Source organism: Gymnoscopelus microlampas, assembly GCF_963454915.1.
Source record: "Gymnoscopelus microlampas genome assembly, chromosome: 17".
Taxonomy (NCBI): Eukaryota; Metazoa; Chordata; class Actinopteri; order Myctophiformes; family Myctophidae; genus Gymnoscopelus; species Gymnoscopelus microlampas.
The window spans coordinates 25,630,897-25,750,896 of NC_139954.1; the positions used below are offsets into that span (position 1 = coordinate 25,630,897).

At 41.9% G+C, this 120,000-nt stretch overlaps 9 protein-coding genes across 14 annotated transcripts in view; 5 read left to right on the forward strand and 4 right to left on the reverse strand.

Moving 5' to 3' along the window:
- kcnh3 (potassium voltage-gated channel, subfamily H (eag-related), member 3) overlaps positions 1 to 1,647 on the forward strand; it is a gene marked incomplete at both ends in the record, with an annotated part of 137,803 nt that extends 136,156 nt beyond the window's left edge. Inside the window, 2 exons of the mRNA XM_084084393.1 lie at positions 12 to 64; positions 682 to 1,647. Coding sequence (XP_083940519.1) covers positions 12 to 64; positions 682 to 1,647 — 1,019 coding nt within the window. The remainder of the gene's footprint in view (positions 1 to 11; positions 65 to 681) is intronic.
- Positions 1,648 to 22,221: 20,574 nt separating this feature from the next.
- On the reverse strand, positions 22,222 to 40,104 carry armc8 (armadillo repeat containing 8). Its single transcript, XM_084084522.1, has 22 exons — positions 40,029 to 40,104; positions 38,246 to 38,322; positions 36,479 to 36,550; positions 36,003 to 36,145; positions 35,793 to 35,890; positions 33,596 to 33,688; positions 33,316 to 33,396; positions 32,991 to 33,066; positions 32,707 to 32,797; positions 32,242 to 32,302; positions 31,383 to 31,583; positions 30,802 to 30,897; positions 30,614 to 30,696; positions 30,335 to 30,416; positions 29,978 to 30,064; positions 29,519 to 29,611; positions 29,234 to 29,383; positions 28,368 to 28,463; positions 27,204 to 27,299; positions 25,061 to 25,133; positions 24,295 to 24,388; positions 22,222 to 23,011 (listed from the first exon to the last, which is right to left on the reverse strand). Exons 1-22 carry the CDS (start codon positions 40,071 to 40,073, stop codon positions 22,978 to 22,980), a joined length of 2,022 nt encoding a protein of 673 aa, XP_083940648.1. The 5' UTR covers positions 40,074 to 40,104; the 3' UTR covers positions 22,222 to 22,977.
- A 1,113-nt stretch (positions 40,105 to 41,217) lies between these two features.
- Positions 41,218 to 49,864, forward strand: dbr1 (debranching RNA lariats 1). Of its 3 annotated transcripts, XM_084084495.1 has the most exons (10): positions 41,218 to 41,357; positions 43,283 to 43,345; positions 43,487 to 43,702; positions 43,964 to 44,088; positions 45,045 to 45,125; positions 45,236 to 45,321; positions 45,416 to 45,640; positions 45,797 to 45,874; positions 45,984 to 46,129; positions 46,574 to 49,864. In XM_084084495.1, exons 3-10 carry the CDS (start codon positions 43,506 to 43,508, stop codon positions 47,331 to 47,333), a joined length of 1,698 nt encoding a protein of 565 aa, XP_083940621.1. In that variant the 5' UTR covers positions 41,218 to 41,357; positions 43,283 to 43,345; positions 43,487 to 43,505; the 3' UTR covers positions 47,334 to 49,864. The 3 variants fall into 3 exon arrangements, with proteins under 3 accessions (XP_083940621.1, XP_083940620.1, XP_083940622.1); XM_084084494.1 differs by having other exon boundaries at positions 43,283 to 43,702; XM_084084496.1 differs by lacking the exon at positions 43,283 to 43,345 and having other exon boundaries at positions 41,229 to 41,357.
- Positions 49,865 to 50,006: 142 nt separating this feature from the next.
- rab5b (RAB5B, member RAS oncogene family) lies at positions 50,007 to 54,843 on the reverse strand. Of its 2 annotated transcripts, none has more exons than XM_084084498.1 (6): positions 54,744 to 54,843; positions 53,226 to 53,520; positions 52,627 to 52,778; positions 51,292 to 51,414; positions 51,023 to 51,116; positions 50,007 to 50,400 (listed from the first exon to the last, which is right to left on the reverse strand). In XM_084084498.1, the coding sequence occupies exons 2-6, from the start codon at positions 53,389 to 53,391 to the stop codon at positions 50,285 to 50,287; spliced, it is 651 nt and encodes a 216-aa protein (XP_083940624.1). In that variant the 5' UTR covers positions 53,392 to 53,520; positions 54,744 to 54,843; the 3' UTR covers positions 50,007 to 50,284. The 2 variants fall into 2 exon arrangements, with proteins under 2 accessions (XP_083940624.1, XP_083940623.1); XM_084084497.1 differs by having other exon boundaries at positions 53,226 to 53,530; positions 54,744 to 54,840.
- A 1,292-nt stretch (positions 54,844 to 56,135) lies between these two features.
- lcmt2 (leucine carboxyl methyltransferase 2) lies at positions 56,136 to 64,810 on the forward strand. Its single transcript, XM_084083870.1, has 14 exons — positions 56,136 to 56,271; positions 56,991 to 57,115; positions 59,727 to 59,808; positions 59,916 to 60,096; positions 60,243 to 60,399; positions 60,503 to 60,692; positions 60,959 to 61,063; positions 61,295 to 61,382; positions 61,703 to 61,927; positions 62,015 to 62,260; positions 62,504 to 62,601; positions 62,719 to 62,906; positions 63,840 to 63,975; positions 64,170 to 64,810. Exons 1-14 carry the CDS (start codon positions 56,236 to 56,238, stop codon positions 64,383 to 64,385), a joined length of 2,073 nt encoding a protein of 690 aa, XP_083939996.1. The 5' UTR covers positions 56,136 to 56,235; the 3' UTR covers positions 64,386 to 64,810.
- Positions 64,811 to 64,831: 21 nt separating this feature from the next.
- Positions 64,832 to 66,719, reverse strand: crygs2 (crystallin, gamma S2; the record flags this gene model as incomplete). Its single annotated transcript, XM_084084206.1, has 3 exons — positions 64,832 to 65,141; positions 66,229 to 66,471; positions 66,711 to 66,719. The coding sequence occupies 3 exons, from the start codon at positions 66,717 to 66,719 to the stop codon at positions 64,869 to 64,871; spliced, it is 525 nt and encodes a 174-aa protein (XP_083940332.1). The 3' UTR covers positions 64,832 to 64,868.
- Positions 66,720 to 67,325: 606 nt separating this feature from the next.
- Positions 67,326 to 74,693, reverse strand: tbccd1 (TBCC domain containing 1). Its single transcript, XM_084083871.1, has 9 exons — positions 74,509 to 74,693; positions 73,928 to 73,992; positions 73,554 to 73,820; positions 73,155 to 73,316; positions 72,784 to 72,900; positions 72,389 to 72,638; positions 72,004 to 72,190; positions 69,558 to 70,082; positions 67,326 to 68,953 (listed from the first exon to the last, which is right to left on the reverse strand). The coding sequence occupies exons 2-9, from the start codon at positions 73,988 to 73,990 to the stop codon at positions 68,713 to 68,715; spliced, it is 1,812 nt and encodes a 603-aa protein (XP_083939997.1). The 5' UTR covers positions 73,991 to 73,992; positions 74,509 to 74,693; the 3' UTR covers positions 67,326 to 68,712.
- Positions 74,694 to 76,026: 1,333 nt separating this feature from the next.
- dnajb11 (DnaJ heat shock protein family (Hsp40) member B11) lies at positions 76,027 to 84,290 on the forward strand. Its single transcript, XM_084083877.1, has 10 exons — positions 76,027 to 76,177; positions 77,296 to 77,452; positions 79,080 to 79,177; positions 80,836 to 80,968; positions 81,203 to 81,345; positions 82,130 to 82,212; positions 82,305 to 82,362; positions 82,497 to 82,608; positions 83,112 to 83,271; positions 83,483 to 84,290. The coding sequence occupies exons 1-10, from the start codon at positions 76,104 to 76,106 to the stop codon at positions 83,545 to 83,547; spliced, it is 1,083 nt and encodes a 360-aa protein (XP_083940003.1). The 5' UTR covers positions 76,027 to 76,103; the 3' UTR covers positions 83,548 to 84,290.
- A 29,975-nt stretch (positions 84,291 to 114,265) lies between these two features.
- The window catches only part of satb2 (SATB homeobox 2), a 55,053-nt gene continuing 49,318 nt past the window's right edge, over positions 114,266 to 120,000 (forward strand). For 2 of the 3 annotated variants that reach the window (XM_084083867.1, XM_084083868.1), the window contains exon 1: positions 114,574 to 114,709. The gene's annotated coding sequence lies outside the window, so the exon portion shown is untranslated. Of the gene's footprint in view, positions 114,710 to 120,000 lie in introns of all 3 variants that reach the window. The other variant, XM_084083869.1, reaches the window with a different exon arrangement.

A 120,000-nucleotide genomic window follows, 5' to 3' on the forward strand; every position in this document is an offset into this window, starting at 1 on the left:
CGTGTTTGCAGGGATCCGGGAGCAGTCAGAGATCAAACAGAGTGTATCTAAACTGGCTGATGAGGTGAGTGTTGACTCTATACTGTATGTATATCTATATGTATAAAGGCCAGACCAATGCAACTAGTCGCAACTCCTTTCAACAAAACAGTTTTAAGGCCAGTCCACACTCCACACCAATGGCGGGGGCGGCCATAGCTGAATGGTTAGTGAGCCCGCCTAGGGAGCCAGAGGCCCTGGTTGCCCCAGGTTCGATTCCAGGCCAGGTCAGCATATGTGTCGATGAAATGAAATTTGTCCCTGAGCAAGACTCTTAACCCCTAATTGCTCACAGGTTCTCATTGGAAACAAGACCGCAAGGACTTTCATGAACGACCTGTTAAAAAGGAATTAATGCAACTCCTTGCAACTGCCATTTGGGATAATGGTTGCAAGTAGTTGCATGTTGCAAGGAGTTGCAAGGAGTTGCATTGGTGTAGACTGGCCTTAATGTTCAGTTTGATCATTTTGTTCTGTGGAGTCTGTATGTACAGTACGTACTCATATATGATGTAGACATTATGGGAAGGAAGAAACACATGCAGGCGGATACAGACAGTATGTACATCCACTAATTAGGTCCCAGAGTCATTCCATGTTGTTTTAAAGTACATTTATTCTGTGTGTTTCCTCACTGTAAAGATGACCAGTCTCTCCAAGCAAGTCTCTCAGCTCAGTCAGGAGCTGCAGATAATGACACGCCTGCTTAAGCCCCTCCTTCTGACAGCACCACAGCCAATCCTTACAGCCCTGACACCGACATTGACCCCATCGTGTCCTGTCAGCAGCAGCCGACCGGCCTCCAGCACCTCCCTCGGAGTCCCGCCCTGCTCCTTCCAGAGAACTGATATGTGCTCCCTGTTGGACAGCGGAGACGCGGGGGCCGTAGACTTGCGCGGATGCCTCCTCCCCACACCTCATTCACTGTGCAGGCCTCCCTCCTGTCCCGCTCCACCACAGCCACCCCAGCCTACCTGCCTGGGGGGGAGCGCCGAGGAGCCCGGGTGCTCTGACCTTCCTTCGCCCGGGGGAGGAGACCGAGAGCTCTCCCAGGTCCTCCGGAGCAACGGGATGTTCTCCCCCCTTCTCCAGGACCAGCCTCCCCAGGCCTGTCGCACCCCGTCGCCCTCCCTCTCCTTCACCACGTCTCTCTCCTCCTCCTCCTCCTCCTCGTCTCTCTCTCCCTGCCAGGGCCCCCATCACCCCCGGCCTGGCGGTCTGCTCCCCCCGCCCCCCTCCCAAGACACCCCGCCCCCTCCTCCCCGCCTGGCCTCCCACTGCTCAGCTCCCCCGTCGCTCACCTCCTCGCCAGCGTACCACAGCTTAGGAGCCTCCTGCTCCTCCGCCTCCCCTCCTGCCCTGCCTCTCTTTCCCCCTCCCGCCTCCTCCGCCCTCTCCCTGGACTCCACGAGCGAGAGGCGAGGGGGCGGGGGAGGTGCCCTGACTCCTCCCTGGTCTCACTCGCAGCTGCATCGGGGAGGAGGGGCGGGGGCTAGACTCGGAGCTCGCCCCCAGGAGCTGGAGATGAAGCAGTGGGGGAGGAGGCCAGAGGAGGAGTCCTCTGCAGAGGACATCAGCTTCATCGATGAGGAAGAACCAGCGCTATGAAAGAGAGAGAGAGAGAGAAATGCAGCAAAAGTGAGAGTGTGAGAGAAAACAAGCCGGAGGAAAATAACACTACCATTGAATCACAATGGCTGAAAGAACCGAATGGATAGAAGAAGGAATGGCAAACAGAATGGAGACAGTGCCAGTTTGTGCTGGAAGCGACAGACACTCCTAAAAGAGACACACAGCCATACATACAGAGATAAAAAACATGTGTCAAAGTCACACTCCTGCTCTCTTCAGGCCTATACTGCAGAACTACTTCTGCTCACTCCGTCTTGTGAAGTTTCAACACTTGAGTGGAATCCAGAGGTACTTAAAGCCACTGGGGACCCTGTAGCACAATGTCGCTGATTTAAGATATTTCCCATGAGAGCGCCAGAACCAGTGAGCCCAGTTTTTGGCTCCAAACTAACTTAACTCAACAGAACAGAACATGGGTTTTGAGTACTGTTGTTAACCCCACATAGATGGACGACCCAGATGCCTGTCCAGATGTTTCAGCAGCCTTGTCGTTGACTCCTAAGGGCGGGGTGTCTACACGATGTCTCCAGCTCAGCACAGGAAGCATGCGTTTACCCACGTTAGATCATCCAAGCCACCCTGCTGGGACTGGGAATGTAAACTCCTCATTCAGTCTCCACCTGTTTCAAGTCATCTCATCTCTTGAACTGAAAACCCCACATAGACATTTTCCTGTTGAACACGCACACACACGCACGCACACACGCGCACACACACACACACACACACACACACACACACACACACACACACACACACACACATCTGCAGAGACATCCTTTTAAATATGTGAGCTTGTTCAGATTTTTTTGACAGAGTATGCCATATTTTCCTTTCCCCTTGTGTATCCCTCCAAGAACATCTTTTGGGGTACACAAGCTAAGCTAAGCTTTCAATACATGAGTGAGTGAGTGAGTGAGTGAAGGACCAGCCATGTGAGCGAATGTGTATGAATTCATGGAAAGCCGCAATGGACATGGCAGAGGTTCTGATCTAGAGATGGAGACAGATGTGCCAAAGCCCAAGGCCAGATCAAAGGCACGGTAAAGAAGTTAGACCACGTCATGTAAACCAGAGTCATTGATAGTACAAATATACTGCATATCACTATCTGTGACCGTTTATTACCAGCCAACATTATACAGGTAAAGACTGAGTTACACTTAGTTGCGTGCAGGTGCCACATGCTGGAAATAGCTGATCTACTGTAGATCAGCCATTTTTGGTATGCTACACTGGCACGTAACTAAGTGTAGATCAGGCTTGAGATAATTCCTACAGCACCCCCGAGCTTTAGCCATTCAACCATTCGTGCCTTCTCCATATATGATGACATACGACTTCTCAAGAGATATTTAACTATTGGCTGACTGGCAAGCATTTGATCACGCATCACCATTAACACTGCACTGCACTTCATTTAAAATGAACTAATTTATTTATATATTTATTTTTTTGTTGATGAATGAGGGAAGTGTTAGGAAATCTTACCTTATCATCACAGTGTCCAGCAGGTCGACTGCGGGGGACTGGGTTAAGGATGATGTGCTCCCCCCTCCCCTTTTAAGCTCTAATTACTCAACGTGTGTAGCCTTTTACTCTCCTACAGTATGTAGCGCCAACACACACACACACGCGCACACACACACACACACACACACACACACACACACACACACACACACACACACACACACACACACACACACACAAAACACAACAAGCCACCTCCTGAACACAAACGCAGGTACACACAATCATCATCATCTGCAATTCCTGCCTTGACACCTGAGCTTAAATGCTGGTACAAGACAGCGTACCCAGGCAGCATCATCCCTACATGACGGTTTGACGACTACCTGACCTAGCATTATGCTGTCAGCGACGTTCTACTGTGTGCAGGATAGGCCAACCACGCCTTCTTTGTAATATAGGGCAGGCAGATTTCTGGTTTCTATTTTCTGTAGAGGATGCAGGGGAGGGGAGGGGAGGGGAGGGGAGGCGGGCGGGTTTGGACTGTTTTCACGTCAAAATATACTAGTTTGTAAAGCAGACGTCCCACTGAGAACACCAGGAGTTCTGATTCTATTAGGGTTCCTATTGGACAGGGTGAAAGGGCTCCATTAACATTAACATGTCACAATAGGCGCACATACGGGCAAAAATAGGCAAACTTTCGGTGAACATTCAGTGAAAACAGCCGATCTACAAGCTCACAACGTGTCGCAAAGATATGTTATTTTCTCTATTTGACATACAACAAAGTATATAGGGTTTAAGTGGTTATGGGGTTTTAAATCAAATGCATGTCAAAAGCTATTTGCATGAGGAATGTGCCTGCTTATGATCTATTGACAGATGACAGGGAGGTGGCATTAAACAGGCCGCTGACCTACTGGAGGTTATTGGGCTTCAGATGTATTTTAACTACTGTTACAGAAACTTTACCAGGAATAAATACTGTACAATAAAGAAGTGTTGTTTTATAAGATTTATAAGACTCCTGTGCTTTGTCTGTCTGTAAAGGGTAAAAAATATTGGTACTAAAAAATACTGACACCGGGATACTAACACTAGGATACTGACACCAGGACCAAAATACTGACTCCAGGATACTGAGCATTATTCTGATACCGGGATACTGACCTTTCACGAAAGCAGAATTAGGGGTTAAGCCTGGATTTAACACCTATCCTGGCTTAATTTAGCCAGGATTAGCGATGAATCGGTTTCATGAAAGCTGAATTATCTTGCCAGATTAGTTTAGTCAGAGCACCCTGGATAAGTTTATCCATGACTCGATTTCACAAAAGAAAATTTACGCAATCCTACCTTAGTTACCATGGAAATTTAGCTGTGAAGTATACGAAAGCGTATTACTGCACTGTTTCTTATTTTTATTTTCATTTGAAATAAAATGTCACTGACATCACAAGGTATTCTTCATTTTACGTATGGTCCAGTATATTATTAATTCACATCAGTCACTGTATTCCAGTGGGGCAAGGCAGCCTACTGTAAGTCTTAAACAAAATATATAAAACATAACCCTAACCCTCAACAGTGGGATAAAATCAATATGGTAACGTCTTATGCAAATGAGCCATGCGTTCGAATGTAAACAAGTCGCTAGTGCAGTCTGGATCTGTCATCACCATCATGGATGAACTTCAACCTGGTGTTTGCACTTTCTCAATTTTTGACCCGTTCACTCATCTACATAAACGTTCGGATTTCAAATGTAACGTTTTTCACCCTGGCGAGGGTGGGAGTTGAAACAGTGACTTCTGCTTCTAATGCGGCTGCTCTATCTATAGCTCAGTCGGAAGAGCTCTTGACTTCAGACCACAAATTTATGGGATAGAATCCCAGCACAGGAACCTTGGCATCTGAGCAATTTAGTTACTATCTTTTTTCTAGCTACTATCTTCTTTTTTTTTACCACGTCTCCTGACACTCTCCTGGGTCGTCATTTCTTCTGGTTTTCTCCTGGATTTGGTACCAAACTCCCAAAATTCACCAGAACACAGGAAATTACATCTACTATGTTCAAAAGTTTCTGGGGGAGGACCCCCAGACCCCCCGGTTCGGGGAATACCACCCAACTCACTCCAAATCCAACTCACTCCATGAAGACTTAAGAAATATTCGGCCAACTCACTCCAGGGCTCAGCCAACTCACTCCAGGGCTCGGACAACTCCCTCCAGGACCAAAGACCAACTCCCTCCAGGACCAAAGCCAACTCACTCCAGGACCAAAGCCAACTCACTCCATGCAATGTCACCAGTGACCCATTCACATCAACACCTTATCTGCATATAGCCTATCACCTGGTCATTGCATAATGCAGGCACATGACCCATTAATCAACACCTCATTGTAATGGATGTTTCATTGAATAGGAGTAAGTGCTCATCTTCCTATAAAGTGAGCTTGTAGATCGGCTACTTTCAAAATGTATGTCTCATTTTATAAAAAAATAAAAATAAATTAGGGACATTTTGAACATACCAGGAGGTTAAAGTAAAAAACAAAAGTTGTGTAGAGCAATGTGCCTCACCTTGTAAAATAACATCTAATTATTTAGGTATAACTTTATATCAAAATAGATGTTCAATGTCTACAGTTTACAATTAACAACACTTTCCTATGCATTTCACAGTCCCAAAGTTATGTATATAACTACTATTTATCCAACAGTGGATTAATCACATTGGTGCATTCATTGCATTCATCACAGGGTTGCATTCATTGCATGATGATGGACCAACAGTTTATTTTAGCTGTCTCATGTTTACATTTAAATTTAAATAGCTAAATAATCTGATTTACCAGTTTTAAGTATGCGAAGATAAATTTACCCAAACATTTTTTGTGAGATTCCAACCAGGCTAGAACACATGACAAGGGGTTAAAGATTAACACTGGATGGGTTGTCAAAAACTGTATTTATTTGTGCTAAATACATTTGCGGTCAAAAGTATTTAACAGTTTTAAGCCGTCAAAAAAACACATTAAAGGGGAAAACCACCCATTTTCAACTTTGAACTATCTCATTAATATACCTTTGAGTTGTTGTGTGGAAATAATAAAAAACTCACCCCTTTTGTGTTGCCTGGAACTGAAGGATTTATTGTGGGGTCATCACATCACAGTGACATCATCGTGATGTACTTTGCAAGCAAAAGAGTAAATCTTTTTTTGGTATTGTATTTGTATTGTTGATATTTTGTCAATGAAGGGGGAACAAATTCCTCCAGTTTCAGGCAACACAGAAATTGGGGGGGGAGTGTTATTATTTCCACACAACAACTGTAAGGTATATTAATGACATAGTTCAAAGTTGAAAATGGGTGGTTTTCCCCTTTAAATGGAATGGTTATTGTGAAACATGTACCAGATAAAGACTACATAAAATACATACAACTTGAATTCTACTCCACTACATATTAGATCCAAATATTGTTCTTTTACTCCACTAAATGTATTTGAGAACTTTCGTTACTAGTTACTTTGCAGATATAAATTATAATATTATAAAACATGCATTAAACACTTTAGTCCTATGTGTGTGTGTGTGTGTGTGTGTGTGTGTGTGTGTGTGTGTGTGTGTGTGTGTGTGTGTGTGTGTGTGTGTGTGTGTGTGTGTGTGTGTGTGTGTGTGTGTGTGTGTGTGTGTGTGTGTGTGTGTGTCTTGTGTTGTGTTATGAACAGCAACTTGTAGCTTTTATATAAACCTGGTATTTAGAGCAGTGTTTCTTAAACCTTTGGGTTCATTTGGTTAAATGCAATATAAAGAGAAACTTTGGATCCACTGGGACTAAACATGGTTTAGGTCAAAAAACAAAACCTTAACGAGGAATATAACAACACCTCTTGAATTGACCAACAATAGAATAAGACATCTAAAGCCCCTTACAGACCAAACAGACTGGTTCTGACTACTTCAGACTACTTCAGACTGCAACAGACTGGTATTTGGTTGGCAAAAGTTGGCATTTAGTCTGTCAGCCGACTTGCCATTGAAATGCTAATGCCCAGCCCAATGTGGGAACCCATTTACAAATAAAAAGGAAAAACAGCGCCCCCTCTGCTGTTCTTGAGACATTGCTTTCAGCCTAGGGTATAGGGCAGCCAGGTCTGCTTATTATAAGCGACTTTGGGCTTTTTTTCCCTGCAAAGTCACTTGTAAATGGATGTTCCCAGCGTTTTTTCTTTTTTTCTTCACTGATTTGCAGTGGTGTAAAGTAAAGTAAAGTACATTTACTCAAGTACTGTACTTCAGTAAAATTTTGAGGTACTTTTACTTTACTGGATTATTTCCAATTGTCTATACTTTTACTCCACAACAATTATTTGAAATGTTTAGTTACTAGTTAATTTGCAGATATAAATCATTATAAAACATACATTAACCACTTTAGCCCTATTTTATACCTATAAGCTATTTGAAAATAGCAGATCTACAAGCTCACAACTTGTTGCGATGCACGCGTTCTGAGCTTGTAGATCTGCTATTTTTGAACTTGCACTAATAATGACTTTAGTTGATTTTTCACTCTTTAAAATATAGTATTTCTTAATTATTAATAATTACAGCTTGTAGATTGGCTATTTTCACGATTTTAAATTGTTTTTAAATAATAATAAAAAAGGAACATACAAGATTTCCACCCGACAGCCAGTCACATTCTAGCTAGTGAAATAAACTTCCCATTTAGATCATTGTTGACAAACGAACAGGGGACTGGTGTCTAAAAAAAATAACTTATTGACAGGAAAATCGTGCATTGATACTTTTACTCAACATTTGAGTACTTTTTCCACCACTGCTGACGTGTACACAACATTTTTGAAAACGGTTATTCGAATAATCAAAATTAAATACATTAATTCATTTATTGAAATTAGCACCCAGAAAATAGCCAAAACTGAGCACATTTCGATCTATAAGGCCAAATCTAATTTGAAAAAAATATATTAAGAGTATATGAAAGCCAATTAAAATGTTTATACTATTGGAATCTTACACACCTGCTCCCAATTATAAGTCCAGAGCTCGATGAATGTTAGGGACCAAAAAAAAAGTCACAAAAAAGTCACTACCAATCAACTTTAAATTGCCTGAAACGTACTCCTAACAGGTTTTTGGGGGAACATTTTTTTTTCCGTTTCGGTAGTGTCACTGCCGAAACGGAAAAAAAATTACTAAGTCCAGAGCTCGATGAATGTTAGGGACCAAAAACAAAAGACACAAAAAAGTCACTACCAATCAACTTTAAATTGCCTGAAACGTACTCCTAACAGGTTTTTGGGGGAACAATTTTTTTTTCGTTTCGGTAGTGTCACTACCGAAACGGAAAAAAAATTACTAAGTCCAGAGCTCGATGAATGTTAGGGACCAAAAAAAAAGTCACAAAAAAGTCACTACCAATCAACTTTAAATTACCTGAAACGTACTCCTAACAGGTTTTTGGGGGAACGTTTTTTTTTCCGTTTCGGTAGTGTCACTGCCGAAACGGAAAAAAAATTACCAAGTCCAGAGCTCGATGAATGTTAGGGACCAAAAACAAAAGACACAAAAAAGTCACTACCAATCAACTTTAAATTGCCTGAAACGTACTCCTAACAGGTTTTTGGGGGAACAATTTTTTTTTCGTTTCGGTAGTGTCACTACCGAAACGGAAAAAAAATTACTAAGTCCAGAGCTCGATGAATGTTAGGGACCAAAAAAAAAGTCACTACCAATCAACTTTAAATTGCCTAAAACGTACTCCTAACAGGTTTTTGGGGGAACATTTTTTTTTCGTTTCGTTAGTGTCACTACCGAAACGGAAAAAAAATTACTAAGTCCAGAGCTCGATGAATGTTAGGGACCAAAAAAAAAGTCACAAAAAAGTCACTACCAATCAACTTTAAATTACCTGAAACGTACTCCTAACAGGTTTTTGGGGGAACAATTTTTTTTTCGTTTCGTTAGTGTCACTACCGAAACGGAAAAAAAATTACTAAGTCCAGAGCTCGATGAATGTTAGGGACCAAAAAAAAAGTCACTACCAATCAACTTTAAATTGCCTGAAACGTACTCCTAACAGGTTTTTGGGGGAACATTTTTTTTCTTCGTTTCGGTAGTGTCACTACCGAAACGGAAAAAAAAATCCTAAGTCCAGAGCTCGATGAATGTTAGGGACCAAAAAAAAAGTCACTACCAATCAACTTTAAATTGCTTGAAACGTACTCCTAACAGGTTTTTGGGGGAACATTTTTTTGTTTGTTTCGGTAGTGTCACTACCGAAACGGAAAAAAAATTACTAAGTCCAGAGCTCGATGAATGTTAGGGACAAAAAAAAAAGTCACAAAAAAGTCACTACCAATCAACTTTAAATTGCCTGAAACCTACTCCTAACAGGTTTTTGGGGGAACATTTTTTTTTTCGTTTCGGTAGTGTCACTGCCGAAACGGAAAAAAAATTACTAAGTCCAGAGCTCGATGAATGTTAGGGACCAAAAAAAAAGACACAAAAAAGTCACTACCAATCAACTTTAAATTGCCTGAAACGTACTCTTAACAGGTTTTTGGGGGAACAATTTTTTTTTCGTTTCGGTAGTGTCACTACCGAAACGGAAAAAAAATTACTAAGTCCAGAGCTCGATGAATGTTAGGGACCAAAAAAAAAGTCACTACCAATCAACTTTAAATTGCCTGAAACGTACTCCTAACAGGTTTTTGGGGGAACAATTTTTTGGTAGCACTTTACAATAATGACCCGTTATAAAGCATTTATAAACGTTTATAAGTAGTTTGTAGACTATTAACAAATCATTAACAACCTTTTTGTTGACATTCGTAAATGATTACTAAAACCTTTATAACTACAGTTACAAATCATTTATAAAGTATTAGTAAGTAGTGAACTATTCATGAATAAGCCATTTATATACATCTGTAAAAGATTATTAAATCATTTGTAACGACCCATTCTAAAGCATCTATAAACGTTTATAAGCAGTTTGTAGACTATTAACAAATCATTAACAACCTGTTTATTGACATTCGTAAATGATTACTAAAACCTTTATAACTACGGTTACAAATCATCTATAAAGGTATTTTATGACTATTCATGAATAAGACATGTATAATACATCTGTAAATGATTATTAAATCATTTGTAACTGATGTTACATAATATATACAAGCTATTGGTAGCTTGTTCATGTTTAACATATGCTTTGTTAAACATTCCTAAAGTATCTATAAATCCTTAATACATGTTATTATGTGCCCTATAGTAAAGTGAAGACAGTTCATCATTTACAACTGTCTGTTAATGTGTTTGTTCATGTTTAACATGCTTTGTAAAACACTCCTAAAATATCTAAGACTATGCATTATTATACTCTACCAGGAAGGCTGTACTTGTCAGCCATCTGTTAGCTCAATGGGTTGAGACGCAGTATTCATGATCCAGAGGCCATGAGTTCAAATCCCATTGATGTCTTTCCTATGATTCTTTCCTTTGCAGACTGGCTTCCAGAAGATCAACTGACAACTACCAGGAAGGCTTTACTTGTCAGCCATCAATGGGTTGAGACGCAGTATTCATGATCCAGAGGCCATGAGTTCAAATCCCATTGATGTCTTTCCTATGATTCTTTCCTTTGCAGACTGGCTTCCAGAAGATCAACTGAAAACTACCAGGAAGGCTGTACTTGTCAGCCATCTGTTAGCTCAATGGGTTGAGACGCAGTATACATGATTCCATCCTCATTGGCTAAGGTTGGCTTCCAAAGTTTGCAGGATTGGTCCGTTTTGAACAAACTGCCTCAAATCATGAACGCTGCTTTCCATTTCCATAAAATTGCACACGCACATTCCCACTAGGACGAGGAAGAAATGCCACTTGAAAATGTTCAAATCATCCTCATGGTGGCGCTATAACAGGCCGATTTGCATTTTTGAATATAACTGCACCGATCTGCGTGAAACTTTGCACGCACACTCCCTAGAGGCCAAGGAAAAACATCTGCACTGCATTTTTCACATCTGCTTTTCACAGCGCCACCAGGAGGCAGACTTATGTAAAATACATTTTTGGAGATTATTCCTTCAGATTCTGTCAAAAACACGCAAATTGGTACACTGTATCTCCATAGTCATGTGATTCTGATGGATCTGTCCGATATTTCAGATTCCATCCTATTTGGCTTACAGTGGCTTCCAAAGTTTGCAGGATTGGTCAGTTTTGAACAAAATGCCTCAAAACATGAACACAGTGTGCAATTTCCGTGAAATTTTGCATGCAGATTCCCACTAGGCTGAGGAAGAAATGCCCCCCTTTTCATATTGGGGTTTTTGCATTTTTATTCAGTGAAATTGCAGGAAGTTGCGAAATATGCGGAAAATTGTGAAAAGTTGCGAAATATGCAGAAATATGCGATGCAAAGCGTGCCAGAGTGATGGTGTGGTGGTCTAAGCATCAGACTCTCAGTACAGAGATTACATCTTCAATTCCCAGTCATTCTATGGTTCATTACTTTTCAACTTTACTAACTGAAGGCTGACATATAAACACTTCAAGAGTACGAAGAGACATACAATGGGAGTGGCTGAGAGATGGTGTAGCGGTCTAAATGTAACCAGGTGGATTTTTGATGTGTCATGTATTGGTGTCTATGTGTGGGTGTGTCATTGAGACCAACTAATTGCTTGTTTCATTGATTGCAGGTGTTTGTGGGTGTGGTGCCAGTGCCCTATAAAATCACTGTTCTGGCACAAAGAAAGAAAACATGGAGCGAGCAGAGTGGGTTCCAGCGTGACTGGCAAGAGATGGTTTTATGGTATGGGTTGATTTGTAAATGATGTGTATGCTTATGGTTAAAACTGTAGATTGTAACTGAGGCAGCTTTCTGCAAAGGTGCGCTGCCCTCTGCTCGCCCCATGGGAAGTGTTTTTTAGATATTACGTGCACGTAATGTTAGCTTGTTTCTGATAAAAATATGTATTTGTTTTATCTGGTAATGTTTTAAACCCACTTATTTATTAGAATGTTGGTCCTCCCTCCTTTTATATGCCATATCTCATTGAGAATTCAGTTAACCCTCTTTGTAGTGTTGTGTGCTTTGGATGCTGTGTATTAATTTGTGTTTATTGAGTCAACAATGGAATGAAATGGTAATTTATTGAGGAAGACCATGACTAGTTTATTAATGTGGCCTAATGCACTGTTTTAACTTGATATGAATAAAATGTCAACTTTAACCTGGTGTCTTCCCTGAGCCTCCCTACCCAGTTCTTCTAAAGCTCTGTTACGAACCTCCTTTTCTTAAGTTAAAGCCTTAATTGGTTGTTGGTGAAATTCCAACTGGCGTAGTCAGTAGTGTTTTTAGTAACCTCAAAGTCCATTTGGTTACATAAAGATCAGACTCTCTGCGTGGGGATGCCATGTTCAAATCCGAGTCATTCTATGATTCATTGCTTTTCAACTTTACTAACTGAAAGCTGACATATAAACACTTCAAGACTACGAAGAGATATACGATGGGAGTGGCTGAGAGATAGTGGTCTGAAGGTCGGATTCTCAGTACAGAGGTTCCATGTTCAAATCTCAGTCGTCCCATACTTCAAAGTTGTAATACTTTGACATTTTCAAGGATGAAATACAGAAAAGCAAGTCAAAAGCACAAAGACACATGTGAAGGGACTGCTGAGAGATGGTGCAGTGCTCTAAAGGTCAGACTCTCAGCACAGAGATTCCATGTTCAAATCCCAGCCCTTCTATGGTTCTTTGCTTTTCAACTTTCCAAACTGAAGGCTGACATATAAAAGAACACTTCAAGAGTACTAAGAGACATCTGATGTTAGTCAGTGAGAGATGGTGTAGTGGGATAGTTATCAGACTCTCAGCACAGAGGTTCCATGTTGAAATCCCAATCGCCCCGTACTTCATAGTACTTTGAAATTTGCAAGGCCAAAAAGAAAGTCAAATGCACAAAGACACCTGTTTGGAATGGTGGAGAGATGGAGTAGTGGTCTAAAGGTCAGACTCTCAGCACAGAGGTTCCATGTTCAAATCCCAGTTGTCACATACTTCAGTGTTGTAGTACTTTGACATTTTCAAGGCCAAAATACAAAAAAGAAAGTCAAAAGCACAAAGACACCTGTTTGGAAAGGCGGAGAGATGGAGTAGTGGTCTAAAGGTTGGACTCTCAGCACAGAGGCCCCATGTTCAAATCCCAATCGTCCCATATCTCAATGTTGTAGTACTTTGACATTTTCAAGGCCAAGATACAAAAGAGAAAATCAAAAGCACAAAGACACCTGTTTGGAATGGTGGAGAGATGGAGTAGTGGTCTAAAGGTTGGACACTCAGCACAGAGGTTCCATGTTCAAATCCCGGTCGTCACATACTTCAGTGTTGTAGTACTTTGAAATTTTCAAGGCCAAAATACAAAAAAGCAAGTCAAAAGCACGAAGAGACACCTGCTGAGGGCCCAAAGGTGCGTTGGCGCAGTGGTGTGGTGTGGTGTGGTGTGCTTGATCGGTTGCCTCTGCTACAGACAGTTCGCAGGTTCAAGTCCCATGCCATCAATGTACTGGAGGACCATCGGTGGGACCGTGTCCCTCCCCTGTTTCCTGATAGTTAAAGGTGGGGGGGTTATGTCTGAAAGAACTCTTCCCAGCTAAAGTTTTACAGAAGGACATTTGTAGTTTTGGAGATGTCCAACTCCATTCACAGTTCAAAAATTCCCCCTTACTGTGGACATGCATCCTTGAGATGTTTTACTTTGAAATGATTTGTAGTTTTTGAAATATTTAACTTTAAGCGCCTAATGCATTGTCAATGGCAATGGATATTTAAAGGGAAAAGGGTACAAAGTTTTCAAGGCTAAGTTAACAGAACAAGTCAGAACCTCTGTGGTGCAGTGGTTTAGATACAGGACCTGCAACCAGAAGGTTACCGGTTCAAATCCAACCAGGACAGGTTTCCAACAAATACCTGACTCTTGCACCTTTATCTGATCTTTCACTGAACAGCGTGTAAGACACCATAGAAAGTATGTACCATGATGGAGCAGTGGTTAAGATTCAGGCCTTACACACTGAAGGTCCTGAGTTCAAATCTCGCAAGGACATCTTTCTAACTTTTACCTGGGGCTTTTACCTTTATATAATCTTTCAGACAAATTCCACGCAAGTCAACAGAACATGTAAGGACCTCTGTGGTGCAGTGGTTTAGATACAGGACTTGCAACCAGAAGATTCCTGGTTCAAATCGAACTGGCACACTTTTTTTTCTTTCCCAAGACTCAAGACCCAAAAGAGTCTTGAGTCGAACCAATTACTCCCGCGGAGACATCAAATTTCTCTTTTAGGCCATGAGTCCCAAGACTCAAGGCCCAAAAGAGAAATTTGATGTCTCCGCGGGAGTAATTGGTTCGACTCAAGACCCAAAAGAAGGTGAACTGACTGTAATGATTCAAAATGTCATATATAGAATAGAAACCCCATTCAAACTTTAAAATGTTCATCTTACTGTGGACATGTTTGCCTGAAAGGGAATCTTTGAAATGTTTAATAGCGCCCCATTCATTGTCGATGCGGCAATGGACATTTAAAGGCAGGCTTACAACTACATACTTACGCCTAGTAACCTCATTCATACTTTAAAATGTTCGTCTTACTCTGGACATGTTTGCCTGAAAAGGAATCTTTGAAATGTTGCATAGTTTTAGAATTGTACTCATTTAAAAGTTCAGAGATTTAGAATGGAGGCGGATGGAAGGTTAGGGTTAGGTTATAGGGACCTCAAAAAAACACGTTCACCTAGAAACTCCATTCACAGTTCAAAAATTCCACCTTACTGTGGACATGCATGCTTGAGATTTTTTCTTTTGAAATCATTTGTAGTTTTGGAGATATTTAACTTTAAGCGCCCCATTCATTGTCGATGCGGCAATGGACATTTAAAGGCAGGCTTACAACTACATACTTACGCCTAGTAACCTCATTCATACTTTAAAATGTTCGTCTTACTCTGGACATGTTTGCCGGAAAAGGAATCTTTGAAATGTTGCATAGTTTTAGAATTGTACTCATTTAAAAGTTCAGAGATTTAGAATGGAGGCGGATGGAAGGTTAGGGTTAGGTTATAGGGACCTCAAAAAAACACGTTCACCTAGAAACTCCATTCACAGTTCAAAAATTCCACCTTACTGTGGACATGCATGCTTGAGATTTTTTCTTTTGAAATCATTTGTAGTTTTGGAGATATTTAACTTTAAGCGCCCCATTCATTGTCGATGCGGCAATGGACATTTAAAGGCAGGCTTACAACTACATACTTACGCCTAGTAACCTCAGTCATACTTTAAAATGTTCGTCTTACTCTGGACATGTTTGCCTGAAAAGGAATCTTTGAAATGTTGCATAGTTTTAGAATTGTACTCATTTAAAAGTTCAGAGATTTAGAATGGAGGCGGATGGAAGGTTAGGGTTAGGGTATAGGGACCTCAAAAAAACACGTTCACCTAGAAACTCCATCCACAGTTCAAAAATTCCACCTTACTGTGGACATGCATGCTTGAGATTTTTTCTTTTGAAATCATTTGTAGTTTTGGAGATATTTAACTTTAAGCGCCCCATTCATTGTCGATGCGGCAATGGACATTTAAAGGCAGGCTTACAACTACATACTTACGCCTAGTAACCTCATTCATACTTTAAAATGTTCGTCTTACTCTGGACATGTTTGCCTGAAAAGGAATCTTTGAAATGTTGCATAGTTTTAGAATTGTACTCATTTAAAAGTTCAGAGATTTAGAATGGAGGCGGATGGAAGGTTAGGGTTAGGGTATAGGGACCTCAAAAAAACACGTTCACCTAGAAACTCCATTCACAGTTCAAAAATTCCACCTTACTGTGGACATGCATGCTTGAGATTTTTTCTTTTGAAATCATTTGTAGTTTTGGAGATATTTAACTTTAAGCGCCCCATTCATTGTCGATGCGGCAATGGACATTTAAAGGCAGGCTTACAACTACATACTTACGCCTAGTAACCTCATTCATACTTTAAAATGTTCGTCTTACTCTGGACATGTTTGCCTGAAAAGGAATCTTTGAAATGTTGCATAGTTTTAGAATTGTACTCATTTAAAAGTTCAGAGATTTAGAATGGAGGCGGATGGAAGGTTAGGGTTAGGTTATAGGGACCTCAAAAAAACACGTTCACCTAGAAACTCCATTCACAGTTCAAAAATTCCACCTTACTGTGGACATGCATGCTTGAGATTTTTTCTTTTGAAATTATTTGTAGTTTTGGAGATATTTAACTTTAAGCGCCCCATTCATTGTCGATGCGGCAATGGACATTTAAAGGCAGGCTTACAACTACATACTTACGCCTAGTAACCTCAGTCATACTTTAAAATGTTCGTCTTACTCTGGACATGTTTGCCTGAAAAGGAATCTTTGAAATGTTGCATAGTTTTAGAATTGTACTCATTTAAAAGTTCAGAGATTTAGAATGGAGGCGGATGGAAGGTTAGGGTTAGGGTATAGGGACCTCAAAAAAACACGTTCACCTAGAAACTCCATTCACAGTTCAAAAATTCCACCTTACTGTGGACATGCATGCTTGAGAGTTTTTCTTTTGAAATCATTTGTAGTTTTGGAGATATTTAACTTTAAGCGCCCCATTCATTGTCGATGCGGCAATGGACATTTAAAGGCAGGCTTACAACTACATACTTACGCCTAGTAACCTCATTCATACTTTAAAATGTTCATCTTACTCTGGACATGTTTGCCTGAAAAGGAATCTTTGAAATGTTTAATAGTTTTAGAATTGTACTCCTTTAAAAGTTCAGAGATTTAGAATGGAGGTCGATGGACGAATTTGGGACCTCAAAAAAACACTTTCACCTAGAAACTCCATTCACAGTTCAAAAATTCCACCTTACTGTGGACATGCATGCTTGAGATTTTTTCTTTTGAAATCATTTGTAGTTTTTGAGATATTTAACTTTAAGCGCCCCATTCATTGTCGATGCGGCAATGGACATTTAAAGGCAGGCTTACAACTACATACTTACGCCTAGTAACCTCATTCATACTTTAAAATGTTCATCTTACTCTGGACATGTTTGCCTGAAAAGGAATCTTTGAAATGTTGCATAGTTTTAGAATTGTACTCCTTTAAAAGTTCAGAGATTTAGAATGGAGGCGGATGGAAGGTTTTGGGACCTCAAAAAAACACGTTCACCTAGAAACTCCATTCACAGTTCAAAAATTCCACCTTACTGTGGACATGCATGCTTGAGATTTTTTCTTTTGAAATCATTTGTAGTTTTTGAGATATTTAACTTTAAGCGCCCCATTCATTGTCGATGCGGCAATGGACATTTAAAGGCAGGCTTACAACTACATACTTACGCCTAGTAACCTCATTCATACTTTAAAATGTTCATCTTACTCTGGACATGTTTGCCTGAAAAGGAATCTTTGAAATGTTGCATAGTTTTAGAATTGTACTCCTTTAAAAGTTCAGAGATTTAGAATGGAGGCGGATGGAAGGTTTTGGGACCTCAAAAAAACACTTTCACCTAGAAACTCCATTCACAGTTCAAAAAATCCACCTTACTGTGGACATGCATGCTTGAGATTTTTTCTTTGAAATCATTTGTAGTTTGGGAGATATTTAACTTTAAGCGTCCCATGCATTGCGGATGCGGCAAAGGGAAACGAGTACAGGCTACTAATCCTACATACTTACTGCTAGTAACCCCATTCATACTTTAAAATGTTCATCTTACTGTGGAAATGTTTACCTGAAAAGGAATCTTTGAAATGTTTAATAGTTTTAGAATTGTACTCCTTTAAAAGTTCAGAGATTTAGAATGGAGGCGGATGGAAGGTTAGGGTTAGGGTTAAGGGACTTCAAAAAAACACTTTCTCCTAGAAACTCCATTCATAGTTCAAAAAAATCCACCTTACTGTGGACATGCATGCTTGAGATCTTATCTTTGAAATCATTTGTAGTTTGGGAGATATTCAACTTTAAGCACCCAATGTATTGTCGATGCGGCAATGGACATTTAAAGGGAAACGAGTACAGGCTACTAATCCTACATACTTACTGCTAGTAACCCCATTCATACTTAAAAATGTTCATCTTACTGTGGACATCTTTGCCTGAAAAGGAATCTTTGAAATGTTTAATAGTTTCAGACCCAAAAGGGTCTTGAGTCGAACACATTAGATCCAAGTAGACATCAAATTTCTCTTTTGGGCCTTAAGTTCTTGGGACTTAAGGCCCAAAAGAGAAATTTGATGTCTACTTGGATCTAATGCGTTCGACTCAAGACTCTTTTGGGTCTTGAGTCTTGGGACTGAAGGCCCAAAAGAGAAATTTGATGTCCCCGCGGGAGTAATTGGTTCGACTCAAGACTCTTTTGGGTCTTGAGTCTTGGGACTCAAGACTCGAATCCTGGAAATCAAATCCTGGAAATGGCACTAAAATATTAGATAAAGGTGCAAGAGTCAGGTAAAAGTTGGAAAAATGTGCAAGCTGGATTTGAACCAGGATCCTTCTGGTTGTAAGCCCTGTATCTTAACCACTGCACCAGAGTGATTCTTACTGACTTTGTTAACTTGCGTGTTCTTCACTGAAAGATTAGATAAAGGTGCAGGAGTCAGGTAAAAGTTTGAAAAATGTCCTTGTTGGATTTGAACCAGCAACCTTCTGGTTATAAGCCCTGTATCTCAATCACTGCACCACTGTAATTCATCCTAATTCTGTACACTTGCATGTTGTTCATTGAAAGGTTAGATAAAGGTGAAAGAGCCACGTAAAAGTTGGAAAATGTTCCTTTCCAGTTTTGAACTCAAAACCTTCTACATACAAAGCCTGTATCTTATCCACTGCTCCACCAAGGTTCATGCTTTCTCTGGTCTCTTGCACGGTCTTCAGTGAAAGATATACAGACCACAAGAATCAGATAAAAGTTGGAAAAATGTCCTGGTTGCATTTGAACCGGGAACCTTCTTTTTGCAAGTCCTGTAGCTTATCCACTGCACCACAGTGGTTCTTACTTGCTCTGTTTACTATTTTGGCTTTGAAAATTTCAAAGGACTACAACTTTGAAGTATGGGACGACTGGGATTTGAACATGGAACCTCTGTGCTAAGAGTCCAACCTTTAGACTACCACCCCATCTCTCAGCCACTCCCTTCATATGTCTCTTTGTGGATTTGGCTTTCTTTTTGGCCTTGAAAATTTCAAAGTACTATGAAGTATGGGACGATTGGGATACACAGTATCTCTATAGTCATGTGATCAACACGGATCTGTCCGATTGACTATATTCCATCCTGATTGGTCAAGATTGGCTGATTCACAGGCCGATTCACGTTTTTACCTATAACTGCACCAATCTCCGTGAAACTTTGCACGCACACTCCCTAGAAGCCAAGGAAAAACCTTTGCCCTACATTTTTCACATATGCCTGTTAGAGTGCCACCAGGAGGCTGACTTTTGTAAAACATTTGTTTTGGTCTTACTCCTTCAAATTCTGTCCAAAAAAAGAAAAGAAAATACATTTTGCATGCCTATTCCCACTAGGCCGAGGAAGAAATGCCCTCCTTTTCACATTGGCCTGTTATAGCGCCACCAGCAGGTCTAATTTAACAAACCCGATTTTTCGAACAAATTGCCTCAAATCATGAATGCAGTGTCCGATTGCTGTGAAAGGCCTAAGAAGAAATGGGACCCTTTTCACATTGGCCTATCAAAGCGCCACCAGGAGGCCATAATAACCTACCTGACCTGGCGGAGACTTGTTTAATTCTCCTTTTGTGTAATAGGCCCCTGGATACTGACACATAGCATCCAAATAATCAAATATTAGGCTTGTCTGACCATTTATGGGTTATGCAGTAATGTAGTTATCACAAAAGCAAACTATCTGTCACAAGGCTTCATCATAGAGTTAAAAATAAGGGGCTTCATTCACTAGTTGAGGCAAGATGATATGATGTCTGTATCAAGACCCGCCCTACCCTGCCTCTCAATTGTGGTTGAATTTGTTCTGAGGGTGGGTAAGCCAGGAGACTCGGAGATCTCAACATTGTGGGCTTTTTTTTTTACAGTATAAACAAAGTATAAACCTGTGTAAATATTTAAAATGTGTGAATTTGAGAATAAAATTACATAACATATGTATTTTATGTATTAAAAATACAGAAAATACAAGATCTGAAAGCATCTTGATACAAGTAACATATCATTTTCTGTCCCATGTATACGTATTTCAAATACATGCATTTATAAAAAAGTATTTTGCACACCTACAAAGGCGACAGGTGGGTAGGAGAAGACTAAACGAAGGCCCAAATGTATTGAAAACGAGGATTAATCAATGTTACATAAACATAAGGTTGTTGGTTCAAATCTGTGGAACTTCAGGCTAAGTATTAAAGGACAAGTCCAGACTGAAATAACATAATAGCCTTTTTTTCCTACTGATATTGATCCCAAATGACTGGCCATGGGGTCTATTTGCAGAATTGCCCGTGTCGTCCAGTTTCTCCAGCAGCCCCCATAGCATAGAGTGGAATCCATAAGCATATCGCTACTTACACAATTTGTTGCGGCCAAAAGAGTTTTTTCTTCATGAATCTGTTATTAGTTGTCATTACACACACATCCATGCCTTGGTTGTCCCACCCGAGCCACCAGTGTCTTGTAAATCAGGTTTTGGGGTGAGCGTTCGGCACAACTGCCAATCAAAGTGACTACTGGTCAATCACAGCCATCACAGCACGTCTTTTCTGGGACTTGGCAAAACACATAACAGCTGTAAATACACGGTTGGTCTGTTTAGCAGACTACGACGGCTCGTGTGTGACAACCAAGGCATGGATGCGTGTGTAATGACAACTATAACAGATTCATGAGGGGGGGGGGGGGGGGGGAAGACACTCTTGACCTCAACAAATAGCATAAGTAGCGATATTCTTATGGGCTCTCTAATATGTCATAGTGGCCGTGGTCCGCCCACCCCCTCCCCCCCCATTAGCCAATTTTAATATAAGACTAAATATAAATATTGCTAAATATGCTATTTGGGGGTCCTTGGCATGTAAAGGTTTGGGAACCCCTGGTTCAGAAACTTCTTTTGACTTCTGCGAAATAAGACTCACAACACAAACGAGGGTCCTTCTTTCAGGTCTGCATATATTTCATTGGTAACATTCGTTCTATCAGAGCTTCAACAAAAGGTTTGAAATGTCAAGGGACAACAGTCTAGAAAGGCTTCTGAGAGGCAGAGAAACTCATACAGGAGAAGGGGAGAAAAACAACAATGTAGTATTGTATTCTGGACAATTAATGCTTTGTCCCCCAGGGGCCAGGCCCAATCATTTCGAGATTTAATTCCTGACGCCCGTCGCCCGCCGTCCCAAAACACTCTCGTCTTGACAAGTGGATAAGACGGGATGCAGAGAGCGCAGGGAAGGCGCTGGAGATGAAATCTCAAGTATGCAGGTGTTGAGATACGCACACTCCTCTGTACACTTGTACACAAAGCCCAGCTAATTTGAAAGGGACAGGGTAGTGGCGCATCTATCGGCAATAGAACTGCATTTCCCATTGGGATTATAAAGGATATACTAATGAGATATACATATATATCTCTCAGACATAATAGGGCAACAGTACACCACAGTACCGCCACCATTCCTTTCAAAACAGAGAAAAGTAAGTGCACACAGAAGCAGAGGGGTGTGTGTGTGTGTGTGTGTGTGTGTGTGTGTGTGTGTGTGTGTGTGTGTGTGTGTGTGTGTGTGTGTACGCATGTGAGGGGGAGAGGGGGCACACAGAGATAATGTATATTTCCTTATTCACCTCAATAAACCTTGCTCAAGTCCAGGGTGTAGTTGTGTCACACTGCAGTGGATTCACTGCTATACCAGAAGTTACGGATCAGACATTTTGGGGAAACAAAATGAAAGGGGAGCGGAGGAAAATAAAAATCCAAAAAATATATTTATGTTTATATTTATATATATTTACGAGGTATGTATCCACAAAAAAGAAAAGAAAAAAACACAACAAAAAAACGTCAAAATAAGCAGTCTTTTTTTTTCTCTCCAAACATGTCCTTTCTTGTGATGTCTTAAAATAACAATAATATTAAGAATATTTGTACATATTGTTACTGAATAATTAATTAGCAAAAATAAAACCAGGAAGCGTCGCTCTCCCAAAGCCCTGCCCTTGGGTTCGAACCAAGTCCGGTTCTCTGAGACAGAGCCTCCACACTGCTGGGAGTCCAAAAGCACCAAGGCCTCCTGGCCACATGGTGGTGCTCATTAGACTGCTGTACTCCAAAGAGGGGGGGGGTTCTTCACAAGTCTCAGAGAGAAAAAAATATCTTCACCTCATCTGTGTATTGAAAAGAAAAGGGTGGGGTGGGGTGGGGACTGCCGAGACCACCCCCATATAACCGTTAGTTGCCCAACAGCAGCAACCATCGACCGCCTCAAGTCTCCTTGCTGAGTTTTGGAGAGAGAGGGACTGGGAAGGCTGGGTTGGGGAAGCAGTAGGTGCAGGGAGGGAGGGGGCAGGCGTTGGTGAGGGGGAGACCCGCTGTAGATTAAAAATAATAATAGGTGTCTCTGTGCATCAAATCAAAATCTTGGGGTTAAAAATAAAATAATGGAGGAAAAAAAAGTCTGCAGGTCTTCCTCTCGATGATTGTTAGTTAGGCTGGCAACAAGGGGAATCCATCCCCCCCTGTGGTCACGCTAGGTACTGCTGCATTGCCGTCTTCGCCCTTAGGGTTATAAAAAAAAAAAAGAGTTAGTGTGACCTCAGAAGTTTTATAGAGCACCGAAGTCTGATGTCACTGCCACTAGAGGGCGCTGTTTCACGGGTTCATGGCTTTATTTCTTTGTGTTGAAATCCCCATTTGGGAATCTTAGATCACGTCATATAAGAACTGTGTTCCAAACATAAGCACACCACCCCGGCGTTTTTGTCAGGGGGGTGGCTCTGCATAGTTTATGATATTCATTAATATTTGATACAGCCTGTTTCTGGCAAATTCTGCCTTAAAAGTCTTAAGAACTACTACTTCCGGGTCTGATATCACAGCAGCCGCGTTCATGGGAAATGTAGTCTTTGGGTTGTTTGACTCGTTTCTAGTGTCTATATTGTGTTACTCTTTGGGTAAATGTGTACATTTACACGTTCAGTCGATGCTTCATATCCATATGAGTAAAATCGCCGGGGTGGTGTGTTTATTTTTGGAACACAGTTCTTATATGAAGCGATTCCCCAATGAGGATATCAACACAAAAAGTAAAGCCACGAACCTGCGGAAAGCGCCCTCTACTGGCAGTGATGTCAGGATTTCGGTGCTCTATTAGCATGCAATGTAAACATTTTGCTTGTGTACTACTTAGTGTATCTTCTGTACTATTTGATTTTGATTTGCACAACAGGAATCATTTAACATAGTATACCATTTCTTTCCTAGGAAAGATGACAGAATATTGTTGTGCCGGTGAGGTAAGCAACCCTAGGGGGGCTTAACTTACACATGTGTGAAATATGTTGGGGACAATCTGCAAATACAGTCAAGACAGTACACACGAACATGTTTGTGTGTACTATCTTGACTGTATTTGCAGATTTTGCACTGTCTGTCGTGTGTGTGTGTATTAGTACCTTAACTCTCGTTGCTGTCAGGCAGAAACCTCCATATTTCAACCTTTTAGTTTTTTGGTAAATTAATGCCCTACTTCAGCATACTACAGAGTCACACAAAAGTAGCAAAAATACAAGCTCACGATGTGTGATCTTGTGGATCAGATTTTTTTTTAAACAAAAGTAATAATAATTAAACAAGTAAGTGAAAGTGGTTAGGTCTGTCTGTGGGTTTTACAAATATTGAAACAATGAATAGTATTATTAACAAGCACTTATGACTAAATAGAACTACATCAGCTCCACTAGAACACAGGTTGTTTTTCCCATTTTCTGAAAAGTAACATACAAGGTTTCCAGCCGACAGCAACGGGTATGTGTGCGCATGGTGAAACAGAGATGGCCCACCTGTCACAGAGATTGGGGTCAGAGGATTGGGTCAGTTTGTGCAGGATATCTACAAACCCCATCTCCCTCAGTTTATCCTGCCGCTCCTGAGAGCCTGATCTCACACACACACACACACACACACACACACACACACACACACACACACACACACACAGGGTTAGGCTGTAGTTTCTATGAGCTTGGAATCCCCCATCGATGATATCATGGCAGGTTTCTGAACTATCCATAGCCCACCAATGAGACGCAGAGTTGTGTTAATGTTATTTTGTTTCTTTTTTTGTGTTTGGTTGATGTTGTTTGAACTGTCTGTGAAATATTGTGGTTAAATGTAAGAACTCTGCATTTTGAAATTTGTGGACCCCCTTGAGACGGTACATCTCATGGATGGCCCCTAGGATGGCACCAAATGTTGGCCCCCGATGGTACATCTCAAGGGGTTATTCCCAATAAAATAATTTCAGTGAATAGACTCAAATTGTGGCATCTTATAATGAGTATGATATATGATGATAAGGTTGAAAAAGGGTAAAGTGCTCCTTTACTTAAACCCTATTTACTTAGGGTCATCAGAGGCCCCTAGCAGATTGCACTAGGCCCCTTGTTTCTGCGTCTATATTAAATATATATGCAAAAAATTGCTGATATAAGCTTACACATGTCGCAACTGTATGTGCTATTTTCACCAAATGTTCGCCCCTGGAATAGGGACAATAGGGTTCATGTAGTTAACTCAAGAGACCCTCTCTCTGGGTGTGACACTCACCATCCTCCTCGTTCCAGATCAGGTTGGAGATGCAGAAGGTGGCAGCCAGCTGCAGTTTCACATTCGAATGCCCCTGTGAGGGATGTGGGAGAGAGAGAAAGAGATGGTATAATTAAGCAATAACTTATGACAGGCCATGGTTTATTGTCATTAACACAAAGCTAAGGGGAGTTGTTAAGCTCAATGCAAAGCAGAGTTATTGCTTTCATAAAGTAGTTACCAAATATAGGGGAATAAATTACGTTTTTAATAACAATTTAATGGACCCTTCGCTAAGCCCCACCCACTCCACTCTGTGACTGGTGGTGCGAAGTTAGTCACACCCAGAACTGGCAAACTTTGCTTCTCACCCATTTACTTGCATGTTAAATGACGGCTTTTCCCCTTAAAAATAATCGATCATTTCAGGAGCAAGAGCTTCAAAATCTCTTCTAAATCTAGTCAACAAGGCCTGCAGTAGGCTATGCACTGGACAAATGTGCATGACATTATTTCAACAAACAAAAAACATGGGAAATGTTAGAGGGAGTAATAGCCATGGATACACGACGGTCGACTGTCACGACCGGCATGGATGAACTTCAACCTGGTGTTTGCACTTTCTCCATTTATGGCCCGTACATCTACATAAACGTTCATATTTCAAATATAAAGTACTTATCCCATGGCCACGGGTGTTACATTTATGTACGGGCTCTAAGAAGTACCCGTATCATCCGTATTGTTCAATGAAAAGCATTTTAATCTGATCGGTGGCCATTTCTCCATGCGCTTTCAACTGAGCGACCCTATCGGTTTGTAGGTGTATTGCACTCCGATACATTATGAGAAAATGGCCACTGATCGGATTAAAATGATTTTTATTGAACAATACAGAATATACGGGTACTTTTGAGAGTCCCGTGCATAATTTTAACATCCGTGGCCATGGGGTAAGCACTTTATATTTGAAATCTGAACGTTTATATAGATGTACGGAGTACGGACCGTAAATGGAGAAAGTGCAAACACCAGGTTAAAGTTGATCCATGACTGTAACAGGAGTTTTCATGTACCGCAGGGTAAGACTGCAGTAGCAGTTAATAAATAGACGAACAAATGAATTAATATACTTTAACGTGCGGAAACCGAAACGGGCAGCGCTGTGATTCTGAATTTTGTTACGATTACAGTGATTAGTAGCCTATTATTGACACCACCTGGGCGAGTGAGTCGTGTAACTTTCCCGACGTTAAGCTGTGTATGTGTTCAACAACACAGCCATTCAGCCTTGCAGTTTACGTGCAGATTTCAGCTTGGGAAAAGCAGCCTCCAACGGGTTTGGGTACGTGGTTCATAGTCACCATTGCGTTATCGTGGTATTCCTATTCTTGCCATTATGTTGCAAATGATTGTGTGTGTGGGCGAAATCACATTGACAGCTATGGCAGGTGACGAAAGCTTGTCAGACCTATGCCAGGCTAACAACGGTTGCTAAGCTGGCATTGGACAATCGCTTTTGGGGTGGGGTTTAGCGAAGGGTCCATTACAAGAATAATTTCTACAAGAGTAATCCCAGACTGCCAGTATAAACAAGGCTGATAAGTACATGGAAGCACCAAACTATTGTTCTAGATGTGAAGATAATCAATATTGAGAAACTGCTTGATGAAGATAATCAATAATGAGAAACTGCTTGGCTCATTTCTTATCTAACATGTTACTCAAAACGATGTTTATTGGACTGCATGAATGAAATAGAGATCGTTTCCAAACAAGCTGCCATTGTAGACAAGCGACTTGGCGACACCTAGTGACAAAGTCGCTGCTGGTGTGAGCATGGGGGAACAGGATGTAATATACAATTTCACTAATCTGTTTTATAAGAGAACAAAAAAATAAAATAAGACTTGAGTAAAGGTCCTTACACACTGGGAGCGTTTTTGTGTGCTATTAGTTATAAAACAAAACAAAAAACGAAATGTTATCTTGTGTCCCACAGAGCGCAAATATTATGCGGCGATACAGCAACCAATAACTTTTTTAACAAGGTCGATATTTCACAAAAGCATCGACCTGTATGAATGAGGCATAAATATTCACATTCTGGATCATTCATTCATCACACTCGTGGTGAGTTTTGGGACCAGATGAGTTCCTGTACCATGTAGTATTTGACTTTCTGGAGCATGTCGTCATTGGTCATGATGAGGTCCTTGGCTGTGTTGCCGTCTGCGATGTTGGCCAGGATGCACAGAGTCTGAGGCACAAGACAGACAAAGACAGTTCGTTCTCTTTTATTGTTGTGTGGTTCCGACCGCACAGAAATGTTGCAGAAGTTCTACCGGTCGGTAATGGCTAGCTCTCTTCTTTGCGATTGCATGCTGGGGGGGGTTACATTAATGTCGGGGACACGAGCATCCTGAACAGGTTCCCTCCCTGGGGCTAACCTGGACGAATATAAGAACGCTTGCCCCAAAACACGCTCGCCCCGGGTTAATCCGGCGACCTCGGAACGGTCGCCACCAGGTATTCCTAAACGTGACCTCTGTAAATGTATGCCTCAACCTAACCATTTTCCTAAATGTGACCTCAGTAAAACTATGCCAAAACCTAACCTTATTCCTAAATTCAACCTCAGTAAAACTATGCTTAAACCTAAGCTTATTCCTAACCTTATCCTCAGTAAAAAAGTAAAACTATGCCTAACCCTAAACGTATTCCTAACCTTATCCTCAGTAAAAACAAATACAAGACTAGAAGAACAACTCGGGGCGAACGGTCCACGGAAAAAAATGCGTTTTGGGGCAAATTCCGGTTACCCCCTGGACGGGGTGGTGGAGGTGATGAAGGTGCGCATAGCGAGCGAGGACGCTGGACTCAAACCCCCTTCACTTGGAGATTGTGGCAAAGTTTAGCAGGAGGGGTAAAGATAGATTCATCTTCTCCGTGGAGACAACCAATAGGACTTAGACAGTCCTTTGAACAGCAAGCTATGAAGATGCATAACAAGGCACACGATGGTCGCTTGGCTCACTCAATAGATGAATTGCTTGGAAAACAGTATGGACACTATTAGACATATGCAAGCACGACTGAGGGTGTATAGTGTTGCATGTTATAATTGCATATTGTAGATATGTTAATTTGTTGGGCATCTAGTGATAGGTATGTCCTCATTATGACCACGGGTATGCACTAAACGTGTGACAAACATTTTTCATTTCATTGCCACTTTAATTGTAGAATGTGCTCAACAATGGGCCTTTCTGACTTAGCAATTTTACCCCATATACAGTTTATTACAGTACATCTGTGAGAGCCCAACCTGTTCTTTGACTTCTATGCTGTGCTCTCCTTCCAGGATGAGAGTGACCGCCTGCATGATCTGCTTCCCATGAGAACTCATGATCTGGTCAATGTGCTGAGAACATGAAGGAAGACGGGGCAGAAAAGGACAGTTAGTGCGTGGGAGAGGGGAAAGGGGCAACATGTCTCAGTGTTTGCATCTGTGGAACAATGGCGAGCCAGGAGGATGCAGGAGTGGTGAAATAACATGACATTTCATGCTTTCCTGGCCGATTCGTGACATAATACACAGCACATTGATCTGCCTGTGATTGAGACATCTTGGCCTATAGTTTACGCCACACGTTTTTTATTTTATTTTGTATCATGGCACCATATTTTCAATGTGGTACTTGCCTTTAAAAACAGTGTCAAGATGGTGGAATTGGTCAGGTTGCACAGTGTCAGATTTAGGAGAATGACACCTTCAGTGTGACATGGACGGACCACATCAGAAATGTGGTCCTCTACGGGGACGTACCACGGGTCACAGATAAAGTCAGAGAGAGAAGGATGAGGCTGGCAGGGCACTGCGTCAGACACCCGGAACTAGTGGCAAGCAAACTGATACTATGGGAGCCAACCCAGGGCAAAGCCAGGAAAGGCAAGAAGCGCAACACCTACGTACTGTAGATACACTGCGGCGCAACAGCTTAGCTAACAACACTGTAGAACTCAAGACCCTGATGCTAGATAGGAGTCTGTGGAGGGCAGCGATTCAGGAGTCCCGAGTTGGTGTTGGCTAGACCGCACTCTCGCATGGCATCGTATTCCTGTGTGTGTGTGTGTGTGTGTGTGTGTGTGTGTGTGTGTGTGTGTGTGTGTGTGTGTGTGTGTGTGTCTCACCGGGCGTGTTGACAGGAGGTTGCGTAACAAGCCGAGGGTCTTCATCAGCACGTTGGTGTCGGGGTCTGAGAGCAGTCGGAACAACTGCTCCGTCCCCAAAGACCGCACAATCTCCACCTTCACCTTCTGATCTGCCTGGAACGCCATGTTCTACAACAACCCCCCCAACACACACATTTAACACTCTGGCCATAGTCTGTGTAGGCAGATGGAATGACGTACAGATCAAGTGTGAGAGAAGGACGGTGCGATAATGAACAGGAATATAAAATAACATTTTCTCACCATCAGTGCCCAGATCCCATTGACCCTCAGTGCAGGACTGTCACTCTGGGTTAGGCTGCATAGTAACTCTATCACCCCTGACTCAAGGATGGGCTACACACACACACACACACACACACACACACACACACACACACACACACACATCAATATTTTAAGACAAGTTTAAGACAAGACAAGTCTGCATGCAAGTGTGTCATCATACTATCACAATCGTGTGTGTGTGTGTGTGTGTGTGTGTGTGTGTGTGTGTGTGTGCGTGAGTGAGTCAGACGGAGAGAGACTATAATGTGTGTTTATTGCAGGTCGACTGAGAATTTTCTATAGAAGCTCGAACGGAAAGGCCCAGCTCCAGTGGCATCAAGCAGTGCCACACATGCGTCATCCAGCCATTAGCCACAAAATGCATAGTGTGCACATACAGTACGTGTGCGTGCGTGCGTGCGTGCGTGCGTGTACCTCTTTGCTGGGGGAGAACTCCAGCAGCAGGTTGCATAGTGTAGAGGAGGCCATAACCAGGACCTCATCTGGGGCATTCTGTAACAACTAGAAACAACCACAAGGATGAGAAGCATAGCAGCTAGTCCTAAAGCAACACTGGTACTGCTGGGTTTCTATTCTACATTAAAATAAAAGTACAAATCGGCACAATCGTAGATTGTGAGGTTGTAATTATATACTGGGTTAGGGGTAAATGAGTACAGGTAAGTCTTTTAATGAGCCACCCCTGACTTTCTGTCTCCATACTCTCTATTATGTATGATCCCACTTACTACAAGCTACTGGTGGGATAGGAGTCCTAGACATAACACTGACCTTCATGAGTGGTTTCCACACTGCGTGATCATGGAAACTGGTCCTTAGCTGCTGCACCGACCGTGACAGACTGTGGAGACACCTGGACAGACAAACGGGCACAAACAAAAGAGAAGCTGCAATCATTTTTAATTCAGAGAGAGAGAGTCTGTCTAAGAAACACAGGGACTCAAGAACCAGGAGTTCATCAGAATGTGAACGCATGACCAGAGTGTCACAACAGAATAGATGGATGGATGATAGAACAAAGCAGAAGCGAGCGAGAGGTCCCCAACATACCTGACAGCCGCTAGACGGACTTTGATGCTAGATTCTGATAGGCCGCTGACTATCCTGTCCATCATGTTCTCCGTTTCTGTGATCTGTAGGGAGAGAAGGAGGGGGTAAGGCCTCTAGTACAGGGTGTAGACTAGAGTATTCACACTTACACACTGTATACTGTATGTTTGATTGAGTGGAAAAGTCACCTTCTTGCGGATGTCCTCATCATTGGAGCCCAGTGAGGCGTACAGTTTGAAAGCGGCTTGTCTCAGCTCGTGAGCGTGCTTTAGGTCATGGTCCAACTACACAGGAGAGACAGTGGCCCCCGTTACAGTCCATTTCAAAGCCAAAACTTAAAATTGCTTTAAGATTCTAACTAGTAAAAAAAGTATTCTGAGGTATAGGAACTTTACTAAAGACTGCAGTAATTCATTTTTTTACCACCTGGCACTAAATGTTAATGTATTGGACATCTTATAAATTGTGATGGCCGAGGTTTTCCCAATTTCCCTAGAAACATTTACCAATTTAAATTGCAGCCAGCCACTAAGAGTTACTGGGGCCAGTCTGATTCAGTGGCATACTTTTCTGTAGATGTCTAGATAATACTACAGGGAACTGTTCAAACTGCTGCTCCTGTAATTTTAACTTCCTCAAGTAAAGCTCAGCAGCTGTAAGGGGACTTACAGACAATCTGGTCAAATTGTCTGTGGCGAGTTTGATGTATTTTCTTGATTCAAATGCCACTCACACACAAATCTCTAGATGTTACTACAAATGCACACACCCTCTTGATGTCGGTGATGGCAGACACTGAGCTTGGGTATTTGAAGTAGTCGGCCAACATGGCAACAAGGTGATCAGTGGTGCTGGCGATCCTCTGAAGCTCAACGTCAGGCTCCATCAGGTAGGCCAGGGTCTCTGCCCCCTCCACTCGCTCTTCCAGCAGACGGTCTTTACTGCACATCCGCACCAGGCACGGCAAGGTCTGGGGAGAGGACATGGACTGTCAGATATACTCACACTCAAACAAAGTGAGCACAGCTTATCTTCAAGGGGTCTTATTATTTATTAATCGACAAATTGTTTTAATGATTCTTAAAAGTGACGTAGATGAAGACGGAGTAAGAAATACATTTTGTTTGAGCCGTTCAGATTTTATATTTTCCAAGATCCATCCATTATTATACACCGTTTCAGGTAACACATCCCAAATTAATTTTGTCACTTCTCTCTGAACAACTCAAGTCCTTCCCATAAGACAGACGGGCTTTCATCATGTGAATTGATGCCCTCTCTGGAATGTCTCTACGCAGGACGTTTACTTCATGTGACTCAGGCAAGCTGGTTAGAAGCTGGTTAGCAGATACATTATGACTGCTCGCTTTGGAAAGTAACCCATATGAACAAGGTGAATTTAGAGCAGCATTCCCCATTATATTGAGTAGAGCATGCTAGTGTGAGAGTGAACATTTGGATGCACATGTTCTCCCTATGAAAGGATACCTAGATTAACTGACATTTATTATAAAAACACCATGAATCACTTTATTTTTTATCTTGCAATGTACATTTCCAAAGTTCTTTCCATAATCTTGCTAACGGGGGAGTGTCCCTGCTGTATGACTGTCAAATGGCTCTCTCACCTTTAGAACTACGCAGCTGTCATCTGTCCTGATGGCTCCTGCTCGACACATGTAGGTTAGACTGGCAGAACAGGAGAGCAATTAAAAACGATTAAATCACACAACAAAAAAACAATAATTTCTCCATAAAAGAAACCAATGTGTGAATGACTATCCTCAGCCGATATGTCTTATCCAGCAATGTTATGGATCCCATGTGGGAAAGGGGCTTTACATTCTCTAATCTTGAATATTGGTATTCACTCACTTCAAGTATAACTGTAGATAAATGCTTTGTAGATACATTGCTGCTATTTGATAGGTTTTTATTTTGTACAAAAGAACACGCTTTATGTATATTTTATTTGTTTTGATATTTTTACTCTTACTTTCACTATTATTTTAAGAGTTCATCCACTCTTTAATACCTGGTATAAACTTATGATGTGACAATAAACTGACATTTTATTTACTAATGTTGCTTACCATTTAGCGGCTGTTAACTGCATTTCAATGGGCTGATCCCGTTGCATCATTCTGACAAATACCTGAGAAAGCAGCTCACCATCCACCAGCACTGGAAAGACATAGATAAAATATAACAACCATATGAGTAGAGGAGAGGAGAAGAGAGAGAGAAGAGTATAACAGAAGAGTGTAGAAGAGAACACAAGAAAGACAGTCAAAGATAAGAGAGTCAAAGTGACAAGTCAAAGAGAAGAGTCGATGAGAGTTGAAGAGAATAGAGGAGAAGAGAAGAGATTCCTCACCATTCACCAGTGTCATTGAGACCTGAGTGTTCTCATACGCCAGGACTGAGAAACACTTTAACGCCTGCATCCGGACCTGGAGCAACCATGAAAGAAGAGACAAAAAGAGAGACATTGACAGTAATCAGAGACATGAAGGAAAAAACACACTTTAGTGATGGGTGTAAGTGCTTGTAAGATGGAACACACACACACACACACACACACACACACACACACACACACACACACACACACACACACACACACACACACACACACACACACACACACACACACACACACACACACACACACACACACACACACACACACAGTTATTTACCTTGTAAGAGGGAGATATAAGTAGAGGCGCGATATTTTGGATGGCGCCATGATTGAAAAGAACCATCTGGTGCTCTGGGGTCTGGAAAGAATACACACATCCAGTTAATACAAATCTTAGCCAGGAAATAAATGGAGAGCGTGTGTGTGTGTGTGTGTGTGTGTGTGTGTGTGTGTGTGTGTGTGTGTGTGTGTGTGTGTGTGTGTGTGTGTGTGTGTGTGTGTGTGTGTGTGTGTGTGTGTGTGTGTGTGTGTGTGTGTGTGTGTGAGAGAGAGCTAACCTTGCAACAGTGGGAGAATATCTGTGTGATGTACTCCTGTGTCCTCTGTGAGCGGCTCAGTAGAGACATAAGATGGGGGATCACAGTGGGGTCCTTAAAAAGGCACAGACAAAGACTATTAAGGGCATTTTTCTCCAACTGCCACAATCCGCGATGCCGTCTTGAAAATCACTAGGTTGTTCTGGTCTGGATAAGAGAGGATACGGAAATGGTGCATGCTTGTACAGTACAGGATGTGTGTGTGTAAATTAAATAGTTACTGCGGGACCCGGGCTGCGGAATGGCGGTCCGGGCACCCTAGGCTGCAATGCCAGCCTGACAGCGTGTCGCGGGTTTGAATCCCAATCCAGACGACCTTTGCTGCATGTCAAATCAAAAAAAAAAAAAAGGTACTGCGGAATGCCTGATGACGCAAGGTTAGTCAGCTGTTGGCCGACTTGAATGTGCGTCCTGTGCTTGCGTGAAAGGAAACAACGCTCCATACCAGGAGGTGGCAGTAGTCTGTATCCCAGCATATCTAGCAGGGCCAAGCGCCAAAGCAGAGATGAAAATGGCTGAATGCAAAGTACACGCTTGTATCCTTGGGAAGAATGTTCTCTTAGAAAGTTAACATTAGGAGAATGTTTTCTCAAGTTCAGGAGACTAGAGAATGCATTTTTAGTTTGAGACCGACTTCTACTTGAGGTCATAAGATCACACTCTACAACTTATTTGTATAATCAGACGTGCCCGTTTCAGTCAAATCTTCGGCATATACTGTTAAGTGCAAATAAAACATAAGCAATATCATTTATTAAATACATTATAAACTGCCACCACTACTGTTAATATGAATTGCTCAATATGATCTGGTCGTGAATGAGTGAAGTATGTGAATGAATAATGTTACTGTAACAAATTAACAATTGAATCAAGCAGGGTGTTGGGGTTTCCAAATCATTACTGTCATTCCGACTTTGATGACTGAATGAATGCGCTTTGAATGTGTTGTGGGTGAAATATCACTTCTTTACGAAAGGATTTACAGTACATTTCATAAGTTTTTCATTCTTGGAGCACAAGAGCATATCAGCAGAAGAATGTAAGCATAGCCATCGAATCGCCAGAACACGTTTGCTTTTTCACCACAGTGAAAGGAAAATCCTTACTGGCGGTCTGTCTAATCCGTCCCGCAGGATAAGAAAAAGTCAGTGACCATTGATTTTGTATCTGCTGTATGACAGACAGCTGTCCTCATGTCACTCTCTCCTTACTGCACCAGCAGCTTGTTGGTGTGTAGGTAGGCTAATGGAGGGGAATTGAGTGGAGTCACAGAAACCCAGTGAAATTTCCCCTATTTGCAGTCAGTGCGTGTCGCTCAAAGGAATAATTACAACATGGACAGGTACAGGACCTAATAGCAGGACTGAAAAATTAGTTTCAGGATAGTCACATTTCACTTTACTGAGCAAGCAAACATGTTCTTGTTTGGAAAACAAGAACACACTAAATTTGGGTAATCCACTCAGTTGTTGTCAAAAACAATTTCTGAAGACACGAGAGCAGAAAGAGTGTGCGTGTGCATATTTGCGTGTGCACAACTGGTCCAGCCCGCATGAAGTTGTGCCTGTGACCTAAAATGAGTTTGACAACCCTGATTTAGATCAACTTCAGCATTAGTCACTTAGTCACTTATTTACAGTCATTGTAGCTTGTTGAACAGAACTGGATGGTTGTAACGGAGATGCCCAATGTGTTTATACCCGGACACAGTTATGGCTGTGGAACACACACGTTGTTCCTTAGTATTGAATAGGTAGTATTTCTACACCTCTGATGTAACTTTCTTGTTGAGAATAAGCAGAGCTTTCAGCCATGGTAATCATACATCGTGGAAAGCTATTCAGAAAGTAAACAGTGCCAGCCTGGGTAAAACCTGCCTCCTACAAAACTGTATCCAGTAATTTCCACACACATGCACGCACACAGACTGTTACCATTTCCACTGATTCTCTCTAGAATGGATATGCAACTTTGCAAAAGCGGACTAATCCCAGTGTATGACGAAGGTTATTGACGATTTCGCAATAATTAGAATCATCCGCAATACAATCATTGTGTTGTTTTATCACAATAAATGATATATCGTCTCACACACACACACACACACACACACACACACTCTTTAGAGGGCGAAGTAAAACCACAGGCCACTTACAGTGTAGAGCAGCTGCACTGGAGTGACTGGACTTATAAAGACAGTTCTGAGACATCTGAGGCAGGCTTCGATGAAGATCAGGTCTGGACACAGGAGACCTGGATGTGACACACAGGTTACTTATGCTATACACATGAGTACAGGTTTGGCTTAGGTTTGCTTCATTAAAAGTTATTTCCTGCTGCTGTGTGTTTGTATGTGTGCGTTTACCTTGCAACAGGGCGGGTATGATGTGACAATCGACTAGGGACTTGATGTTGTTCTCAGTGCCCATGGCGAGGCTGCCCAGCACCACAGCACATTCTGTTCTCAGCTCTGAGCTGGATGAGCTCTGTTGTAGCAAGTACAGTAACCTGGATCAAACAGCCAACAAATACAAAGCAGGTTTCACATACTGTTCATAAACAGTACAAATGTTGGTGGTAATAACAGATTATGCTTTTTTTTAATGCAAATACACGTTTGCTATCTTGCTAATAGGGTCAGGGTTACTTCTGTATATCTATTTGTATTTGTCTTCTGCATAACCATGGGCGAATTCCCACTGCATGTACAGTATATGCATTTTGACAAATAAAATGTACTACTGAGGGTGAGGAGGTCATGTTGGCATGTAAGAAAATGAAAGGGAAGGAGACAGAGAGGGAGAGCAGGAGGGCTGAAGAGAGGGTGTGTGAGACACATGCCTGGGCACAGCTCCCAGGACAATCAGGTTGGCTTTCTGTTTATTGTTTCCAATGACGGCATTCTTCATGTCACTGTGAAGACACAAGCACGCACAGACACACAAGAAGAGATTCAGCTATCCATAACACACATCATCAACAAAATTGAGCAGTATCATTAGTCATATAGTAGGCATTAGGTTGTGTTAAGCCAGTAATTAACAGTTTGGGCTGTTTGTTATGACAAAGACCGTAAAGAAAGTAAAACCCAAACACATTTATTATCATTATTATCATCATCATCATCACCGCAAATCAGACACACTTCAAATCCTCTGCTTCTCAAGTACGCACTCTCTCTCTCCCCCCCCCATGTATGAGAAGTTCTGTGTAGAACGGTTACGAAAAATCGAATAAAAACAAGGTCAAATGCAAGCTGTGCAAAACCACGTTGTGCTAGGGCTGGTATGGATTTTTAGTTACCGCGATAATAACTCGCCGTTTACCGACGGTATGGTGGTATCGCAGCCCTCACAAATAAACAACGATGGACATGAATTTAAAGATGAAGCATCCAACAGATATGCCTAAAGAGGCTTCACGACAGCTGTCCATATAGCATCACTGTAAGATCGCGTCACGTGCAGGTGAAACCATGACAATGCTAATCACAAATATGGATACAATACATGGAAAACGTAACCACTTGAATTGAAAAGCTCTTTGACTAGATTGTACAAAATCTCTGCAAAAGCTTAATCAACTGTCCCAAAGCTGGCTCTAACAACAAATACATGGATGGCACTTACCACTGAATATTATGTCGCCATGACCTAGCCTATATTTTGATCTAGGTTATTGCCGACCAGCTGAGCCAGTCAATGTTATGAAGGATTATTCTGAAGTGCCTATTTTTTTTTTGCTTGTTATTCTAATAAAAGGGTGCATTATTTTATTGATAAAACATTACGCCACAACATTACGTCACATACAAAAACTGTGCTATTTTCATGTAGCTATTTCAATCTGTTTGTGCAAGATCAAGCATTTAGGCTATATTCAAAAGCAAGACCTTCAGCTTGGTCACCTGATGCATTATAGAGACACTAAAAGACCTGGGGTTCAGCAGGGCAAAGCATCTTTAAACATTCTGGTACAAACAGACCAGCAGGAAAGCAGATATGAGCCTCTTCAGCTGAAAAAATAATAACTCTGTCTGCTACATTTCCATAACTTATGATGTCTTCCTGAATGTGCTCCAGATGGTATCAAACAGCAGGTGAATGAGCCTAGTGGAAAAATACAGCTGCAACAGACAGTCAAATCAGGTACCTGCTGGGATAGTGGAGTGGAGCAGGCCGTAACTAGAGCTAGCCTAGCCTGGGTTAAAAATAAAGATGAAATGGTCAGAGTCCAGCCCACTGGAGGGCAGGAGAGAAAGGGAGAAACAGAGAGTGAGTGAGTCACGCCGACAGTGAAACACACTCTCACACAGACACAGACAGTCACATGCAAGTCTGCCTACACGTAAACACACAGGCACACTAACACTGCCGTGATTCTTGTTGTCTCCAAATCAAGCTCTCTCCATCACACATGTTCAAACCGGTTGTTTCAAATGTTAACCTGTGAGCCCTCACTCTGCAATGTGAGGGATGCGTTTCATATTTATCTGATTTCAACATACTTCCCCTATAGCCTAATTTATACTTCGGCATACAATGATGTCTAAGTTAAGGACACCTTTACATTGGCAGTGCACACATGATGTGGTTGTACCAAACTCACATGACTCCCTGCAGCACTTTCTGTGGGTCGGGGTCGAACAGTCGGTCAACATAGTGGCGGCTGGTGGCAGTTACTTCCTGTATGGGCATGAGAGACAAAACAAGGCAAACAGTGACATCATGAAACAGTTTGTCTACATAGTCGCTATCTAGCTAGCTAGGTTTAAAACCTGCATCACACACACATACGCACGCACACGATCTTGGAAAGGTGTTACATATCCATGGTTAGGTGTGTGTCACCTGAAACTGTGTTTATGTTTACATCATCATCTGCAACCTCATATTCAGAACTTTTCCCAGAGTCACTGAAGCACAGACAGTCTGGCTTAATGTCTGCGCCCTGCTTTCAACTAGATACCGTAGCATTATTCCTCAATAAAATGCAACAATTACGCATGAATATGTAAACAACATACAAACTCACCAGCCCCACCACCATGTGATCTGACTGGAATGGGGACTACTACTGTAACAATAAATGTGGTGGAAAAGACAGTTAGGCTATGAATGGAGAAAACAACCATCACTCCATCAGCTGCTATACTTTGTACTGATACTGAATATTTCAAAAACAGTGAACACATGTAGCAATAATAAAGCAGTGGGTGGGGGGGGGGGGGGCGTTTCCTCTAATAGCTACCTGAACTCATCTGGCAACCAGTGTCACTGTGTCACTTGTGATAAAAGCTAAATCATATGTATCTTTGGGGATGTGATCTCGGTCAAAAACACATCAACAGTCGAGTCACTAGTCTGATAACTTTTGCTGAGTTGACGCTGTAGTGATACATGTCTGGAGCTAACTGGCGTTAGCATAGGGAAGCTACTATTAGGTATATAACGTTAGGAGAAAGGCAAACTAGTGAATCATGATGGGATCAGATCTGATGCATTCCTGCTCATTGTTGTCTGCAGTGGGTTTACAACGCGTTTGATCCATTCTTTCTCTACAGTACTTTCAGTGTGGCTAGCAATGCTAACTCATTCCGGGTGACACTGACAGCTCCAGGATGCGTTTGGTTTTAGTCACATGGTACGCCGACGGGGTGGATCCTGGCGGCGGTCCGCACGTCTTTCAACTTGACCCACGACTCGGCCTGTCACAATTATTATATAATCACCTAATCGCAATTTTTTTTAGATAATCGCAATTATTTGTTGCATAATCGTTATAATCGTTTCCATGTGGAAAAATGTTCGCATATTATCAAACTGTCCGAAATAGTGGAAATAGCAAATCTACAAGCTAACAACTCGGCTATTTTCACTACTAATGTTTTATGGAAAGTATAAAGTTATTAAAGATATCAAGTAATTTCTTTCGTATATTTAGATTATTTATCTCATCTGCCCTGTGAAACTTCAGAGCCTAAAAGCCAAAAAGAAATATATATATTTTTTACTATTATGTTCCAGCGATCAACGGCAGAAACACAATTAAATTGTTAATCGCAATTATTTGTGTGACAATTAATCGTCACGTAAAAAAATGCCATAATAATCGTCACGGCCCTAACCGACCCCGCCCGTCGGGGCACAACGTGACACAAAAGTGTCCTCCATCATCTACGTATAGGTGGACGGACCGCCCTTGCTGTGCATGTTGCAAAGCCCTTTAGCATCGCCAGGCTAGCAGGAACAACTTAAGACCCCCTTTCCTATAGACCCGTCCGTCCGCTTTAGCTCCATACGACCCGTCAGACCGCACGGTGCGTGCAGTGCCAGAGTGAATGCAATGCCGCGTGTACAGATGTGGTGTAAAGGATGGGTGTGGGACTCACAGACAGCACACTGATGCGGAGAGGGGCCTCCAACAAGCACGCCATCTCTCTTCCCCCTGATCCCAAGCCCCCCCAATCGGAGCGGCACTCTGCAGTGTTGCCATGTCCGCTTGTTATAAGCGATTTTGGGGGGCTTGTCAGTGAATAGCAGCGGTGGAGAAAAAAAAAGTACTCACATTTTTTACTGAAGTAAATTTATCAATACTGCAATGTACTTAAAGTACAAAAGTAGAAATTACTCATTATGCAGGATGTCCCGTTCACAAGTTTTCAAATTAATAAAATGTAAAAATCTTTTGAAAATAGCAGATCTACAAGCTCACAATGCGCATCGCGAAGCATTGTGAGCTTGTAGATCGGCTTTTTTCAAATGGCCGAAATGTATATAGAGCTGAAGTAGTTAATGTATGTTTTGTAATAATAATCGAAATCTACAAAGTAACTAACTAGTAGTAACTAAAGTTTTCAAATAATTGTAGTGGAGTAAAAGTACAATGTTTGAGTAGAATTATTTGAGTCAAATTATTGAAAAATGGACATACTCAAATAAACTAAAAGTACCTCAAAATTGTACTTAAGTACAGTACATGAGTAAATGTACTAGTTTCTTTACAGTTTACCCCACTGATTGTAAGCGACTTTGGGCTTGTTTTTCTGTAAAGTCAGTGAATGGTTCTTTTGGGCTTGTTTTCCTGGTTGCTTATTTCTCTCGCAAAATCTGGCAACAATGACACTTTCCACACTCCCCGCCCCACACAGATGAGTGAGTGGCTTTAAAAAGTAGAGTAATAATGAGTAGCTAAAACACGCAACGCTATCAGAAGAGTTTTTAAGATAGTATAATAGCTATTTGCTATAAAATATATATAATATATCAAAGATAACGTAACTTAGCCGCTCATTGATCGAAAGTGAATTCGTTAATGAAGTAAATGTTCATTCATGCATGTGACGTAGACGGGACAATAAACAAAACCGATTCGTCAGAAGCACTTGTATGAAATATAAATATTTTGTGCACACTAATACATGAGCATTGAATACAGTATGCAACTGTTTGGTGCGTTATAACATAATAACTATAATTAATTATAAGTAAATAATATTGATGTGATTGTTGCATTCCTCAGATAGTAATGGAATCTGCTGTTAGCGATCCAAAATTATTTTACTTAAAAAAAAGTGTTGCGCATGCGCGAGCGCCCAGGGACACAAGGTGGGAAAATTGACAATGTTTTGGTTCTGTAGAAAATAATTCTGTGGAATAGTTTGTAGAGTTACGTCAGGAAAGAGCGGAGAAACACACTCTTCGGTTATTAATCCAACTCTGTGAGTATATTATATCTCGTTAGCTGCTGCTGTTCAACTTGTTGCATGGACGTGTGGCTTACACACACACGGCTCGTGTGGTGTTATCAATATTCTGTCACACGATAAAAATAGGCCATGCCATTGCCATGGTATTGTCTGATACTCTGATATATATGTAGTCGCCGTCGTGCGATAGCAAGTCTACAAGAAGCTCACAGCCGAAAATGGCAAGCTCAATGAAATGCCTTGTGAGCTTGTAGATCGGCTATTTCTCTCGACGCGCGCATACAGTAGCTTATGTACAGTACAGTATGTACAGTAGACAGTTGAATACCGCCCAACTCACTCCAAATCCAACTCACTCCATGAAGACTTAAGAAATATTTGCCCAACTCACTCCAGGGCTCGCCCAACTCACTCCAGGGCTCGGCCAACTCACTCCAGGACCAAAGACCAACTCCCTCCAGGACCATAGCCAACTCACTCCAGGACCAAACCCAACTCACTCCATGCAATGTCACCAGTGTAATATTGGTTCAATGTGTCAGTGGTGTAAAGTAACTAAGTACATTTACTTAAGTACTGTACTTAAAGGTAGGGTAAGTGATTTGCTTTGGTTAAAATAAGTGTTAAATAGCTCTATATTCTGATAGTACTCATTGCTATAGAGTGTTTGTTCAGTATTAGGAGTCTCCTCGTCTCTCCAGCTCTTTATAAAACAGAAAATGCATTTTCGTTTCAGTTTCATTTCCAATTTTATCCAACCAGGACAGAGAACTCAATCAGGATATAGATTAAACAAGTGAAATTGGAAGTGATGACACTAAGAAAGGAGCAGACAAAATTGGAACTGGAACACTATACAAATTAAGCTTAAAAATGGGTACTTTCTCCTGATTGGCTGAGATTTTGACACCTACCGAAAAATGTATTTTCTGTTTATTAAAGAGCTGGAGAGACGGGGAGACTCCTGTTACTGAACAAACACTCTATAGCAATGATTACTATCAAAATATAGTATTTTAACCTTTTAACAAAATGCTTTTTGTTTTAACCAAAAAATATCACTTACCCTACCTTTAAGTACAATGTTGGGTATTTGTGCGTTATTTGAGTATTCCCAACTTCCAATGCTTTTACCTCTACTCCACTACATATTGGATCCAAATATTGTTTTTTTTACTCCAATAAATGTATTTGTTTTACTAGTTGCTTTGCAGCTATACATTATAATATTATAAAACATGCATTAAACACTTTAGCCCAGTGTTCGTGTGTGTGTGTGTGTGTGTGTGTGTGTGGGGGTTGAATCGGTGGAGACTCTTACATTCTAACCCTAACCCTAAACCCTAACCCTAACCCTAACCTGGGTGGAGGGTGATTATGCGGGTGAACTCAGTGGAGGAGGGCCATTAGGTGTAAGCAGTGGGGTGGAGTGAGTGGAGTGCCAAAGTGTTAACAGTCCAGGGCCATAGATACTGTTAAGGCTCAATAATAGCCTAACAAGACGGGGGCCAGCGAGCCCCCCCCCTTAAGTTGTTTTGTAGAGACTGTTTTGTAGAGACAGTATTTAAAACTTTAACCAAGCCTAAAACAGAATAGAGTTAAAAGTAACAAATTCCTCAATATTGTACTTAATTCCTCAATATTGTACTCAATAATAATTTTTGGAGTGAGTTGGCCAAGTGTGTGGAGTGAGTTGGCCAAGTGTGTGGAGTGAGTTGGGCAAGTGTGTGGAGTGAGATGTCTGGAATGAGTTGGGCGCGATTTGGAGTTGGATTTGGAGTGAGTTGGGCGGTTACCAGACAGTTGCATCAAATGAAACAAAAGTGCTCTTTCCAATCACTCTCCTCTCCTGTCATCTCTGGCACATTTCAGCCAACACATGCAGCATGCCTACTACTACTCTCTATTAATGTTTGTCATTGTTTGAATCCTTACAGATCCCAACAGCTTCTTTAAGTTAAAGACCATCTATTTCAGAAACCCAGGCAGGACACTTAACGGTAGATTTGCATCACTGGAGCTGACATCCCCAAGCCAAGCTCATAAATATCAAAGAGATAACTAAATCAAAACTCAAAGTGAATTAAGTAGCCTTGAACGGCGCCATATCTTCAGTTTCTGATTTAGCTTTGGATCCATAGCTCCCTCTGTTGACCCACGATGAAGATTGCGGTAGAAGGCTGTTGCCACGGCGAGCTGGATAAGATCTATGAGACGATTGGCTTCTTGGAGAACAAGGAAGGGGTCAAGGTGGACCTGCTGCTGTGTTGTGGGGACTTCCAGGCAGTGAGAAATGAAGGAGACATGTTGTGCATGGCCGTTCCAGCCAAGTACAGAACGATGCAGACCTTCTACAAGTCAGTAATGCTCACTCCAAAGGAAAATATCAAGAGTACTTAACCACTTGAACCCCAGCCTATTCAAAAATGGCTGTTCTACAAGCTCACGTCGACGAGTCCTACGCTTGTAGATCGGCTATTTTTGGCAAATGTTACCCCCAGAATAGGCTGGGGTTCAAGTAGTCCAAGTTCAGTTGTAACTCATGTCTGTTTCATTAAGAATAGAGGGTTTAAGTCAGTGGTTACGGCTTGTCTTTCTAATCACAGTCTGTGTTGCAGGTACTACTCCGGAGAAAAGAAGGCTCCAGTCCTGACCATCTTTATCGGAGGGAATCATGAGGCATCCAACCACATGCAGGAGCTGCCATACGGAGGCTGGGTGGCACCCAACATCTACTATCTGGGTAGGGAATGTGGTTGGTCACCATCATGCAATTTTAGGAATTAATTGACGATTCATTGTCACACAAATAATTGGCATTAAACACTGGAACATGGAAACATAAATTACATTTCTGTTTGGCTTTTCGGCTTCGTTACCAAAATCAATTGAAATAGGAAATAGCCGATCTACAAGCTCACAACGGGTCTTTTTGGAAAATGTTTGAAAATGTATGAACATTGGGGGCACGGTGGCGCAGTCGGTAGCGCTGTCGCCTCACAGCTAGAAGGTCCTGGGTTCGATTCCCGCCAGGGACGCTGTGGGCGCTGGGGGCGTGTCTTCTCCTCCGCGTCATCAGCGCCCATACCCAGGGTGGGGTTGGCGAAAGGGCCTACTCTGTGTGGAGTTTGCATGTTCTCCCCGTGTCGCCTAGGGTAGTTAATACCCTCACAAAAACATGTAGTAATCCTGGTCGCTATACCGCCTCCCCATGACAGCCGGGGCGCCTGATGGAGGGGAAGGGAACTGGTTGGAATAACGTGTTCCTTCCACGCGCTACGTCCAACCAGGGAAACTCCCCCCTGTCAGGTGACAAGAAGGTCAGTTGGCTCTCATGCACTGAAGGAAGCATGAGCTCGGCCCTGGCCTCCCTGGCTGTGGGGGACTGGTGTAGCGCTGGTGTAGGGCTGGTGTAGCGCCCAGGATCACTTAGGAAATTGGCACCGGGTGAAAAAAATGGGTTACAAAAATCGCGGGATAAAAATTAAAAAAAAAAAAAAGAAAATGTATGAACATTTGTCAACACGGAAACGATTATGACAATTATGCAAAATTATTGCGATTATCTCAAATAATTGCGATCAGGCGATTATGTAATTATTGTGACAGGCCTAGTTCGGGAGGCGTTTACAGTCGGAGCACACATCCATCCATCTGTGTAATATTCACTCACTTGATAATATGCCCATGTACCCTCAGGTTATGCTGGTGTCATTCGCTATAAAGGGATTAGAATTGGTGGCTTGTCTGGAATCTTTAAATCACACGACTACAGAAAGGGTGAGTTCTTTAACCTTATTTCTGTCTAATTCATCATTACTGTTGTATACCATGTCTAAATGAGATGAACAGTTGTTATATGCTTAAACAATGTGTATTTGTTACTACAGGTCACCACGAGTTCCCTCCATACAACCCAGACACTCTGAGAAGTGTTTACCACATCCGAAACATTGACGTCTTCAAATTACAACAGGTAAAGAAAATAAATAACTATTACTCTGATACCAACCAGAAATGCAGCCCATTTGCTGTTCTTAAAAAATATATTCATTCATGTCTGGACTCAGATCCAGATGCCAATTGACATCTTCATGAGCCACGACTGGCCCCGAGGAATCTATAATTACGGAAGCACAGAGGATCTGCTGCGCAAGAAGAAGTTTCTGCGTCAGGAGGTGGAGTCAAACTCCCTGGGAAGTCCTGCTGCGGCGGAGCTCCTGGCTCACCTCCAGCCTAGCTACTGGTTTTCCGCACATCTCCACGTCAAATTTGCTGCCCTCATGCAGCACCCTGTGAGAGCGCATTCCATTTACCTGTACTGTAGCTGGTGGTATCAGTCGATGCTACTGGGTGTAGTAATTGCTGAAACTTTCATGCCATCCATTGCTGTCCCTCTGATAATTCAATTTAATGTTCATTTTATACATGGTCTTGTTTCTTCCCTGCAGCCTAAAGGTAATGCTGCCGCACGTACAACCAAGTTCCTGTCTTTGGATAAATGTTTGCCCTACAGAGAATTCTTACAGGTAAAGCCTCTTGCAGAAAGACGTACATGTAGCAATTGACTGTTGGTGGTGGTTTAGACTCAAATGTAGTTGTCATGTCTAAGTGAGGAATGGTGTGCTTGTATTTCAGATCGTGGAGGTACCAGACAGACCAGACTCCTCTGAGGATTTGGAGTATGATCCAGAGTGGCTGGCAATTCTGAAGGCCACCAACAGCCTACAGAGGACCACCCCACATCCGTGGAACCCCCCAATGAACAATGGCCTGCATGAACGGTACACATGCACACACACTAGGGCTGTCAATGAATTTCCAAATTCAAATATATATAACATAATTGTAATATCTGTTTGTGAAAAAGAAAGTGGGCCGGGCCTAGCCCTAGAATCTCTGTGATCTTACATACATTTCGTGTATTCCAAATACACAGTCATAGAACGCTCTGGACTACGCGCTGTGTAGCTCACGATCTGCGCGGGCGTAAAAGTGCTGTACTCACCTGTACCAATAATTAATTCCTAAGACTTGGAGTCAGATATTGTCCTCTCGTTTCATATCCATTTGAAAGTTCTGCCAAAAAACGTGTGTTTAGTGAAATATCTCCACTTTTCCACGAGCTGCACATGGACGACTTTCTGTACGGGCGAGGGGTATGTAAATATGTACAGGTTAATGGATTGTAATAACTCAATGTGGTGTGCATGATGTATTAACTTCAGGTGGGACTTCAGCGCTTCAGAAGCTGCCATGATGGATGTGGTAGAGGAGATGAATGGGGATTTAGTCATTCCAGACAACTTCAGCAGGACTGTACCAGTTTATGACCCAGCCAAGCCCCGGTCTGATGCCAGCCCAAACTGCAGCACCAACCCCCAGACGACAGAGCTCTGTGCTACGTTGGGCCTCACAGACATTTATGCCCAGTTTGGGCAGGGAGGTGGGAGCGCCGGAGGGGAGGGAGAGGATGAGGACGATGACCAATATAGTACAGGAAGTGCGGATGAGCCAAGCGAGTATCCAACTGACACGTCGGCATCAGGATTGTCGAGTTCATATAATCCTGATGAGATCACTATAGAAGAGGAGTGGGAGGAAGAGGAGAAAGGAGAGGCTAAGGAAGAAGCTAAAAGTGGTTCCGATTCAAAGGGAGATGGGAGCTTTGACAGCGCCTCCAGAGAGATCCATACCCCAGGCCGCATGTTTTTGCCAAAACCTAAATGTGACGCCTCACCGCCTGAGCTGTCCTTTCCCATGGACCTGCCTCCTGCCTCCCACTCTACTCCATCTGTGACCCGCACTCAGCCCTCATCAGAAGGCGAGGGACTCTCGGATAGCGGAGAAGGGGAGGCCCCCGTGGTCCGTATCCCCAAACGTAGCAGTGATGAAGGATGCACTGGACCTACTGGCATAACCCCGAGGATCAAACGCAGGAACCAGGTCATCTACACAGCAGCGGAGGATGAGGAGAGTGAAGATTAGTGGTCAGGGTGAGATTATGCAAATTGATGAATTTATTCCATTTAATTATGTCATTATATAGAATTGACGTTGTAAAGCGTAGAATTAGTTTGTGTACAGTCATGCAATCCACTAATACTGGCATATTGCCTATAATTCTGAGAAATTACCCATTACATGTTCAGTATCCAAATTGAAAGAGCTTAGCTTCTCTCTTGGACTCAGCTGTTAGAAAAAACAGCAAGTTATTGCAACAAAGGTGTGTAATTAGATTATCCTGATTTTCGTTTTATAAATATTGATTTTATCATTACCTAACCCCCAAAGTGATTGTTTTAGCAACAGGATTTGTAGTCCTGTTTGAAATGTATTTTTTATATACCATGTACAGTGATAAAAAATCTGCTTGACTTCTCTGGAAAAAAAACTATTTTCAACTTAAATAAATCGTTCACCCTCTAAACAGCCTAGGAAGATCATTGTACAACTGCAAGGCAAAACTCAGTCCATTAAATTACTAACTTATTCTGTTTAGCATTCTGCGCTTGTGGCGCCATACACAGCTTTATTGAATGAGACTTTACAGAGGTGCTAATAATAGAGTCCATTTCCACTTAATGAACTTTGTCATCATAATTGCACATGACACTAACTTGTGATCACTGAAGAGAGATAATGAATGTTATTCCTTATTCTAAACAATTTTACATGATGAGCTGAGTGTTAAGTGTTCAGGAGAAAACTCTTGTAACTATATAATACTATTTTCTTTGAGTATCACTGTCATGGATGATAATGTCATTCATATTCTAAACCAATTTTGTAAGCCTATAACTGATTCGGCACACTTATCTCGTGATGATTGAAACTTATGAGTTGATGAAATACAAGGAATTTCCCCTGGACACCAACATTTGTTTAAATCAAACAGATTGATAACATTGATCTTGGTTCTTTTTTTCTTTTTTTTAAGATTCATTCCAGGTTTACAGGTGTGCTCTGGTAAAATCAACGGCATATATTTTCATTAAAATTAGACAACACACAACATACAGTGTATTTGACAATAGCTCTTTAACGACCAGAGCCAATGCAGCCTAAAATGACAGGGTGCCAAGTTATTGGATACTAGTACAAGCCAATGTCAGGGGGTGCTTTTCTCGCGCTCTGCCCATCAAACACACACCCTATGAAAGCCCAAAACATGATTAAAAAAAACCTTAAAAACTGGGAATAGGCACTTCTGTTCTTTTTCTTTTTGTATTTTCGTCGCTTCCTTTTGCTTATTTTCTTCAGCCAAACCTTGAACAGCAAACATTTATCAATTAAAAGCATTAAAGGTTGCGATTGTTTCACTTTCACATCAACAACTTAGCCTTAAGACACTTGACAGATGAGGGACACACTGAAACCAGATGAGGATGAGTGCTACTGTATGTTCTCCTACAGGGCAGGGAGGGATGTCAACCTCAACGACTCAATAGCTTCTATTGTATCTTCCTCCAATTCTGTCTATTGTTATTCACCAAGAAACATATTGGAGGTAAAGGTCAGTGATCTTAATATTCTGTGTAAGAGACTCCAAGAAAATATCTAATGCCAGTGGTCCACATGTGCAAGGCCAGATTAAACAGATAGTGTATCACATTTTCCTCATAACCAATTAGCTTCCTCATCCCAATTGTAACACGCACACATTTCCCGTTGTCCTAGCTCATTTATGTTTAACCAGTGCGTTCATACAAGATACAATAAAATGGAGTCCAGCTTCTGCTGATATAAATTCCCAAAACCCACCTGCTCCGGGGGCACAGCTACCTTGCATTCTGACCTGTGAGTAAGTGCATATTTGTAAGGGGCTACATATTTGTATCGAGGATGTATATGCAAAAGAAAAAGACTTGGCCTGTTAATTGATCCATGAATCTGGCCAAAGGATACGCTAAGAGTCATAAAACCAATATCTGATTATAAATTCAATACAAACACAATTGTGACTAATCTGTGCCATCTCAAATGGTCTCATCTATCTGGTGTCCTTGCATTAGAGGAAGTATAATGCTTGATTTATGCACCCGATTTATGCAACAAAATAGAAGCTCTACGAACTCACAATGTGTGTCGCAAGTTTGATCGACTATTTTGGTACGATGATGCATAAATCGGGCTAAAGCAGGGGTGACAGGGTTTGGAGGCTACAGTATGGGATCATTCCAGCAGGTCCCATGTGCAGTATTGTGCACAGCAGGGGGCGATGCATTTTTTTTTATCAACAGGGAAGGAGCTTATAGGGGATCAGGACAGGAGTAAGCCTCAAACAAAAAGGAAGCGAAAAGGCTAAATAAGGAATTCTGTATTCCTTTGGCTTCTCTTTTTTTTTTTTGTTATCTTCCAAATTCCTTGTCCCTTTATTTTCCTCCTTCGCCACTAACGAGGGTGTGATGCAGACGACAGTTATGTGCCTCATTACACAATCAGTTAGGACTGATTGAAATGACAAGAGGCACAGTGAGATTGGGGGGGGGGGGGGGGGGGGGGAGAGAAAAAAGAAACAAGACATTCACAATTAGTGCTAAATACAAGACAAAGTCACTCTCTTCCATGTTCTTCTTTTTTTCTTCCCCATCTCAACCTTGGTCATACCTCCTCCACTGTTAATTTCCTCTGTCCAGCATCGGTCCTGCTTGGCGGTCGGGAGACAAACTTGCAAAGACATGGTCTTTCTACTCTCATCTCCCCGCCCCTCTCCTCCTCATCTCTCGGTATTTTTAACCACAGGCTGTTTGTCTGTCTGGGTCACTATGGACTGAATAGGAGGTCAGGTTGATCTTTGCAGGGGTGAGGGGTGGGGGTGGGGTTGGAGGCCGGATCTCCCCAAGCCTGGCCCAGCCCTGTAGGTTGGTTGAAGGAGACAGGATGGCTAAAGGGCTGCGGTGGTGTCGTGGGAGGTGGAGCGGGGTGGGGCGGAGGGTCTAGTTTCCGCCACAGCAGGTTCGGGTTGAGTGAGCGTCAGGGTCCTGAAGGTTGACTCCCCGGTGCCGTGCCGCATGTGTAGGGTTCTGGGTGTCTGTTTTTGGCATCTTTTTTGCTACATTAGGAGAAGGGTAAATATTTCAGTACAGCTGTGCTGACAATAGGTTACTATGTATTATCCAGTCAAAGGTAGCTACAGACACAATGACGTCTTCTTAAAAGGAATATGTCACCCTTTTCCAAACTTTTCCCCATATTGGTCCTGACTAGTGCTCACTACAAAATTGTACTACTTCTGTCTACTGCTACTCGCTCTGTGTCAGAGTGAAAGTTTACCTGTCTATGGCATAATCGGTGGGGATTTCAAGCTAACAGAAACTACAGCCTTTCTCTTCCTACATTGTTAGCGTGCCAAAATAGTAGCCATGACTGTTACATGAGTGAAATTTGTAAAAAAGGAAATTCAAAAGTTTGAAGAACACAATACACAGAAATTGTACTTAAATTAAAAAAAATATTAAGCATTAGTGAAGGCTGATCTATAGAGATACGGTTGGGAAAAAAAGGTTTCCTTGCCGAGACAAGACCTCGGTTCAATGTATAGTTGATAGTATATGCATGTAAAAAACATTTGTACATACATATCTCACCAATGTTTATAGTTACATGATGGCAAGGTATGGTAATCCAAACCTGGTTTGGTTTCACATGTAAATAAAACGGAGTAAGTCACTCACCAATGGCCAGAAAGAGCTCATTGACATTCATGGCTGTCTTTGCCGAAGTCTCCATGAAGAGTAAGCCGGTGTCTTCAGCATACGTCTGGGCTTCCTGTCCCATACAACACACCAAAGATCATACACAATCAGTGGAGAATTTGTTGGAAATAGCCTGAAAGCATAAAAATCCAGCTTTGGCCAAAAACGAAAAGTGTAAACGGTCTTCTGTAATATAGGGCACTGGGACATCACAACATTTGCAGCATGGGGCTTCAATATACTATTACCTCATACTCTACTAATCTCTTCTCTGCTAGGTCTGCCTTGTTTCCAGCCAGGGCAATGACAATGTTAGGACTGGCCTGTCTCTGCAGCTCCTTAACCCAGGCCTTGGCTCGCTCAAATGTCTCCTGTAACACAGAGGACCAAGTAACATAGTAAAAAAACCAAAAAAAAACGTATTACTCACAATACCACTGATTTGCTCAAGGTCACAGAACTGTTAGAATCATCAGTTGGTGAGAAAAAGCTCTTTTTTTATAAGATATTTTTGGGGGACTTTCTGCTTCTATTTGGATAAAACGTGTACTATACACTATGGGTCCAGACCCACAGGTTGAGAACCACTGCCTTAAAGGACGACTTCACCCATTTTCAACCTTCATATAATTGGTCCTCACTTATGCTCATAATATGGTACCATTTTTGTGCAATCTTAAAAAAAAAACTGCCTAATGATGATGGTAGGCGGGTTTCTGATGTGTCCACAGCCCTCCTATGAGACACAGACCGAGCAGATTTTTTTAATCATGTTATCATGAGGACCAATTATATGAAGATAGGTTGAAAATGTGTGAAGTCAAGTCATCCTTTAACCACTCGGCCATCAGCGTCTACTCCACTCCCCAGCTCTTTAGAGCAATGTGTAGGGCTGGCCCCAAATATTATTCGGATACTCGTTCCACAGGTTGCAGGTTGAACATGATTTCAATATTTCGGTGCTTAATTTATGATGTTTTAATCATTGCACAGGAGTTGTGTGTCCGGTTTCAATATGATCCCATGTTGATTTTCTGTTGGCTGCTTGTGGGTCTGGGGTTGTTGTTGTTGTCCCCTTTTACTCAAGTTTATAGCAATCTTTACAAATGTTTCACCTCTATGAACAAAACTGCTCCATACGAACAATGTTGCCGTAAGAGATGCGCTGAAAGAAAATGTAATAGCTCATCAACAATATCCTACATTTTACATTCTCTTCCTGACTTTCACTTCATTTTCCTTGCAGAGTCAAGACCTCAGTTCATTGTATAGTTGATATTATGATGTGAATAATGATGGTGACTCTCTCACTCCAACTTTTTTCTTGTTAAGCAGTTTATAGGTGAACTATTTAGGCAATGCAAGGCAGTGGCCTGTTTAGTCAACGTGAATGGCTCTCGGGACGCCACTTAGCATATTACCCCCTGCTGAGATAACAATCTCACAACAACAGTCTTGAATGGATTTACTAGCTAATTAATTTAGCACAAGTATCCAGATATTCTGGAGAATTTGTGTGAGCTAGCTAACGTGTCTATCCATTATGCCTAGAAAAATAAGCACTGTAAAAGTATAGGGCTTACCGGCTTGGTGATGTCAAAGACCACAATGGCAGCCTGAGCCCCACGGTAGTACATGGGAGCTAAACTGTGGTATCTCTCCTGTCCTGCTGTGTCCCAGATCTCAAACTTGACTGTGGTGTCATCCAAACACACTGACTGGGCCAGGAACGCAGCTGGACACAAATTAGGACAGGTTATTACAATGTGGCTCTTTCTCCACACTGTCCTCCTTCCCCAAAATATCCCCTTCCTACAATAACAATTTAGGCATTTTTTTAGACACGTATAATCCAGAGTAACCTACAAAGTGTGGTCAGAGTAAGCATCATGAAACTTAGTCAAACAACAGCTTTAAGTGGTTGACTTGAGTGCTAAAAAAGTAGGTTAGCAGGTAGACATCAAACCTAATCTTAATATAACTAGCACCTTATAAAAAATGCATGACTCCGCAGGAATTGAAATCATAAACCTCAGTACGACCTAAACATTTCTATAAGCCCTACACCTCAGTCTCGCCTTTACCATTCCTAACCTCCTGTGTCCTACCTGCTGATGGGACACCTGACTGATTTGATCCCAAATAGCCCATAAATGTATTCCACCTTTACCCCCTTCCGTACCTCCAATGGTTGTCTCTTGGAACTCATCAAACTGTCCCTTGACGAAGCGCAGGACCAGGCTGGACTTGCCAACAGCCATGTCTCCCAAAAGCACCAGTTTGAACTGACAGATCTTGGTCTGTGGCAGAGCGCCGTTTGTACGGCCGCCACTACCTCTGGAGCTCATCCTGACTGGAGTAGGAGACGGCAGGGGGACTGGGCCTCCTCCCTGCGGGAGCTTGTGGAACTGGTAACGCACGTCTCTAAAACTAATGTCACCGAAACTCACAAAGGCCTCTTATCTAGTCTCTTCTTCCTGGGTTTTGCTATGCAAGGTAAGAAGGAAGGGTTAAGTTAGTGTGTCATCTGGCATATGATTAGGTCAGTTACAATCATTCACAAAAGCACAAAAACTCTTATCTTTAACCACTTAAACCCCAGCATCGGTAACAGAAAACACACTAGCTAGCACATATGGGGTTTAAGTAGTTAATGAGAGAACTAAAATCCTTACTCCCATATGGTTCTGCCAACATGTATTGTTTCCCCAAAAGGGTCTAGAACTAGAGGTCGCAAGACAATAAGGGAGAGAGACAGCACAGCATGAGTGCCATTGCATTACGGCCATCAACAATGAATGTCTAGTTTATATTGTGTGAATGGACGCTGTCAGTAAACAACAGGCCCCCATAGTCACATGCACCGTGAAGAGCTTCATTTCATGGGGATGCAGGGTTTGTATTGCTGCGGTCCTCCAGCTCAGTGGTTCTCAACCGGTCCGGGGACCACCAGTGGTCCTTGGTGGTTCCAGGTGGTGCCCAGCTAAACGATGGAGAGTTGGTAACCAAATGGACCCTTACAGATCTTTAACTCCTGAGTGAGAGCATAAAATGAAACCAAATGGTTTCATTTCTCTCAAAATGGATGGTTTCATTTATCTCAAGAGTTAAATTATTGTTAAACATCTGCATTACTTAAATAAAGAATTGTTGTTTTAATCAACGTTTGCCTGTTGTCTCTCCGTCTAGTACCACTACCAACACCAATACAGCATGGAATTGTGGACAAAATCTTATCCAACGACAACAAAATATTCTAAGTCTTGTGGGTCTGAGAGTCTAAATCTCATCAAACGGTGGTCCGTGGCTCAAATGCCGAATACATAATGGACCTTGATATGAAAAGGATTGAAAACCACTGCTCCAGCTCAGACATTTAAATCAAGAGACAGACAACGCAGCAATTCACTTTATCCGTAACGTGTTGGCCAAACGCAAACGTTTAGTTGTTGTTGTTATTGTTAGTGAATGTGTCGTTCTGCTTTCTGCTGTGACATCAATCAGACCAACATCACATCATAATGGGAGTGCTAAATAAATGGACTCCGGTGGTCCGTCCAGTCACATCACCACCAGGATGACACATAAACTGGACAAAGCAATATTTCGACGCCCGTTTCACCACAATCTACCGCTACATTTTAACATCTGGTGGATGTATTGCACACCCCTTAAGATCAATACATGCTGATGTATTTACCTCAGACAGTATGGTCCGTTCAGCAGCTGGAGGAACCAGAAGGTTTGACTGTTGACAATGTAGCAATCAGCTGCTTTAGGACATACATGGGAACGCTCACACTTCCTGTACATGCGCGCGCAGCCGCAGTAACTGTCGCATTGTCAAAATAACCAGTGGTGGAAGAAGAAGTACTGACATTTTGTACTTTAAGTAAAAGTACCAATATCACAATTAGGAAATACTCTGTTACTAATAAAAGTCCAGTATTCTGAATGAACTTGAGTAAAAGTACAAAAGTATTCGCATTAAAGTATACTTAAGTAGCCTACTCATTTTGCAGAATGTCCCATTTCACACGTTTCCAAATGTATAAAAATGCTCTGAAAATAGCAGATCTACAAGCTCACAACGAGGCAACGCGTTGTGAGCTTGTAGAGATACTATTTTCAAATAGCCTGAAGCATAGGGCTGAAGTGGTTAATGCATGTTTTGTACTAATGATCAAAATCTACAAATAATTGTAGTGGAGTAAAATTACAATATTTGCCTCAGATGTATTGGAGTAGAAGTGAAAGTACTGAACATTTAAAATACTCCAGTAAAGTAAAAAATCCTCAAAATTGTACTTAAGTACAGTGAGTAAATGTATACTTACACCACTGCAAATAACTGCAAGCTATCAGAATGGAAATGCTCAACTCTGCTGACTGAAATAAAACAATTAAACTTTTTTATTTTCTTTACTTCTTTAATTCTTCTATTTACATCACATATATTTCATTTATGCCATAAACGTGCCATTTGGTACCACGTGTTAACGTCGCAGACTCACAGTTGAGTCATGTCTAATGAGTTGTATGGCATGGTGAATTTGTCATCATATCCAGTGGTGTGTGTTTCCAATTGTCAATCATTTTACTTCTACTCCACATACATCTCAAAGGCAAATATTGTACTTTTTACTCCACTACAATTATTTGAAAACTGTAGTTACTAGTTACTTTGTAGATTTTTATTATTATTACTAAACCACTTCAGACAGAGCTATATATACTTTGGCAATTTGAAAATAGCCAATCTACAGGCTCACAACACTTTGTGACACATTGTGAGCTTGTAGACCTGCTAGATGGGACCTTCTGCATAATGAGTACTTACTTTTGGTAATTTAAGTATGTTTTGATGCTAAAACTTTTGTACTTTTACTCAAGAAAATTTTGAATACCGCACAATACTTGTAATAGCTAGAGTAGTCTACACAACATGCAAGGTTAATTATATTCATATGTTATACATCCGAGCCAACAGGGAGCGTCAGCGGCTCGCCAGAATGATGACAGATCCGGATGTCAACAATACGGACCCGGAAGTCACTGTGACGTAGGCTTCTGCGCTTAAAAAAAAGCACATAAGAAAATCTTAGACTTGATCAAAAAGATTGTCTTTGATTTGATACTATGTTTAATGGTTGGACTGTTTTGAGCGACGTGACAAACTGACAGCCAACGTTATGCCAATCACACCAAAGCAGGGAAGGGACACTGCGGTAAGAAGGTCTCTCAACCCCCCCCCCCTCTCTCTCACTCACACACACACACACACACACACACACACACACACACACACACACACACACACACAGCACAAGTAAGCAAGTGTATAAAGTAATTAAGTACGTTTACTCAAGTACTGTACTTACTGTAAGTACAATTTTGAGGTACTTTTACTTTACAGGAATATTTCCTATTTTCAATACTTTTACTCCACTACACCTCAGAGGCAAATGTACACTTTTACTCCCCTATTTGAGCACTTTAGATGATTATTATTACAAAACATGCATTAACCACTTCAGCCCTATATACATTTCAGCCATTTGAAAATAGCCGATCTACAAGCTCACAGCGACGCATTGTGAGCTTAATTGTAGATCTGCTATTTTCAAATAATTGTTATACATTTGCAATCTTGTGAAATGGGACATTCTGCATAATGAGTACTTTCTCCTTTTGGTACTTTAAGTACATTTTGATACCGATACGTTTGTACTTTTTCTCAAGTACATTTTGAGTTCCGGACTTTTATTTGTATAAGTATTTCTAAATTGCAGTATTGATACTTTTACTCAAGTAAAAAAATTGAGTACTTTTTTCCACCACTGCAAGTAAGTTACCCAAACCTGGCACTTAACTAAGTTTAAATGAAAGTACAATGTGAATGCTATGAGAAGGTGAACTGGGGCTTGGCTGTGCTCTCTCCACCCAGGTGCAGGGAACTAATGACAACAGTGTGGTGAGCAAGGTGTCTGCTGCTGCGCAGGGATACTTCCAGGATGCTTTCCTCCAACACTTTGTGTGTAAGGTGTCCAGAAGAGCCCCGCTCATCAACAGGTCAGTCTGGACTGGACTATGGAGCCTCAAGTGTCCCATTGTTTCAGAAATAAAAGTGATATTGTCATGTTCTACAAAATAAAAATCTCCACGTAACAGGGATACCAGCTGTTACATCTATATTAATCTCTCAAGACCGATTGCATCTGTATTAATGAAACTACAACAATGTAGCTTGCCATGTGTACTGTAAACATTGCAATCTCCGGCAGTGGCTCAGGAGGTAAAGCGGCCGCTTGGGAACAGCAGGATACAGTGGTTCGATCCCTGGCTCTCCCTGGGTGGGTTAGTGTCGAAGTGTCCTTGAGGCGTGATTATGAATCCCACCACCGTCTTACCTGTGTCTGATTGGCTCCCTGGCAGGCATATTTTTACTGAGGTTAAGGTTAGGTTGGCTTAGGCATACTTAGTTGCAAAAACGAGAACTGTCAATCGCAGCAACTACTGGCCAATCATAGCAGGTTTTGCCTAGAACTGGGGTGGGATCCATAATAACGCGTCCTTGAGACATATTTGGACAGAGTAGGGAATGCTCATAGGTACTCCACCTATGAGGGAGTTTTTCTGACCGTGTCCCTTCCAAGTTCAAGTTGCCTAAGGGTAGAAATGCATTATACTGCGCATTCACAACACAGTGGAATGTTCTACTAACAGCCCTGAACGCTTCAAGGCTGACTTAAAAAGCATGGCTCCATGAACATTCAAATTGGACTTAGCCAAATTTTGCTCACTCCCTGTGAGTGACCTCCCCCATGTGTCATATACCGGGCCCCCACCCCCTTTTATGATGCAATATCATAACCCTATCATGAATTTAACCTGCATATTTTCATTTTCTATATTGTTGTGTAGTTTTTTTGTTGCACTGTTTTGTCCAGAAGTTTGAGTGTTGAATGTTTGATGGACCACAATGGAATTAAGCCTCTGGCTTTTTGTGTCTGTCAAGTTCACCCACAGGTTCAGTTCAGGTTCAAATGATTGGACAACTCAGTTTCTGAAAACTCAAACTTTTTATTCCAACTTTAGTTTTGTTGGCTTCTTTTCTTGTTTGAGCTTCAATTCATCAGGTCGTAAACCTTAGAGATAAAAGAAACAGAAGAAGAATTACCAACATTGCCATTTCAAAACAGAAAAGTAAAACATCTTCCAAACTTTTAAGCCATGTTTACAATTTCAAAGTGTTGTAATAAGTTTGTTACTAAGTAGTAAACTACCAAACATTTACTTTTAAATCATTTCTAAGTAATGTTTCTAATTTCAAACATAGCGTTGGAATAAATGTGTTATTAAATAGTAATTGACAAAGCATTTACTCAGACATCGTTACTTTTACTATTTAAATTAAAAATTAACTGTTTTAAACTTCAATGCAAAATTAAACCTGTTTAAATTAATTAAACATTCAATTGTTCTTAAACTCAGTAAATTATTTCTTTAACATAAAGTCAATTTTAGACTTTTATAAATGTTTAGGCATTTTAAGTTTTTAAAATTAAATTAAGTCTTTGAATTAACTTTTTAAACATTAAATTATCCTTTTAAACATGAATTAAAGTTAACTTTTAAACAAACATTTTAAACTCTTTAGAGAGACCATTTAAGTTCTAAAGAGATAATTGAAGCTCGTTAAATAATGAACACAGCTGATCTGAGCTTGTGAATCAGCATTTTCCTACTCCTCCTTATAAACTTTGAAATAAAGTAACCTTTTAACATTAGCTTTTGACATTAAACTTCAGCTTTTAACTTCAAGCTTTTAACATTAGCTTCATTTGTAGTTTTAAACAATTATTTTAACTTTAACTTAATATTTCAAACATTTGCCAATCATCCCTTTAAACTTTACTTTTCAGCAAATAAGAGTCAATAAATTCTTCAAACATTTGAAAACAATGCTGTGCTGCTGTACTACAATAAGGCTCTAAAGCCAAACAAACTTTAGCAGTTGCACCAAACATTTAAGCAGCACTTAAAAACAGCAAAAGGAGATTAAACATTACAGACCATTGGCATGTCGAACCCAAACACAGTGTGTGGAACTTGAAGTGGTTTGGAGTTGATTGGAGCTCTTCTCCCTCCAATGTTGTTTGCTCAACTGAGCACCTCCAGCTTCTTTTCTGCTGCTTGCCATGAGCCGACACCCAAAGGCCTGTGTAGGGGCAGCCATCTTGGATGTCCCAAAGGCCATTGGCAGCCATTTTGGATGTACCTTTTTCCCAGATATGGTTTCAGAGCTTTCTTTCAGTTTTGGCTCGACAGTGTCATCCATTCAACAATCAAAAACACGTAACCCCTAACTGTTTCCGATGAGCAGGTTGGTGCCTTGCGTGGTTTCCTCTGCTGTTGGTGTGTGAATGGGTGTGAATGTAATGTACATCATAAAGCGCTTTGGATAAAGACGCTATATACTGTAAATGCAGCATTTATAATGTATTTACCATTTAAGAGTTTAACAGCTATACAATAAGGCATTAACTTACTTTTGAGAGCTACTGTCAGATCCACAGTGGATCATCAACCAAATGCCATAGTATCATATGTACACATTGGGGGGTATGAAATGGCATGTATATGTTAAGTAATATCTTTTGTATATCTGTTCATGTTTCAGGGGCTACTATGTTCGCTGGAGAGCTGTGGACCACTGTGTGAAGAGGTTTCTTCAAGTGACTGAAAACTGTCCTAAAAGACAGGTTGATATTAGATTGTTTGTACAAGTTAACAACATGTTTCATTGAAGATATGCACCTTATTTCATTTTCATTTTTCTCTCATTCTCTCATCCTCTGTCTTCATCTAGATTTTGTCTTTGGGTGCAGGTTTTGACTCTCTGTATTTCCGCCTGCATGCAGAGGCGGCTCTTGACAGAGCTGTGGTGTTCGAGGTGGATTTCCCAGATGTTGCTCAACGCAAAACCGCCCTGATCAGTGGCAATATTACACTGAGTGGAAAATTGGACTCCAACCAACTTTCTGTCACAGGTCTACCATGACATCCACTCACATCACAAATTCATAGTAATTTAGACCAGCGAAATTGTCATTTATTCCAAAACATACACATTTGTTTGGGCTAGATATACATTGCTAATATCAACTGCCTTTCATGTGTTCATGACTGTCTCTAGACCCTGTATATGTGTCCAGTAGTCAGTATCGCCTGCTAGGGGTGGATGTCAGAGAAGCGCCCAAGGTGGAAGAAGCTCTTGGTGAGGCCGGGATGGACTGGGCTGCCCCTACCCTACTGCTCTCTGAAGTGGTGCTTACTTACATAGAGACACAATGGTACTTAGCATTTATGTGTCAGAGTAAGGCGTTATCTGTATTTGTGCATGGATTTGTTTTTGCGGGAATTATATGGTACATCTGGATATTTTGTGTGGTACAGGTCGGACGCTGTTATTGGTTGGGCAGCGCAGCTTCTGCCCCAATCCCTCTTTGTAATGTATGAACAGATCCGACCCCACGATCCCTTTGGTCGCATCATGCAAGACCATTTCCTGAAGCTTAACTCTACTCTGCATGCGCTTCGACAATACCCAAACACTGCTGCCCAGATACGCAGGTTCCTGGACAAGGTCAGTCCCAAGTTAGGGCAACAACAATATACCCCATTATGTATTATGACTGTTATCTTTTGTGTGTTTTGTATCCTAATTAATTTCATATGAAATATTCCCCATTTCTATGGTGAATTGTGTACATTAAATGGTATTAAAGTATTAAAACTATGATGAACTGTATAATTAATTATGTTTTATTTTTGAACCATGCTCAAATGTTCAGTCAGAATGAGTAATGGTGTCCCTGGTGAGCCATTGAAGCTACCGCTATGTGTTGTCAGGGCTGGGAGCACTGTGTGTGTCTGGACATGAATGACTTCTACCTGGACCTCGTTGAGGAGGAAAGACGCACAGTGGAGAGCCTGGAGCCTTTTGATGAGTATGAGGTTAGCACCTTGGCTCTATTTCCTGTTACTTGCACTTGTTCTCAAAAAGTAAAAGAAAAATGCCTTTGTTTTGCCTTTTGGCTCCTCCTCTCCATCCAGGTGCTCCTGTGTACATTCCTACCAACAACAACATCACATGTTTAAGGCAGTAGCACCGACAGATTCTGCTGTTAGCAGAATTAGTCGATTTAAGCAATTTAGTATGTCCTTTTTATATCTGTATCCCCACAGGAATGGCACCAGAAATGTTCCCACTATTTCATCCTCACCGCCTCTCGAGGCACTCTGACCAAACAGGCTTTACTCACACAACCTCCAGGTAACTCAGTTGACCATATTCACATGGTGGTCATTTTGCTCTTGTGTCATACCCAGGGCTATTATAGTTGTCTAGAACTAACAAAATAACAAAAACTAGAATTGAAAGAAAAACATTTTACTTAACTGAAATATGCAAGGAGAAGGATAGACACGCCAGTGTCCCCTCCAAAGCTTTCTAGATGATATAGCATTTGTTTCAGTTGATTAGTATTAGTAAACGGCTGCATATCTCAACAGGCCTTATGTGTTTTTTCTCTGCTAAAGTTGTGATTGTCTTTGTTACTCTGTTTTCTTATTATTTGACTTCGGTGTTTCCAGTTGCATCCATAATCTCCTCTCTGAGTCCCGTTCTCCTGAGTGCGAGGATCCTCCCAGAGGAAGTGGGTGTGGAGGGACTGGGCATGGCCTCCACTTCTATGGGCCCAGGCCAGGTGCTGCTCACTGGAGGCTCTAGTCGAGGAGGCAGGGGGGCAGCCCCAAGGGTTCTCCTCAGAGGTCAGGCCAGCTGGAGATGTGCCTGTGTGGAATCCTCCACAGACTGGGGTAAGTTTGTTTCAGCTTTTCTTGATCATTTACTAGCATACTGTATGGAGGTCATTCATTTTCATTTATAAATGTTTCTACCACCAGGCGTACGGCTATATCACACTGTGACCTCCCTCCCTGGAGGGGAGGCCATACTGTATGGAGGTCGCTCCTCACCCCTCAACCCAATCAAAAGCCTGCTCAAAGTGACTGTTGAGCTCTGTGCTCCACCTGACTCTGTTGGCTCAGAGGACCAGGGCATTGTGAAACTGTCCGTAAAGGAGATGGCCTGCACGGGGGATACACCACAGCCAAGATGGAGGCACTCTGCAACCGTGGTCAGCCACAGCGGTGAGAGATTTACAACAAAGGAGGTGTGAGCTCTAACCTAGCTAGAATATACTCCTGCCAGGAAATACATAAGTTTCTGTTATTGGAAAGTGTAAGCTCTGCTTGTAAAAGTAAAGTTCAGTTTCAGAAAATCGGATAAACCATTATCTGATAATAAGGCATGTACCTCAAATCATTGTAGATTTACAGATGCAAGAATAAATTAGTGATTATATTGGCTGAGCTATCTACATTTCCCCATAGACAAGGACTTCCTGTTCATTTTTGGTGGAAGAAATGAGGTTGAGCCAGTGCTGGGTGATGGTCACTTCCTGTCTGTAGACCAGCCGCATTGGACTGAGGTTTGTTGAACCCAACACAGTTTTATAGCTCCCACATGCCAATGGCAGTGGTGTCTTTCTGCAATTGTAATCAATTATTAATTGTAATAAACTGTGTATGTGTGTGTGTTTTGTTAGATCGTGATAGAGGGCGAACCACCTGAGGCCCGTCTCTCCCAGTCAGCATGTCCATACCAGGGAGGAGTGGTTATGTTTGGTGGGTTGGGGAGGGAGAGTGTGCCACTAGGTGACACAGTACTGCTAAGGCCCACCAACAGAGGCTTCCGCTGGGACAGGATAGAGGTCCAGCCCCCTCCTATTCCCAGGTATTCTTCTGCCTACACATACGTCATCTCCTAGTATGAGCGAATAGGGGAAGGGGATCAACGTCACGTGATTCCCTTGTTTGACGCGACAAAAACTCGGATGTGTATCTCAAAGACTATGATTTCTGGCAGAATCGCAGAAAGTTTAGAATATTTTGCGGTCCCGTTTTCATTTTGAGAAGATTGTGGTTGTTGCAATGACCTGCGCTTCACCTGCAATACTTCACCATATGCTGCGATATGACGAAATAAACCCACAAAATGTAACAATGTGTACGTTCCGTAATGCAATTCCAATTGTGAAGCTGTGTTGTTTCACCCAGCGAAGGAATGGCGGATTCGGCCAAGCCCCGAAATACCCAAAGAATAGAGCTACTGTACATGAAAACACACAAAAAGGCATGTAATCTAAACAAGATACTTGGGAAAGCCCTCAACACTTCACTAGGCGACAATTTACTGTAGATGTTTACAGTGACATCTTTTGATGCCCTGTGGGCTGAACTTTGTTGCTGGGTAGCGAGTTTGGCATCAATTGAGCAAAACATTTGGGAGGAGATATTAGTTGTACAGTAGGTGAAACTACTTGATGGGAAGAAATCAACAGGCACTCAAATCGGTAATTGTCAGGGGCAGCCCCAGGGCATATATATATTTTGAGTATGAAAAATCAGGGCGTCTAAAGTTTAGGCGGTTGCTGTAGTGCCAGTTGATGTTTGGCATAGTACTGGACATGTGCCAATTTGTGTTTATTTTCATGCATGTGAAGGCAGATTTCCTGGCAGAAGAAAAATCAGAAATATAAGAGGGACCAGCAGCATCGCTGCCTGGACCCCAATAATGAATTGTCACTTGTTCCACAGATGGGAAGTCTTCCAAAATAATGTGATGTAAAGAAAGCTAATGTTGTGTCCACCCTTCTGTTCTGTCCAGATATTCTCATTGTGCTCATGTGATTGGAGATCGTCTGGTTTTGGTGGGTGGAGTTTGGCTGCATTCAGAGTGTGTGCCAGGTGTTGCATTTATACATCTGACCACGGGGATCAGTGTGGAGTTCACTCTGGACACAGTAAGTTGACTTTACCTCTTGCTGTTTATTATAGCTATATGCAAATATCACATAGAATAGGTTTTGAAGGATTTCCCCTATTGTTCACACCTTAAGGGTTTAATGATGGATTTCCCCATCAGCTTCATGTTTGGGACCATTAAACAATTGACTTGATGTTGAAATGTCTCTCTTGTCTGTTGCTCCTCTTCTAGACCTCTGTACCGTGGCCTCTGTTGCTACATTCATTCTGCAGTGAGCTGACAGACCCTGAAGAACCAGTTGTGCTCCTAATAGGTGGGGGAGGAAACTGTTTCTCCTTCGGGACTCACTTCAACCGTCAGCCTGTCACTGTGGACCTCAGATCTGCACTGGGATTAAATGATGTGCGCTTCTCTGACACTGACTCAGCTAGTTTGGTACAAACCTAAACAGAAGAATCCAAATATTCCAAAGGAGGAGCTGTGGAGTTTAAATTATTTGAGAGAATGTAAATGCTCTTACCAGGCCTGATATGAATCTAAAGTAACTAGACCAATGTAGAATGTATGGCAAATAGTTGGTTCTCTCTATATGCTATATCAGGGACACTTTCATCTAAAGTGCTTTATACTAATAGTGTATGCTTTTTTAGTGTGAATGGAACCATGGAGACTTGAATGTGCTAGGCTTTACCCATATACAGTAACATACCAATCCTACAGAAGGACGACAGTCTGCCAGGACATAAACAGAGTGACACATCACACTACAAATAAATGTTCTCACAGTTTGCTTACCAGACAGGTTTTTTATTTCAGGTGGAGACCTCAGTTAAAAAAAAAATCATAAAATTGTCAAGAATTAAGTCTGATATTGATCATATTGGGGGCGTAATTTTTATATGGGACTCATATTGGTGGAGGTTGGTCGGGTCACTCTGTGCAGCGTCTGAAGGACTGGACGGTGGGTCCAGCAGCGCCCCAGTCGCCGGGCTTGCGGTACTCTCCCTTCTCCAGGTAGTACTGGCGGCCGCGGTAGTTGGGGTGCTCGTAAAAGACCCACGAGCCGTCAAACACTTTGCAGGAGTAGACCTCCCTCCAGCGGAGCTTCTCCTGCAGCGAGGGGCAGTCCTCTGTGGCCTCGTACACCTGGCCCCCAAAGTCTGCCTTTTCATACAGCTGCATCTTGTACTGGGTCCCACTGGTCTGGGAGGGGGGACGCAGGAAAGGGGTAGGAGTTTGGATGGAGTTGGCAGTTTTGAGTGTGTGAAATGTCAGTTGTTTTCCGGGGAAGGGCGCAAAGCAGTGGAGTGGGTGGAGCACAGGGGAGGAAGAGTGGTGCAGGAAGAACGGTTAGTGCAGTGGGTTGGGAAAGAAAGGGGAGGGGATGTGGGGTAAGAGAAATGGGGAAGGGGGGATATATAGGGAGATGAGATTCATATCACAACATGGACAAGCACAAGGACATCTGTTTCTGGCCTTTGACATTTGATCCAAAGGTATACATAGTATGCCATCATGTTCCACTCAAAAGCGACTAGGAATCCTGTCATTTGTCATTTGAAATTTCTGTTAGACGCTTGCTTTGCACCACTATAAATATACGTACACTGCACTGAATTTGATAGATTTTTGTTTTGTATGAAAGCGGGATGACTGATTATGCCCCGTGGTACTGGGCCAGCTGATAAGCAATATTGATCTGCATTATGTGCAGGTCGTAGAAATAGATTGCATGGTATTGATCTTCATTGATGAAGCCCTGAACCAGTAGTATCAACACCAACTGCATGGCCGCATTGGCATGGCCAAACTCAGCCCTTTTACTCATTTACTCTGTCCAGTAGGCAGTGGGTCCGAATGCCACACCACACTGTATTGCAAGAGGTATGGAACAGAACACTATTTTGCCACTTAGATATTAGAACCTTACAGGTTTATAGGTAGAATAACATCAAGGTTGTACAATGTAAGTGCCGAAAGGGGGGGGTCTTAAGTTGGTGTAATTAAAACATGTCTTTGAGGTGTTGACCACTTAAACCCTTTATACTTAGTTGACTAGGTCTGCTCCTTTTTCCTCTCATCTCTTAGCCCTCTACAAGCTTCCGACTATATTCCAGCGTTGTCAGCTTGTAGATACACTGTATGCTACTTTCACCAAAGTGTTTGCCCCAGAATAGGGGCTCTAGGGTTCCTGTGGTTAGTTAAAACACCTGCTTTGAGGTGTTCAAACGGTTGTTAAATCTGAGCAGAAACCTCTAGACGCTGTCAGATGAGGCAGTGGCTGACTTACAAAGTGGATCATCTTGCAGGAGCTGAGGCGGTCATTCAGGCCCATCCAGCGCAGGTATTCTGGGTACTCCCCCCGGGTCAAGACATACTGGTAACCCATGTAGTTTGGCCTCTCGTACACCACCCAGGCTCCACTCTCCACCCGGATGGAGTTACAACGGCTCAGATAGGCATGGAAATCCGAGCAGTCGCTGTCACACTCATAACGACGGCCCTGGAAGTTCTTATCCTCGTAAAATACAATCTGGAGGAAATAGATGCTACCATTTCAGATTCAGACAACAGGTGGTTCCTTTCTAAAGATAATATATTTTGTTTCTTTACAGTTGATTCAAAATATTGTTGCTGTTCTCAGTTAAAATACAAAACTAGACTAGGTTCCTGTCAAGTCATAGTATCACCAAAGGTTTGGCATTTTCAGTGTCCTTCCACCATCTAGATGACATGAGATCACCGCTGTTAATTCCATCTTCTCTTACTCACCCTGCCCATCTTTGACATTGTATGCAGCCTGGCCCTGATGTTGAGTGGTTGCGGTCTCCCTGAAGTCTGGATGCATGAGTAGCTGTTCACCAGCCCCTTTTATATCCACGCTCTTCCACTTTTATAAACAGAAACAGTGGTGGCAGTGGGGGAACAATCGCTTTGTCATGAAAATGAGATCCAAAAATTGAGTCAGTGATTCTGTTGCTATTGACTTTTTCCAGAAACACGAGGTGGGATTATGGCATAATGGCAGAGGACTGTGAGCGTACACTGACCGCCCCCTCTATCCCTGCTTGGCTGGGTGCAATGCCCCACAACTCACCTCACTTCACGCCTGCACCATAACACAGCACGTGCTAGCCCCACCAACCTGACCCACTTGGCTAGCACCCACCAACTCATGCCAAAATTCTTCCTGCAGTGTATTATGAATGCCTTGTTGTGCAAACGTTTGTCAAATGTTGTAAGTCTTTTATAGTATTTCAGTAACTGCTAATTTTTTTTATCTTACTTTGAGATTCTTCATTAAATACACTGAAGCAACTGTGCCATCTTGTGATGAGAAAATGCGAGCTGGAAATTACACATGCAAGGCAAAAAATTACACAAAAGTCAGAAAATGTACAGCTTTATTTATCTATAACTTTTCTTACATTTACATTGTGAATCGTGCTCTTTTCATACTGTGTTCAGGCCATAGTGCAAATAAGAATTCGGTTACAGCAGTAAGGCATAGTAAGTTACAGTACAATATATATTCCACACTGGCCACAAAGGTGAAAATACAGAACAGGTGAATAACACATAACACTACAGCATTTTGGACAGTTTGGCAACATAGTTCTTGATGAAATATATTATTCAGCAATCCATATGATGCAATATGTACCTCCTTTTGCCCATATAACGGAAAGAAGCTGCCTTGGGCACATTCTGCTCAACACAGCTCTATATCATTTGAAAGGTGTGCACTGGCAGAATGAAGCTGTTGACATGTCTTTGATTAATCCATTCTTTAGAAAGAGGGTATACTTTCTGAATACAAAGCAGAGCACGATGTATGTAATTTAATAAACATTTAATAAGCATGTAATCTCCAGGCCAAGAACTATCTGAGGTAAATAAATGTTCAATCCTTTCTTTGAGGCAGCACCGGTCTTGAAAAACTCATCACAATGCTTATGGAAAAAAGGCATATTCATACAGGCCTCGTTTAAGCACATAAAATGCTTTAAAGTATTTTATCTCTATTCACATCAAGTATACAATAAAGAATTTGCTTCCATTACACTGAATAGGCTACATTTTGGGGACACTAATAAATTATCGAATAACAGTAAAACAGCTAAATATATTGATTAAATTAACCTTAGACACACTGGGTGAAACTTGTCTTATACACCCAATTCCCCGCTTTATTTTTTGTTGACAAAAATATACTAAGCTAACCTGAGACAGCTGTCTGTTATACTCCTAAATGCCATTGTAACAATAACTATGTACATCTACATGTATATTCCCTATCCTCAACTGCGTATGTCTCACTTTTCCTTTGTTAGAAGTATTTCATACTATTTCATTATGCATATCTTATGCTTTAGAGTGCACAATTTGGAGAGGAAAAGGCATCAGTCACTTCAGACTCCACTCCATGCTTCACCTCTATGCCATCCTATCTACAGATTGGAGAATTCAAGGAGGGTGCTGTGTATCACAGATCTGCAGCTCTCCTATATGCTCACTTCTAGCTTTGACATGTCTTAGCGTACCTTTTCTTTAGTAAAACTCTGTAGACATGGCAGCATATAACATCCAACACAAATTGGATCAATGGCATTGGGTCTGCTGGCAACATGCGTTGACCTATCATGCACAATGATCACAAAGAGTTGCAATAAACATACTCAAGCATATACCTCGAACGTAAGAGTTCCAAAACGTAGCAAGCCAGATAGCTCTCTCATATTCCAGAACACCACTCAAATGACGATGGCATAAGTCAACTCAACAAGCCAAGTGTCTGTCCCATTGCCCGTCTGGTCCCAACATGTTTGGTGCCATTAGCTGTGGACTCAACCAAGCTGTGTTTACCTGGGCAGTCTCCTGAGGATTCATTTAGGGGCCCCTGAGACTGAAGCGTACGGGGTATGAGGCTATCAACTTCCTGTTTGTGCCCCGTTTCCAGCAGCCACTTGTGGAACCTTTGCTCCACCAAGTCCCGGAACTGTTGCTGCTGCTCCCTGGAGACAAGACAGAACAGATCTGTTAGAATGGATAAGCAGTCAGGGAATTTCCCATAGACACTGTACTACTTAAAGCCACTGACTCTCTTCACCTGTGCTTCCTATATGCATTTTCCATATCTGCTTTACTACTGGGAGAGGACAGTCTATTCTCCAAAAAAGACTGTAAAGCCTAATTTATGCTTCTGCGACATAGTGTCGGCACGCCGCACAACAAACTTAAATAAATATATTATATAAAGTATATATAATATTCAGATAGCATGTTGTTTATACAGATGCTAGTTTCATTGTTTAGCTGGTATCCAAGTTTCTTAGCATTTAATTCGTTTTTAATAAAAAGATAACTGCAAAAGGAAGAAATATCCACAGACACCAATTTTCTAATTAGCTTATTACAATGTTTCACTCAATGGGCCGTCCTTCAGACATGATATTGCTACAGTATCTTGTAAAAAAAAAAGGAGAAAAAAAGTTTTAACCACCCTGTAAAAGGGAAGTTTAATGACAAGATAATAAACCGAACTCCTGAAAGTAATTCTGGGGTAATTTCTGACCTCTGCTCCTGTATTTGTGATGCATGATTGGGCAGTACACTCACTTGTTGAGATGAGCCTCTGCCACAGTCTTCTGCCAATTCTCTATCCTCTTCTCTTTCTCCTCCAGTGCTGCCTGGTACGGCGCAGGAAGCCCCCCTGGCACTTCACATGTATCCCCCTCCATCTTGAAGGGCACTACCATGGTATGGAATTCCGTTGGGGGCAGCAGACGGAAGCAGCCCGGCTCTGGGTTGGTGGCGGATGAAGAGTGGATGAAGCCCTCGGCCCCCAGCACTAAGGGCTGATCCCAGACGTTGGGCACCACAGCCAGTCCCACAGCGGCCATGTGGTCCTCCAGGGAGGGGTAGTGTGTGTGAAAAGGCCCCAGGGTGATGTCTGTGTTCCCGGGTAAGAGTAGAGGGCGGGTGGGGGTCAAGGTGCGGACGGTGCAGTGTGAGGAAGAGCCAACGGCTACGCGGGCAGCCACGCACACCACTTGCACGTTCTCACAGCCGTGGATGTGAACGCTGGTCTCCACAGGACCCAGGACCACCGTGCTGTTATGGCACTTGTCCACGCTGACTGATCTGAAGGTACATACATATGTATGTCCACACACACACAAAGATAATTTCTCTCATTTAAAATCTTAGAGACAAAATAAAAGTTTGCACACTGTAGCTCCCTTTTGCATATTTATTTTTGTTACCACCTGAGTCAACAGTGTAAAAACAAACTTTCAATCATCCGCATTCAGGTAAAGAATGTAAAATTGGAGGTGTTATATCGTGCAAAACAAAAAAATATATATATATGCTTAAATATCCCTGCGGTCTGGTGTATATTGGAAAGACAACTAGAGCCCTGAAGACGAGAATCTGTAAACATAGGAGTGCTATCCGCAACCATATTTCCATATAAGTCCTGTAGCTGTCCACTTTAAATCAGGCAAATCATAATGTATCTACTCTGAAATATATTGGCATTGAGGTGGTAAAATGTCCCCGTAGAGGCAGAGATATGGATAACCTGTTACTGAGGAGAGAGTTATTCTTGATCTATAGATACCATTGCACCAAGAGGCCTAAATGATGACTTTAGCATTAGGCCTTTTCTATGACTGGTTGTATTTGACACTATAGTGATGTTTCATTGATCTGTCTACATCTAATAATGATACAGTGTTTCACATTTATGTAGGTTTCCTTCTGATATTATGTTTATTTAATATATGCCTTTTTGTATGTATTCACTTTGTATGAAAATGTTACAAATCATTTCAATGGTCATTGCAAAGCGTCGCTCAGCCCACTCAGTTGGTACCAAAATAAATATGCTAAAGGGAGCTACAGTGTGCAAACATTTATTTTGTCTATACGTTTTGTAGTTTGAAGTTTAGCACCTGCTCTTTTGATCCTCATCTCATTTAAAATCTCCAATTCATGTATATAATAAAACTATACTTTGACAGCATGCCATGTATCAAGGTTAGTAAGACTGAAATATGCTATAAATGGCAGAACGTTAAGCAAAGTTAATAGTAAATAGAAAAAGTGCTCCTCGGAGCACAAGTCTCCGCCAGCAGACTTGTGTTGGGAATGTTGGGAATGTTCTAATTCTTATGTTCTAATTCTTACAAAAAATAGAACATGTTACTGTGTCATAGTAACATGACACAAGTGTCCTATCCGTCTGTATAACTGTCCTATCCGTCCTGTCAGTATAAGTGTCCTATCCGTCCTGTCTGTATAAGTGTCCTATCCGTCCTGTCTGTGTAAGTGTCCTATCTGTCCTGTCTGTGTAAGTGTCCTATCCAATTGTTACAGTATCCGCCATTTCTCAGCCATTTCGTGATTATTCCTGTCTTACCTCACTTTGAAAGAGGCACAGACTCTTTCAAAGTGACACATGTATTTATAGGCCGCTATACGTCACTAGCCAATCAGATCACACTATTTCACCGTATTGTCACGTGTCACGTGAGGCTTGACCAATGTTAGCTTGGCTCACAAAAAGTGAAAACAATGTCTCCTGGCGGGAAAAAAAAAATCGCACCCTGTGTGAAGGAAGCGGTGCCTTTGATGAGTGGCCTCCTGGTGGCGCTATAATAGGGCGGGGCGGGGCTTCAGCAATTAATGCTCGTCCCTATTGGTGGTGTAAGTCCACATACCAAATTTGGACTTGGTGGCATGCTGCAAACTGGAGTTATAGCTGTTTAAAGCCAGTGGCCTCCTGGTGGCGCTATAATAGGGCGGGGCGGGGCTTCAGCAGTCAATGCTTGTCCCTATTGGTGGTCTAAGGCCACATACCAAATTTGGACTTGCTGGCATGCTGCGAACTGGAGTTATAGCTGTTTAAAGCCCGTGCTCAAACGGACAAACGGACAAACGGACATACGGACGGACATAGTCAAATGTAGAGCGGCTGGAACCGCTAAAAAGAAAAGAAAAAACCCACAGCCGTGCTGTTTTTATGAGAGCCAGTGTGGTCGGGGTAGGCAGGCCTTACCTGAGAGGTGAGAGGAGATAGATGAAGGCACCGGAGCATCGGTGGATCTTGATGTTGGCACCGACCAGCCTATCAGAGTCTTTAGCCAGGGTCTGTTTGAAGACCTGCGACATGAGCACCATCCTGCTGCCAGGTGGAGCCAAGTGGGTGTTCCTGGCTATCTTGGCTCTCTTCATGGCCCCCTCCACTGGAAGGCATACACACAAGATGGGACAATACTAGTGAACATAGAAAGTAATGTTGACAGAGACATGTAGATGCGGAGATGGTGAGCTAGCAGCTAGCACACACCTGTGGTAATACAAATCAAAGTGTTCTATATGTGATGTGCTATAGGTGTGATGGGGTTTTCATCTCTTCCTGAATCAAGCCGATTTGTATATACCTTGCTGGGCCCAGGCCAGTTTTTTGCCGGAACGCAGGCAGGCTGTCATGCCAAATGGGTTGAATACGAGTTTGTTTCGGAGGAAGGTGAGGAGCTGGTGCAGGGGAAAGGAACGGGTGAGTTTGGAGTAGCCGGCCTGGCCCTGCAGGGGGTCTTTGACCAGCAGCTTGTGTACAGGGTAGACACTTCTACCATGACCCATGGAGCCCTCCAGTAGCAAACTCAAGCCCTGCAAAGCTTCCACTGATACCTGGACAGTCACGACCATAAAACACAAACAGCCTCAATCTTAATAAACATTTTTATACAATCAGCCTCAATCTATCATAATAAAACATTCTTAAAGGTTTGATAAACCTCCATAGGCGGTTGTCTAATGCTTGAGGTCCACAGACCTTACTATCTCGTATGGCCTTTCCAGAGTCCGACAGCTGACCTGGCTCAACAAGTAGCTCCAGCAGCTCACACAAGTGGCTCTGCACAAACGACAGGTGGGCCTGGTCATCCCAGTTCTGCAGAGTCAAGGAAGGACACAGAGAGAGAGAGAGAGCACAATGAGAGAAAAGGGGATGCAAAACCAGTCCTACAAGTTTCCTACAGTGGAAAATGTACTTGCAGAAATATAAAGTCATAAGCATTTATGAACAAATGTTTTTATGTGTGGTACTTTCTGCCAAAACCTTCTAAAGTCTACCAAGTCTACCACCAGGCATATAATGGGACATTTTTCCACAGTAATATGGTGTTGTACATCAGGGGAAATGACCTTGTTCTGAGAGCTGGTCTTGGCCTCTCGGTCGGAGCAGGCAGAGGGGGAGCGGGCGCGGGGGCTGGGCCACTCTTCACCAAGCAGAGAGGTCCGCAGGGACACACGGCTCAGCTGCTGGATGTAGAGGAATAGGAGGAACTGCAGTGTGTCCACAGACAACTGGAAGAGAATGGAGGGGAGGGGCAGAGATGAGGAAAGTGATACAGGCGGTGGATATCAATATCTGGTTCACTTTCCCCCTTGGGCAAAAAATAGCTGAGCCTAAACAATGAGCACAGTAGTATGCCCCCACAAAAGATAGATGACTCACAAAAGCAAGGGACATGGTGAGATAATATTACAGTTCCAAGGAATAGAAGCTCTTAGCTTACACAGCTTGACAAATTCGTCTCTCACCATGCTCCTTTGACGATCCAGTTCTCTGGACGTGGAACACTGGGACAGAGACTCTGCCCACTCCAACTTCTCCTCAGGCGGGTGGCCCACAAGCAGGTCGAAGGTCTCAAAGTAGAGCCATGCAATGTCTTCTTTGAGCTGCAGCTTTCCACAGGCGATGTGCTTCCACATGGGCCAGCCCAAAGTGGGGAAGCAGCCATCCCGCGTACGCACGTAGGTCACCATCTTACGAAGGTAGTAGATGCCGAGTTTGGATGGGGGAGCCACCTACAATGACATCATGCATTAGTATTTTTTAGAGCATCGGTGTGTGGGACACACAATGAATTAACTGATGTTACATAGGGGACCATGTAACAGTATAATATATTCACCGGCAATGCTCCCAGCAGGAAGGGCTCCATGCGTGGCCATATGCTCACATTGTCAGGCTCCATGTCTGATAAGGAATGAGACAAAATATGGTTTTCATAACATAATAATAACATGACACAGAACAAAGTGAGTATTACACACAAAATCTCACAGTCAAACTACTGAATGTCAACTTTATGCAATACACATAAAAAGTAAACGTACAGACTTTAATTGGAGAGCTGTAGGGAAAATAGTTTTCCCCATTTCTCTTTGTCTTAAATCTGATATGGTGTAATAATAATACAAACCACACAGAGAAAGCATCAATGTTCCCATGACAACTGGCATCAGAGTTGCTCATCATAAAAACACTTGACTTGGCATCACCTTAGTTTAGCATGCAAGCAAGCGTGATTCAATCTCACAACATATTGGTGCAGTGAGTGCTCAAGGAAACATTCTCTTTTGATCTCTCCAGCATGTAAAACGTAACTTGATGGATGGGGTTATAGCCTAGATATAGTTTCCAGGCTCTCAAACATTAGCTAACTATGCTAACCAAGCAGGGAGGGAGGGAGACGCCTCCTGTGGGTCTTACTTTGAGCTTCTGTTCTCGTCCAAGCAGAATGATGTATCTCGATATTCCAGGGAGAGCAATGGATCTGTAAAGTCCGTCATAAGTGAAAGTAAAGATGTCGAACTTCAGCTGTGATGATGGCCGTTTGGTTTGTTGTGAAAGCAGATAGACAACAAGACACACATGCGAGGTTCTTCCTATTTGGCGCCCTGTTGTTCACAGTCACTCCATCTGTTGCGCGCTCACGGGGGCGCGCCCGAGGTGAACTTTTATGAATATGAATGGATCTTGTTTTGATATCAGTCGTTTACTGTGTAAAAATACAAATAAATTATCTGATTGAGATAAATACAACGTACGGGGTTTTGTTCCTACTCCGACCTAAAAATATTGCATTTCATGACATTTTAACTACCGTAGATACGTTTCATAATGACAGTCGTGCGACTGTTAGCCCTGATACATGACTGTCATATTATATGATAATGACAGTCATGGATGAACTTCAACATAGTGTTAGCTTTTTCTTCATTTTTGGCCCGTACATCTACATAAACGTTCAGATTCCAAATATAAAGTGCTACCCTATGGCCACGGATGTTACAATTGTGTACGGGCCTTCAGAAGTACCCGTATTTACCGTATTGTTCAATAAAAATAATTTTAATCCGATCGGTGGCTATTTTCTCCGACTTTTCTCCATATGTACTGTGGTGATCCTATCGGTTGGGAGGTGTATTGCACTCTGATACATTATAACTCTATGAGGAAATGGCCAACGATCTGATTAAAATGCTTTTTATTAAACAACAATACGTACTTCTAAGGGGCCGTACATAATTGTAACTCCGTGGCCGTGGGGTAAGCACTTTATATTTGAAATGTGAACGTTTATGTAGATGTATGGGCCAAAAAAGGAGAACGAGCAAACGCTGTTCATCTATGACGGACCGTGTTGGATCCATGGCTATGCGACTGTGTGCATGCGTGCGTGCGTGTGCGTGTGTCGTGTCGTGTCGCTTTAAAAAGTGGATGGGGTTTGAATAAAAAGAGGCGGCTCTTCCGCTAGGAAGGGGGCGGGATATTGCCTGACAGAAGGAAGGAGGTTTGTGACCCGGGTTGCCATGTCCGCTTATTATAGGCGACTTTGGGCTTGTTTTTCTGTAAAGTCGGTTGTAATTGGTAGTTGCGGGCCTTGCGGGTTGCGGGTTTTGGGGCTTGTTTCCAAAGTGTAGTTGCTTATTTTGGCTTGTTTCCTAATGTTGTTTAAAACAGTGGTTCTCAAACATTTTCATATAAAGGACCAGGACCCCCAAATTAATGTATATTTGTAGACCAAACATTCTGAAAGTATTTTTTTGCCAGAGACCCCCATACAAGAATTTGTGGATTTTTTTTCTCAAGATGGTGCTTTGAAAATAGCAGATGTATGATCGGCTATTTTCAAATAGTGCTCATGTGGCTTCTTTGGGGCTCGTTTTCATAGACCTGCTTGCTTATTTCACCCGCGCAACCTGGCAACACCGTTTGTGACTGACAGGCAGCACTGGGAGGAAAGCAAGTCTTTTAGAAGCCGGCTGTTCTGTTGGCCTCTTTAAACCAAATACACAGGATCTATGGCCACCCGAGGCATGAATTTGTACCATGTTTGCTGTCTGCTGCTCTATGTCATCACGGCGGTGCTCGCGGGGTGAGTTCAGTTGTTCTCTTATTATATTATATTATAAACGGAATAGAAAACACACGCATCAGCCGGGCTGGTACACATGTTCCATTGTGATTGGTCGGCTGAGCAGCAGCATGTGAGAGAGAGAGAGAGAGAGAGAGAGAGTGGACAGACAGGAATCTGATCTGATGCTAGCTGGCTAATAAGAAGTGCTGATCTGCCTTTGATTGCTGTTATATAGTGCTGTGGTTTTCAAACTTTTTCATGTCAAGGACCCCCAAATTGACACTTATTAGCCCGTGGACCCCCACTTGAAAAGATATGCCAGGGACCCCCATAAGAGAATATTTGTACGGCTCTAGCAGTGATTCTCAACCATTTTCATTTCAAGGACCCCCAGTTTGACATGCATTAGGCTACGGACCCCCGTTTAATGGCATTTCTATATCTGGGAACCCAATTTATATCGTAAGATCGATGTTAATTTAATTCAAAGTGTGAAAATGTATAATGTATTTGGTTCCATTTGTACACTCTGAGTTACAGACCCATAATGGTCCATGTGGTTCCTAAGACTATCATTTAGCTGGGGACCCCCTTTGACAACCACTGATATATATAGTGTACAGTTATTATTATTAGTAGTAGTAGTGGGAGTTTTCTCGTAATGTAATCCTTACGTTATGGCCATGTTTTCAATGACTAAATCACTAATGAGAACTTACTGACCTACATATAAGCTTAACGTTACCCTCTTCCTACTCAGGGGTACGATACCTAATAGCCACTGTTCTCTTGTGTGTGTGTGTGTGTGTGTGTGTGTGTGTGTGTGTGTGTGTGTGTGTGTGTGTGTGTGTGTGTGTGTGTGTGTCAGTCACTGAATTTATATATATTTATTACTTTTTTATTCTTATTTTAAGAAGCACATACACACACATACAGCTCAGATCTTTAGATACAATACTTGCATCTTCACATATTTGGTCCATAGGGGTATATACCTTATGTTTTAACTATGGTATTCAGCTGATAAGTTTGCAGATTGCTTTATTGTAGTATCAACGTTGGCACGTCCTTCACTTATGAGTGACTTTTAGCTCTGTGTTTCTGTCGTCATCCCTTTATTTGTGTGTCCTGTATAGACGAGATTTCTACAAGATCTTGGGAGTAGGCAAGTCTGCAACAGTCAGGGACATCAAGAAGGCCTACAGAAAGCTGGCCCTACAGCTGCACCCCGACAGAAACCAAGATGACCCAGACGCTCAGGACAAATTTGCAGACCTGGGGGCAGCCTATGAGGTTGGTATTTATTTAAACAAAAAAACAAAAAAAATATATATAAATATATATTTTTTTTAATGTTGCAAACTGCTAATAAAGTATTCAATCAATCAATCATTCACCTTATATTAATGTTTCAAATACTGATGTTTATGATGCAGGAGGCAGGGGCTTATGTGGGATAACTGTCCTTTTACAGGTGGTGTAAAGTAGTACAAAGTACATTTTTACTCAAGTACTGTACTTAAGTACAATATTTCCAATTTTCAATACTTTTACTTCTACTCCACTACATCTCAGAGGCAAATATTGTAATTTTACTCCACTACAATTACTTGAAAACTTTAGTTACTAGTTACTTTGCAGATAAAAAAATATTATGTTATAAAACATACATGAACCACTTTAGCCTTATTTTATACATAGGTTATTTGAAAATAGATACAATAGATACAGGCTTGTAGATCTGCTATTTTCATGTTACTACTTTTGGTACATTTAAGTATATTTTGATGCCAATACTTTTGTACTTTTACTCAAGTAACTTTTTGAACACAGGCCTTTTACTTGTAACAGAGTATTCTTATATTGTGGTATTGCTACTTTTACTGAAGTAAAATATCCGAGTAGCCTACTACACAGTAGCCTACACATTTTCCAAATGTGTTGTGTTATAACGCGCTACATGGTTTCTGACTGTATAATATGTCTTATAATAATATTTCTTATGTCTATTATGTGGAGAAACACGATATATTACAACTCTATGGGGAAAAACGCCCGAGGCAAATACAAAAGTCCTCTGTACTGTACGCGACCAGTATTGCCATATTGTGTGAGAGAAATAAGCAACCAGGTCTAGGAAATCAAGCCCCAAAGAAGCCAACTAGCCCACGTCACATGAGCACTTTAAACCTATATGCATTGGCTATTTTCAAAAACTCTAGCAATAAAATGTGGAATATTTTGAATATTTTGAAACATTCTAACAACACAAATGCTCCCCTGGGCACAAAACATTTAAACAAATATTTGAGGACCACTGGTTTAAAGAATAATTAAAAAAAAATTGGAAGCAAGACAAAATAAGCAAGTACACGTTAGAAATAAGCCCCAAAAACCGCAACCCGCAACTACCAATTTTTACAAGCAACTTTACAGAAAACGAAGCCCAAAGTCGCTTATAATAAGCCGACATGGCAACACTGTACATGACCCGTTTGGTTGTCGTTGGAAACGCTTGTGACATTTTGATTGGTCCAATAGACAGTGTGGCTCACTCTGATTGGCTGTTACGTCGGCCCGCTGGCATTCCTGAAAACTCGACGTGGAGTACTGGGAGTGGGCTCTGATTAATTTAATGTTGCAGGTGCATCAGTGTGTTCAGCTCTCACGATGTTATTTTAAGCGACTGCCCTATGATTTTGTATGTGGGTGTAGTAAGATTGATTGACATGATTATGATTTTTTAAATTTAATTTTATGTGATTGACTGATTGATTGATTGAATACTTTAGTTACAGTTTGCAAAAAAGGTACAGTGGTACAGATTTACACAAAAGGTGCTAAAAGGATAAACACAAAAAAGCCCAAAGGGCTTATTTCCGTTGTGGTCCTGTGACTGATAAGTTGTTTGTATTTGTAGGTCCTCTCAGATGAGGAGAAAAGGAAACAGTATGATGCTTATGGGGAAGATGGTCTCAAAGAGGGTCACCATGGCTCGCACAATGATATCTTCTCAAGGTAGGTCTTATGAACAGAAGTCTTGAGGGAGTTTCCAGGAGCAATGGATTCATTGTCATGTGTATCAAAACATTTACTGTACAGGTAACATTTGCAAAATGTTAATGTTGTCCAAAAACGCTACTTCAGTTTTAACTAGTTGACAATGTTGTTCACTCTAGGTATTGGCAACAACATGTCACTCTTGAGGGAAGTGAAATGGAGGTTGTGTTAAAGCTTAACAGATAGACACTTTTAAGCCACGTGTGTTGTACCTTGTGAGAAATGGGAGGCTAAAACTGGGTTTTTATTTTTGAAATAAGTTGGGTTTTTCCAGTAATTTTGGGTGCGTCCGGATATGCGCACTCACGTATTGGTTTGTATTGGACCAGTGCGCTCAGTGCCTTATATCCGAATACACCCTAAGTAAAAAAAGTGACTTGTTGCTGTCACTTTCTTTACCCTTGCTGGACTATGGTGATCTTCTATATACTGGATGCATACCTCTGGTTGGTGTCTTCGTAGTTGACACAGCTTACCGTGATTCTTTGAGGTTCATTATCAATTGTAAAGCTCTGACTGTAGCGTACCCCGCCCAAAGATGGTCTTTTACGGGTGGTTTAGATGAGGTTTATTTTAAGACCAACAACGTAAAAGCTGTCACAAAACAAACAAACAAACAATTGGACATTAAACATTTTCAAATTACAAAACAATCATTCACATTGAACAACACTATTACAAAACAGACCTTAGACAAATAAAATACATTAACACACTTTAAACAAATGAAAATATACCTTGTGCCCATTTAGGCAGGAGGCTAAACCTTTACTGTCCAGCAAGCAGACCTCACCCTGGTACTGCTGCAAACATTTGAGTCTCTGGCTGAGCAGACAGGTGATAGTAGTGAGAAATCAAGCAAACACCTTCAAAATAAAAGCATCTCAAAAGCACCTCACAGAAACATAGAATTAACATAAATGCAATGCACCTGTGACCTGTGACCTGACACACAAAAACAAATACCAAAATAAAAGCACAGTGCCTTGGGGTCATTTACACTGACTCTGACACTGTCATTGGTACACCTTTATATACATATGAGGGAATTGTTGGTCTGCTCCCATATTATTTGTATGTTTTTAAGCCAATTCTTCGTCTGCTGCTCCTACAGTATATTTATGTGTTTTTGTCAAATGGAGTGTTGCACAATACTCTGCTTTCTCAAAGCTTCTGCAACATGCTTCCTGTCCCAAATACCCGTATGGAAATTGGGAAGAGTCGTACTGTATATTCTGCACCCTCGCCATGGAATATGTAGCAGAATGAGCTGTAACTAAATGCATTAATTTAGCTAAATTAAATGCTTTAATCCAGAATTAAAGAATTGGAAGCAGAATCGTTTTCCTCGTTCTCCTTTATGTTTTCTGTTTGTAACTTTGTTTGGAATTATGCTGCTGCCTGTCTTGGCTATGTCTCCCTTGAAAAAAAGATATTTAGTCTCTGTGGTGACAATCCTGGTTAAATTAATATTTAAAAAAAAGAAATGTTAGAACAACTTCCAGAATGCTTGTGTTACAGCCAGGTTACTTGTCTTATGTGACTGTAGTAGAAAAACTCAGTACTGTCGTGACTACTAAAATATACAACACTTCTACTACATCTTCCCTCCCTAGTTTCTTTGGTGACTTTGGGTTCATGTTTGGTGGTAATCGTCAGCAACAGGACAGAAACATCCCAAGAGGAAACGACATAATACTTGACCTGGAAGTCACTCTTGAAGAGGTTTACTCTGGGAACTTTGTTGAGGTTAGCATCAGTCAACAGTTCTTATTTTCAATACACAAAATCACCAGTTTCTTTGTCCAAGCAAAACACCTTTCTCCTCCTGTTTTGAGTTGGTGTCAACACAGAAGATTCTATTGCATGAAAGATATTCTATTATATAATTGGCAACATTTTCCAGTTCATGACCTGCTTATGTACCAAACTCTCTCACCCTCTCTTTCATTTATGAATAATCCAACTCTATTTGCCACACAGGTCGTACGGAACAAGCCTATAGCCAAAGAAGCCCCTGGCAAGAGAAAATGTAACTGCAGACAGGAGATGAGGACAACACAGCTTGGTCCCGGCCGTTTCCAAATGACACAGGAGATGGTCTGTGATGAGTGTCCCAATATAAAGTGAGTCATGGGTCAGCGTCTTGATAGTCTCTCCTTGATTCCTTCAAAAATCCTACAGCAAGTACAGATAAACAATTTTATATACCAGAGCAACTAGGCTAATGCCCATTGGGAACGCTTGCCCCTCCAGCTATGCATACCCGTTGCACACTGGTTTTCAACATCGTGTCCGGGGACCACCAGCAGTCCAAATGAACAATTTAACTCCGAGAGTGTACACCGGCTTATCTCTGGGACCCCAATCTACACTGTAAAGTCCACAGTGTCATTTTAACTGTGAGAGTGTGCAAATGGACCCGAACAGAACCGTCTATTCGGTTCCATTTCCACACTCTCATAGTTACAGACCTGTAAGGGTCTACTTGGACCCCTGGTGGTCCCCGGTCCCGACGTTGAGAACCAGTGGTATAGTACTTGGCCAGTCTATGACATCAGCATTATGATGTCATATTGATGACATCAGGGATCTCTATATATATATGGACACACAGGCAGACATGCCCATATATGGGCATAAAAGGGACTCGGATAGACAGACAGACAGAAACAAAGATTTGATTTTAGGTTCTGGACAACCGAATTCCCACTCCACACAACTCCTCTTCGGGTCTAAACTAAATCGATTGGTCAGACGGTTCAAATATACATACAGAGTTTCTGTGTATTTGTAGATAGATTTACAAAATATACGTCAGGCATTATTTAACATTTAAGCAAATGTTGTAATGAAAGATCTGACTGGAATGTGCTGATGCTGATGATTGGTATGTGGTACCTATTTCAGACTGGTAAATGAAGAGAGAACCCTGGAGGTAGAAATTGAACAGGGAGTGCGAGATGAGATGGAGTACCCTTTCATTGGAGAAGGTAAGGTGACATCCACCTTCAGTCTCAAGGCTGGTTATGAACAAAAAAATCTTTTAGCGTTCTCTCTCCTCATCATTTTCCCTGATCCACAGGGGAACCTCACATCGATGGAGAACCAGGCGATTTGCGCTTCCGCATCAAAGTGTTGAAGTATGAACTCTAGCCTTCATTTATTTGAAAGTGGAATCATCCACAATATCTGTGCACTGAAGAGTCTGTACTGGAAAGCCTAAATGAACAGCTCAAGAGCAAAGAATAAGCTGATAACGATCATATTCTTTCAGGCATCCTGTGTTTGAGCGTCGCGGGGATGACCTGTACACCAATGTCACGATCTCTCTGGTGGAGGCACTGGTTGGCTTCGAGATGGACATCACCCACCTAGACGGACACCGGGTAGGTGTCGAGGACAAAACACCTTTTTGTTTTAGTATGCCAACATAGTCGGGTTACACCAATGTATCAGTCAGTACCTACTGGTGAATGTGAAATTAGAACCCTGTGTAAGTGAGCAGTTATTCATATGTGATATGGGTACACAAACGAATACAAATGCAATTTAATTTGAAAGGAATGGTATAGAAAAGGTTCATCTTTGTTACGTTACAGTACTTTGCACCTGTGTAATTGAATATCTTTATTCACAATGTTTATTATACAGGGTAAAACCTAGATTTGTTCCAAGTGTGAATGGCTGACAGTTGATAAGTGCTAATGTTTCTCTAAACTGTTGGCTATTGGGTTGGTTATCAGCCGATGATAAATATTTTGGTGTATTGTGGCTGTAAGAGGCATTTACGTCTACCATGAATCTGTCAAAGAGCGCGTTGTAATTCCAATGCATACTAAGTGTTTTGGATCACTATTGAGTAAAGGGGAATATGTCATCAATGTACCAGGTCCATATAGTTAGGGATAAGATCACCAAGCCCGGTGCTCGACTATGGAAGAAGGGTGAGGGCCTGCCCAACTTCGACAATATCAACATCCGTGGCTCTCTCATTATCACCTTTGATGTGGATTTCCCCCAGACACAATTGGATGAGCAGCAGAAACAAGGTATGTGTGTGTGGGGGGGAATGCAGAGCTGGGAATTTAATTTGTCGGTGCATTGTTTTTGTTGGGTTTTGTGTATTTATGGCAACAGTCTTTTCATTGAGAGATTAGATCAAATATGTTGCAAAAGTGTCAGGACTCAGGAGTAGACGTGATCAGAAAGCTGTAAAATGTTTTGTCATTAAACAATTTGTGTGTGTGCCTTTGCTTGTAGGTATTCGAGGTCTCCTGAAGCAAGAGTCGGTACAGAAGATTTATAATGGACTACAGGGATACTGACACACCAACAGACACAGCCTGGACTGAGTTGTCTGATAAGACGCATACACACACTGACACACAACCACAGTCTATCAGCAGGAGTGTGCATAAGGCGTGGAGCCCAGGGTGTATTTATTATTTTCAGATTGTTCTCAGGATGGCTTGAATTGATTTGTTTTTATGTTTTAATGTTCAACATGTTTGCCAACAGTGGCACATTTGCCGTTGTTTTGACGTGTGGAATTAGAGCGTGTGCCTGTTGTCCTTTTTGTTTTGTCTTCATGTTATGTTGCCATCAAGCTACAGTATATGTATGTGTGTATATATAATATATATATGTATATATATATATATATATATACACACATGTATATGTATATATATGTATATATGTATGTGTATATATGTATATATATATATATATATATATATATATATACGTCTTTGTTTTGTTTTTTTGTACTTGAAGTCACTTCTATGGTTCAGAATGGAGGGTTTCAATCATAAAAGTACTGTCCACTTCTGTATCAACCACTACCATTACGGAACACCAAAACCCTGGCTATTCTGTTGCAACCTGATACAGCAGATAATGAAAGACCAGCTACATTCAGACTGGAAATATTGAACATAATCTATTACAGACTTCAGCAGGACTGGGAGACTATCTTTTTAAATTAATTTCTTTTTTTATGAATGCGTTTTATGAATGTATGACAAACAATTTCACCAGTTGAGTGATAAAACAGATTTGCACCGTGGCATCCTTGGTTGAAATTCTGTTCAGTAACATTACAAACATGTTGTAAATAGAAAAGAACAAATTTGATCTTTTTTTTTTGTGTTTTGTTTTTTCCTAATTTAAATGTGCGCGTACAGTTTGTTCAGACATGTAACGCGTATGACTGTAGCATTCTCTCTTCATGGCCAATGTGGCATGTTAAACTCTTCATCTGGACATTGGAGAGTTATTACAGTGGAATGGCCTTTGCCACCCTGAGCTCTTCTCTTCTTTCACACAACTCTTCACTTTCTGCTCTGTTGAGTACTGGGTCCTTCCCCTTCTTTCTCTTCACCGTTTTAAACTGCTAAAAAATAATTAAAACTCATTAAAAGGGACTATAGGCCATGATACATAAGCAGCCATTTTGGCAGTTCTTTCTGGCCAGGGTAAATTTGGTTCCCCAGGTACATTGGGTTTTTCTTCAATGGTTAATATTTTTGTTTTCCAACTTTCTATCTCGTCTCAAATTAGACTGCAAGGCTGCCTCCAGAAATCCTCATACTAGTATCATGGCCTTAACTGTGAATGAACTGGCCATTTGTACGGTGTGATCCAGGAGAAAATTGTACTTTACATTTGAAAGTTTCAAATAAAAGATTTATATAAATATGCTGAGTGGATGTCATGACAAGATCTTACCAGCAGATGGCATCAGAACTTTAGTTTAAATCAGTGGTTTTCAACTCTTCATATCAAGCTCCATTATTTATTCGGCATTTGAACCATGGACCACCATTTGATGAGATTTAGCCCCTCATGCCCAAACCTAACAACCTTTTTTTATCGTTGGATAAGATTGTGTCCACAATTCCATGCTATATTGATGTGGTACCATAGGAGAGATAACAGGAAAACGATCAAAATAACAATTAAGTCATGCAGATGTTTAACAATATTTTGACTCCTGAGAGCGTAAAATGAAACCAAATGGACCCGTAAGGGTTTCATTTTACACTCAGGAGTTAAAGATCTTTAGGCTAAGGGTCCATTTGCTTACCAACTCTCCATCATTTACCTGAGGACCACCTGGAACCCCTCAAGGACCGCTGGTTGAGAACCACTGGTTAATAAGTAATTGCACTAGAGGGTGGCAGGCATAAACATAATCAGACCCATGTAGGATGGCAACATGGTGTGTGTGCAGTATGACAGGACAAGTGAGGGACACTTGAGGTTAGACTACCTTTTGTTCACTATCTGCAACTTCAATATCTCACACACTGTTCTCTTTGTTTTTTTGTAGCTGTAGATGTAGATTTAAGTAGCTAACCTTTTAAAAGTGTTAAATAGCACTATACTCCCCTAGCAATCATTGCTATGGGCTATTAGTGTTCAATAACTGGGGTCTCCCCATAGGTCTATCTTCAGGTCTTTAGTGAACAAAGAACATAGCTGCAATGTAACTAGCTACATTTACTTAAATAGTTTTTTAAAAATATATTTAAGATCTTTAAGTGTGTAGCTCTTACCTCTTATGAAGAGTAACTTAGCTAGATACATCTTATTAGCTAACCCATGTTAGCTATTTAGATGACATTACCCCTTAACAGTGATGGGCCAAGAGTGAGTTGCTCTACAGCAGCAATGACTTAGATTTATGATACTGAATATGTATTGTCCTCTTAATGCCTTTATTCCTGCCGTGGGAAAACCTGTGTGTGTGTGTGTGTGTGTGTGTGTGTGTGTGTGTGTGTGTGTGTGTGTGTGTGTGTGTGTGTGTGGTCCATATGACATTGAGACAACCCCTGTCATGCCCTGACACCCTTACTGTGACCCAGCTGGTTTTACTTATCTCTGTCTGACTGCCATAACTGCCATCTGAGCGCTATAGTGGCTCAGTATCACAGCTATCAGCCGCACCACTCTGTCTGCACAGTGAAATCCTCAGTGTTACTTTGACTGAGGGTGCAAAGATGAACCCAAATGGACCTGTCCATTTGGGATCATTTTTTGCACTCTCAGAATTAAAGTAACACTGAGGATTTGGCCGTGTTTGTGTGTGTGGGCGGCCGGGTGGAGGGGATGAGGGAGGGACTGTGGGTGGAAGGCTGTCGGGGAGTCTGTCTGCTTGGGTGCGGCAGGGGATGTCCACAGGAATCTATTCAGGATGCTTAGTTTATAGTGTGGCGAATGGTGTGCGCATCTGCCCACCAGCGTTCATGTCAGTGTCTCTCTCCCTGTGTGTGTGTGTGTGTGTGTGTGTGTGTGTGTGTGTGTGTGTGTGTGTGTGTGTGTGTGTGTGTGTGTGTGTGTGTGTGTGTGTGTGTGTGTTTAAGTCTGTGCACATAATGGTCCCCCCATACGAGCACCAGCATTCATGTCAGCATGTATGTACTGTACTGTACGTGTCTGTGTGTGCACTTTGAGACTGTGCATTCATGTATGTGTCTGGTATATCTGTGTGTGTGTGTGTCTGTGTGTGTGTGTGTGTGTGTGTGTGTGTGTGTGTGTGTGTGTGTGTGTGTGTGTGTGTGTGTGTGTGTGTTCATGCATGCGTGTGTGTGTGTGTGCGTGCATGTGCGTGTATGCGGCCAGTCTGTGTGTGTAATGAACTCCCACAGAGATAGTAGGGCTGCGGTGAAGGGAGTTTCCTCCCCGGCCCACCGCACATCCCTTAGTCATTATCAGGCTGGAGGGTCTCCAGCAGGGAGACGTGCTTTGTGATCAGCCCCAGATAAAGCATCTCACTGTTCCACCTCACACTTAAGCACACCAGCTATTACATCCTAATAGGGCCGGTGGGACTCACACTGTGTTCTCTTCTAGACCACCATAGACCACCCCACAGAGCCGGAGCATCACAGCCAGTTGGATGGTTCCGCTCAGACAAGTTGTCGTCGAGGCTCTTGGAAGTTCACAGAAGCAGCACAATGCCCGGCGGGTCCTGAACATATACAGGAAGATACAGTATTAAGGTGCCTCGAGGGTGACCCTCTCTACCTAACATGTGGTTTCAAAAAGGAGGCTAAGTGAATTATGGGGGGGGACTCTTAAAACCTACCCACAAATGGTATTTCTTAACCACTTGTAATAACTGCTATCAAAGCACATGAGGGCAGCATTGCCTCTTCAATGGCATCCCTTGCTATATCAATGTTATTGCCCAAGAACTGTCTCCAGAAATTTGAAGGTGGTTTGTATATGTGTGCATACATGTATGGGTGGGTGCATGTGTGCGTGCATGCACATGCTTGCGCCTGCATACTGTGTGTGCCGCTGATGCAGATAAGCACAGGGATCACACTTGACCCTGAGCGTAATGACTGCTAAGTGTAGCTCCAGGTTTAAGAGAGGAACAGGCTAAAGGAGGGCTAATTGAGCAATCTACCAGCCTGTGTGTGTGCGTGTGTGCGTGCGTGTATGCGTGCGTGCGTGGTGGCGCCAGTCGGTGTTTTGACCTGCTCTGACTTGGCAGTGTGCTCAGTTAATGGTGCCTGACCTGTCAGGAGCCCGGCTTGTTCAGCGGAGCACTGGAACAGCACTGGAACAGCTAATTTATACATTTTTGTATGATCACTGTGGACACATGGTTATATGTCACTTGCAGAAATTAACAGATTTTCAACTGAAAAGCTTGTAGAGGTGTCCAGGTGGTGTAGGGGTAAAGTTCCTGGAGTACAGAAGTCCTGACGTCACTCGTTCATCCCCAGGTTCGTAAAGTAATTTCGCTATGGAGAATAACATTGGGTCATCTTAGAATCGTCTCATATTAGAATTGTGGTCCAAAAATAAACAAACTGTCTCGGCGATATTGTCAGGGAGGAGGTTCTGTATCGTTTATGATAGTCAGTCACTTATATTTGATACAGTCTGTTTCTGGCAAAAATGTAACTAATTCGGCGGAAGTAACATTATCGTTTTCTCACCGTTACTTGATGCTTCATATCCATAAGAGTAAAACCGCCAGGGTCATTTGCTTATTTTTGGAACACAGTTCTTACTTGACGCAATATTAAATACATCTATGGGGATTCAGAATGGGGGTGGAAAACCGCGAACCAGGTAGACAAACCTAGGATGTGTAAATTACGTCAGACTTCGGTGCTCTATAGCGTGTTCCTCCACACGAGTTACATCATCCTGGTGAAACTCCTCCATCTGTCAGGTGAGAAGAAGCGGCTGGCGACTCGTATTGGAGGAGACATGTGGTTGTCTCTGCACCCTCCCCAAGACCAACAGTAGTGGTTGGCAGTGACAGTGAGAAAAATGGAAAAGAAAATCAAAAACTGAAACGCATAATGCCAGTGGTGGAAAGTACATTCACTCAAGTACAGAACATTTTTTAAGTACTTTTACTTTACTTGAGTACTTACATTTCTTTATAATTATAATTATTGCTTCTACTCCACTATATCTCAGTGGCAATTACAATCCAATAATATGACTGTGAAATTTACCATTCTGCATAATGTCTACTATTCTCGTTTGGTAGAAAAAATAAATGTTGATGCAAATACTTTTGTACTTTCACTCAAGTAAAATTTGTGCAGGACTTTACATTGTAATAGAGTTTTTCTACATTGTAGCTAGTATTAGGCTACTACTATTAAAACATCTAGAACTAGTAAAAAAATCTGAATTCCACTGCTGCCAATGCAAGTTGAATTCAGTTCAGTTGTTGTTGAAGCTGAAAATCAGTAGAGCGACACTTTAGTACGACAAACTTTGATTTCTAATTTATGCTCCATAATACGACAAACTATAAATCAGGTTATAATTAATCAAATCATAGCACAACACACTGCTCAGAAAGGCACCCACCCCCTTGACTTTTTGTTTATTTTCTTGCGCAGCAGAAAATTCCCTTTTTAATTCTGAAATCTACACAAATTGACCCATTCAATCACAATGCAAAGGAAATTCTTGAAATCGACAGGAATAATTAAATAGGACATACATAGATAAGTAAGTATTCACCCCATGTTGTGTCATTGGAGCTCAGTTTGTTTCAACGTTTTCTGTCCAGTTTCACATTCAAATTGGACAGGAAAAAACTCACTAAAATTGCACCCCTCTGTATTTTCACATAGTGATGGGAGGGTGATGATTCATATTTTCTTTGAAACCTCAGGAACTGCCCTCGAATGCCATCTATGAATAAACCACATATTCCATACTATGCCTGAGTACTCTGGGGGAAAGCTCAACACACACCCTAAAATCGCTTTTAAGTTGAGCTGAAGGGACATAATGTTGGCCTTGGAAAACTGTTTTCAAAACAACTTTGAATATGCTGAGAAATAAAAAAATATATATTTAAAAATACAATACTCATACCTGAGAAATATATGTCACTGAGATGCCTCATAGATACAAAGAGAATGAATCCTCTATGATATACGCCTTCCCATGATGTTTTTCTAACATTTATGACTGGAGTTGAGGAGTACTTTTAATTACTTTGCACAATTTAAGTTGCTCCATTAAATTAAACGTTGGGGGGGAAATAGAACATTGAAATGTAATTAACTGGGGCATTTTCATTTAGTAGAGCACATGATTTATTTTCTATATTTCATGGACTTCATTTTAGACCTTTGGATTGAACACAAAGTAGGCCTATGAAGTGAAAAGTCACCTCCACCACGACCACCCCAACCCCCCACGGAGCAATAGCAAGGATGAACAGACAACAAAAAGTCATCTGACTGTTTCAATGTGTGTGTGGTTATCAACGCTCTGTTACACTAACATATGCCAAGGCCAAGGAGGACAGCGACGAAAGGGGGAGACTCAGCCTGAAATAAGAAATGTTGACGGACAAAGCCTACAATTTGTGGGATCTGAGCATAAAGCAAACAAAGGGCAGCTTTTGTAGGGAATAATGCATGTCAGCCGTATCCCTATCCCGCCACGGCTTTGAACACCGCTGGGGACGGCCATTGCTCGACTGTGTATGTCGTGTTGCTATATTAAAGCCAGTCACCTCAAAGAGAAAAGCCTCAACTATTCAACAATTGAATGGTGGGGCTCTCATTATGGCCAGTGCGGGCAGGAAAAAGTGGCTTTGGGGGTTTTCAATTCAGCGACTTAAAGCCCTCCTGTTAGCTAGGACGAGCTGCTGTTTATCCCAATGCCTTTCTGGGGGCTAAACATAGTCAACTGTCATTATGGATCTCTCTCTCTGTCTCTGTCTCTCTCTCTCTCTCTCTCTCTCTCTCTCTCTCTCTCTCTCTCTCTCTCTCTCTCTCTCTCTCTCTCTCTCTCTCTCTCTCTCTCTCGCTCTCCTCTCTCTTGCCCCCCCCCTCTCTTTCTCTCTTGCCCACTCCTTCCCTCCTCCCACCTATCTGACATTTATTTATTCCTCACAGTTTGGTCATCTAATGACCTGTGTTGTGTTGTTATTTGAAGGTGGGCGATGTGCTTGCCGGTTTTCCCACATCCTGAGGGGAGTGCTGGGATACTGCAGGACCATGCAGCGCCCAGGACAAACAGTGTCGTGGACCACCTATAGGGATGAAAGACATACGTCTATTGACAGCATACGCAACGTAAAGCTGGTGAGACAACTGAAACAAACCACTCTTTACGTCTGCTGCCCGTGCACAGCGACCTGTATACGCACATGCCCTCCGGCGCACTCATTCATAAATGACCAAAATCAATCACTCTCGCTGCAAGCTTCACACGTAGAGGTCCACACTACACAGAGAGGATTTTTTATTCAGCCGCTTGACTTTTACTCATCAGTGTCAGGGACTTGGACGCTGGGTAGGACAGCTTCCCAGCAGGACAGCAACCGGTTCCAGATCCATATGAATGGCGCCATATTAGATTCGTCAAAAAACTGTATGCACAGTATATGAAATGATGTAAATATGTATTAGCGGGTGTCGGGGGGTCAGAGGGGTGTGCGGGGGAGCGTGGAGGAGACCGCGAGGGAGGTGAAAGCGGTCTTTGTGTTCGGAGCAGAGCCCTCTGGTGGACCCTCCCCTCGGCGCGGGGCTGCCCAGGCTCTGTGGTGGCGGATCACAGTTAATAACTGTGCGGTGGGCTGTCAGAGGCACTTAGCCTGACGCTGGGCAGGCTGAGCCAGGCAGGGCCCTCAAACACTGCCTCCTCTGCCTGCACCAGAGCACTCAACCGTGGAGGAGCACGAGGAGAGAGGAGCCCACAACGTAGACCATGGGGTCAGAGGTTAGAGAAGCCGCGGACATGGAGCGAGATACACTCAGGGTAATTTGACCAGATACGGATCATACAGTTAAATCTATGGTTACAGATTGTGTGCAGTGTTCACCGGGCAGAGAGAATGTAGGGGCCTTTAGATGTAAAGACTTGTTTATATACAGTCAATTGTACAGACACGCCTGCTCTGGTTCCTCACTGACCTTGGTTGTCTTCCCACAGGAATTCTCTAATGACAGAAATGTAGACACACTCATTGCAGGTCAGGACCATGCTTAACCAGTGTTCGAGAAACAAGTCAGCCATATGCTTCAGCCACTGCTCATTGTATCCTGATAAAACGGTCAAATAAGGCCTTCAACACAGCCCTTCACTGAAGCACATCTGATTTGGTTGCCTGAGAACCAAGACCTAATGCCTTCTCCAACCATCTAAGCTAGACCTTATCTGACCCTCGACAAAGCACCTCCATGGCCCTAATTAGCCCTTATCTGATCCCGACTCATAAAGCTTATACCGTACTCTAAATGAGGAGAGACGTCAGAGAAGCTAACCAATAGAAATGGGGTCCGATCCGGCGTGGCATTTTTTTTATTCCCATGCCAAACAATGCCAGCGGACAAGCTGCCTCGTCTGTCTGTGAAACTCAAAGTCCAGCTCATCCCCGTGGTCTAGATTAGATAACCCGGTTTTAAAGGTAGGGATACTGTTTGCTCAGTGACTCCTCTCCACCCTAATAGCATCTGATCTAATGGGAGATTGCAGGCTGGCTGTTGACAATGGAGGCCTCTGGAGCACCATGGCAATGGCCAAACAACACAGGGAAACAAAGCAGACGGGAGGTAGCTTTTAGCACCGGTATATTGACCGGATTAATGGCAGGCTCTTTCCTCCGCTTTTAACCATCGATAAATACAGTGCGTGCAGCCTTAATTATAGTTTTTATGATGTCTCTGTTGCTTAATATATGCTCATGAAGACTCCACTGCAATCTTTGTTTGTTAGCTCATTCTGTTATTTATACATGCATTCCCTGGAAGAGCTGGTGGGAACAAGGGAGTGTTTTGCAGCAGACTGAACCATTCCCATCGGGGCACATTTTGACTGGTAGATATCGATCAAGTGATACCTAATGAGACGGCTATGAATGGGGAAATGTGAATAGGGCCGACACAGAGCTTTACCTCTTCCCACAAGTGTGCACATATAGCGTTGATGTAGGGCTTCAGTGTGAGAGAGGGTGTATGTAGGTGTTCTGTTGCTGGCGTCACTGGAGCTCTGTTTAAATCATCACTTCCTGTTCTCAATCCCCACGTCTGCTTATCCGTCATTTCCACATGCATGTGAGGCATACACACTGACGTTTGTGTGTGTGTGTGTGTGTGTGTGTGTGTGTGTGTGTGCGTGCTTGTGTACCTGCGTGCGTGCATGTATATGCATGTGTTTCTGTGCACATACATATTTGTGTGTTTGTGTGCGTGCGCGCATGCATGTGTATGTGTGCTCACATACGCGTGCAGGCACATTTACACGACTGTCGATATGCCAGGAGTCCAATTCCACCTATATACTCTAGCTTCCCATGAGCGGTGGGCGGAATGGGGTTGCTCCCTCAAGACACCCCTCAAATTATGGCCTAATCAGTTAGACCCCAGAGCAGCTTCCACACAGACAGACACAGAGACAGACCCCCAAGCCTGCAGCCGCCGCAGGCGGCCCCTGCAGCTTCATCTTACCCGGTCTCCATTGCATTTCCCCAACCTCCACCTCCCTCTTTCCCCTCTGAGCTGAGAGCCTGGCCTTGTCCCTGCAAGGACCTCTCTCTCTCTCTCTCTCTCTCTCTCTCTCTCTCTCTCTCTCTCTCTCTCTCTCTCTCTCTCTCTCTCTCTCTCTCTCTCTCTCTCTCTGTACATTGAGATTAAACAGGTCTTACTTCAGGTTAAGAAAAGTGTTGACTGTTCTTGTCTTCCACTTACCCACTCGTCTTGTCTCGTCTGTCTGTCCTTTTCACCCCTCTCTGTCTTATTTTTTCCATCGTTTGAGTACACGTACACAGACGTACATGTGCACGCGCATGCGCGCGCGCGCGCACACGCACACACACACACACACACACACACACACACGCACACATGCACACCCACCCACACACACACGAACGCACACACACAGGCACACACAAATGCAAGCACACAAGCACTTACGCACACACAGAGATACTGTAGGCATGGAGAGTCAGACCAGATACTCACTTTGTAATATACGCACATAGATACAAGCACACACCATGTGCACGCAGCACACACAAGTCCAGGTATATACTCACACACAGGTAGGTATGTACAGTACATGGCCTCACACACCACTATATTCATTATGTACAGTTTATGATGAAATAAACACACACACACACACACACACACACACACACACGTCACAAACGTAACAGATTTGTGAGGCGCACTGTTGCACCAAACCTGAAACAAGCATGGTTCAGGGGTCTGCCATGAGAATAGCCACACCAGGGAGGGACCACTGGCACACAGTTACATTTTTTTTGGATGAATCAAAAACGATACATCTAATAATACATGGTTTCTGTATTCCATATTTCACACGTTTTCTGTTGTGTCTGTGCATATTGAAAATCAAATCTCCATAATATCTCTGCTTTCGGGCAGAAACCAAAAAATGTAAAAAAAAAATACTTTTCAGGAAAAAAAAAAAAAAACATGCTTTTATAAAGTCACCAAAGTTGGTATGGTGACTTTATACATTGTCATATACTTGAATATGTCCATTATCATCACTTTACCCAAATACAGCTCAAGCGGAGTTAGGAGGTTTTTCACCATTAACGTGGAGATTTGTTTCCCACCTGACTTCATCATTCTAATCAATGAAGGAAAAAATAGCTGTCTCCAAAGTTAGTCAGAAGTGCTTTTTAATACTTTTCATTGGTTCAATATTTGTAAAACCCACACACAGACGTAAAGGGTGCACCAATAGAACTGATTTATTAAAATAAATTAAAAAGCTGAAAAATGGAGATAGCTGGTTTCTGCCAGACAGCAACTATATGTGCATCATCTTCGGTTGACCACGTTAGATGGCCATTCATGGTTATACTCAAGAGGTTAGAGTGAGCGACTTCATGCACGACATACTCTTGACATAATGGTCAACCCAGAACTTCATATATGTTCATGGACGGTTGACATGGAGCTCCTTATATGGATCCTTATATGATTTGTTTGAGGCTGTCAGGGACCGAGTTGGTCAGGAGAGACACAGGGAAACTTTGTTGGTTTTAAAATATTGTTCTCTTTTTCTTTCTTTTCTTTTTCCTTTGTTGCAAATAAATGGTTTAACAGATAAGAAAAATAAATGTGCTCAAAATAAATGAAATCAAACTAAATAACTAAACAGAAACTGGACTCAACACAACTGCACTGAAATCTGAACTAACCCAAATGACACAGGAGGTGGACATATATAGGGACGGATCAGACCACTGTTAACACAAAAGGGGGAAAAGACAAAGACTACCATTGAAACACACTCTAATAACCCCTGCCCCACCCCATGGTGCAGAGGGACTGTGGTGCCGTCCAATTGTCCAGATTAGCTGCAGATCTGGAGCAGCTGATCCCCATTCCTTTGGCCAGCCCATCACGACCATTTATGTCACCAGCCTCCCACAGAACTGGTAACTCAAAGAAAACTCAGTCAACTCAAATGCAAATAAACTCAGAGAAAAACAACTAAACAATAAAATGTTATTCCAACTGGTGTGTGGTTATATATATTAAATTGCATGTGTGTATAATCTACAACTGAAAATAAACAAATTCAATATATAAACCAAAAGGAATCACCATACAATATAGGCTATATGTGTGGCTGCTGAGTCAGCCATCACAGAGCCTGATGTCATGTCGATATGGTTTGTTTGGGTTTGATGTCATGCTGTCACAGTCAGTATGACACATATTTGGGTGTAGCTGCACTCTATATGGTTATGTCTGAGTCATAGTGACAGGGCCCCCCAATGGCCGCGGTTGTCCGCCGGCCGGCCGATCCATTAGGCAATTCTAATATAGGATATTTTCTTGAACGGAAATGATAAGCTTACTTTCACAACATTCAGGAGATGTACAAGTTACAGACTCTCTGTTGCATCGTGAAAGAGTTGTCTGGCTTGAGAGACTAATTACATACAGACATTAAAAACACTTGACTGAAAGGCCAACAGTTATTATCACTGGCATATAGTACAAAGTACAATTGATTTCATTTTTATAGTTTTAGACATTTTGCACATGCTTGACTTGTTTTTATGGTTTTAAATGGGCTTGCACCTCCCCCACTGTGTCAGTTCATAATGCAGAATAGTGGCAGTGCATCATAAGAAACTACTAGAGGGGACTGTGTTATACAATACAGACATAGCAAGTTCAGGCAAACACAAACAGTCTTCTCTGTTAGAGCCACCCGCTACTGGAATAGTCTTCCTAATAAATGTAACCTTAAGAGATCTATGGCTTAAAGTAAACCAAACTTGCAATCATGGCTAATCATATCACCTCACTTCTGACACTACATTTATATATACCTTCATTGTTTTTACATATTGTAACATATTTTTTCTTTTTTCCCCAGAATGTACTTTTGTTTTTTGTTGCGTTGTACTGTGTTGAACTGTATATTATATTGAAAATACTAGGCCACCAATTTAATAAGTAAGTAAGTAAGTAAGTAAGTAAGTAAGTAAGTAAGTAAGTAAGTACAACTAAGTACATAAATAAATAATACAATATATAATACAAATAATAATAATACTGTAGCATTACTCTGAAGATGTCGCAGTGAGTTTTGTTTTTATTTGTATTTTATTTGCTAAAGTGGTGAAAATACAAACTTTTTATGAAACAAATCTCATCAATCTTAGTACTTTATTTACCATAATTTCCAGAACAATGACCTAACAACCACTCCCTGCTTTTGTTGCATTAGCGCTTGCTGATGTTGTGTATGACATGCTTACTGTACCATTTAGTAATTACCATTTCCGAGAAAGTATTCCTGTCTTACTCAATAATACTCTGCATAATAAAATGCTACGTTTACTGAAGCGGGACTGTGAGAAACAAACGAATTTTATGAAATCTCTCTGGCACTTCGAGTCATGCTGGCTTTGCACTGAATCATTAATACACACACACACACGCACGCACGCACGCACGCACGCACGCACGCACGCACGCACGCACGCACGCACGCACGCACGCACACACGCACACACACACACACACACACACACACACACACACACACACACACACACACACACACATAGGCGTGCTCACACATTTGGATCCACAGTCCTAATGTGATGCTTTGCCATCTAAATCATTGCAGCACTACTTGGTTAATCAGTGACACATGGAGGGTTCTGGCACACTCTGTCCCTCACCAGCATCCATCCCACCATTCCCATCATTTGGCCCAACGATTCCCATTCCCAGTCTATTGCACCCTTCCTCCCTCCCTCTGTGCCAAACCAGACAATTCACCATACACACTAATGCTTCTGTTTCCCTCTGAGCACCACCATCCGTCATGTTCAGCCCACTCAGGATTCCCATTTGTTTCAATTTCCCAGCCCTGCTACCACCACACACATGCGCAGGCAAGCATCTGCGTGCGCATGCACGTATGGGACCCTGTGCAGATGTGCACACACGTTGCAATTACATACGTGCATGCGCACTCACACACACACACACACACACACACACACACGCGCGCGCGCGCACACGCACGCACGCACACACACACACATGTGTACACACACACACACACACACACACACACACACACACACACACACACACACACACACACACACACACACTTACACAGGCACGAACACACTTATCATACTCGACTCACTCTATCATCATCTCCTAATTCCTTCTGTTCTCTTAGTCATTATCAGCCTTATGTAGGTTAGTAGTAATCCTGATCCCCATACTGTCTAATGGAGGACAGTCTGGCCACAGAGGAAGGATAATGATCAGCCTCATGACTTGGCAAGAGTAAACAGCGAGAGAGGAATTAATCTGTTGGAATACTGGTGGGCTGGTGGAAAATACAGGTACTGTATGTTTTTGTAAGACAAAGCGCAGTGGGACAACAGACAGACAGACAGACATACATACAGACATACAGACGGACTGAGATAGGTATGGAATGTGTGGGATGTGTGTGTGAGGACAGGGAGGAGGGAGGGGGATTAGGGGGGCTCTGATGCATACACGGTATCTGCACTGTGATTATTTGGACAGTAGTTATAAAGCCATAAGGCCTGGCCCTACTTCCTGAATATGTTGATTTTAAGCCTCCCTGGACCGTAAATAATGACTGATTAAGTGCCTTACTCTTTCTCACTCTCTCTCTCTCTCTCTCTCTCTCTCTCTCCCTCTCAGCCCAAAGTGCCGTTGCAACAGATCAACGCACCAACTCCCACCCCCAGCCGCCACCAACCCCCTACCCCCCTTCCTCCCACCCAATATGTTCCATATTAGAGGGGCTTTGTTGGGTGTTTGAAGAATGAAAATCAAGGAGGTGGGTGGGCAGCAGACCAACAGACTTAAAGGAGACCTGTGACGCACACAGAGCTATCCTCTGACACCGTCGGCATACCTCCACTGGCACCACTACAGTCAGCGCGACTGTCTCTGCGTGGCTCTTATGTGGCCACTGTTGTATTTGCATGGAGGGCAGCTCCTCAGAAGTATGTTTAGGCTGGGGCTGTCGATCCCCGCCGCAAACTGACCACTAAATAATTCTAAATCCTTAAATCTCCCTATACCTTTGCTGTTTGAGTTTTCATAAAGAAGAGGTCACATACACAAACGATCCGCGTAGAAGTGGTCAAATCTCAGCCTCTGAGCAAAAACATTTGGACAGAAAAATAAAATAAAACCGATGAGGCTGAGAGTGTACCATGTTGAACAAAGGAACATGTCAGTGTTAATGTCAATCTTAAGCCCAGATACTGTAAACCAAGGCTTTCCATACTTTCTCAGCTTGAGATTCAAAAGAGGAATTTGGTGTCTTTCTGGGACCTGGACTTTAACAATAATATTCAAAATAGCAATACAACGCAATGAAAATGTCTGCAAATTATATTAACTTGTGACCCATAAAATTGGTCACAACCCTATGTTTGGGAAACACTGCAGGACAATGGCCTCTGAACTGCAAGACGATGTCAGCCAGTAAATCATAATCAATTGGTTCCATTTATAGGCTACAAAGAGTTATTTACAGGTTATTTATTTGTTCTTTATGAGATAATAATCAGGATATGTAGGATTTAGAGCAGTGATTTTCAAACTTTTTTGAGATGCATCATTTATATGTACTTTTTTCATCCACAGCACCCCTCAATTACATATTTATGGCATATTTGACTTTTGACTTTTTAACATTATGATTACAGTATGATAAGCTCTACTATAACTATTTGTATCATTATAATGATTATTACTCTTCTACTTCATCTTCTTATAATAATAATAATAATCATCATCCCTTTTTACGTCTGGAGACTCCCGTCCGGGACAGGCTTCAGACGTGCCTCAGGAGTCTTAATAATGATAATAATGATAATTATTATTATTATTATAAGATGATGATGATAGTGACCACAACATTCAAACTAGAAAAGTGTGCTACTTTGAGCGCAGATCCCGCCAGGCCCGGTAGCCTACCCTGAGCTGTGGCGTGTAGTCGTCAAGGATTATAATAAAGTATAGGACAGATGTTCTACATAGCATGTGCCATAGACGCAATGGGAGGCAAACTGGCAGTTCAATATAATGCATTGAAGTCAATGAGAGCCGACTGGACCAGCTTATGAATAAACTCAATCATTTTTAAATGATTGTGAGATGTTTCAGATAAACAGTTAAGAAAAAAAAAATTTAAGTTAAAAGTCAAGAAAATAACTTTGAATTCATTCTCCTGGACTGGCGTCATGGCATCCACTTTGAGAAACCCTAATAAGTATACAACTACTGTATATAGTGCAAGGTACAATTTGTGCAAAGTACAACGTACATGATGTCTAGGTTCGACCCCAAAAGAAAAAATGTAAATAAAAAGCCGTGTTTGCTCTGTTGTGAGCAAAGAGTTATTTACAGGTTGAAGACTTTTGGCCTGGTCGTTAGGTCCTTGTTCATGACTCTGATAGCCTGAGGGAATAAACTCTTTCTCTGTCTCTCTGTGGTGACCTTGTGACAACACAGGCGTTTGTCCTTCAGAATTCTTTTAGATCTGCTCAAACACCTGACCGTGTATTAGTCCTGCAGACAGGGGAGGAAAGTCCCCTTCTGCACTGCAGTTCTCACAGGTCCTGGGAGGACCTATTCCTGTACCAGATGGTGAAGGCCCCTGTCCAGTAGCAGGATTTCACAACCGATTCTGTGAGATCTTGCATTTTTTCAGCTGTCTCAGGTGTTACAGGAACTGGCGTACTTCCCATCCTTCCTTGCCACAGTGTCCGTGTGCATTATCCATGACAAGTCCTCAGTGATGTGCTAACAACTTGAAACTGCCTATCCTGTCCCCTGGTGTGCCTGCTGTCATGTACAGAAGTCTGCAATCATCTCTTTGGTTTTACTGACATTCAAGAAGAGGCTGTCATCCTGGCACCACAGTGACAAGTCTGCCAGGTCCTCCTGGTAGGCCCTCATCATGTTGCTATGTGTGATTGAGCCCACCACCACTGGGTTGTTGGCAAACTTGATGGTGGTGTTGGAGCTATTCCTGGCGACACAGTCGTGTGTGTACAGTGAGTACAGTAGAGGACTCAACACGCAACACTGGGGGGCTATACGGTGTTGAGGGTGAGGGTGGTTGACCACCCACCTTGACAACCTGGGGTCTGGCGGCCAAGGAATCCAGGACCCAGGCACACACGAGGAGTTCAGTCCCAGGTTAGCCAGTTTAACAGCTGGCCTGGTGAGGACTATGGTGTTAAAAGCTGAAATAAAGTCGACAAACAGCAGCCTAACACAACCCCCCAGTGTTGTCAAGGTGGGAGAGGGTGGCACGCAAAACCTGGGAAATGGTGTTGTTGAGGGATCTGTAGGCAAACGGCTGTGGGTCCAAGATGCTATAGGGAGGGAGAAGTATTATGGACCTTAATTAGACTCTCAAAGCACGACCACCAAGGTCAATGCTACCGGGTAGCAGTCATTTGGGCCGGTTAAGAAGGCGTTCTTGGGATTGGGAACACTGGTGGACCTCTTGAAGCATGTGTGGACCAAGGACTGGGCCATAGAGAGGTTGAATATATGGTGGTGAATACTGTATCCAGGAATTCATCACAGGTCTTGATGATTCACCCAGAGATGCTGTCTGGGCTGGCTGCTTTCCTGGTGTCCACCCTTTTCAACACCATCCTCACGTCATGCTCTGAGAGGAGGAACGTGTTTGCTGCCGCAGGGGTGGACTCATTAGCTGCAGGGCTAATCCTCATTAGCTGCAGGGCTAACCGTGCTGGCTGCCGCGCAACCATTAGCATTGTTAGCCTCGAACCGTGCTTGTGCATAGAATAGAATGAGTTCAAATTGTCTGCCAATGCAGCATCAGCACTGTCGATATACAGCACTTTTCTTTATAGTCTGTGATTTTTATCTTAATTACTGCCATCGTGAATCAGTCTGTTGGTATTGAGTTTCCACATTGTCCTTATAATGCTGCTTGGCATCATCTATTGACCATTACCCATTAGCCACTAGGAAGCTCTGTATTCCATTGTGTCTCCAGACACAAGCCCCACATTATAAGCAGCGGTATACACTTTCAGAGTAACACAGAGGGATCTATCGACCCATGGCTAACTTAACTTTCACCTTGGGTACAAAATCATCCACCACATTTGCTAGTTGACCCATCACCACCTCTGTAAAGTTGTTGATGTCATTTACGGACCTGTTTTAGCACATGTTCTCTCCCACCTGAACATTAGGGCCAGTAGTGGGTCTGTTTTGGCTTCACTCATCCCTGTAGTGGGGTAACATTTCACCAGTTTAGATTAGCTGACCCAGAGCCTATCAACACACTTGTAAGTGACCCTCAGCACTCTCTTATAGAGCCTGTGTGTGTGTGTGTGTGTGTGTGTGTGTGTGTGTGTGTGTGTGTGTGTGTGTGTGTGTGTGTGTGTGTGTGTGTGTGTGTGTGTGTGTGTGTGTGTGTGTGTCAGAGGAAGTGCACCACCAGTCGGTGCTGTGGGCTATGTTAACCTGTCCAAGGGCAGCATAGCAATAACAAACACAAGATCACAGCCCTGAGTTCACCTCTGACCCTACACTCTGCACACAGCAGGCCAGATCACTATCACACTGACATGCACGCATGCACACACACACACACACAGACACACACACACACGCACACACACGCACACACACGCACACACACGCACACACACGCACACGCACATACACAGGTTATTTGAACGAAAGATAAGCATTGCAGACTGTCCATAGACAAACAAACACAAACATACATGCAAGTATACGCATCCACCCACACAAACACATACTTGCACGCACGCACTTGCGTGCACGCGCACACACACACAGACATAGACACACATTAGAAAAGAAGGGGTTGGCTACAGTCATGTCTTAATCATTTACCACTTTTACACAAATCAAAGGGGTTTACTTTGTGAGTAAAGGCTTCCTCATTGGTGTTTGACAGTAAATGATTGACAGTTGCTTTGAATCCACAGGCTCCACCCATTCCAGGGGGATCTGCAAAGCGAAACCATCCTTCGCCCCTCGCCATTGTTTACCCACAAGGCCGTTGTCTTGTCCAGGTCCTTGATGGAGTCTGAGACAAGAATTTGTACACGAGACATTCAAAGAGGTGACCGTAGATGACTCAATCCAAGCAGCCCATGGGGACCTGGGTGGATCATGGTAGGTGTGTGTGTGTGTGTGTGTGTGCGTGCGTGCGTGCGTGCGTGCGTGCGTGCGTGCGTGCGTGCGTGCGTGCGTGCGTGCGTGCGTGCGTGCGTGCGTGCGTGTGCATGGCATGCGTGCCTATATAGTCTATGCGGTGGACTCTGAGCCTCAGTCAGTTTATTTTTTTCCCTGCTTCAATTTGCAACAGCATCAGTTGTTATAAACAACTTCCTCCTCTTCCCTGACCTTCCTTGATGAAGATACAATCTCCCCCCTCCTCCCCTTCTCCATACCTTCCCTTCTCTCTATAAAAAAAAGTGTAACTCTCTGAGTAAAATTAACACTGGGGATTTTACTGTGTGTTACTTTTGTCTGTCTCCTATGTTACAAGCGTATCACTTTCCATTTCCTTCAGACATCAGGCTGTCTTTGGCTTTGGGTTCTTATAGGTATGGCACTGCCTCTGTGTTATTGCTACAGACAGGTTGACATGGGTATAACGTATAGTATATCTGATTGTGTCAGCCTGCTTGCTGCTTTGGAACATGGTGACCACTGGGCGTGGAGTGACTTCACAGTCTGCCTATATAGCCTAAAGTCTCCCACTGCCCCCATGAGATTTTCTTTTCACAAGTAATCCACACAGTGTCCTTGGTTTTAAGACAGTCCTGTCTGTTAGCCAGACGAAGTGCCTAATTTGGCTGCTTGTATTTTGGGGGAGAGAAATCAGTTTCTATCAAGGACAATTTCGTAGCATAAACAGCTGACTGGCAGAGCAGAATTGCATTTCATTGTGGTAGTATATTAGGGCCAAGTTAGAGTCGAATTAGGCATAGCCTTTTTGGAAGGTTTGCCTATCTGTCTGTCTCACTTGACAAGGAGAACACTGAGAACCCCAGATAGCCTATTCTTTTCCACATTTCTTAACAGGTTTTTATACAACCTAGGGAGCGAGGGGTGAATTCCTGGACAGCTCAGCTCACTTCTGGCACGGCGTCCATTTGGAAGACAATCCCTCCAGCGGGTCAAGTAAACCCTGGCCCAAACACTGAACACACTTTCCAAACCTCATTACGCGACCTCCGCTGTTTTGTTGCTAATGGGCCCCGATCACATTCTCCCCGCTCTCTCTCCCCTCCTCCGATCCTCTCAAACGCGAATTGAATTTCTTTCCCTTTTTCTTTTTTTACAGAGTGTTTATGTTATCATTTGTAAATCTTACCAGAAGTGGACCATGAGGCACAAGGGGGAACTCCTACACAGTTTAATGAAGTATTTACAGATAATTCCAACTGTCAAATACTTCTGCCCAATGACATAGTGCAGAGTGCTGACGCTAACAACTCTCTCTCTCCCTCCTCGTTTAGGTCAGACGTATTTGATTTCAGGTAAGAAGTTCTATGGAGGAAAGAGGCCGTCGGTGCAGGGCTATGGCTTTTATACCAAGGAGGAAAACAATCCTCTTTGTTGCATTTCTATAGCTCTCTAATGGCTGAACCTTGAGAGGTTGAGATAGGCGTAACAAGATTACTGTTGTCTCCGATAAGCACATTCTGCTTGAAAAATACAGTCAAACTTAAACTGCACTTTGTCTCAGGCCTTTTTAGCCAAGCCTCAGTGCCAGGTTTGTTCAATATTTTTGGGGGGATAGATTTACAAAATTGAGTCAAATTTCCGGGCCTAAATGGATCAAGGATTAAGTAGTCTAAAGGGGACATTAAAACATTAGCGCCTTATTTAGATTTATTATCATCAATTAATCTAATTGAAGTCTTTTTTTTTAGCGCAGCCTATAGGCAGAGATGGGCAACCTTTGCATGCGCATGATGTCTTCCCATTTTACGTGATCAGTAGTGGTGAAAATCACTATGCTTTTTATGTCTTATTATATCAGCTATAATTAGACTTATATTAGAATAACTAAGTCAACAATGTAATGGTAAAAACCCAGCAAAGACTGAGTTAATTGGCTAATTTAATACGAATAATAAGATAAATTCTATGCACGCTGGTGGTGCTGGTGTTGTCTTTGAAGATGTAATTAGCATGATTGTTGTCTGTCAGAGGACTATTTATTCCTCATTGGCTGTAGTTTAAATTAAAATAATAGGACGCAGGCCCTATACTAAACACCAACGATAATAACAACAATAATAATAATAATACTAATAATAATACTAATAATAATAATTCGGTAATAAATCTATAATAATAATAATAGGCTACTGATAATGCTACTGTAGGCTATAGCTATGCATTATTTATGTAGCCTAAGAGATTAAGATTAGGTAATCAATAAAACAATTGCGTTTACTTGTGGTCAATTACTTATCTTTGATGACTGGCTTGAAGCTTGAAGTCCTATAGATTACCAGAGCTTGTCGCGAGAGCAAAAGCGATCCAGTGAAAAATGGTGAGAAGCAGCAATAATGGACTGTGAGTCGTGACCTCTGTATGGAAGCAATTTGGAAAAGGGCTGAAGGTGCGCTCCAACTGCCACCGTGTCTATTCAAATGCCGTTTAAAAGACAAATTAATCCTTAACGGAAACTAGATACATCCTTTAAAAACAAGCCATTTAAACCGCCAGCCCCAAATTATTGTAAAAACCTGTCTGGTTACATCAAGCGCGCTGCGACGAGGGTTTATATCTCAATAGAGAAAGAGAAGTTTATCATCCGCTGTATATAAGGTGTTTAATTTCTCTTTCTGGACTAACATACAAATGGCTCATTAAACGTGATTAACAATGGATACTAATTAAACATATTGGATGATCAATTTTGTTCATAGTCTACTTGTAAACCGGCATGTTTTAAATCGTGATTGATTTGCGCCAATCAAGACTGTGGAAAAAAGGTTAAGAAACTGGTGTCCTGCACAATATGTATTTATTTTAGTTAGATTTTGTTTAATTGTCTGTTTTGCATGGTACGTCTGTCATTCGTTATGCGTTAGTTACCTTCCTTTTCAATTAAAACTGATTTAAGCCATGACACACCACCGTGTAAAACTAGCTGGTTTGTACCAGCGCATAAAATAATTCTAAACCCTAATAATAATAATAATAATAATAATAATAATAATAATAATAATAATAATGATAATTATTATTATTATTATTATTATTATTATTATTACATTAACAATAATGTATTATTATGATTATTATGATTGTGGTTATGATTATTATTATTATAATGATTATTATTATTATTATTATTATTATTATTATTATTATTATTATTATTATTATTATTATTATTACTATTATTAGTATTAGTATTAGTATTACTACAACAACTTGTTTGATTTTACGTTTATAGGGTACTGGAATTTCGTTAGTTGTGTAGTTATCTAAAACAGTTCTCCATTTCTCCTCCCATAATAATCGCTCACTTCTCGGTTATGACAGGCTGCCACACTCTACTTACAGTGTTTCACCAAGTTGGTCATAAGATAATTTACTTCATATCTTGGCGTATGGTCTTCGGTAAGCAACTTGGCATTTTACTCTCCATGACTTGCCCAACACACGATATAGGCTATATCGCAAAAAAAGGAGAAAAAAAAGACTCTCCAAGTTCAACAGTGAGGCAAAAATGTGAGAATTTCGTGCACGTAAACACATAGGAAGCTGTTGGAGTAAACTAAACAAAACAGAACAAGCAGTTTTGCTGTTAAATATTCAAATAGGCTTCAAATATGCACTGTATCACATTGATCATTGGTTTAAGCAAGATCAGAATATTGGGAGTGTGAACTCTGCAGCAGTCACAGGCTTCTTAAAGGAGTAGTTCACCCAAAAATCGACTTAGATTCCTGTGGCAATAATTTGATGACTTGGTCATGATCAGTCAGTAGGACACTCAATGGTCATCAAATTATTGGCTTAGGAATGCAAAAAAAACAAAAACTGAATGGGCTGCAACAATTTCTACAAAGGGAGGATTTAAAACCCTTACAAAATATACTGTCAAATAAATTACGTTAAAATATCCCATCCACACGCCTTACCACGTGCAATATAATTTCTTGCAAAATTGTTAACACAGCTATCTCTAATTCCTAGAAGAGCACTATTATTACGTGATGAATCAAATAGCCATATATTCTGTTATAGGGTTGGTAGCCTTCTGAAATCCGCGACAAAAAGTTTTCATCTCAAATGTCTATAAATCGACACGAAAAATCAATTCGGTCAATAGCCTAGTCCTCTCAAAGTGGGTTCCAGGGACTCTCTGGGTTCCTTTGGGGGGGGGGGGTCTAAATTGACCCTTACAAGTCTGTAACTCTGACAGTAGGCTATAGACAAATGAAGCCAAATGAACGCTAACGGGTCCATTGGTTCCATTTGTATACCGTCAGAGTTAAAGGGACAACTTGAAATGTAAAAGTTTGAGAACCATTAGTCGGCACTGACTGCACCCATTCTTCTTCCCTTCGCCACACAGTCGCGCTGTTTACACAAGTGATGCGTCTCAGCTCATCATTTGTCAAGGTGAAAACTTCAGAGAAAGGTATTATACCTCCGTGATGAACTAAACCAGGGGTCGTCTTCAACAGGGGGTCCGGGGTGGGACCCCATAGTCCTCAGAGTTATTACAGGGGAGCCGCCAAATCTTTGTGTGATATGATTTTTATATGATTATATGATTAACCACTTGAACCCAAGCATCCCTTTTCTGAGGATAACTTTAGCCAAAAATAACCGATTTACAAGCTCACAAGGCCTTGCAGTGCCAGGTGTTGTGAGCTTGTAGATCGGCTATGTTTTGGCAAAGAGGGTGTAGAGGGAAAAAAAGAGCGGACCAAGTAAAAAAAAACAACTCAATTTTATACAACATAGAGGGGGTCCCTGCTTCATCTCTCTCAGCTAGGGGGTCCATGTCCCAGTGCAGATAAAGATGCACAGTCTTTCGTGTAAAATGCACCTCTAATCGAATTGCTGTTATTGCCCATGCAGGACTAAAAAAAAAACAATCACTATGACTATTAATGCTGCATTTGGCTTGACACATACCAGATGCATTCTTCTCTAAATTATTCTGCTGACTTTTTGAATTTGAAATGAGCTTTGTGCCGGAGGTCTGCTCTGTGTATAGTCATTGGATCACTTTCTATAAATTGACCTGGCCCTTCGATGTGAAATAAATAAAAGCATGTTATTCTTATTTTGGAGGCTGGAGTGACGCAGGCAGCTCTGAGGTGCACAGAGATGACATGCAGAGACCAGCCAGTCGCTCCAAAACGGTCGCAACATGAAGCCCCGTTTATTCTCCATAAACAGGCCCCCCATCTTCAAGCTCTTATACCTCGGATCATATGTCTTTGGATACATACGTGTGTGTGCGTGCAGTCTCTCTCTCTCTCTCTCTCTCTCTCTCTCTCTCTCTCTCTCTCTCTCTCTCTCTCTCTCTCTCTCTCTCTCTCTCTCTCTCTCTCTCTCTCTCTCTCTCTCTCTCTCTCACACACACACACACACACACACACACACACACACACACACACACACACACACACACGCACACGCACACGCACACACAGGCACGCACGCACACACACATGCATGCACGTGTGTGCACACACACACACACACACACACACACACACACACACACACACACACACACACACACACACACACACACACACACACACACACACACACACACACACACGGCGTCTTGTCTTTAGCCGAAGACGCTTTGCTTTGGGCCCAATAATTCTATAACTGCCTCATTACTACCATGTTGCACAAAAGCTTTAGAGATATTGCACATTTCAATTATTCATACGATACCTCTGAATTAGTTTTCCATTGTGGCTATTGTAGCGATGCATTTTTTATTTGTTTCACGGCATTGTTAAGTTTCACGCTTGTTTGAGCTCATGAGCGAGGACTCCCATGGTGCTGTATACGTTCCCTCTGAGCAACAGTTTATATAGAATTCTAGGTTCCCAGTTCCCCAAGAAACAGAAAGAATAGGAATATGAGTTATTCCTGTTTTATAGGAGTTATTCCCCCACACACCTTGACAAGCACTAGGAATTTTGACTCGGTTCCACCGTTCCACGGATAAATACTGTGAAAATAGCAGATCTGCCTGGTGTTGTGAGGCAATGAGCTTGTAGATTGGCTAATTTCACAATGTTTGCCTCTTTCTTATATATTGTTTTGATAATTTGGCCAATGTTTCACCAGTTTTTATAATTGGCTTATAGTTTGTTGGTTACTTTTGATGCCGTAATTGTCTTTTTCATTACTTTCTATCTCTTCTTTTTTTTGTCCTAAAAGGTCTTAAAAGTCCTTAAATTGTCAATTCACTGTCATCTGGGGACCCTCTCAAAATCATGTTTGGGACTCCCAGGGGGTCCCGACCCACAGGTTGAGAACCATTTATAGTTATACTGTGGGAGAGCGCACGAGAAGCTCTGTAGGCAACGGATTTCTTAACTAGGTTTAAATAATTCACAACCTCTGCTTTACCAAGGAATGGTTTTGCACGATGAGGCGCAATGCACATGATGCCGTTTTCAAAACATGTCCTTGGATAAATAAATACCCTGCTGTGAACCACATTCGCTTCATTGCATCTAAGTGTCCTCCTCTCCAGAATGAAGCCACATTTGTACATTTGACTTGTGTCCACTGTCCACCATGCATATTATCTAATAATCCCTATATTTTCCATATGTAAATATTTTCTATTCCCGACAAATGTCAATGTGTTGATCAACCATTGTGGAGCTTATCATATTTTTTTTAATGTAATCAATCTGCTTTTATTTATTTTAATATAAATGTTAAAAGTATAATGTTTTGCTTAAAGGCTGTATGTATACGTTTCCTGTAGCCTATATGTTGTCTTTCTTGAAAAGCGCGTGGCTGCAGGAGAAGGTTAAAACAGCAGGTATGACGCCATAATAAAATATTTAGCCCTGTTTTTTTTTTTAAGTAAAAACCTATATTTTCCTGAGTTGAAACGAAACTGCATGCACCTCTGTTATGCGTCTGCGAGCTAATAGCCTGTGCGGGACTGAAGCATAAACAAATTAATCGAAATAATGTAATTGACACAACGTGGCATATCCTTTCACTGACGAAAATAAAAAAAGATCACATGGTCAAACCTACACCCACCCTTCAGAACAACAGATGCCAAGATGTAATATGTTGCGTTGAATCCCTGACATTAAAGTACCAAAGTAAAAGTACTAAAATGTTAATAGCAGATCTATAAGCTCACAGCATCATGACACATTGTGAGCTTGTAGATCGGCTATTTTCAAATAGCCTATGTATAAAATAAGGCTAAAGTATATGTATAGTATATATAATATAATATAATAATTTATATCTGCAAAGTAACCAGTAACTAAAGTTTTCAAATAATTGTATTGGAGTAAAAGTAGGCCTACAATATTTGCCTCACTTCAAATAACACCAGCTGGGTGATTTAATTTAAAAAAATGTGGTTAATTAGATGGTTAATTGCAAGCTTATATACCTAAGCTTATACATGTCTGACTCATGTCCTTTATTTTTGTAAACTAAAGAATGCTCTTGCCTCTCAAAATTGTGAAAAGGTTTGCCGTGTAAAAACTGACAAATGTTGCCTTCTCCAAAAACCGCAGACACATTGTTTTGAACAACTCGTATACGGTGAGAAATAACGATTTAAAATGCTGTTTACCACGCCTATTTTAAGCCTTAAAAGGCATTTTGTGGCTAAGTCAAAATCACTGGTGTGTGACTTGTAAATGCCACATGTAGCCTCACTGCAAACTCCGAGTGTAATTCCCAACACTAATTTTCACACACATACACAAACACACACACACACGCACGCACGCACGCACGCACGCACGCACGCACGCACGCACGCACACACGCACACACGCGCACACACACACACACACACACACACACACACACACACACACACACACACACACACACACACACACACACACTGAGACACTGCATTGACCTGCCATGTCTTACCTTATAACCCTTACCCGGCCTATAAACCTTATGAAACTGCAGTCAAATCAATCATAACGACACAGCTGTACACTGCATGCTGACCAGTCTCTTGCCCACAGCGGCATCATTTGCCACCATTAGAGGCTATCATCATATTTAATAACGAACGAGCAACGAGCATCGGATGAACGCTCCTGGCCCCTTCCATGCACCCAACGAATGAATGCAAGAGTAGCCGCCTCAAACTGTCCAACAGCCGCAGCGAATTGTCATGCATGACTTTTGCTTTTCAAAGGGGTAAGGGTAAGATAGGGTATAAGATAGGAGGATATCTAGATCAGTGGTTCTCAAACTTTTTCATGTCAAGGACCCCCAAAATTATATTTATTTGGCTGCGGACCCCCCCTCTCAAAAATATTTTGATATTTTTCAGAAATAGTAGATCTAAAGCTCATAGCGCAGCACGAAGTGACGTGCTATATATGAGCTTGTATATCTGCTATTTTTGAATAGCCAAAGTATAAAATATGGTGCAGGTATAGAACCAATGATCTAGATAGGGTATAAGATAGGATATCAATTAAGGCAATTGCTTGCCTTAATTGACAAGCAATTAAGGATGGAAGCTCTGTAGAGTAGAGAAACAGTTAGCTAGCCAAATTATTTTGTGGTAAATGAGTGCAAATTCAATTTTTCGCATTCTTAAGGTAAAAATGTCCATGTTTTAAAGATGCAAATGAAAGCAGACTGATCCGGTACTGCATGGAGCAAGGATGTGCTCCTATAACAATCAAAGTGGATTCCTCTCGCACCGAGAGTGTGTGCTACGTGCACACTGTCTTTCTGAGACTGGCCGGCGACGCACAGACTACAGCACACACGTGGAAGTGATCCCGGACACGCCAGTGGCCCCTGTTTGTTTTCCCATCCACGTGCTGAATATGCAAGCCAACAAGAAGATGCTGTAATAATCCAGTGGTTTCCAAGTAACTTTTTCATATCAAGGTCCATTATTTATTCGCCATTTGAGCCACGGACGACCATTTGATGAGATTTAGCCTCTCAGACCCAAAACGTAGAATATTTTGTTATCATTTGTCCACAATTCCATGCTGTATTGATGTGGTAGGAGAGATAACAGGCAAACGTTGATCAAAATAACAATTCTTTAATTAAGTAATACAGATATTTAACAATAATTTAACTCTTGAGAGGGTACGATGAAGAGTTAAAGATCTACAAGGGTTGGTTTGGTCACCAACTCTCCCATTTAGCTGGGGACCACCCGTCAAGGACCACTGGTGGTCCCGGACCACTGATTGAGAACCACTGCTGTAATCCATCCTGCACAGCAAAAATCCTCCATAAATCTGAAAGTGGGTCCATTTTTTACACTTTTGTTGCCTTCTGAGTAAAATGAACACGGAGGATTTTACTGTATACCTTTCTTCACTGGCTCTCGTCGTGGGACCATCATCTCAACGATTGGTTACAGACCGGTTTAAAAAACGGAGAACCGTGGACACATTTATTGCAGATGTGCAAACCTGTAACCTAATTTGTCTTGACTTGCTCAATTCTGTTGCGCATGCTCTCGTTAAAAGGAGCTTGAAAGACTCCCTTGTTATAGATTACCGTAGGCACAAGACTGAAGTGAATTTGCAATTAAAACCCATTAAGATCGGGAAAGCATCTGTGTCATTTTAGATTTCTTTGGCTATTCAAAAATAGCAGATATACAAGCTCATAGCGCAGCACTCGATGAGCTTGTAGATCTGCTATTTTTGAATGCTATTTCTAGCTTTGAATATATATATATATATATATATATATCTTTAAAGCGAACATTTGTAACTCTTAATATTTGCTTCTGGGGGTCCCTGGAACAAAATATTTTGAGATGGGGGGGTCCGCGGCCAAATACATATCATTTTGGGGGTCATTGACATGAAAAGGTTTGAGAACCACTTTTTATTTCAGGATTTAAAAGACATTTGTAGAAATCGGCCTCAGGCCTGATAACACCCTGAGATATAGGCTAAGGGCAATAAACCATATCAGATCAGAAGAAAATGCAACATATAGCTATGAAGTCGGCCAAACAAAATGTTTAGGTGTGGGCATGCAGTTCAACGTGCATTTGCAGTGAGCAGACATCAACACAGGCCTTTTCTTCAATGCCATTTGACCTCCGATTCCTCTTATCTATTAAACCCCACGCAGTGACATCTGTCTATAAAGTTGCAGGTTTATCATTAACTGTATCACCCAACAGTGAACTGCTGTTGTATTGACACAGGGCATCTATTAAAAGTGTGCGTGTGTGTGTGTGTGTGTGTGTGTGTGTGTGTGTGTGTGTGTGTGTGTGTGTGTGTGTGTGTGTGTGTGTGTGTGTGTGTGTGTGTGTGTGTGTGTGTGTGTGTGTGTGTGTGTGTGTGTGTGTGTGTGTGTGTGTGTGTGTGTGTGTGTGTGTGTGTGTGTGTGTGTGTGAGAGAGAGAGAGAGAGAGAGAGAGAGAGAGAGAGAGAGAGAGAGAGAGAGAGAGAGAGAGAGAGAGAGAGAGAGAGAGAGAGAGAGAGAGTATCATCTATATTATTAGGCTACTTATTAACATATATCAGTGGCATGGACTTCAACTTGGACGTATTATCTATATAGGATGATACTGGCATATCTGGGGAGTATTAATTAGTATATGGAGACAGAACAGAGAGATATGTTCTTGGCTATAAAGCAATCAAATAGAAATAAGAATAGTGTTGAATTGCCACAATATGTGAATATTTTAATGGAAAGTTATCTCATTTAGCCTACTTTAATATAGCCTATAGCAGTGGTTTCTCAAACTTTTCAGGCCGTGACCCCCCCAAAAAAACATATTTGAACTGGGACCCCCCCCCCCGGGACCCCCCCCCCCACACACACACTCTGACAAGTAGCCTACAAGTTGGAATTGTAGGAGTTGAGGCATTTTGACTCGGTATAAAATGCCTCAACTCCTACTCCTAATAGCAGATCTACAAGCCCAGCTTGTAGATCTGCTATTTTCACATTGTTTGCCTATATTTCTTATATTATTTGACAATTTGGCTAATGTTTGACCCGTTTTTATAGTATAGTTTGTTGATTACCTTTGATGCCGTCATGGTCTTTTTTCATTACTTTTATTAAGTCCTAAAAAGGTCACTTCACTGTCATCTGGGGGACCCCCCCCCCCAATCATGTGGGAGGGGACCCCTCTGGGGGTCCCGACCCACAGGTTGAGAACCACTGGCCCATATAACCTTAGCGAGATAGAGCCCACAAAATGCTTGCCAAAGGTCAAATTGGTTTTGACGCCCCCGTACCCCCTCCCTCCCTCCCTCCCACCCACTCCAGCGCGGTTCCTCTCTCTCTCTCTCTCTCTCTCTCTCTCTCTCTCTCTCTCTCTCTCTCTCTCTCTCTCTCTCTCTCTCTCTCTCTCTCCTCCCCTCTCTCTCTCCTCCTCGCCTCCCTCCGCCCTCAACCCGCTGCCTGGCTGTCAGTCAGCGCGCCCGTTGGCACGAGAAAGATTGAAAGTGACACACTCCGCTTGTTGTGCCCTTTTCACCGATCATTACACCGTTATCGATAAACATCTGCTTATTGATGTTTTTGGTCGCAGCTTTGTTTCGGGGTCCATCATCCACCAAGTTGTTTTTTACGCGAGCATTTCCTGATCGTTTATTCTACTGCGTTGCGCGCTTTCTTTCTTCTACTTGTGTTGTTGATGAAGCCATGAGTTCAGAGGAGGACAGTTCGGTGCCATAGATTCCTAATCGTGCTTTAGAGAAGGAAAGGACGAAACGAGTGAGTCGCTGCGACAGCAAATATTCCAGTTTTTACACGCATCAAGTTAAAGGCTTCCATACTGTGCTCATGTCCAGCGAGGGTCCCCGCGACACCACAGCCAAGTCAAGCCACTGGGTTTGAGAAAGTCTCTCTCTCTCTCTCTCTCTCTCTCTCTCTCTCTCTCTCTCTCTCTCTCTCTCTCTCTCTCTCTCTCTCTCTCTCGCTCCATCTCTCACTCACCACTACTTTTCCACAGACGATAAGCCACGCGCATTCGTCCATCTCGGTGTCCGATCGTCTCCGTTCTTTCTCGCACGCCGATCCGCTCCGCTCGGTTCTCCACGGAGAAGTGTGTGTGCGTGGACTGATCAGGTCCCTGACCGCGGTCCATCCACGAACCCCATTCAGCTCAGCCCTGGATTCGATACTTTTGATCAATGGACAGAGCCTCGGGCAGCAGCGATACAGACACGCCATAAACAGTGAGTACAACAGGAGAACATTGCCAGCCAGCGCACTCCACACTCACTCACCCACCATCAATTTGAAGAAATTCTCGACGTAGTCTCTTATATTTATGATAGCATGCTTGTCTGTAAGTGGTGCAACTCTGCTACTCAGTGCCCTCGCAATGTGAAATGTGGGAGAAAACCAGAGCATCTGGAACGTGACAATCAATAGTCTATTGCCAATAACTTGGGTCAGTTAATAATTACAAATTAAGAGGTAAAGATTGCTAACAATATAGCCTAATAATGATAATAACAATGATCACCTGCTCATAGAGTCCCCTTTCCAAGTTGCAATCCAATAGGCTCAATTATTATTATTATTACACTTATTAATAATAATAATAATAATAATTGGCTAATAATAATACTAATACTACTACTACTAATGATAATAATAATAAAAACAACAACAATAATATTAATAATATAATTCCAATGGGATTATTATTAATATTTTGAATATTTATTTAAATTTTTAGAATTGTGTTCACAAAACAATTATTAGTATTATTATCATCATTATCATTAATATTGATTATCATTATGATTATTATTATTATATTATTATTAGTAGTAGTAGTAGTAGGAGTAGTAGTATAGTATTAGTATTATCAGTATTAGTAGAACAAGTCTTAACAATATTCTTAAAACTAACGCTACTTTTAACAGTTACAACAAAGTTTAAATGTTTTTACAATTATGGTATAGTGCTTATAATATTTAATATTGTTTTCTTTTGTTTAACTCTAGTTACCTAGCTATTGTGATTACATCTTTGCAGTGGGTTGTTAATTAGCCTTTGCAGGCCTATAGTTTTATAGCTTTTTGTTTTGTTTTTAGTTATACTAAAACTTCATTCTGTTTATGAATATCTGCACTTAAACTTCAGCAATGAAACAACAGAACAGTTATAATGCAGAACTTTAATTGTAATAGCAGCTGCTACTAGAATGTTGAGGTGTAAGGCCAATATTATGTTTAGTGATGTAGGTTAGAAAATAGGACTATCTATGCTCCTTCAAAGTACCAGGTTTTATACCCCTTCCCAAACAACAACAACAATAACAACAACAGCAAAGAAACAAATAAATAAATAGAAACACCTAAATCATTTCCTCTAAATTAGGATTATTATTATTATCATCATTATTAATGTTATGATTTGATCAATAATTGTGTGTGTGTGTGTGTGTGTGTGTGTGTGTGTGTGTGTGTGTGTGTGTGTGTGTGTGTGTGTGTGTGTGTGTGTGTGTGTGTGTGTGTGTGTGTGTGTGTGTGTGTGAGAGAGAGAGAGAGAGAGAGAGATAGAGAGAGAGAGATCTGGACAGAATTCAATTAATATAATAGTTCAAAGGAAATAAATGATTTTCTTAAAAAATAAACAAGCGTGCGTCACTAAATTACGAAAATGCTGTCCACTGTTTAACTTTTTAATTTATTTCTGAACCATTGCTCCAAAAGGTGTTGAAGGAGTTACTAATTAACATTTTCATTTTCGTAAGTGAGAAGTATGAAGAAACACGTCAAGCAAGCTATAGGAACATAATCATAAATAAAAAGTATTTAGGGAGCATGAGGGTTATTAAGTGCAAGTGTAACATTAAATGTTACGCAAAAGTTAGGCTTCTTTGTATAGGCTACGACGAGCATGCAAGTATAACACAAACTCTGAAATGATCAATATAGCTTTCTTGATTTATAGCAGCATGATATGATATGTGTTGAAATAGTTGGCCGATAAGAACACAAATAAAGTGCAAGATGCTATTCAATGGAATTCAAAATTTACTTGAGTAAAAGTACAAAAGTATTGGTATCAAAATGTACTTAAAGTACCAAAAGTAGAAAGTACTCATTATGCAGAATGTCCCATTTCACAAGTTTTCAAATGTATACAAATCTTTTGAAAATAGCAGATGTACAAGCTCACAAGGCAGCTTCAAGACGCATTGTGAGCTTGTAGATCGGCTATTTTCAATTGGCCAAAATGTGTAAAGGGCTGAAGTGGGTAATGTAGGCTATGTTTTGTAATAATAATCAAAATCTACAAAGTAACTAGTAACTCAAGTTTTCAAATAATTGTAGTGGAGTAAAAAGTACAATATTTGCCTCTGAGATGTAGAAGTAAAAGTAATTGAAATTGAAAATACTCCAGTAATGTAAAAGTACCTCAAAATTGTGCTCAAGTATAGTGCTTGAGTAAATGTAGGCCTTAGTTAGTTATCACCACTGCAATGGCAACCATTGCATGGCACAAATTAGTTAAAAGTCAACGTAAATGCTAAAGCACAGGTCTCAGGCGGAATACTTTTTGGAGTACAAATGCCCACTTTCTGTAATCAGTACACAAACTGAAGCCAAATGCGTCTGGCTAAATGAGAAACAGTCGCTCCTCGACGATCATGTCAAAAGCAATAGTTTGTGCTCCGCTAAACAGTAAAAGCAATCCTTACCAGAGATTACATTCTCGAGTATAGGCCTAAATAGTGAATTGAAGAGATGGAACTTTGTTCAGCTCTTATATTAAACACGGTAACACGAATATGGCCCAGATAAGTAGTTTTGCACAAACAACATGACAACAACACATCAGAGGAGACTTGTAAACTAGGTCTACCATGGACAATAATAGCATAGTCTCTATAGGCCTGTTTAGCACGTCACCGTCGACCATTTTTTCCTGTGCATTTGTCTCTCTGTCTTTGAATAGCAGGGGTCAAAAATGTGTCCATACATGGACATATGTGTCCGTGGTAAGACATGGCCTTGTCAGTGGCACATTTTAGATTTTTAGTTTTTTACATAACATTATAATGTTCTTATTTTGATCATAAGACCCAATTACTGAATGTCAGTCTCCAGGTTTCCCTCTTTATATTTATGACACTGATTTACTATGACACACTATGGCACATTAGGAGTCCACTAGGACAGTGGTTCACTAACTTTTTATTTTCAAGGACCCCCCTAACTCTGAGAGTGCACAAATGGAACCAACTGTACCATTTGTGCACTCTCAGAGTTGCAGACCTGTAAAGGTATGGCTATAGTTCTTTGTGTTTTTGGTAATATTCCACTCATTTGTGTGTCCATGGAGAAAAAGAAATGTAGACAAAAATGTCCACCACAAGCCAGCATGGCGATGAACCCTGTTGAATAGGCCTACACACTGACCCCCCCCCCCCCAAAAAAAGCTTCAGAAAAAGCTCCGTGTCAAGCCCGATGAAAAATGAATTCGTTTCAGTCCATGTGATGAGTGAAGCTTTTTCATTAACGCCAGATATCTCTGTTTAAAGTTTGCTTAGATGTTGAGAGTTGGCACAGCCCCGCGCACTTTGCAGGATCTGAAGGGATTGACTGACCTGTAACGCTTTTTAAAGTGCGTATCAAAACAGAGGGGAAGAAGCATACGTTTTCACCATGATTTCCCCCTATCGTTTTCTCCCGTTTACTTTGGTTTCTCCGACTGGAGCTTTAGCTTTAATGTGCAGTGTGCCACTGGTGACTGTTTCTGCTATAATGCACAAACAAGACGCATAGCCTATTACAATGGTTGAACTTGTCCATGTTTAGGTAACTTTATGGTGAGTGGTATACACACCAGTGGTTCTCAACCTTTTCAGGCCGTGACCCCCCAAAATAATCATATTTGAGCTGGGGACCGCCCACCCCGACAAGCACTTGGAATTGTAGGAGTTCAGGCATTACATTAAGTTTGACTCAGATAAATATTGTGAAAATAGCCGATCTACAAGCACAACACCTGGCAACATGAGGCGATGAGCTTGTAGATTGGCTATTTTTTGTTTGCCTCTTTCTTATATTATTTGACAATTTGGCAAATGTTTTTATAATATAGTTCGTTGATTACGTTTGATGCAGTATTGATCTTTTTTATTTTAATTTTGTTTATTATTTTTGGTATACAACATGTCTTTAAAGACCTTAAATTCTCACTTCACTGTCATCTGTGGGGACCCCCCTGGGAGTCCTGACCCACAGGTTGAGAACCACTGGTCTAACGATGTTGTTCATGTGACAAATAAAACACAACTCTCCTTTGACATTTTGAACCGATTCCCGTGGATATATAGGCTTATTGCCTCATAGACATTGCTAAAACAATGCCATCCATTTAGAAAATGAGGAACATATCAACTGCCCCCTTGACGTGTCCAAAACAGGTACCCACCAGTATGTCCAATCCAATGCCTGTCGTCTTTTATTTTATTTATTTTTGTCCTCTGTCTCTTCATCCTTTTCCTGTGTGAACCCAGTTATCGGTTCACACATAATATCAAGGGTGTGTCTGTGCTATTAAAGTGAAGATTAGATAGTGGGGACGGTCTGTGGGGAGAAAGAAGGCTCACTAATGATACTCCTTCTCTATCTGGGCTTGGGAGCCATCCTTCCCCACGCTCTTCATTAAAGATAGACTAAATCTATCATCACTCGCGATCTGCGGCTTACAATTCATGTCGCTGATGGATTCATATCATTTAAAAGGCCCGATCTATCGGAAGACTAAATATTTAAGTAGTGGACATGAGACCTGTTTCTATTTTTCCACCATGTTTCTTTATAGGGTCACTTCAACCTCTTTTTTCTTTCCCCCCACAGTTATTCCTTTTCTGGCGAGGATGGTGTACGTTGTGGTGGATGGGTTTGGCATCTGTGTGTGTGCGTGCGTGCCTGCATGCGTGTGTGTGTGCGTGCGTGCGTGCGTGCGCGTGCGCGCGCGCGCGTGTGTGTGTGTGTGTGTGTGTGTGTGTGTGTGTGTGTGTGTGTGTGTGTGTGTGTGTGTGTGTGTGTGTGTGTGTGTGTGTGTGTGTGTAGATGTGGAATGTAACAGGGCAGTTGCAGTAAAGTTTATTTTACGTAGCGGCCATGTTCATAGAGCACAGCACAAAACTCTGTGGCTACTAATCTCTAAATCTCTTCAAAATAGTGCGCTTCTAGCACTATTTTGGGACTGGGTTTCTTTTTCTCTTTTTTTTTAGGGAGGGGGGATCTGCTTATTTACGCGCGTGTGTGTCTCTTTGTTGCACATATACGCGCGCGTGCATGCACGTGTGTTTGTCCCAGTCAAGGCCTTATTTGTCTCTCATGTGTGTGACTGCATCGTGAGTCAGTGTGTGGTCCATGGAAGTGTCAGAGCAGAGAAGCTGTGTAGCGTGCTTGCTGTGGTTGGTGCGGCGGAGTGTATGTGAATGTGTTTGTCTGTGTGTGTGTGTGTGTGTGTGTGTGTGTGTGTGTGTGTG

Bases quoted from the DNA above. Each gene is read 5' to 3' on its own strand.
- tbccd1 (XM_084083871.1), bottom strand. From the start codon at position 73,990: ATGGAGCCTGACAATGTGAGCATATGGCCACGCATGGAGCCCTTCCTG. The intron at 72,639-72,783 runs GTCTGTGGACCT...GTGACTGTCCAG, and splicing joins AGGCCATACGAGATAGTAAG to GTATCAGTGGAAGCTTTGCA. The intron at 70,083-72,003 runs GTAAGGCCTGCC...ATGTACCTTCAG, and splicing joins TATCTCCTCTCACCTCTCAG to ATCAGTCAGCGTGGACAAGT.
- dbr1 (XM_084084494.1), top strand. From the start codon at position 43,506: ATGAAGATTGCGGTAGAAGGCTGTTGCCACGGCGAGCTGGATAAGATC. The intron at 44,089-45,044 runs GTAGGGAATGTG...ATGTACCCTCAG, and splicing joins ACCCAACATCTACTATCTGG to GTTATGCTGGTGTCATTCGC. The intron at 45,322-45,415 runs GTAAAGAAAATA...GTCTGGACTCAG, and splicing joins ACGTCTTCAAATTACAACAG to ATCCAGATGCCAATTGACAT.
- dnajb11 (XM_084083877.1), top strand. From the start codon at position 76,104: ATGGCCACCCGAGGCATGAATTTGTACCATGTTTGCTGTCTGCTGCTC. The intron at 79,178-80,835 runs GTAGGTCTTATG...TTCCCTCCCTAG, and splicing joins CACAATGATATCTTCTCAAG to TTTCTTTGGTGACTTTGGGT. The intron at 81,346-82,129 runs GTGAGTCATGGG...TACCTATTTCAG, and splicing joins GATGAGTGTCCCAATATAAA to ACTGGTAAATGAAGAGAGAA.
- armc8 (XM_084084522.1), bottom strand. From the start codon at position 40,073: ATGGCGTGCTTGTTGGAGGCCCCTCTCCGCATCAGTGTGCTGTCT. The intron at 30,697-30,801 runs GTGACTTTTCCA...CTCTCCCTACAG, and splicing joins ATGAGGACATCCGCAAGAAG to ATCACAGAAACGGAGAACAT. The intron at 24,389-25,060 runs GTGAGTGTCACA...GTGTGAGATCAG, and splicing joins GATCTGGAACGAGGAGGATG to GCTCTCAGGAGCGGCAGGAT.
- lcmt2 (XM_084083870.1), top strand. From the start codon at position 56,236: ATGCCAATCACACCAAAGCAGGGAAGGGACACTGCG. The intron at 60,693-60,958 runs GTCAGTCCCAAG...ATGTGTTGTCAG, and splicing joins TACGCAGGTTCCTGGACAAG to GGCTGGGAGCACTGTGTGTG. The intron at 62,602-62,718 runs GTTTGTTGAACC...GTGTTTTGTTAG, and splicing joins ACCAGCCGCATTGGACTGAG to ATCGTGATAGAGGGCGAACC.
- rab5b (XM_084084498.1), bottom strand. From the start codon at position 53,391: ATGAGCTCCAGAGGTAGTGGCGGCCGTACAAACGGCGCTCTGCCACAG. The intron at 52,779-53,225 runs GTACGGAAGGGG...ATTTGTGTCCAG, and splicing joins CCAAGAGACAACCATTGGAG to CTGCGTTCCTGGCCCAGTCA. The intron at 51,415-52,626 runs GTAAGCCCTATA...TCTGTGTTACAG, and splicing joins TCTTTGACATCACCAAGCCG to GAGACATTTGAGCGAGCCAA.